We start from the raw sequence: 122,500 nt of genomic DNA on the forward strand, positions 1-122,500 counted from the left end.
CCTGCCCGATTGAGCTGCCAGCAGTTCATGAGAGTTGATGACAAGTTTCTGTTTAGGTCAGTGATTCAACTGCGCAGGCGCAAGATGAAGGGTACTGTTTGGGTGAAATACAGTAGGAGTCAACACCCATGTCTATCAAGAAAGAAAAGGAGGTGTTTCCCAGGACTGAGGAGGTCCTGAATATGGTCTGGAGACACTCATCAAACTGGACAGAGCAATTTCAATATAGTGTAGGACATGAATAAAAGACTATTTCGGAGGTGTCCAGTGCTCCATTGATGGAACCCCATTTACATACTTGGTGAAGGCCAGAGTTTAGAAGATGAAAAAATGGTGACAAGTTTTTGTAAATAAAAAAATGAACTATACAAGTTTGGTATTGCCGTGATCATACTGACCTGACAAATCTTATAGCAAGGCTATTTTTACCACACATTGAATGTCATAGGTCAGGAAAAACAAAATCCAAAATTGCAGAATTGCATTTTTAGGCAATTTCAAAGCACCTTTTTTTTCCAATAAATTGAATAGTAAAATGAATGGTGCCATTCAAAACTAAAACTAGTCCAACACAAAAATAAACCCTCATAAGGTAATATCAAAGGTAAAAATAAAATTTATGAAAAAAGGGGAAGAAAAAAATGACAGCTCAAAAATCCAAAATTGCTCAGCCAGGAAGGGGTTAAATCAACTCTGATACTATAAAAGTGATGACTTTGTGGCCATCAATGCATCCATTTAGGATGTATGTAAAGTGCTGCGGAATTAATGGCGCTATAAAAGTGAGTAAAATAAATAAATAAATAAAAATATTCATTTTGTTAATAATTGTGTCACGTTAGATAAAAGAGACAGCTCTTAGTCGCCTCCCCTAGCTGGGAGAAAACTGTTTATTAGAAAACTGACATTTTTCAAGTCATTCAAGGGTATGAAATTTTGGTTATAGGGTACTTTATATATACATATATGTATATTGTGGACATATCCATAGTCCTGGACAAGTAAGGTGTTAATCTTTGGGTCCTTCTTCACTTATTTCACATGTAGTTTTATATTCTATATATTCCACAGCTCCATATAGCAAAATTCCCACCACAATAAAACACATCAAAATGTAGAGCTTAATGTACACACATAAAACCGAGCTGTATCCAAAGGCAATGGCAAATCCAATGGATTCCCAGAGGGAGAAATTGGCAAAGGCTGCTTCTTTGTTTTTCTCAAACAAAACACCATATAATGCTGCAAAATAAAACCAATAATAAGAAACATGAGAACCACAAAACCATAAAAAGATGAGCACATGAGTGTGTGCCACCGTTTACCAGCAAATTGTCTTCCTTTACTCTTATGGAACTATGCTGTATTTCCACTAAATAAGAACATTAATTTAAAGCATGGTTCAGTCATATGAACATCATAACAAAAGACTGTTAATTGGTGTTTTACAGTAATTTATAGTATTTCTAGCATCAAAATACCTTTTTCTTCATTTTTCTTTTTTTGCTTTCATGTGTACACCCTGATGAAACAGCTAATCTTTGCTCTCGGCTCTTGACAAAATTGCCTCCATCTTCCCCTGACAGCTTACAATATAGCCCCTTCCCAGTTACCAAGAAGTCTTTCCAAACTATGACTGCATGTAGGGTGTTTCTACCATATTTGATACTGTATGAGTGTAACATAATATGTATAGCATAGATAATGTTTGTGTTCTGTCTCCGACATAATTAATGACTCTTGACTATCTATTTTGATCATTTATATGCAGTAATTTGCTCAGACTATCGATGATGCTCAGTTTGCTATAGATTTTGATGTTCACCGTTTTGGCTCCATCTAGTGGCCAAAGTAATAACTACAGTGTTATTTCTACTTGGTTTCGTTCTTGATTTCCCTCCAATTCCCAATGCATCCTGGGTAGGTTTGCAAAGGATTGTGGTTAGTTCAGCCCATTTCCCTCCAGTCCACCATTTTTACTTCTGCTTGCATACTGGAAGCACCTCATCCCTCTACTCCCCCTGCGTCAGGATCGTAGGTAGGTAACATGTTCCCGCTATAGATCCCTATCTCCCATATTAGCTAGCTTAGATAGTTCCCTTGCTCAGCTATTAGTGCAGACATGTATTTTATGCATATATGTATTTCTATGAACCCGGCACTGATTGTGTTCATGTATTTCTGTTTGTAGTTTCACATCTATATACCTACCGTTCAATAAACCACAGATTCAACTACAGTCTCCATTATTGGACCCCGGTATAGCAGTTTAACTGCTTGTTAAGCTATATGAATCCCTGTTCATTTAGTGAAGACAGGACAGTTTGTATGTTTAATATACACTGTGTGTGCATGTGTGGCATATAAAATAATGGAATGTAACATACAGTGTGTGGGGGGACATAGTGTGTTTGTGTGTATAGCATACAGTGTGTGGGTGTTACATGCTGGGTGTGTTTGTGCATGAAGGGGTTTGAAGTAAGACGTCTGCTTTAATGACACTACTCTTTAAGTAGTCTAAATATAAGATATGTTGTAATAATGTGCAAATGTTATTATGCTATGGTACCGCTTCATCCTTTGATATATTACTAATATTGCTGCAAATATAAGGTGTAGGGTAAGTGTAACACACAGGAACGGCCACTAGATGGTGGGTATTCTAGTTTATTCTATTTATATTCTGTAACAAAAGTTAGGTAGGAGTTAACCTCATAGGAGGAGCTGCTATAGGATAAGTGAGTGTTAGGTATAGGTATAGGCAGAAAGGCGAGCACGCCCGAAGTGTCCACAAGGGCTCTAGGCCCAGGATAACATAGCAGCAACGTAACGTTCCTAAAAAAGAGAAAGAACACGGGCACAGTCAGATGGGTGCTGGATAAGACAGGAGAACCCAGGGAGTTACGGTCTATTAGAGCAGGGAGTGGAGGAGAGAATTACATGGTCCCAAGAGTCGTGCAGGGCACAGAATAATCATAATGTCGCAGATCCTAACTAGGGCTGAAGCTTGCAACTCCGGGGCGAAACAGATGAGTGGGATCCCCTATGTCTTGAGGTCCTACAGAAGTAATACTGCAGTACCACCTAGGGCGCTACTACCCCGTGATGTGCGTGAGGGAAAAGAGCTGAGGAAAGGGAGAGTGCAGAAGGTATGCTGTATGGACTGTGATGTTACTGATGTGCCCGGGACCGGTGAAGAGAAAAGTAAAGTTAATTGTTTGGCTACGGAACCAGTCTATGACTCTATTCTTTCCTGCCTGTACAAATATCTCTCCGAGGATCTGTTTATACCAAGGAATGTGACAGTCACAAGGGGGCATTCTCTGCGTCTGGAGGAGAGAAGGTTTTTCCACCAACATAGAAGAGGATTCTTTACAGTTAGGGCAGTGAGAATCTGGAATTCCTTGCCTGAGGAGGTGGTGATGGCGAACTCAGTCGAGGGGTTCAAGAGGGGCCTGGATGTCTTCCTGGAGTGTAACAATATTGTTTCTTACAGTTATTAGGTTTTTTAGAAGGACATAGATCTGGGGATTTATTCTGACGGAATATAGGCTGAATTGGATGGACAAATGTATTTTTTTCGGCCTTGCTAACTATGTGACTATGTTGTTTATGGTGATATATTCATGTACTGATGCTGGTTCCGGTGATGTATTCAAGTACTGATGGTGGTTTTAGTAATGTAATGTACAGATGATGTTTCTGGTGATATATTCTTGTATTTATGGTGGTTTTGGTGATTTATCCATATACTAATGGTGGTCCTGGTAATGTAGCCACGTACAGATGGTGGTTATTTTTATGTAACCATGTGCAGATGGTAGTCCTGGTGATGTAGTCATTTATGGGTTTGGTGATTTATTCATGTACTGATGGTAGTTCTGGTAATGTAGTCATGAACAGATAGTGTTTCAGGTGATGTATTGATGGTGGTTTTGCTGATGTATTCATATACTAATGGTAGTTTTGGTGATGTATTCATGTACAGATGATGGTTCTGGTGATGTAGTCATGTACTTATGGTGATTTTGGTAATGTAGTCAAATAATAATGGTGGCTCTGGTGATGTAGTCATCTATTGATGGTGGTTCTGATTGTGTATTAATTTAGATGTAGCAACCTTTAATTTATTGTACTTGATACAAGATCATTAAAATTCAAGGTTGTGAACTAAAAATACAGTTATCAAAATTAAGCCATATACAGTCATGACCGAAAGTGTTGGTACTCTTGAAATTGTTAGAGAAAGTGAAGTATTTCTCCCAGATAATTATTGCAGCTACACATATTTTGCTTTACATGTTTATTTCCTTTGCATGTATTGGAAAAGTGCAAAAAAAACTGAAAAAAATGCAAACTGGACATATTTTCACCCAAAACCCCAAAAATAGGCCAGACAAAATTATTGGCACTTTTCCAAAATTGTAGGCAAACAACTTTGTTTCAAGAATTTGATGCTCTTTCAAACTCATCTGTAGCAAGTAACAGGTGTAGGCAATATGAAAATTACACCTGAAACCAAATCAAAATGGGAGAAGTTGACACAATCTTTGCAGTGTGTGTCTGTGTGTGCTACACTAAACATGGAGAACAGAAAGAGGAGAAGAAAACTGTTGAACAATATTAACAATCTCAAATTTAAAAGCCCATCTCTAGAGAGCTTGATGTTCCTTTGTCAATGTTGTGCAATATAATCAAGAGGTTTACATCCAATGGCACTTTAGCTAATCTCCCTGGATGTGGATGGCAGAAAAAAAATGATGAAAGGTTGCAACCAGTATAGTCCAGATGGCGGATAAGTAGTCCTAATCAAGTTCCAAATAAACTAAGCTGTCCTGCAGGGTGCTTCAGTGTCAGTACAAACTATCCGTTGACATTTAAATGAAAGGAGTCTTTATGGCAGGAGACCCAGGCGGACCCCACAGCTAACACAGAGACATAGAAAAGCTAGACTGAAGTTCACCAAAATGTACTTGAGTAAGCCAAAATCCTTCTGGAAAAGTGTCTTGTGGATAGATAAGACTAAAATAGAGCTCTTTGGTAAAGCACATCATTCTACTATTTACTGAAAACTGAATGAGGCCACAAACAAAGGAAAGGTACACAGTACCTACAGTCAAATATGGTGAAGGTTCAAAGATTTTTTTGGGGTTGTTTTGCTGACTCTGGCACTGGGTACCTTGACTGTGTGCAAGGCATCATGAAATCTGAAGATTACCAATGAATTTTGGGTCGCAGTGTAGTTGCCAGTGTAAGAAAGTTGGATTTGCATCCTAGGTCATGGTTCTTCCAGCAGGACAATGACCCCAAACATACTTAACGAGGCACCCAGAAATGGATGTAAACACAGCCCTGGAGAGTTCTGAGCTGTCCAGCAATGTGTCTGGATCTAAATCCCATTGAACACCTGTAGTGAAATCTTACAATTGCTGTTGGAAGAAGACACTCTTCAAATATGAAAAACCTGGAGCAGTTTGAAAAGAAGAGTTGTCCAAAATTCCAGTTGAAATGTGTAAGAAGCTTGTTGATGGTTATAGGAAGCAATTGATTGCAGTTATTTATTCTAAAGAGTGTTGCAACCAAACTTTAATTGAAGGGGGCCCATTTTGGGGGTTTTGTGTGAAATTATGTCTAATTTTTCTTTTTACTCAGTTTTTTTGTGATGTTCCAATGCACACAAATGAAATAAACATGTGTATAGCAAAACATGTATAATTGCAATAATTTTCTGGGAGAAATATTTAATTTTCTGGAACAATTTCAAGGGTGCCCACACTTTCGGCCATGGCTGTATGTGTATTTGCATATTTTTTCTTAACATGTTTAGTTTTAATGGATTAAAAGAGGTGCTATTTGAATTGTCATTTTTTTTATTTTGTTTACTTTTTACTGTATTTGCTAGTCCATTTAGAGCACTTGAACCTGCTGTCATCTGGTCCTTTGTACTATACACAGCCAATCTACAGTATTGCAGCATACAATAAATATCATGGTTTCTTATACATATTCACTTTAAATGGTATTTTTCACCAAGTTTTTACCACTCAATCTGAGAGCAGCATGATTTAGAGACCATGACCTTGATTCAAGCTTAGAGAGGCAGAATCAGAGACCCAGATTCCGCCCAATATCCCTTACTAGGTGGCTTGGTGTAGTTTTCATGAAATTACTGTTTTATACATAGGAAATTATCTAAAGGACTAGTTATCATGCTGCCATGTAATTCTCCAAATTTGTGAGCTTTGAATAACCCAGCCATACAACTCATGGGCAACTTTCTGCTTACGTACAGGGAACACCAAAAGCTGTCAATTAGTGGTGTGGGTGGGGTTTTACAGAGTTCAGCATTCAGAGAATTGGCAGATAAAGCAGTGATTTTATCAAAACTACAGCAAGCAGCCCTGTAAGTGACTGACACATCCCTTGATCAGGGACTCGGCCCTGACATTATACTGCTCTCAGATGGGGTAGGAAAATTCTGGTGACAGATTCACTTTAAGGGTGTGTGCACACGCTGCAGATTCTGCTGCGGTTTCGCAGCAGTTTTTGCTGCTGCGGTGTACAGTACATTATTCCCTATGGGAATAAAAAAACGCAGTGCAGACGGTGCGGATTTTTCCGCTCGGTTTTGCTGCAGTTTTGAAACCGCAGAAAGAATTGACATGTCAATTCTTTCTGCGGATTCCGCTGCGGTTTGCCATCTCCTCCATTGTGGAGATGAAAAACCGCAGGGCAAAACCGCAGAGCAATCTGCAGGTAAAACCGCAGGTCTTTTGACCTGCAGATTTACCTGCGGATTTTACAAAATCCGCGCGGCCAAATCCGCACTGCAATCCGCAGCGTGTGCACGTACCCTAAGGGAAACAGATCACTGGTAAAATTAGCATAAAATATGAAAGAACAATGGTTATAAACTGTTTTTGGTAGTTGCTTTTGGCAAGCCATTTTATACTCACAAGTTAGTAGTGTCTGCCACACTGCATCTGCAATCCCCCATAGTCCAGACATCACAAAAAACACTGCAAAGTTGCCAGTGGCTGGTTTCCATATCAAGAAGCCAATGATACACCCAATATTAATAGCTGCCCCTATTAAAAAAATGGACACGTCTGTTGAATACACTAAAATGATCTAAAATCTGACATGTACAGTATTAGAAAATTGCAGTAATTTCAAATGCAACCTAAACTCTAATGTGACAGGGATTTAATGTGATGTGGTTGACACGTTCTTATATACTTAAAGCCTTTCTCATGCAACATCTTTTAGAAGCTGCATTTGCTATTGGTAAAGAGAAATAATCACTAGAGCTAATGAATTTCATTATTTTTTTTCAAACGTAGCATTTTTTCAGTAGCTCTATGGGATTTCTTGGATTCTCAGGTTAATAAACTTAGCAACAATAGGATTTCAATTAATCACTCATTATGTACAGGTTGTCATTTGTTATATGTTGTGACAATGTTATATTATGCTTCTCCGTCAACTGGAAACTGATTGAGACCAATTAGTCCCAAATAACATCCTAAAATTGATTTGGTCTTCCTCTCTATCGAGAAGGAGCAGAAAGTTTCTCGTAAGCAGAAATAGATCCTCAGCTTATAGTCCCATTTTTCTTCTAGTGAGCACTTCCTAATAATACTAATATATGTATCATTTTATAAGCTGTTTTCAGAGCAAGAGGATTAGAGAGTGCTCAACAAATTAATTTCTGCTTCAAGGAAGCACTGGTCAACTTTCTGGTTCCGATGGTTTCAGATTTACAAAGCACGCAGAATTCCAATTGCCTTCCCTATCGTGAAAGTGGCAGTCTTAACTGTTACTTTTTGGGAAGCTGTAATTAGGGTTCAAGGTGCTCCATGGTCCAAGGGAACCCTGATTTAGAAAGACTTATATAAACTATAATGGCATTCAAAATTAGAAGAGACAACTGTATTAATTGGCGAATGCAGTTTTCAACATGTAGCCAATCTGTTGTACTTAATTGGTTGTTAATTTGAAAACAATTATAGGAATACGATATAGTTAGCATCATAATTAACTGCTGTTACCTAGTAAAAACAAAGGTATTCTCCCGGTATATTGCGTCAGTTTTCCGAATATAGCTGCACATAATGAATTTGTAACACCAAAACAGATGATCACAAAGCCAACATATTTTAACCCCAAGATGCAGGTCACATAAGACTAGAGAATAATAAAAGGAGAAAAACAATATTTAATATCATTATAAACATTATTAATATTTAATAGCATTATAAACTTTATCAAAGAGTGTTCAACAGATTTTCAGCAATGCTTAAAGGGGGGTATTCTCATCGCCAAGATCATATCCCAATATGTATTAGTTGTGCTAATAATAATATTAGCAAATACCTCCAAATAGAATGTAGTATAGTTTTTCTGATTCGCTCTGTCTCTTTCCTCGTGTGAGGACATTACAGGACCTTAGGTATCTATGGTTACAACCACTGATATAGTGATAGTTAGCTAGTTGCTAGTGGTAGTGATGAGCGAACATGTTCGGATAATGTGCTTGAGACCCCATGGCTCCAAGTCTCATGGCTGTGCGAGAGTCGCAACACATTTGTGGATTGCCTGTTTGTTAGGCAATCCCTGCATGTGTTGCAGATGTCGAACAGCAAGACATGCAGCCGCAGAGTCTCGAACATATTTTTGGAGCACGCTCAAGATACCCAGTTAACACCCGGGCATGCTCGGATAACACCTTATCCGAAAACATTCACTAATCACTAGTGGTCGTAACCATGGATACCTAAGGTTCTGCAATGCCTGCAGATGAGGAAAGAGACAGTGAATCAGAAAAACTGTAATACAGTTCTAATTAGAGGTATTTTCTAATATTATTCCTCCTACTACATAATGGAATAGGATTTTGGAGATGGAATGCCCCTTTAAGGGCCTTTAATTAATTATATGCAGAATTTTTTTAAAGTCCAATTTTTTTGTATTGTGGTATTCGCTGCCTTTTTTTGCCTGAACAAGATGTCGTGCGCATATACCCGAAAACTGATACATGTCTCCCAGGTGGTACCAATGGTCAAGAGAACACAATTGGGGGATAATACAGATCCCAGCAGTGCCACCAATTTGTCTCAAACAGCATGAGAATCAAGCACATCCCACCACAGCCACGAATTTGTCAGGAGAGCACAATTTGCCGCCTCCAATCATCAGAACAATTAAGCAATTGACTGACAAGTGATAGAAGAGGCCACGGCTGTTTTCACTATATGACCAGTTATTGGGGAACTCCCAGTGAGCATATAGTATATACACATCCAATTCCAACGCATTGAATATATATATCCTAGCTGCCACCACCAATCGTTTATACAGGCCGATTGGACACCCATTAAAACTTGTGTATGGCTTCAGGGGTGTGGTTTATAGAGCAAGAGGAATTAAGCTATTACATTTTATATATTTAATCTGAACAGTATTCAGTGTTTATAAAAAAAAATACAAAGTTGTTACAATACAATTACATAAAATAACAAGGATAAATAAAAGAAATGTATTAAACCTGTGCCAAGGAAATGGCACTGACTTGTATGTAGGGGAGCTCTTCATTTATGGAAATGGACAGAACTATAGCGAACTGTATTTCGCATAAATAACAATGATTATAGTTTGGTATATGCTTTTATTAACACAAGTCATGCCCATATACCTCCCCTTTGGTGACTTATAGCAGGGCTGGTCATAGTATGTGGCTAAAAGTCCTAAAAGTCCCAGGTGGGAGATATTAATGCCATATTCACCATAAGAATTCTAGCTAACCATAGACAGGAAACATGGCATATATATTGTCATCCATCTTCCCATTATTATTTGGAGGAGCTAGTGTTACCGCCCAGCCCTGTAAGAGAATTCATTATGTTCGCCACTTCATCACGACACTGAAAATATGTCTGTCATATCTATACGATCTATGCCATTCATAAAAACCTTAATATTCATAACTTGGAACTGTAGTCTGTTCGCAGTTCTGTGGCGTAGGGTGGCTAGTGCTGTAAGCCTGTCACCTTCCACATTCTTCTGCAAGATGTTCCTGGAATTTGTGTCAGCTTTTTATCGGATAGTCAACTTTAATTTCCTGTTTGCAGAAGGGGAGTCCCTGCTATAGGGGTCATGTGGAAGTCATAGAGTGCTAGCCCTGCTTCAATGTTCACTTATTAGAACTATGAGATGGCTTTATAGATTTTACAATTACATCTATGACACCTACCCAATTTTATAGATGGCATGGGAACCGATTTACAAATCGTCTCCCAAGCCCATCTTCCCAGCATCTTTCAGGCAGGACAGCCCATCAGCTTTGCCACGTTCGCTACCCTTCTTGTGTTGAATGTAAAAATCGTAATGCTGTAGAGCCAAGTTCCACCACAGTCTCTGTGGATGTATGTGTCTGTATGTATATGTTTTGTGCATGCATGTATCTGTATGGATATGTATATGAACTGTGTATGTATGTATCTGTATGTATGTGCTCCATGTATGCATATGTCTATATGTACGTGCTCTGTATATACATGTATCTGTATGTGCTTTGTAGGAGCGTTTTTCTAGGTTCACATAACTCAAGTTAACAACCAAAGTGATACATATCTCCCCTCCAGTATTTTACCAGTGACTTTATCACAGTATGTATGTGCTTCTTGTATACATATATCTATATATGTGCTCTATGTATGCATGTACAGTGGCTTGCAAAGTATTCACACCCTTGGCATTTTTGATGTTTTACTACCACACAACCTGGAATTTCCCTGTTTTTTAAGGGTTTGCAACAGTTCATGTAAAGAACATGCCTGCAACTGTGAACATGTAGCTTTATTTTTATCATGAAGCAAACAACAAATAGGACAAAAACAACAGAAAATTTCAGGGTGCATAACTATTCATCCTCCTAAAGTCAGTACTTTCTAGAGTCTCCTTTTGCAGAAATTACATTTTGGATAAGTCTCTATGTGCTTTCCACATCTTGCCACAGGGACTTTTGCGCATTCCTAAAGGCAAAACTACTGTAACTTCTTCAAGTTAGATGATTTCCCCTGGTGAACAGCAATTTTCAACTCTGACTACAGATTCTCAAATGGATTAAGGTCTGGGCTTTGTCTAGGCCACTCCGAAACATTTACACATTTTCCCTTAAACCACTCGAGTGTTGGTTTAGCAGTATCCTTTGGGTCTTTGTCTTGTGGGAAGGTGAACCTCCGTCCCAGTCTCAATCACCCCCAGACAAAAGCAGGTTTTACTCAAGAATATCCTTGTATTTTGTACCACCTATCCATCTTCCCCTCAACTTGGACTATTTTTTCTGTCTCTGCTGCTGAAAAACATCCCACAGCATTATGCTGCCACCACAATGTTCCACTGTGGGAATGGTGTTCTTTGGGTGATGAGCTATGTTGGTTTGGCACCAGATATAATGTTTACCTTGGTGGCCAAAAAGTTAAATTTGGGTCTTATCTGACCACGTCACCTTCCTCCATACAATTGGGGAATTTTCCATATGTCTTTTGGCAAACTCAATACGGCTTACTAGAAAAAAACCCTATTCAAAATATAACTTTTAATAAGTGTAATAATAAAACAAGAAGTCTTGATAACCCCTGTATAGAGATGCCTCAGTACAAAAAATATGGCAAAGGGCTACAAAGAGTACTAGAGATTTAATCACAATTTTGCCCAAAAATAAATAACACCATGAATAACCTAGTATCTACCATGAATGTTAATTGGTTAGTGACTGTTTGAATACCATAAATAAAGAAATTAGGCTCCAAAAATTATGGTACTAAATTTAAAAATATGTTTTATTGAACAACAATAATTAAAACACACATGTAGATAGAGAGATGTGTATCTAAAAAGAAAGAGGGACAAAAACAAGGCCATGGAGTATCCAAAACAAATGTCTGAATAGGATGTACCACCTAGTACATGATGTAAACATATTACACTGTGCAAAACAACGCATTAACAATAAGGCAAAAGCATCCTAGTATAGCCAAATAATTTGTCACATAATACTGTGCAAAACAATGCATTAACAACTAAATGAAAGCTCCTTAATATAGCCAGATAAGTAGCCACATTGATAACAGCAGCAAGAGATGTATATGAGAGGTACACAAACTGGAACTGCTCACTTGTAAAAAAGCCGCTCTGACAGCATGCAAGTTTAGTAAGAGCAGGAAATCCAAGCGTGTGATAAATCCCCTTCATACATCACCATAATGTAGAAGCTAGGCACAGTGTATAAATCATTAGTGGAACAAATGGGTAATCATACCTATCATCGGCATGTGGAGTCCCCTGGGCGTCCCTCTGCCCTGATGCGCGATTTGCTGCCGCTTCTTCGGGAGGCGCGTTAGAGCAGGGAGCATACCGGTTTAAATAATGAACATCACCATCTTGATTGGATGAGGAATCTGTGCCACAGCGCATGGGGTCTAACTAACTAACACTGGAGTCTATTACAGCACGTGCGCCATTTCTCCCCAGCTAAAATAACATAACCACAGAAAAGGCTAGTATGGTCTTCACTGGAGACTGTTGTCGCGCATGCGTCAGCTCGTCTGACCCACTTGTGAAACAAGGGGGAAGTGTCGAAGGTGGTCACGTGTCCCTGGCTGCCGTGTCATCAATAAGATGACGTTAGCAACCAGGAAAAACACTGAAGAACGCCATCCACTTCTCCAGCCAGGTCGCGGGCTGCGCATGTGCACTTCTCCTAGTGATAATAATTAATGAAACATAATGACATTTCTAATAGAGCTAGGTGTGTAATATTAGTATAAATTAAGCAGTGAAATAAAATGAAGTGATAAAAAACTAACAATGTATATAAAAATATTCTAAATGTGAAAAACACATAAGAAAATTTAAATATACATCAAAGTGTTATCCAAAATGGATATATATATATACATTTATCAATATAAACTAATTACATGATGTATTTTAAGACCCTAAATAGAGGATCTTACAAGTAAGATCAATATAAAGTGCTAATATAAAGTGCATAGTGACTAATAATAACATATCTATGACAATACATTTCTGTGAATATATCATGAGAATATATACACAAAAAATTCTTTGTTGGTGACACAAATATGCCCATCTAAGACTCATCGACCAGTGGATACAGGCCATCTGGCCTTCTGCTTCTGACTAACGTGTTTGCGGTTGCAGACAATTGTCAAGTGCTATTTTCCAGGTGAATTTTTGAATGTACACGCCACACCCAATGGGCGTGTCTTATGTAAATTCTTGCATATGCAAATGGGTCGCCCTCCTAGGGCTGTGGGGTACTCGGTACCGGGCCGGTCTCTCAGATGGGAATGTCACAGCAGCGGTGACCCGGTCCGTGGCCCTGGGCGCCCAATGTAAAAAGGGGGGAATTTAATGGTGAAATATAGTTGAAATGAATAGTTTGTGATGCCACCTGTGGTGTTTGGCAAGGGAGGTGTTAAGCCGACGCTGCATGCAGATCCTCTGGGACTGATGGTATGGCGCAGCAAAGATGTTATAGCTCCCCACAGGTGGAGCTGTAGTCCCAGGGCAGTGTAGATGTAGAGGTCAAGGGAAGGCGTAGGTGAGGCAATGTCGAGCACTAAGATGTAGCAGTGCCGGGTGTGTTGGCGCAGGAATAAGTGGAGGACACCAGAGGATGCAGCTCCAAAGCTTTACTCACAGTCTGTTGTGCAAACAGGTGCCTGCCTCCGTGCCGTGTCCTCCGGGTCAGGGACTCAGTCAACCTCCAGGCCAGATGGAATACTCCTTTCCCACACTCCGCCAACATGTGCCTTTCTGACCGTCTCCTCTTATAGCGCCTTTAGATGAAGTACTCCTAGTACTGAGTTACACTGGAGTTCCTCCTGTCCGATGTTCCTATGAACTCTACTTGTACGGCAGACAGCTGTAGCTTGCTTCGGGGCTCCTTGCTACTAAGTCCCGGCTCACTATCCAGTTGCTGTTGTGCCCCAAAGTCTGCTGTGGGAATAAAGTGATCACTACTTCTATTCCTCCGGTGTCTGCTGCAGGACCATTAGTATCCATACAACCTCGGGGACCGGGCCGCGGCCTTGCGCTTAGAACTTCTAGGAAGGGTTCTCTTCTAACCCACGTCCTCTGTTCTCTTTTACTCCTCACGTTCCGTACTAATCCTTTCTTTCTATGGAGAATCAGGCTTTCAATCTATGTTACTCTCTCTCTTCCTTTCCCGTGCCAGCAGACCCAGGTCACTGGGATCTGCTGCAGCACTTCCATCCATCTATCCCTCTCTCCGGGGATCTTCTCTCCAGCTCTCCAACCAACTGACATCTAATCCTAAACTCTTCCCGCTCCTTGTAATGTCAACCAACTCCACCCACCTCCCAGCACGTTTCATGTTCCAAGCAGGGAGCCACCAATGGGTGCTTTGCTACACTCCAAGCAGGGAGCCGCCAAAGGTGCTTTGCTACACTACTTTGTGGTGTGGGGTGCAGGTGTTGGAGCGTGGTTGGGAGTCCCCACCTTACCCGGATGGTGGGATACTACACCTCAGGAGGAGGTGCGGTACCTCTGTGGCGACTGAGCCTCAGGGGCACCACACAAACGCAAGCGTATGAATGTGCTTGCGTAAGCATGCGTTCCCATAGAATGTAATGCGCCGTTTAGATGCATTCCTTCCGCAAGCGTCCACATGCGTTTGGAGGCGGCAATTTGCCGCCTCCAAAATTGCAACATGTTGCGTTAGCCGTGCCCGCCGCACAACCCGAAACAACGCATGTGTAAGCAAATGTGATCGAACGCATACAAACGCATGTACCTGCATCCACAACGTTAAAGATAGGAAAACACGATGCATGCGGATGTATCCATCAGAAACGTTGCGGAAACAACCGCGAATGTGAACCCACCCTTAGACTAACTCAAAACGAACCTTACAATTTTTGTATGTAAGTAAAGGCTTTTTTGTGCCCACCCTTCCTTAAAGGCTACCTCTATGGAGTGTACGGCTTTTAGTGGTTATTTGGACAGATACACAGTCTCTGCTTGGCAACTCTGCAGCTCCTTCGGGGCAATCTTTAGTCTCTGTGCTACTACTCAGATTAATATCCTCATTGCCTGATCTGAGAGTTTTGGTGGGCAGCTCTGTCTTAGCAGGTTTGCTGTTTTACAATGTTCTTTTTATTTGATGATAATAGATTTGATGGAACTCTGGAGATATTTTTTTTTCTGTAACCCAACCCTGAATTGGACTTCTCAACAACTTTGTCCTTGACTTGTTTGGAGATCTCCTTGGCCTTCATGGTGCTGTTTGGTTAGTAGTACATCTTGCTTAATGGTGTTGCAACCTCCATTGCCTTTTAGAAAAGGTGGGTATATACTGACAGACCATATGGCACTTAGATTGCACACAGGTGAAATTCCTTTGACTAAGCATGTGACTTATGAAGGTATTTGCTTCAAAAGAGGTGAATACATATACACATGCTAAGTTTTAGTTATTTGATTGCATAAATTGAATTTATGCCTATATTTTTCTCACTTCACTTCACCAACTTAGACTATTTAGTGCTGATGTATCACACACAAATCGGATTACAAAAATATTTAAACACAAGGTATAATGTAATAAAATAGGTAAAAAGCAAATGGGTTGAATACTTTTGCAAGCCACAGTATGTACTTTGTATATGCAAGTATGTACTCTGCGTACGCATGTGTCTGTATGTTGGTGCTTCATGTATGCATTGTGACAAAGTCACTGGCAAAGTGCTGGAGGGGAGATACAGTTCACTGAGGCTATAAGCTTCAGTGATTTGAAACCCAGAGGTTTGCTCCAGCACACTATGTGTTGAAAGGGGTTAATCGGCCATTTTCATGGCTGGATTTTTGTGGACAACCATAGAGCCGGTGGGAAGGTGTCCACCTTATCTCCACACAAGGGTGTGGTTTGGGGTTTAAATGGTCAGCCTCCTGAGGCCTGTGGGACTCCTCTAATGTAGAACAGTAGCTATGGTAGTAGGCAATCCCAGTCTCGGACATCCTTCTTCATGACCTTCTTGAACAAAGATTTCAAGGTCTTGTTGAACTTCTCCACTAGACCATCTGTCATCCACCTGCGACATCTATGGTGATTCATCATAGTTGAATTGGCTCCTGTCTGAGTCTTGTTATCCTCGACTTATGCTATAAGACCCAGAACAAGCTAAAGTCCCAACCTATAATAACCATTTGAAGCAGGTCCTTAACCACCCTGACCTGATACGACTCAGCCCCACAATTTGTTTTTATATTCACTCTGGCAACGGGGGTAGTCATTGATGTCAGGACCATGACATCTCCAGCAAAGCAAGTCATTACCAGTGGCCTTTGGCAAAACCTCAGCAAACCCTTGGGATCTCAGACTCTCCCCAGTTGTAGCTCAACTACCCCTCTTTTGAGATTTAGGCTCCTTCTGGGTACCACATTATGGGGATGCAACACTGCCAGGATTCCTTAGTGACCTCTCATCCACATGGTACCTTTCCATAGGGCCAACCAGGTTGTCTGCTTTCTGGGGGTTTTCCTGGGCAACCCAGGTCTGCGCCAGCCTAGGAGAGGAGTGAACAAATCTGTCCATGATAACCTGCATGACCATCTAGGGTGGAGTGGAAGACTCCGGCTGCAACCACTTCTGTACAAGATGCAGCAAGTCAAACATTTTGGAGCGAGGGAGTATGTCACTACAATACAATATAAATGTGGTATTGCTTTAATTACAGTGACCCAAATCATAAATCTGTTTAATCACTTTTACCGCACTGTGAATGACGTAAAAAGTAATTAAAATCAATACTTGAACTGATGACAGTTTGTTTATTTTGCCTCCCAGAGATTGCAGTAATGCTCAGCTCATATTTATCTACACTGTGAGCCGTGCCATGTGACCAAACAGTAGTTTCCAACAACATATGGGGTACCGTTGTACTTATGAAAAATTGCACAACAAATTCTGTGGTCCAGTTACTCCTGCTTCTCTTGTGAAAGTGAAAAATTTGAGGCTAAAGCAACATTTTTGTGGAAAAAAAAATTCATTTTCATGCCCCAATGTTATAACATTCTGGATCCACCTGCTGGCCCTAGATGCTCACTGAACCCCTAGGTTCTTTTAGGGGTGTAGTTTCTAAATTGGAGTCACATGTTGGGGGTCTCTGCTGTCTTGGCATGTCAGGGGCTCTTAAATTGCAACATTATGTATGCAATCTATTCAAAAGCCAAATTGGTGCTCTATAATTCAAATAGCTCTACTTCCCTTCCCGGCCGTGCTCAAACAGTAATTTCCAACCACATATAGGCACATTCAGGAGAAATTAGACAACAAATTGTGCAGTCCATTTTTCCCTCCACCATTGGTAAAATGAAAAATATAGGGCTAAAGCAACATTTTGTGGAAAAAATGTAATTTTTCATTTTACACCCCTAAATTTCTGTTCTAAATTTCTTTGAAGCACCTGTGGGACCTAGATGTTCCCAATACCCATAGATGAATTTCTTGCCGCATGTAATTTCCAAAATGGGGCCACGTATGTGGGGTTTCTGCTGTTTTGACATGTCAGGGGATCTTGAAATGCAACATGGTGTCCACAAGCTACCGTATTCCAGCCAAAATTGCGCTCTAGAAATCAAATGGTGCTTTTTCCCTTCTAAGCCATGCCAGGCATCCAAACAGTAGTTTCTAACCACTTGTGTGGTATATTCATAGTAGTAATGGCACTACAAATTGTGCAGCACATCTTCTCCGGTTACGCTTGTGAAAATAAAAAAAATTGGGACTACAGTAATATTTTTATGGAATAAAATATTTTTTTCAATTTCACATTCCAGTGTTTTAATGCACTTGTATGTTATATATGCTCATCATACTCCTTGTTAAATTTATTGAGGGGTGTAGTTTTCAAAATTGAGTGACTTATAGGTGTTTTGTACTGTTTTGTCACATCTGGGGCTCAGCAAATGCAACATGATGTCCGTAATCTATTCCTAAATTGTGTTCCAAACTTCAAATAGTGCCCCTTCAATTTGGAGCTGTGTGCTGAAACAGTAGTTTCTAAACACATATGGGGGTGTTGTCGTGGTCAGGAAAAATTGCATAACAAATTGTATGGTCCAATTTCTCCTGTTACACTTGTGAAAATGAAAAATTTGTGGCTAAAGCAACATTTTGTGAAAAATAATTCATTTTTTACTTTTTGTCTAAATTTATTTTAATTCTTGTGAGTTAAACTGAAGTGGCCCAAGTTAAATAGATTTTGTAAGTTTAGAAAGAAAAGGGGTCCACTGGCGCCAATATTCAAATGAATAGTGGTTTTAAAGGGAATCTCTCACCTCATTTTTGCCCTATGAGATGCGGCCACCGCCATCAGGGGCTTATCTACAGTATTCTGTAAAGCTGTAGATAAGCCCCGATGTAACCTGAAAGATAAGAAAAACGAGTTAGATTATACTCACCCGGGGATCGGGTCCGATGGGTGTCGCGGTCTGGTCCGGCGCCTCCCATCTTCTAGCGATGACGTCCTCCTCCTTACTTCTGCCGCGGCTCCTGCGCAGGCTTACTTACTCTGCCCTGTAGAGGGCAGAGTAAAGTACTGCAGTGCGCAAGTGCCAGACCTCTCTGACCTTTCCCAGCGCCTGTGCATTGCAGTACTCTGCTCTGCCCTCAACAGGGCAGATAAAGTACGCCTGCGCAGGAGCCGCGGCAGAAGTAAGGAGGAGGACGTCATCGCTAGTGAGGTGACAGATTTGCTTTAAGCAGCCTGCTTGGAGGACAATAACCACCTATTGTCAAATTGTTAGATTTTGTAAGTTTGATTGAAAAATTGAAAAATTAAGCTAAAGTTTTATCTTTTCTACATTTCTAACAAAAAAAGTTTAAAAAATTATGCTGATGTAAAGCAAACATTCGGCAAATGTTATTTATTAATTATTTTTAGTGGTGTGACCATCTGTTTTAAAGGGAATCTGTCACCTACTCTTTGGCGGGCGATGAAAACGAGGTTCGTCCGGTCCGATGGGCGGTGTTCCCGATGTGTGCCGCCTCCCCATCCTTGCCCGCCGTCCGCAGGTTATTGCTGAATTGGAGTAGGTGTATGCCATTTTTTGCGCATGCGCTATGCATTCATAGCTATTGCGCACACAGTATGCTTTGCCCAACCGCGGGCAAAGCCGAAAAGCCGGACTGCGCATGCGCCGGTTAACTAAGCCCTGGAACACAGCAAAATACTTCCGGGGCTTAGTTAACCGGCGCATGCGCAGTCCGGCTTTTCGGCTTTGCCCGCAGTTGGGCAAAGCATACTGCGCGTGCGCTAGCTATGAATGCTTAGCGCACTCGCAAAAAATGGCGTACACCTACTCCAATTCAGCAATAACCTGCGGACGGCGGGCAAGTATGGGGAGGCGGCACATATTCAAATTTCTAAAATTTGCCATTTTTTCAAAATTTTCATCATATTTCCTGCTTTTTCATGAATAAACGCAAATCATATCAACCTAAATTTACCACTAATATGAAGTACAATGTGTCATGAAAAAACACTAAGATATTATGAAGCATTTCAAATTTATTTTAACATAAAGAAACAATGGTCGAAATTGGAAAATTTTGCCTCATCAGAAGGTGAAAACAAGCTTCAGCGGTAAGGGGTTAAAGACAAAAAAGAGCATTTTCTATTTTGCAAAAAATTCTTGAACCACATGCCCCATTTTGAAGAATTTGACGCAAAAAAAGACAGAGAATACCACAAGCCTAAAATAGAAAAGTGACTTTACTAAATCTCAAATGATAATGCTAACCGTTTATTAATTGTAGATATATTTGAGAAAACAAAGATGCATACCTTTGTAAAATCACTGGCAATGAAGCCTTGTTCAAAGCCGCTAAACATAGTGAGTGGAATAAGAAGACATTGTCGTTTATCTTTGAGATGCTTAAATGCTAAGAGAAGTGTGGAGCCACAGTTAATGTCTTTTTGTTCTCTGTCTCCTTGTATTTGATCCAAAAATATGATTATCAATAATACAGCTAAAACTCCACACCCTTAAAGGGAAACAAAAATATGTAAATTATATTTTATCTCTTGTATATTGCAAGGACATACAACATAGACAACACAAATACACAACCCAAGATTTAAACGCTGAGATTCATGTTCTGATAAGTTTGAATATGCATAATTTTGCTATCACCAAACAAACCTAACATCTATGTCAAGAGCAAATAACAATGAAACATATATTTTACATTTCTCCATCCAGTGTTACATGGATTTGATAGTGTTTTTGAAGAATGTACAGACATTATATATAGTAGAATCATAGAATGTTAGAGTTCAAAGGTACCTCCTGGGTCATCTAGTCCAACCCCCTGCTTAATGCAGGATTCACTAAATCATCCTAGACAGATGTCTGTCCAGCCTCTATTTGAAGACTTCCATTGAAGGAGAACTCTCCACCTTTCGTGGCAGCCTGTTCCACTCATTGATCACCCTAACTGTCAAAAGTTTTTTACTTATATATGTTCTGGCTCCTCCCGTTCAGTTTCATCCCATTGCTTCTATTCTTTCCTTGTGCAAATGAAAAAAAAGATGATCCTTCTACAATGTGACAGCCCTTGAGATATTTGTAGACAGTTATTACGTCTCCTCTCAGTCTTCTTTTTTGCAAGCTAAACATTCCCAAATCCTCTAACCGTTCCTCATAGGACATTGCTTGCAGACCGGTCACCATTCTGGTCGTTCTTCTCTGAACTTGCTCCAGTTTGTTAATGTGTTTTTTAAAATGTGTTGCCCAAAACTGGACACACTATTCCAAAGAGGAATATAGGGGGATAATCGCTTCAAGTCTAGACTATATGCTTCTGTTAATTGTGTTTTCCTTTTTTGCTGTTGCATCACACTGTTGACTCATGTTCAGATTATGATCTATTAGTATACCCAAGTCTTTTTCACATGTGATTTGCTTAGCCCTATTCCTTCCATTCTGTAAATGCGTTTTTCATTTCTCTTGCCCAGATGTAGGACGTTGCATTATCCCTGTTTAAATCCATACTGTTAGTTGCTGCCCACAGTTCCAGTTTATTTAGTTCTTTTTGAATCCTCACTCTCTTCTCTAGTATTAGCTATCCCTGCTAACTTTGTGTCATCAGGAAATTTAATCAGTTTACCCTCAATTCCTTCATCAAAATTACTGATAAAGATGTTGAACAACACAGGGCCCAGGACAGAGCCCTGTGGCACGGTAAGACTCGCACCCAGGCTGGTTGGCGTGATCGGGGATTGTGGCCCCACCAGTCTTACCCTGTAGGGGAGTGGGTAAACAGCTACCTTGGTGTTCACTGAAGCTTCTACTGGTGAGGTCAGGCTTGTGCGGCAGGCATCTACCAGGTACCACTCCAGGGCGGCTTCTGGAAGTAGCAGCTGATCCCCTAGAAAATGGTACCTGGGGCAGCCCGAGGAAATGTCCAACAGATGCAGGCAGGCAGAGTAAGATGACAGGTACCACAGATGCAGACGGGATCGGCTGACAAAGAGATGAGCACTGGACCAGTTGATGTAGAGATGAGCACTGGCAAGTGCAACTGGAGCGGCTGACATTGAGATTAGCACTGGCAGGTGCAATTGGACTGGTTGACGTTGAGGTGAACATTAGCAGGTGCAACTGGACTGGCTGTTATTGAAGTGAGTATACTGGCAGATGAAACAAGACCGGCTGATGTTGAGATGAACTCCAGCAGGTGCAGCAGGACTGGTTCAGACTAGAGGGGCAGGAGAAGTTTTGGGAAGGGCTGGGACACAGGCAGGCACGAGTGGGGTAGAGGGAAGGTTAGGGATCTGTACAGACTAGGAATAGTTTCAGGAAGGACTGGGACACAGACAAATACAACTCGAATAAGGAAATAGATAGGACCCACTTCAGAATGGACAGAGCGTAATCCTGATTGGCTCATGTTGTCACTCCCAAAATCTTCATTGGCTTGTTGTAAACCTTAGGGCTTCATATTTTCCAATTTTCAGGAGATTAATGAAACAGTAAATGATCCCAAATGATGTTTTATAAGCAGCTTGAGCCATAACTTGAGACAATATGGAAGACTATCTCTTAGGCCGGGATCACACATGCGAGAAACTCGGACGAGTCTCGTATGTTAATACCCGGAACTGCCACCGGCGTTCAGGAGCGGAGCGTGCAGCTCCATGTATTGTTATGCGGCCACACGCTCTGCTCCTGAGTGCTGGCGGCAGTGCCAGGTATTAACATGCGAGACTCGTCCGAGTTTCTCACATGTGTGATCCTGGCCTTACACTGCACCTTCAATGCTGATAGTAAAATTACAGTAAAACTATATGGAATTCAGGCTCGGGTTAAGCAAGTGTAGGAAGAATCAACTGATTTTATAGAAAACTCAAAGGATTTTGTTTTGTATTGTCATCCGTTTTCCAAGCATATGCCATCTGTGTATCTGCATTTTCCATCCCTGTGCCATCTGTGTGACATCTGAGTAGCAGCCGTATTTATGCATCAATGTTTTAAAAAGCACAAATCGGATGCTATATATATGGTTTATGAATGCATCATATGGGAACTAATTATTTTTTTCACACCTATAGACTTCAATGGACAAGTCAAGTCTCATCTGAGATGTGGAAGAGACTGGTGCATGCTGCAGTTTTTCATTACACTTCTCATTGACATCAATGGTAAAAGAAAACTGATGAAGACTCATGCATCGTCTGACCCTTAAAAATACTTACTATACATAGGATACATTATTACCATTTTTTTTTATCCAAAAACATACTTGTGAAGAATAAAGGTGAAATACAAAGACATTTAACCTTTCATAACTGTGTAAAACTGTAATAGTTTGTTAATGTATCACTACTTACCGGTATAGGATCCAAGAAGAATGTAGATAACATTGTTAGATGGCCGGCCAGATGTATTGTTTCCAGTTTGAGTGCTAACAGCTGGGCAGTCACCTGCTCCACATATAGTTTGATTTGGCGCATCTAGACCTGAAAACAAGATTTTAAATATTAAGGTTCTTGGCATACTTCAACCTCTCTGAATATACCATATTGCAATATACAGCATGGATGTCAAAGCAGTGATTCTCTGGTTTGGACCAACCTGCATTTTCCAAAATGACCCAATGTGTCTATGCATTACATGGACATCCATTCATTTGATTATTCTAATGAAGCTCTGTCAGTGGTTACATGAAAGCTCTAAAAATGGCAACCACCACATGGTAGGCACTAGTTGCTCTATTAATAAGATCCCAAGGATTGCCCTGGTCTTTACCCTTTAATCCCTGTACAAGGATTTGGACTTACACAGGGAACCCTGGGTTGGAACCATGGCGTCAGTTGCTGGCCGATGGTGCAGACTGGCAGAAGTGGTCAGGTCGCCAGGTCAGAACTAGGAAGGCAGTCAAGGTGCAAAATGAGAAGATGAAAGAATAATCAGGAAATGGGCCTAGGTAAATAACAGGAAAACACTAGAACAATAGGAGCTTTGATCAAGTTGTTTAAACCAGGCAAGTACAGTGGGGAAAATAAGTATTTGATACACTGCCAATTTTTCAAGTTTTCTCAACTACAAAGAATAGAGAGGTCTGTAAATTTTATCGTAGGTACATGTCAACTGTGACACAAAATCTAAAAAAGAAATCCAGAAAATCACATTGTATGATTTTTACATAATTAATTTGCATTTTATTGCTTGAAATAAGTATTTGATACAATAGAAAATCATAATGTAATATTTGGTACAGAAACCTTTGTTTGCAATTACAGAGGTCAGACGTTTCCTGTAGTTCTTGACCAAGTTTGCACACACTGCAGCAAGGATTTTGGCCCACTCCTCCATACAGCTCTTCTCCAGATCTTTTAGGTTTCGAGGCTGTCGCTGGGCAACATTGAGTTTCAGGTATCTCCACAGATTTTCTATTAGGTTCAGGTCTGGAGACTAGCTAGCCCACTCCAGGACTTTGATATGCTGTTTGCGGAGCCACTCCTTAGTTGCCCTGACTGTGTGTTTTAGGTCATCTTCATGCTGGAAGACCCAGCCATGACCCATCTTTAATGCTCTTACTGAGGGAAGGAGGTTGTTATGCAAAATCTCGCTATACATGACCCCATCCATCTTCCCTACAATACGGTGCAATCATCCTCTCCCCTTTGCAGAAAAGCACCCCAAAGTATAATGTTTTCACCACCATGCTTCGCTGTTGGGACGTTGTTCTTGGGGTTGCACTCATCCTTCTTCCTCCAAACATGGCAAGAGTAGTTGATGCCAAAAAGTTCTATTTTGGTCTCATTTGACCACATGACCTTTTCCCGTGCCTCCAATAGATCATCCATCTGGTCATTGGCAAACTTCAAAGGGGCCTGGACATGTGCTGGCATGAGCAGGGAGACCTTGTGTACCCTGAAAGATTTCAATCCATGACGGCGTAGTGTGTTCCTAACAGCAGTGTTTGAGATTTTTGGAATATGTAAAAAAAATGAACATTTAACTTTTTTCACAAAAAATTTACTTCAAATCCAATTTTTTTTATTTTGACAAGGGTAACAAACAGGAAAAAATTGACCCAAACATTTGTTGTGTAATTCCTGCTGAGCATGCCGATGCCCCATATGAGCGATTAAACTACTGTTTGGGCGCACGGCAGGGTTCAGCAAGCTAAGGAGTGTCATTTGACTTTTTGAATGTAAAATTTCCTGGAATCATTAGTGGATGTCATGTCCTGTTTGGAGAACACCTGACGTGCCTAAACAGTGGAAACCTCCCACAAGTGACCCCATTTTGGAAACTAGACCAATCAAGGAATGTATTTAGATGTGTTGTGAGAACCTTGAACCCCCAGGTGCATCACAGACGTTTATACCGTTGAGCTGTGAAAATAAAATCACATTTTCCACACAAAAATGTTATCTTAGTATCAAATTTTGCAATTTCATTAGGGTAACAGGAGAAATTACACCATACAGTTTGTAGTGAAATTTCTCCTGAGTATGCCATTACCCCATATGAGGCAGAACACTACTGTTTTGGAGCACGGCAGTGCTTTGAAGGGGAGGAGTGTTATTTGACTTTTTGAATATAAAATTTCCTAGAATCATTAGTGGACGTCATGTCCAGTTTGGAGAGCCCCTGACGTACCTAAACAGTGGAACCCCCAACAAGTGACTCCATTTTGGAAACTAGACCCCTCAAGGAATGTATTTAGATGTGTGGTGAGCACCTTGAACCCAAAGGTGGTTCACAGATGTTTATAACGTTGAGCCCTGTAAATAATAAAATCACATTTTCCACACAAAAATGTTATTTTAGCCTCAAATTTTGCATTTTCATAAGTGTAACAGGTGAAATTGCACAATACAATTTGTTGTGCAATTTCTCCTGAGTATGCCGATACCCTATATGTGGAGGAATAGTACTTTTGAGGCACAGTGCAAAGCTCAGAATTGAAGAGGCTCCATATTGGACTTCAGATTTTGCTAGAATGGTTTCAGGGTGCCATGTCATATTGGCATAGCCCCTAAGGTGCCAGAACAACAGAAACCCCCTATATGTGAACTCATTTTACAAACTACACTCCCCAATGAATTAATTTAGGGGTGCAGTGATCATATTGACACCACTTGTGCCTCACAGAATTTTATACCATTGAGCAGTCAAGAAAGAATAAATTACATCATTTCTTCCACAAAAATGTTGTTTTTGCCCCAAGTTTTTAATTTTTCTAAGGGCTAGTAGGATTTTTTTTATAACAAACCAAGGTCCATTTTTTCATGAGTGTGCCAATACCCTACATGTAATCGGGAAATATTTTTCAGGCACAGTTCAAAGCTCAGAAAGCAAGGAGTGCCAGATTTCACTGCTATGGTTTGCAGGTGACATGATCCACTGGGAGAGTCCATGAGGTGCCAGAACAGCAGAAACCCCAGAAATGACCCCATTTTACAAACTACACCTCTCAATGAATTCATCTAGGGGTGCAGCTGTAAGAAGAAGGACCGGACCAGGGATACTTGTATTGCGCCGGGCCAGGAACTGTCAGGACTGTCTCCTCTGTTGCCCTGGGTAGAGCTTAGAGAACCGGAACAACCTTTGCACTTAGCAGCAGGGGGCGTGGCTAAGTCTCTGAGGCCACAGCGTGCGCTGGAACAGGGAGATTTGAAGGGAAGGGACAGCCCGCAGGAGACAGGGGTGAGCGCTCCTTCCCTCGAGCATCGGCACAATGTAGGCCCATGCCGGAGCATCCCCGCTGCTGCCAGCATAACTTGTGAGAAAAGACGTGCAGTGTGCCTGCTGATCGTGACTAAGCAAGAAGCTGAGTGCTCCCGGCCCTTGAGTACCACAGGGGTGCGGCTTGAGAGAGACCGAGAGTGGAACTGCTATCAGCACTCTGCTTCCCCAGTATACCTTTGCCGGACCACGTTGGGCTCAGACTGTGCTGTGGCTTCCATCCTTCCAGCCACACTGGTACATGGACTAGGGGCTCAGCGGAAGGTACCAGAGACCAACTGCTGCCGCCAGAAGGCAGACCACCGTTATTTCCAGCACCTACTTAGACAAGCGTTGTGTCAGCCATTGTTGGCACCATCACTGCTTCACAACACCCATGGCCTGAGGATCAGCAGATAGGGTAAGTTAACCCCACAAGAACTGTCTCTACTGTCTTCACTGTTCTTTAACCTTACCCACAATCTCACCATTGAACTATTTTATTCCCTGTTTAACCCTTTACCTCCCTGCATGGAGTATCCCACTGTTGATTAAAACCCAGTTAACCCTTGCTCTGTCTCCTGCCTGCCACTGCATCCCACAACCTGCTCACACAGTGATTATATTGACACAATGGGTGTGTCACAGAATTTTATACCATTGGGCAGTGAAGAAAAAATAACTACATTTTTACGACCAAAATTTTGCTTTAGCCCCAGATTTTACATTTTCACACAAGAAGTGGGTAAAAACGGCACAATAATTTGTACCACAATTTCTACTGAATGTGGCAATACCCCATATATGGCTGTACAGTACTACTAAGCCATGCGGAGAGACTCGGGAGGAATGGAGCGCTATTTGCTTCGTGAAGCACAGATTTTCCTAGATCAGTTTGCGGACTCCATATACAGAGACCCTAATTGCTAGAAGCGCATAATCCGCCCTCAAATGACCTCATTTTGGAAATTATACCCCTTTGGGAATTTATCTTCAAGTGTGTGTGTACTATCAATTTTGACTCCATGAGTATTATCCAGAAACAAGCAGCAATGAATGTTACCGAGTGAACATTACAAACTGCCATTGTAGTAACCAGTATGCTGTAGTGACCAGTATGTTATAGCCATCAGTATGTCATGCCAAGCCTGTGCTTCTGGAGACATGCACCCGTAAGTTAGGCGGGCTCTCATCGCTTCAGAAATGCCAAACATGTGGATGTTATACATGGTTTAGGTACACAGTGGGGCTCGTAAGGGAAAGGCATTTATATTAGTAGGCAGAAAATTTGCTGAATTTCTTTTGGAGGGTGAGGAACCATTTAGCTTTTCCATGTATTTCATAGATTTACACAGAAACCCCAGTGTAAGTGCTCAGCGTAGAGCTCAGGAAAAATGTGTGCCGAGCCTTACTATGATCTTTGGGAGTCAGAGTGAAAAAATCAACAGCAGGTGAATAATTGGTTTTGTCTATTTACAATGTTCCTCATGCAGTATATTTTTCAGTTCGGTGCGATTACAGCGATACCAGATTTATAACAGGTTTTTATGCTTGGCTATGTTTATGTTTGGAGCTGTACGGCAGCTTATTTCTTGCAGGACAAGATAACATTTCCAGCGGTACCATGTTTATTTATATCCTTTTTATCATGTTTTACTCCACTTTTTGTTCAGCAGTATGATGATAAAGCATTGTTTTCTGCCTTGATTTTTATTTTTTTATGGTGTTCACTAAAGGGGTTAACTAGAGGGACAGTTTTATAGGTCAGGTCGTTCTGGACGTGGCAATACCAAATATGTGTACTTTTTTATGCAAATATTTATTTATGGGTACACTAACTTTTGATTTTTTATTATTATATTTTGATTTTTTTTTATATTTTGACAATTATTTAGAAAAAAGTTTTTACTTTTTTTTACTTTTTTACATTGTCCCACTATGGGAATATTTTTTTTTTTCTGGCTGATCGCTTATATAGTATGGGGATGAAGCAGTATCCCCATGCTATGTAAAATGTCAGCTCTGCACTACAAAGAAAGTTGCTGATCATGCACTGTGATGATATCGGGTCACCATGGCTACGATCGGGACCCTGCTTCACGCCACAGAGTCTCCAATCAAAGGGCAGAGAGGTTGTCATCCTTCTACCTGCTACCGGGATGCTGCAATCGCATTCGATCACAGCATTTAGGGGGTTAAAGTGCCGACACTTAATGCCGGGTGTCTACTATAGAAAGCAGGCAAACTTGTTTTGAAAGCATAGAAAATATAGAATTATTTCTGAGTCTTTGGAATAAAGTACATGCATTTGGATGTGAGACAATGTCAGTTGAAAAAAATCAGACTAGCTCCTTGGATCAACATCCCCTTGCAGAAATTAGTGCCCATAACCTGTAATATCATATTTTTCAAGACAGGCATCAAAGGCTTAGTTTGACAAGACCGATCCTTCATAAACCCATGTTTATGTTGGGTCATGAATTTATTCTTATTGAGATAATCCAATATATCATCTCTTAGAAAACCTGCAAGGATTATGCCCACCCAGCTAAATCAGATCTCATACTTTGTACTGAAGAGGGGCGATACCCCGAAACACCATGTCTACAAATTGAGATTCTCATTTGGCCTTTATTCTAAGTCATATTTCAAGGATGATTGCTACTTCTAATAATGGCACAAGAGTTCAAGTCCTCTTCCTCTGAAGAGACAATTTGCTTATTTAAGTTACACCTATGTGGAATTCCTAACAAACAGGCAATCCCCACATGTATTCAGCCTGTCTAGCAGCCGCAAATCATGCAGCTGCGTCGACAAACACTAAATCTCCGAGCACGCCAAAATACTCAGAGATCACCCAAGCATGCTCTGGAAAACCCAAGCAACGAGTATACTCGCTCACCACTAATAAAGACCACTTCTCCATCTGGCTTCTAGACTTTCACTCTGCTGCCATTCTCATCATCATGGGTGACTTCAACATCTCCACTGATACCCCCGAGTCAGCAGCCTTCAAACTCCTGTCACTCACTTCATCCTTTGGTTATATTCATTAGGCCTCCACAGCCACCCAAACAGATGGACATTAGAGTTGAGCGACTTTTGGTTTTTTAGGGTCGAGTTTCGTTTCGTGAAACCCGACTTTTCCAAAAGTCGGGTCGAGCAAGATCGGCCGATTATAGGGAAAAGTCGGGGTCATCCCGAAACACGAAACCCAATGTAAGTCAATGGGGAATAAAAGTCGGCAGTGAGAGGAGGACAGGAAACACACCTACAGTGCCCATTTGAATGCCAAAAGCATCAATTCTTCTTACTTAAGCTTGTCAACCTTAATTAACTTCATAATACAAGTTACGCACTGAAAAATGGGGGTTATTTGGCTAAAGTTGTGGGGGGGGGGTAGGGCTGGCTCCAGGTTTTCATGTGCCCTGGGCGAAAGAGCGCCCCTTTAACACATACCACAACTCGTCATGCTCCGATACGGCAGAGAAATAGCGGTATAGTACAATGAAAAATACTTCACTTTTTACATCTCATGACGAGGCCCATCTATTTCTCCATACAGAATCATTGGTCCCATATAATGTTTGAAACAGTATATGATGAGCTCCACATAATGCTACAGTATATGTTGGTCCCCATGGATGAAGCTCCACTGTCTTATGGGCCCAAATAATGCTCCAAACATAATGGGCCCCATTTCTAATGCTCTAGTGTATAATGGGCCCTGTAAATGCTGCTCCAGTGTCTGATGTCCACCTTTGGAATGTTCCAGTGTATGGTGGGCCCCATCTATCATTCTCCAGATTATAGTGCTCCCCAAAAATTGCTGTCCCAACATTGAAAACAATCAAATAAGTCTCCTCGCTAGGGATTCCCTGTACTAGTCTGGACTCCTCGTCGTCCCCATCTTCCATCTCACTGCACAGTATTTCAACCTTGCAAGTGCTGTGATCCTGAGCAAGCAGGGGGGGCCCACTCATTGGCGACGGCACTGGCACAGGGCCCCTGATAGTACGGTGGTGTGTCTGATGGTGGGTGGGCCGAACCTGCACTTTCATCTGCAGCTTCCTCTTTGTCACCGTGTAAGATGGAACTGTATATGGGAAGGGTAACCTGAGTTTCATCAGGGTCAGATTCAGGCCGGGTAGCGTGCGAGGGGAATGTAGTGGTCTGGGTCAATGTACCAGCAGATTCATCGAGCAGTGGCTGGGCATCAGTGCACTTGTGTCGCCCCCAGGAGTACGGTCACCACAGTGGCATTACCTTCCTCCTAGGGAGTGTGATGTCATGCTTGGGAGCAACGAAGGATCTCTCTAGCAGGTTAACTGATTGGGCGGCGTTATTCCCACGAGTCATGACCCTCCAAACAGCGTTCATGAAGGCAAAGTGTTTGTTTTACGTGGGCAGTATGGTTGCAAAGCTGAACCTTAAAGGAATGTCCAAAAGGGCACCACCAGGAGTGGAGCCTACGGTTAAATTCGACTCCACCTGGGAAACCTCAACCATGCCAGCTACAGAAAAGATGCACACATTGCAAGCTTAATTCCGTTAACGAACGAGACTCCGTCATGCCCCGCGGTCCGAGTCCGGCTTACTAGAGGGACACGTGAGGCTCTGGCACATGAGATTGGCCAATAACTGGTGTGTCATGCCCTTACATGTCCGTGGCTGCATGTGCGCTACACTGAAAAGGCCAGCGTTTGTCGCTTACAGGTGCAGATAACCCGCTGAACAACGTTAGTGATGGAGATCACTGATTACAATTATTACCCGCGAACGATGATTTCCCAGTAAGTGCAGGTCAACCACAGTTCCGGAATTAGGCCTAACCGTCATTCCTGAAAAAATGAAAAACTTACGTGTGCAAACCACAGGTGCTGTAGCTTGCTTAACAGCTCGCCAGCCGTTCTCACGCCCAGTATGGATTACACGTGATTGCACAAAGGTGAGAAAGGGTACCGTATCCCCGGATAACATATATGGATAGCGTACACATTCAAAATATATGTCAATACATCAGGAGGCAGGCTCAGACGGTGTTAGGCCCAGTATGGATTGCACGTGATTGCACAAAGGTGAGAAAGGGTACCGTATCCCCGGATAACATGTATGGATAGCGTACACATTCAAAATATATGTCTATACATCAGGAGACAGGCTCAGACGGTATCAGGCACAGTATGGATTTGACGGCCCAGACTACACAGCGGAGGAGCAGGGAGAGGTAAAGATTGCAAATGCTGGGGCCCTGCCCAAGCAAGGGGGGCCCACTCGTGGGCGTCGGTACTGGCACTGGGCCCCTCATAGTACGGCATGTGTCTGACGGCGGGTGTGCACCACCACCGTCAGAGACACTTGATTGCACTATGAGGGACCCTGTGCCAGTGCCCGCGCCCAAGAGTCGGCCTACCCACCTGTCCAGGGCAACGGCACTCGCACGGTGTTGTGCACTAGGTGGTGACCCCGGCCATGGGGGGGGAGGCAGCAGCACAGTTAGGGAGTTTTAGAAAGTGGCATATGTTGATGTTGGACATTCAGCTGATACAAAAGGCGAAATAGGTCAAGTCCCAGGAAGAGGTGAACCAAAGCAAGCCATTTTTCTGTCACCCTATGTGTAATCAGGGGAAGGTGGGACAAAATCCTTGGAAACCCATGCATGGTTCATTTTAATGAAGGTTAGATCATCCACATTTTGGGTTGACAGACGGGTCCTTTTTTCTGTCAGGATTGATCCAGCTGCACTGAAGACTCTTTCCGATAGCACACTTGCAGCTGGGCAAGCGAGCTCCTGTAAGGCATATTGGGCCAATTCAGGCCAGGTGTCCAGTTTAGCGGCCCAATAGTCAAAGGGGAATGACCTGTGTGGGAGAACATCGATATGGGAGGAAAAGTAGTTTGTAACCATAGTTGACAACTGCTGTCTCCTGTCACTTTCCATCGATGCAGTATTACCAGTTGTGTGAGCGGTACTTGAAAAATCAGTCCACAACATTGTCATGAAACCCCTGTCTCCAACGCCACTTCTGCTGTGTGCACCATGAACACCTCTGCCAAGCTGCCCCCGGCCCATACGGCTCGTGTCAGAACCATCACCGCTGCTGTGTGCTGGGAATGCCTCAAGCAACCGATTTACCAGAGTTGCTTGTTTATTAGCCAATATTAGGTCAAGGTTCTCCTGTGGCATGATGTTTTGTAATTTGCCTTTATAGCGTGGATCCAGGATGCTGGCCAACCAGTAGTCGTCATCGTTCATCATTTTGGCAATGCGGGGGTCCCTTTTTAGGATCTGCAAGGCATAATCTGAGATGTGGGCCAATGTTCCCGGTGTCAATGATGCACTGCGAGTGCTGGTTGGAGGAGCACTTTCTGGCAAATCCACATCCCTCCAGTCACGCACAAACCCTGTACCAGACCTTGCCACGCCAACATTTTCACTTGCCCCATGAGATGCATCCTCCTCCCCTAAGTAATCATCCCCATCATCATCCTCCTCCTCCTCTTCTTCCTCCACCTCGTCCAGGAGAGATCCCTGAGCAGACAATGGCTGAATGTCATCAAGGATTCCCTCCTCCTCTTCCTCCTCATCAACATTGGCTGCAGACGCCTGCTCCTTAAGGTGCGTCAAAGTTTGCATGAGCAGACGCATAAGTGGGATGCTCATGCTTAGGATGGCGTCGTCTGCGCTTTCCAGCCGTGTGCATTCCTCAAAACACTGAAGGACTTTACAGAGGTCTTTCAGCTTCGACCACTGCACACCTGTCAACTCCATGTCTGCTCTCAAAGTGCCTGGCCATGTATCCTCCCACAAATGCATTATGGCCTGCCTCTGCTCGCACAGCCGCTCCACCATGTGCAGGGTGGAGTTCCACCTTGTTGCAATGTCGATAATGAGGCGGTGGTTGGGAAGGTGGAGCAATCGCTGCAGCTTCTGCATACGAACGGAGTGTACAGGCGACCGGCGGATGTGCGCGCACAGTCTTCGCACCTTCTGGAGCAGGGCTGTTAACTCTGGAAAATTTTTGAGGAAGCACTGCACCACCAGGTTCAAGGTGTGAGCCAAGCAAGGTATGTGGCTGAGTTTTGAAAGGGCTATGCTCTGCCACAAAATTACGGCCTTTATCACTAACTACCTTGCCTGCCTCAAGATGTACACTGCCCAGCCATGACTCAGTTTGTCGCTTCAAGTACTCGGCCAGCACCTCGGCGGTGTGTCTGTCGCCCAAACACATCATCTGCAACACAGCCTGCTGACGCTTTCCACTAGCTGCTCGATAGGGGGACACCTCGTGTGCAACAGTGGCAGCTGCAGATGGAGTGCTCGTACGACTGCGCTCTGTGGACGAGCTGTTGCTTCTGGAGGAGGAGGAGGAGGAGGAGGGTCGAACGCCTACAGCCAACTGTTTCCTATACTGTGGGCTAGGCAGCACTGTCCCTCCACCGCTGTCCCCTGTGGACCCTGCATCCACCACATTAACCCAGTGCGCAGTGATGGACACGTAACGGCCCTGGCCATGCCGACTGGACCATGCATCAGTTGTGAGGTGCACCTTTCCACTCACTGACTGCTTGAGTGCATGGACAATGCGGTCTTTTACATGATGGTGGAGGGCTGGGATGGCTTTGCGAGAGAAGAAGTGGCGACTGGGTAGGTCATAGCGTGGTACTGCATAGGCCATGAGTTCGCGGAAAGCTGCGCTTTCCACCAACCGATAGGGCATCATCTCAAACGAGATTAGTTTGGCAATGTGGGCGTTCAAACCCAGTGTACGCGGATGAGAGACTGAGTACTTTCTTGACCTACTCATAGTGTCTGGGAGGGTGAGTTGGACTTGAGAGCTGCATATGGTGGAAGTAGCGGTGGACAGGGCGGACTGAGAGAGGGTTGATGATGGTGATGGAGTTGGTGTTCTTTCTGATGGCCTAGATTCAGTATTTCGATGATATAACAGTGGGATTCCCTGACTGCTGTGGCCTTGCAAAGACACCTCAACATTTGCTGCTGTGCTAACCGGTGGGCTTACAGTGGGGGAAACAATGTAGCGTTGCTGACTACCTTCTTTGTGATCAGTTGCACATGTGGCACTTGAGGTTTGGTGTTGTGTCCACGCTTGCAAGTGCATGGTGGTTAAATGTCTAAGCATGCAACTGGTATTCAAATTTTTCAGATTTTTCCCTCGGCTAAAGGTCTTTGCGCACTTCTTACAGATATCCTTGGCCTGATCATGAGGATTTTGTTCAAAAAAGTGCCACACTGCACTCTTCCTACTTTGGCAGACATTTTGCGGCCTAGCACGCTGTGATCTTTTGACCCTCTGGACAAGCTGTCCAGCAACTCTTTTGATTTTTGGAACCTGTCTTTGGAGTGCTCCGGGCCTGCCAGATAACAGCTGTTGCGATGTCGATGTCTGCTGTGGATGCTCCTCATCTGAGCTATTGGAAGCAGCACCCTCTTCCCCCAATGGATGCCAATCTGGGTCAACAACTGGGTCATCCATCACCTCCTCTTCAATATCATGTGCACCTTCCTCTGTGTCACCGTGTATGGTGGTATAGTGTGCGGGAAGGGGCACCTGAGTCTCATCAGGGTCAGAATCTGGCTCTGTACACTGCGAGGACAATGTAGTGCTCTGAGTGAATGTACCAGCAGAATCATCTATCAGCGGCTGTGCATCAGTGCACTCCATGTCAGATTCATCTTGGCCTGGGTAATTCACCATTTCACTTGATAATCCAGGCATGGTATGTGAAAACAGCTCAATGGAGTAATCAGTAGTATGGCCTGCGTCATCCTTCAATCTTGGTTGGGGTGAAGGACACAAGGAAAGGTGTGGTTCATGAACATGAGCCTCCAATGACGACTCAGTGCTTTTACTTTTTACAACTTCAGACGAGGAGGCGATAGAGCTGGAGGCTGAGTCAGCAATGTAAGACAAAACTTTTTCCTGATGCTCTGGCTTTAAAAGCGGTTTGCCAACTCCTAGAAAACTAAGCCTTCGAAGCCTTATGGAGCCAGACAATGACGCAGGCTCAACACCTCCTGCATTCAGTCCTATTTTGCTCTTGCCACTACCATCAGATCCACCACCAACACCATCATTACCAGCTGCCAACCCCCGCCCAATTCCACGGCCTCTTCCACCAGCCTTCCTCATTTTTTGTAGAAATGTAGACAAAATCCAACAAACTATATAGTAATGTAAAACAAGGTACAAGGTGTCTATAGGACAGGGGAGATTTTGAATTTCTGCACACACTTGTGGACACTGGACACTTATGGATTGTGTGAGGCCCACTGAATATCACAGCGCTATGTCACAGGCTCGATGGCACAGGTGTGAAAAAAGTGACTACAGGATAAGGGAGATTTTGAATTTCTGCACACACTAGTGGACACTGGACACTTTTGGATTGTGTGAGGCCCACTGAATATCAGAGCGCTATGTCACAGGCTCGATGGCACAGGTGTGATAAAAGTGACTACAGGATAAGGGAGATTTTGAATTTCTGCACACACTAGTGGATACTGGACACTTTTGGATTGTGTGAGGCCCACTGAATATCAGAGCGCTATGTCACAGGCTCGATGGCACAGGTGTGAAAAAAGTGACTACAGGATAAGGGAGATTTTGAATTTCTGCACACACTAGTGGACACTGGACACTTTTGGATTGTGTGAGGCCCACTGAATATCAGAGCGATATGTCACAGGCTCGATGGCACAGGTGTGAAAAAAGTGACTACAGGATCACAGAGATTTTGAATTTCTGCACACACTAGTGGACACTGGACACTTTTGGATTGTGTGAGGCCCACTGAATATCAGAGCGCTATGTCACAGGCTCGATGGCACAGGTGTGAAAAAAGTGGCTACAGGATAAGGGAGATTTTGAATTTCTGCACACACTAGTGGACACTGGACACTTTTGGATTGTGTGAGGCCCACTGAATATCAGAGCGCTATGTCACAGGCTCGATGGCACAGGTGTGAAAAAAGTGACTACAGGATAAGGGAGATATTGATTTTCTGCACACACTAGTGGACACTGGACACTTTTGGATTGTGTGAGGCCCACTGAATATCAGAGCGCTATGTCACAGGCTCGATGGCACAGGTGTGAAAAAAGTGACTACAGGATCACAGAGATTTTGAATTTCTGCACACACTAGTGGACACTGGACACTTTTGGATTGTGTGAGGCCCACTGAATATCAGAGCGCTATGTCACAGGCTCGATGGCACAGGTGTGAAAAAAGTGACTACAGGATCACAGAGATTTTGAATTTCTGCACACACTAGTGGACACTGGACACTTTTGGATTGTGTGAGGCCCACTGAATATCAGAGCGCTATGTCACAGGCTCAATGGCACAGGTGTGAAAAAAGTGACTACAGGATAAGGGAGATTTTGAATTTCTGCACACACTAGTGGACACTGGACACTTTTGGATTGTGTGAGGCCCACTGAATATCAGAGCGCTATGTCACAGGCTCAATGGCACAGGTGTGAAACAAGTGACTACAGGATAAGGGAGATTTTGAATTTCTGCACACACTAGTGGACACTGGACACTTTTGGATTGTGTGAGGCCCACTGAATATCAGAGCGCTATGTCACAGGCTCGATGGCACAGGTGTGAAAAAAGTGACTACAGGATAAGGGAGATTTTGAATTTCTGCACACACTAGTGGATACTGGACACTTTTGGATTGTGTGAGGCCCACTGAATATCAGAGCGCTATGTCACAGGTTCGATGGCACAGGTGTGAAAAAAGTGACTACAGGATCACAGAGATTTTGAATTTCTGCACACACTTGTGGACACTGGACACTTATGGATTGTGTGAGGCCCACTGAATATCACAGCGCTATGTCACAGGCTCGATGGCACAGGTGTGAAAAAAGTGACTACAGGATAAGGGAGATTTTGAATTTCTGCACACACTAGTGGACACTGGACACTTTTGGATTGTGTGAGGCCCACTGAATATCAGAGCGCTATGTCACAGGCTCGATGGCACAGGTGTGATAAAAGTGACTACAGGATAAGGGAGATTTTGAATTTCTGCACACACTAGTGGATACTGGACACTTTTGGATTGTGTGAGGCCCACTGAATATCAGAGCGCTATGTCACAGGCTCGATGGCACAGGTGTGAAAAAAGTGACTACAGGATAAGGGAGATTTTGAATTTCTGCACACACTAGTGGACACTGGACACTTTTGGATTGTGTGAGGCCCACTGAATATCAGAGCGATATGTCACAGGCTCGATGGCACAGGTGTGAAAAAAGTGACTACAGGATCACAGAGATTTTGAATTTCTGCACACACTAGTGGACACTGGACACTTTTGGATTGTGTGAGGCCCACTGAATATCAGAGCGCTATGTCACAGGCTCGATGGCACAGGTGTGAAAAAAGTGGCTACAGGATAAGGGAGATTTTGAATTTCTGCACACACTAGTGGACACTGGACACTTTTGGATTGTGTGAGGCCCACTGAATATCAGAGCGCTATGTCACAGGCTCGATGGCACAGGTGTGAAAAAAGTGACTACAGGATAAGGGAGATATTGATTTTCTGCACACACTAGTGGACACTGGACACTTTTGGATTGTGTGAGGCCCACTGAATATCAGAGCGCTATGTCACAGGCTCGATGGCACAGGTGTGAAAAAAGTGACTACAGGATCACAGAGATTTTGAATTTCTGCACACACTAGTGGACACTGGACACTTTTGGATTGTGTGAGGCCAACTGAATATCAGAGCGCTATGTCACAGGCTCGATGGCACAGGTGTGAAAAAAGTGACTACAGGATCACAGAGATTTTGAATTTCTGCACACACTAGTGGACACTGGACACTTTTGGATTGTGTGAGGCCCACTGAATATCAGAGCGCTATGTCACAGGCTCAATGGCACAGGTGTGAAAAAAGTGACTACAGGATAAGGGAGATTTTGAATTTCTGCACACACTAGTGGACACTGGACACTTTTGGATTGTGTGAGGCCCACTGAATATCAGAGCGTTATGTCACAGGCTCAATGGCACAGGTGTGAAACAAGTGACTACAGGATAAGGGAGATTTTGAATTTCTGCACACACTAGTGGACACTGGACACTTTTGGATTGTGTGAGGCCCACTGAATATCAGAGCGCTATGTCACAGGCTCGATGGCACAGGTGTGAAAAAAGTGACTACAGGATAAGGGAGATTTTGAATTTCTGCACACACTAGTGGATACTGGACACTTTTGGATTGTGTGAGGCCCACTGAATATCAGAGCGCTATGTCACAGGTTCGATGGCACAGGTGTGAAAAAAGTGACTACAGGATCACAGAGATTTTGAATTTCTGCACACACTTGTGGACACTGGACACTTATGGATTGTGTGAGGCCCACTGAATGTCAGAGCGCTATGTCACAGGCTCGATGGCACAGGTGTGAAAAAAGTGACTACAGGATAAGGGAGATTTTGAATTTCTGCACACACTAGTGGACACTAGACATTTTTGGATTGTGTGAGGCCCACTGAATATCAGAGCGCTATGTCACAGGCTCGATGGCACAGGTGTGAAAAAAGTGACTACAGGATAAGGGAGATTTTGAATTTCTGCACACACTAGTGGACACTGGACACTTTTGGATTGTGTGAGGCCCACTGAATATCAGAGCGCTATGTCACAGGCTCGATGGCACAGGTGTGAAAAAAGTGACTACAGGATAAGGGAGATTTTGAATTTCTGCACACACTAGTGGACACTGGACACTTTTGGATTGTGTGAGGCCCACTGAATATCAGAGCGCTATGTCACAGGCTCGATGGCACAGGTGTGAAAAAAGTGACTACAGGATAAGGGAGATTTTGAATTTCTGCACACACTAGTGGACACTGGACACTTTTGGATTGTGTGAGGCCCACTGAATATCAGAGCGCTATGTCACAGGCTCGATGGCACAGGTGTGAAAAAAGTGACTACATAATCACAGAGATTTTGAATTTCTGCACACACTTGTGGACACTGGACACTTATGGATTGTGTGAGGCCCACTGAATATCACAGAACTATGTCTCAGGCTCGATGGCACAGGTGTGAAAAAAGTGACTACAGGATCACAGAGATTTTGAATTTCTGCACACACTTGTGGACACTGGACACTTATGGATTGTGTGAGGCCCACTGAATATCACAGCGCTAAGTCACAGGCTCGATGGCACAGGTGTGAAAAAAGTGACTACAGGATAAGGGAGATTTTGAATTTCTGCACACACTAGTGGACACTGGACACTTTTGGATTGTGTGAGGCCCACTGAATATCAGAGCGCTATGTCACAGGCAGAAATTTGGTAGTGTATAACAAACTACAAGGTGTATGTAGAATTGGGCAGAATAGGAATCTCCCTAGAGTGTAGGTCTGTAAGAACGGAACAAGTCCTCCACTTATCCTTCCACAGTGACACACAGATAGCTTCACTGTGGCCGTGATAACAGCCGTTACACGGTACTGAGAGGAGCGTGCACGTACACGGCTGTCCAGTGTACGTAAAATTGTCAAGCTCCGTGTTTTTTAAGTATACGGACTGACACACGCTGTCTCTCTATAGTTTTGAATGTGATCAAACAGCAAATATATTTAACTGTTTGAAAGCTAGACAAAACTAGTAGGTGCAGGTCTGTAAGAACGGAACATGTCCTCGACTTATTCTCACAGAGTGACACACAGATAGCTTCACTGTGGCCGTGATAACAGCCGTTACACGGTACTGAGAGGAGCGTGCACGTACACGGCTGTCCGGTGTACGTAAAATTGTCAAGCTCCGTGTTTTTTAAGTATATGGACTGACACACGCTGTCTCTCTATAGTTTTGAATGTGATCAAACAGCAAATATATTTAACTGTTTGAAAGCTAGACAAAACTAGTAGGTGCAGGTCTGTAAGAACGGAACATGTCCTCGACTTATTCTCACAGAGTGACACACAGATAGCTTCACTGTGACTGTGATAACAGCTGTTACACGGTACTGTGTGAGGAGCGTACACCGCTGTATGGTGTGAAAAAATGCACGCTCAGTACCTCAGCAGGACAAAAAAAAAAATTGGGATTGCTTTTAAAAAAGCAGTTTGCAGAGCAGTGCGTAAACAGCAATGCAGCTGTCAGGAAGCCTTAGAAGGCAGCCTAACAACCAAAACCGCTGATCCACCACAATATAGCCTCCCCTTGCACTGCACACACAGTGACTGGTGTGTTGTACAGGCAAAATCGCTAGCAGCAGAAGCAGTTTTTTTTTCTTCTTCCCTGCCTAACGCTCTCCCTACAGAATCAGCAGCAGCAACCTCTCCCTATGCTAAGATCGGCAGAAGTAAGATGGCGGTCGGCGTGCACACCCTTTTATAACCCCTGTGACGCCCACCAAAGCAAGCCAATCACTTGCATGCCCTTCTGAAAGATGGTGGTGACCCCTGCCTATATCATCACGTTGCCCACAGTGTCCGTGGATCCTGATTGGCTGAAAAAGAGCGCAAAACAAACTTTTGAAATGCGACTTTGGGGCGTAAGTCGCCGACCTCGTGGCCGACCTCATCCTAGGGTCGGGTTTCGTTTCATGAAACCCGACTTTGCCAAAAGTCGGCGACTTTTGAAATTTGTCGACCCGTTTCGCTCAACTCTAATGGACATACATCAGACCTTATCTTCACCTGCTTTTGCTCACTATCTAACCTCACAACCTCATCCTATTTGACCACCATCTACTCACTTTCTCATCCCTGTCCTCCTCACCTGCCCCTCATGTCTAATAACTAGCACACCCAGGCAGAAACCTTGTACATCTAGACACTCACACACTCTCTGACTCTATTCTATTACAGTCTTCCGTATCTTCACTGCATAACAAAGACAATGTGTTAGGAGTGGCGGAAGGCACTAAGCAAAAAATATAAATAAAGTGCCTTCGCCACTCGGGGTCCACTGTGCGGTAGCTGGAGAAACCGCAGCTAGATGAGGACAGAGCACAATGGCGGTAGTGTGCACGGGGTTTAACGTCACCCAGGTGCACAGGGAAAGCTCTGTTAAATCACAGAGCTATGACACCAAACACAATAACTCTGAGCCTGTTAGTGTCACAGGTGCACAGAGTGACTAACACGGTATTGCAGTCACAGGAGTAGCCCCCGAATGGTGGGACTACGTCCGTCTAGACTTACCATAGCTAGTAGTGTAACAAGTGTTGCAACCGCAAACGCAACAAGGAAGCTGCTACTGCAGCGCGGCGTGGCTAATGCCGCAAGGTGACACCGCTGGAAAACGCAGGCGCGATGTCAGAGGCTAGCAAGTGTGCCTGGAGCAATGGCACGCTGGCGCTGGTACTGGCTCTAACTCAATCGCTCACACATTCGTAGTATCAAAGGAATGGGGTTTCAAATGAGTCATTCACCAGATCATGCATCCATCAACATACACACTGCAGCAAATATGACTATACTAGCGCATATGGAACAGCCATGCGCGCTTTTTATAGCAAACGGGACCTTCCAAAGACCTCCAGATCTCTGAGCTGAGCCAATGGAATCTGGAGCAGGACCTGAGCACCTGACTCCTGAGCTCCAATTGGCGATTGTCCCATGAGCATGCTCAGAAGAAGGGACGAAGGACTTAGCCTCCGGAGAGAGTTGCTGTAAAGCAATCTCCTCTGCAGTCTCTTTTGCATTAGACAAAGAGCAGGAGACTGCAGCATGTGAGGGTCTAGATTCCTGCCTAGTAATGGCCGAAATCTGACTCCTAACACAATGCCACTGTCTTCTACAGCACCACTCTCATCAGCTATTGACGCCCTTACCCATGTTGCACATGGCAGAGTGCTAAGAATCAGTAGACAATGTTGGCACAACAAACTGACTAAAAAGCCTAGGCAAGTGTCCAGGGCTGCTGAACAATACTGGAAGAGAAGGCACTTACTGGAAGATCTCACCACATTCAAACAAGCAACTTTCTCATTCAAGTCAGCCCTCACCTCTGCTACAGTTATTCAACACTTTTAACTCTCTCCTCCATCCACCACTGCCCCCTCCAACCTCCCTCATCTCTCCAGAAGACTTTGCAGCACATTAAAAAAACAATTGACCAAATTAAGCAAATCTTTACTACTCCTGTGTATAACAGACCACTGCAGCCCCCCATTATCTTCCTCCGCACCATCATTGAAGAAGAGCTTACTCATCTTCTCTCCAAATCCCACCTCAATACCTCTGCATTTGAACCCATCCCACCTTCTCCCCAATCTCACCGCCACACTTATCCTGGCCTAAACCTATCTCTTCAATCTATCATTAACTTCTGGTACCTTCCCTTCTGTCTTCAAACATGCCCCAATCATACCTATCCAGAAGAAACCATCCCTTGACCTGACCTCTATATCCAGCTATTATCCCATACTGCTGCTCCCGCTCTCCTCCAAACTCACAAACAGCATGTCCATGCTGAAATTTGCTCTCACTTTTCATCTAACTCACTCTTCAACAACCTACAATCCGGCTTCCTTCCCAACCACTCCACTAAAACTGTCCTAACCAAAAACACTAATGACTTTACTGCCAAAAGTTAATGGACAATTCTCTATACTCCCCTTTTAGACCTATTCTCTGCCTTCGACACAGTCGACCACTCTCTCCTACTACTCTCTTCCATTGTTGTCAAAGACCTTGCCCCTCCAGGATCTCCTCAAACCTCACTAACCTCACATTTAGCATTTCTCATTCCCATATGACCTCCTCATCCCACCCTCTCTCTGTTGGTGTCCCCTAAAGGATCTATCTTGGGACCCTTACTCTTTTCCATCGATACCTTTGGCCTGGGGCAATTGATGAAGTACCACTGCTTCCAGTACCACCTATATGCAGATTTACGTTTCTGACCCAAACATCACTACTCTGCTGTCCAGAATCCCACAATGTGTTTCAGCTATAGCCTCCTCCTTCTCATCATGCTTTCTAAAGCTCAATGTGGACAAGTCATAACTCATCATCTTTTTGCCATCTCATTTAACTCCCTTACCCAATCTATTACAAAAAATGCCATCACGCGCTCCCTCAACTCTGCCCTGTCCTTCAAACCTCAAATCCAAGCTCAAAAATATCTCAAAACTCAGTCCTTTCCTCAACCCTGAATCTACCTAAAATGAGAGTGCATGCTCTCATCATCTCTCGTCTTGACTACTTCAATATCCTTCTCTGTAGTCTCCCTCCTTACAGTCTCGCACCTCTCCAGTGCACCCTCTGCAAATCCCTTCATTGGCTCCCAATTCCGCAATTTATCCTGTTCAGTTTAAAAATTTTGACCTACCAAGCCGTCCATAATCCGTCTCCTCAATATATCTCCTAACTAATCTCCCGATACGTACTGTCACTACTCTGTTGCCGGATGTCCCGGGACCATGGGCTCCTTCACTGTCCCTAACGCTAGGGGCGCACTAGCTCCCCTATTACCTGGATTACTTCTGATGGTGAATATGTCGGGGCCACGTACCTTGCCTTAGCTGCTGAATCTGCCCTCAGTCTATACCCCTCCCCAACCCCGGGAAGAGTGGAGTAATAGTGAACCTTAGTACACCAACCAGACTAAGAAGGTAATACAAAGAGGGGATCTCAGATTCTAAAAATCCACAGTGTCCAGTATCAAACTTGCAAGACTTCCAAATTTTATAATGTTGAATAAAGATTGTGAAATGGAAATACAATATATATACTGTATAACAGAGGAATGCACCGGGGAGTGAAGGATGGGGTTAAACCAAAGTAAGAGAAGAAAGGGAATTATCACACACTCAAAACCTATCATCAGTCACAGACAAATCCACAAACCGCCTTCTCCACTAACCATAACCAACAACCTCCAGTCATGTAGAATAAACTATCTCTAGCAAGGGTCTAGTTTATATATGAGCTGGGAGGGGCTAACATTGCACAGCTGAGAGCCTAAATTCTCCAGGAGCTCTCAACAGAGCATATAACACCTTCACTGCCAAAAGAAATGTACACCATTTAATAAGGTGAAGTGCTACTAATCAGCGCAGGAGTAGGAGAAATCACATGCTGAGGTCGTCTGGCTCCTCTCGGTTGCGGTAAACCCGTGACATCAGCCCTCCAAAGAAATGCTTCTCCACACCATAACTGGACCCACTGCCAAATCAGTCATGGTGGAGGATATTGTAGGCAGCAGAATGTTCTCCATGGCATCTCCAGACTTTGTCACGTCTGTCACATGTGCCCAGTGTGAACCTGATATCATCCATGAAGAGTACAGCACCAATGTTGATTCTGACAATCTTGGTGTTCTCTGGCAAATGTCAATCACTCCGTATGGTGTTGGGCAGTAAAGACAACACCCACTTGTGGATGTTGGGCCCTCATACCACCCTCATGGAGTCTGTTTCTGACAGTTTGAGCAGACACATGGATGTTAGCGGCCTGCTGGAGGTCATTTTGCAGGGCTCTGGCACTGCTCCTCCTGTTCCTCCTTACTGGGTGTCATGGGTGTGTCAGATACAACAGACTGCTGCCCTGCATCTGGCTGCAGAAAGTCTCAGCGTTTGGCATTACAGACGCCTCCTTAATCCTTATGACTCTTGGTCCCAGCATCAACCTCCCTCCGACTCTAGTTGACACACCTGGACCTGGGTGTTTATAAATGAGATCATGAAACTTGACAGGGTTTCCTCCGATGTGGTGTCAGATCGGGGAATCCAGTTTGTTTCCAAGTTCTGGAGGGCGTTCTGAGAACATGGGATGCAGCTGTACTTTTCCTCTGCCCTCCATCCCCAGTCGAATGGACAGATCGAGAGCGTTAATCAGAATTTGGAGACTTACCTCGGGTATTTTGTTTCCTAAAATCTGGAGGATTGGGCATCCTACTTACTGCTGGCATAATTTGCTATAAATAATCGTCAAGAGTCTACCGGCAGGTCACATTTTTTGGTGACTATGGTTACCATCCACAGTATGATACTTTTAGCGGGGAAGGGGCTTCAGGAGTTCCTGAAGAGAAACGCTTTTCTTCATCGCTCTCCTCAGTGTGGCTGGAGGTTCTGAGTAATTTGCCGATTATAGGAGACCGGTACAAACGTATGATTGACAGAAAGCGAATGCCAGGACTGGACCTGAATGTGAATGATTTTGTGTGGTTGTCAACCAGGAATATCTATTTGAAGGTTCCTTCCTGGAAGTTGTGATCTAGATTTATTTTATAAAATAACCGCAGTCATTAACACAACAGTGTTACATCTTGAGCTACCTCAGGCCCTTAGGATCCACAATATCTTTCACAAGTCTCTGCTCTAGAAATATGTGGAACATCCTGAATCCTCACCCCTACCGCCTCCCCAAATAATGGTTGATGGTAATTTGGAGTTTCAGATTTCAATGATTGTAGATTCTTGTCTCCAACATTGTTCCCTACAGCACTTGAGGCACTGGAAGGGTTATGGTCCATAGGAAAGGATGTTGGTTTCAGCAACAGAGGTGAATTCCCTCAGGTTGGTTCATTCATTCCACACCTCTTATCCTGAGAAACTTGGTCCTGGGTGTCCGGAGGCCACTCGTACAAGGGGGGGTACTGTCACAGGTGTGTCAGATGCAACAGACTGTCACTCTGCATCTGGCTGCAGAATGTCTCTGTGTTTGCATTACAGACGCCTCCTTAATCCTTATGACTCTTGGACCCAGCGGCAACCTCCCTCCGGCTCTAGTTGGTAGACCTGGTTGTTTGTAAATCCCCAGTATGCTGCAGAGAGTCACTGGTGATATTCACATTTTTCCCTTGTGAAAGCTTGGAGCTATAGCAGTCGGCTAACTTTCTCTCTGGAGCTGTTTGAGGACATTTGGTGTTACCTCTCTGAGTCTGCTAAGCTAAGCTTGTCTGTCTACTTTTTTGTCTTTAGTTTACAGTGGGGAATTACCAGTGCTCATCCCACCCCCTCCCTATCCAGGGCTTATCTCTAGGGAGATACAGGGCTTAGGTTTCCTGCTCAGTGATTGGTGAAGAACCAATTTAGGGATGGCAGGGCAGGTAGGGTGTTATTAGATCTGTCTCCAATCACCTTTTCCCTAGTGCCTGGACTTTCGTCTCCTTATCCCTTCATGTTGCACTTAGTCTTTCCCACACTGTGCGTGACATTGGGTTGTTGCCCTCCTACAGCCCCCTCCATGTCTCCTGGTGTACTGGCCTGTCTCATGTTATCTGCTCCATGATTTGGACACTGTGCTGACAGACACAGCTACCCTTCCTGTCACAGCTCGCATGGATGTGCCATCGTGGATAAGCTGCACTACCTGAGCAGTTTCTGTGGGTTGTACCTCTAGGGGTGAGAGCAAAGACAAAATGCAAAAGTGACCAAAACAACAGCCAAAAAATATGAGAACAGAGAAATGGTCTGTGGTCACCCCCTCCAGAACCACTCCTTTATAGGGGTTGTCATTCTAATTGCCTGTAATTTCTACCTGTCAGTGTTGTTTCATAACTGGCCAGGTTGATTTCACAGAAGTGTGATTGACTTGGAGTTATACTGTGTTATTTAAGCATTTCCTTTATTTTTTTGAGTGGTATATAGATACGTATATATATTTATATATATACCTAACTGTTATGAATGGGTCACCGAGGAGAAAAAAAAGCAAAACAAGCTAAGCCCCAGAAAACCAGAGAGGTTGGTAACTATGCAGATTGCAGAATCCTGATCTTACCACACAACTAGCAGTAGCCGTGGAGCGTGCCTACGATGCTCCTAGACGCCCCGTCATGGCCGGAGAACTACATGAGCCTAAAGAAAGAAAAGGGAAAACTAACTGCCCCAGAGCAGACCCCAAAGGAATAGATAGCCTCCACACATGTATTGACGGTGAAACAAGATGAAGGTACAAACACAGGCAGGAAAATAGGCTGAGCAAATGATGGGGCCCAAACTAACTAGACAGGAAAGGAATGGAAAGATACTGTCTGCAACCTGCAAAAAACCCTACAAAAATAATGTCCAACACTTCTGATAGCAAAATTAACCCTGAAGTCACTAGACTTCTCCCACTATATCAGCACTCTGAAATATTCTGAGACAGAGCAAAAAGAGACCGAACTAGTAAGGGACAAAAAGCCAATTGGCAACATACTGATAAATAAGAGTAGAAATTCAGCTCAGCCCCCAGCTGGGGCTGGCTGACCACACCAAAAAACTGAATAGACCAACAAAATCAAGTGTGAACATTAGCAGAAAAACTTAGCTTTAGATGACTGGAACAGAGCTGAAAACCAAGAGCTGACAAGCCAGAAGGAATCACCAGCAACTGAGTAGGGCGTCGGCTGTCTTAAATCCAATCTGAGAATCCAGAGATCCAATCATCATCCCCATCCTCAGGTGGCAGATCTCCACCGATCAAACCAGCCGCACCACCTCCCGACACCACCAGAGGGAGTTCAGAAGGGGAACCAGAGAATGAGCTCACAACACCTAACGCTGGATGCGTCCTTTGGTCTGAAGAAGGTATAGGCACATGGACATATCCAGAACTATTAGACCAGGAGGAGGACGAGGCTGGAGGAGGAGTGTGGCACCAGAGATTTAGGGGCTGACTGCATACCGTGATCTCCAGCGCCATGAGGACATACTGCGATCTCTGGTGAGGCTAGAGGAAGAGCGTGGTGCCGGAGTCAGCGCCTGCACATAGCACGATCTCCGGTGCCATGTTATTGAAGACAAATTTGCACACAGTGCCTTCAACAAAATGGCACTGGAGAGCGCGATATCTACACGCGCTGACTCCGGTGCCATTTTATTTAAATATTTAACGCAGACAACATGCTGCAGGGGAGCGGGGAAAGGTGAGTAGGAGTGAGGGTTTTTGTATGTATGTATGAAACAACAGCAGTATAGACAAGATGAGGAGCATATAACACGATGGGGACCAGGATGGGGTAGCAGATACCAGGACGGTAGACCAGGATGGGGGAGCATATAACAGAATGGGGGACCAGGATGGTGGAGCATATAATAGGATAAAGCACCAAGATGGGGGAGCATATAATAGGATGGAGGACCAAAATGGGGGAGCATATATATGGGTTTACTCTGCAGCTAACAGCGTTATTATGCTGCCCGGCGCCTGCAAGCAGCCAAATGCAGTGGGGAGAAATTAACTTTATTCTCCCCGGGCAGCATAATAATGGTATTAACCTGCAGATTAACCCCATATCTGCAGGTTAATAGTGTTATTTCTAATGACAGGTTCCCAAATGGCACCAGAGTAAGAGCGTGCGCCTACCGCCATATCCGGCGTCATTTTTTTAAGACACTGTGTCTGCAAATTCACATATACAGTGTTTTCAATAAAATGGTGCCGGAGATCGTGGTATGCACACACTCTAACTCCGGTGCCATTTTATTGAAGTACTGTTACAGCATTACTGTATAGCAGTGTGTATGCACCACAAATCGCCATTATCTCTATGGCCGGTGCGTGTGCACTGCTATGTTGACGTTGAGGTGCATTACATCAATAAATTGGTGCCTGAGTCAGCATGTGCACTTACCGTGATCTCCGATGTCATTTTATTGAAAACACTGTATATTTATTTATTTATTTTACTCATTTATAAAGCGCCATTAATTCTACAGCGCTTTCCAGACATTATTATGCAAATTCGCAGATACACTGTCTTAAAAAAAATTGAGCCGGAAATATACCAATAAAAATGCTCGCCACCAGGGCGTAGAACAGGCTCAATATCTACAATATAAATGCAAATTGTTTTCAGTTTCAAATATACCATGAATATACTATATGAAGCCTATGTCTGCAATAGCTTAGCCAAAAGTAAACAGAAAATATAAAAATAAAATACATCTCCTTAGAGTAAGTTGAACTAATATGACAAAATTATGATCATAATAGTAATAAATGTTAACAGTGAAATCCTTATATACAGTATACTTTTTTCACTCTTCTCTGTCTTCACTTTCAGAGTATCATCTAATGGGAAATATATAAATTTTTATGCGATCCATTGGGGTGGGCTAAAGTTCCCTTGTTGTCATTCACTTCTCCACATCTCTGTATCAGAGTGTATTCGGTTTATGTTGTCTGGTGCACTTATTCTCACATTAAAATCATTTTTATCTCACAATATTTATCACTATTTTTTATATGCATCATAATATATTTTATTCTCACCCCCTCTCACTTTGTCCTTTTCACTATATTTCACTATATTGTCTTTGCTGTTGGCACTTAATTTGCTCTATTTTGAGGTGAATTTATATGATTACCGTAACATACTTTTATTGTGAATTTTTGATGCATTTCATACGTCTCATATAAGATTATTATGTGTATACATCAATATGGATTGAACTAATGCAACTTTATTGCCTAAGTTACTGCCACTTTTTTATATGACACTCCATGTGCCCCTTTTTGACGCTATTACCTGTGCCCTCCCCTATGGAACACATAAGTGCATGATTTTACTGTGATGTGCGTTCCCAGCTTGAAGAACACAAACACACCGACTTTGCATGCTGTCAGTCATGTATTCTCTTAGTATTATCACATGTGTGCTCTAGCAAGAAATGAACAAATACGCCGGCCCTGCACATTATCATGTGTCCTCTTAATATTTATATTGTCGTATGTGTACAGCGCCGCCATCTGGGCATTACGACCATTACTGGTATATGGGGTCTGGTGAGCTGAAGCAAAGAGGGGGGCAGGGACTGTTTGAGACATGCCGTGTAGCCTGCGCTGAGGCAGCACAGCCGAGCCACTGTATAAACTGCATAGCAGACTGCATGGCACTCTTGGGCCCGGGCTTATTAATTTACTTTGCTTTATTAAGCCCTGGGGCCCCAGTCACTCACAGCTACAGCTATTTACATTTTATGGTCGCAACAGTGGGCGACGGCCGTGTCTGACATCAGTCTGTTCCTAAACTACCGGCAGTGAGATCCCCCTGAAATGAACAGAGCAGCTGGTCAGACATGCCTGCAGCTGCTCAATTCATTTTACTGAGAGTTCCGAAATTTGCTGGAGCTCCCATTAAAATGAATAAAGTGGCCGCACGCACATCTGACCAGGCGCTCTGATCATTTCAGGGTGCATTTGTGTATTTTTTTTGTAGTAGTTTCTCCATACTCCTATTTCAATAGCCATGATATTTTTGCCATTGATGTAGCTGTATGGGCCTTGTTTAATGCCAGACAAGTTGTAGTTTTTGGTGCCACCATTTTGGAGTACACATAAATTACAGATTAGTCTATTAGTCTAACTCTTTCTGAGATTGTTGGGAGGTTGTTGGGAAAAACAGCAATACCGCCACTGATTTTTCAAGTTATAAATTGCAACGTTACTTTATTCTCTAGGTCAGTAGGATTATAGTGATAACAAATATTTTTTTTACTTTATGCTACTTATGCCCCTCTTCAAAAATCAGTATTTGTCTTTTCATTGATTTGGGTGGGGCAAAAAATGGCAATTCTGGCAGTGATTTTGCTGATGCTGTTTTTAATTTTACATGTCAGTATCTATATAAAAAAAATTACATAAAACCATGGAGTTTTCTCACTGGTTTTCGTACATTTAATAATTGCCGCCACTTCTTGTTCTGTACAAATCAGTTTGCTGCACTTATCTGATATTATTACAGATAGGATTAAAATGAGAGATATCAGCATTGTGTATAAATACTCAATTACCGAAAAACACGGAGTCAAAAAATCTATCTAAGAATATCGTCATTTTATTCAAAAGATTACAAGACAGGTAATCAAAAAAATGTAACTATAAGTAAACAAAGTCAATAGAAAAGCTTAGGTGATGCAACACTAGCTTTTCCAAAAATTCAGTATAGGGGGTAAGGGATATAAGCCAAGGAAAAAAAAAAATATATATATATATATTGTAGGGATTCGACTCGCTCAGGTGCAGCAGGAGACAATCATGAGACAGGTTCTTCCAAAGTTCATGAGGTTTATTTGTGTCATTAACCATAAAGCAGCATATCACCAAAAATAGCCTCTGGCTTAGGCAAAAAGAACACAAACGTCCGTGGCTTCCGACTCAGACCGGGAGTCTCAGCACATATGGGAGGCTTAGTCCTCCTCACCTACAACTGCCTGGTTCAGGAGCAGGCTACATTATAAGGGTGTATCCACACCCACGAACCCAGCAGCTGACTGGTCATGTGACCTCACCACATGTCCTTGCAAAACATTAGTAATATAGCAATATCTATCATGCCTTACATTACGGAGACAAGCCATCTCTGAGGCACATATCTCACATCGATTATACAACCCTTAGCCACGCCACAATATATATATATATATTTAAGAAAGATAATCATAGTAAAGTGCCGGTGCCTAAATATTGCATTATACCTTTGCTAAATGCATCATGTCTCTCAATTGGAGCTACTACTGCAGTTTGGAGTATCTCAGTGGAGAAAAAAACCACACTGTTCCAAGGTAATTTCCCATATAAATTTTAAACAAGCTCAAAGATGCATAAAAACAAAGGATAAAGTGGTCATTCTAGGCTCTTACCCATTTTTCCCACCTAGATAGGTTAGTCACCAGTCCAGATGCGTGTTTAGCTTGGGCTTCCTCAAGGGTCTGGTGAGGAAGTGGTGTAGAAGAGATCTTCCAAGAGAGGGCGGTGGGACTGTGGAAGGATCGAGGGGTGGAGGGGGAGCTGAAATAGAGGCGGAGATGGGGCGGAATCAAGGGGGCCTGAAAAGTTTGCCAGTATGGGGCCCTGAAATTTCTAGAGGCAGCCCTGTATGTATACTCATGGTTGAAGCCCATTAACACTATGGAAACGCAAAATATGACTGCCCTGCATGCTCTCAGTCAAGTGTCCTCTTAATATTGTCACATGTGCATGCACTCCAGCTTGGAATGCATAAACTCGGCAGAAATTCCTTGAACTACTGCTTCCTCTTACTTCATGCAGTCTCAGGCTGGAACGCTTATCATGTGTTCCTGCTTGGGACACATCATATATCATCCCTCTGCACCTACTTACTGGGACCCCACTCCACCGCAGGCATTCCCCACCGGTAAGCTACCATAAAAGTGGACTATAAGACACACCACTTAAAAAAAAATCCTATTTTCCTCCCCAAAATTTGAGGTGTGTCTTATAGTTCGAAAAATACGGTAATTTCTACAGGTGGATTAAAAACATGCAAGGATAAATTGTGGATGTCCATATGAAATGGAGCAACAGGCTCGGAGCATGGAATGTAATGAACATTGATAATGCAGCTTCTGGGTGCGGATAATATAAAATGTAATCTAAAGCCTTTATCAATTATTTTAAGTTAAAATAACAAAGTTGCACATATCAATAGGAATTTCATAAAGAAGACTGAAGAAATATGTTAATTCCACCCCCATGTGAGTCAATTTAATATATTACTGCTGTAATGACATGTACATTTTACCTGCATTTGGTGTTAGATGAAATACCAAAGAAGAAATAAGATTTCCCCAAACACGGCAAGTTTGGCAAATTAAAAAGAATATCCCGAAATACTGGTTTACAACATCTTTGGATAATTTTCCACAGGTTTCTGCATATTTGCTTCCAGTTATTGTTATATAAGTACTTTTGCCTGCCCACAGGGGTCCACCTCCTAGGCCAACAAGTATAGCGGAAATAATAAGTGTAGGCCTAAAAGAGAACATATACACTTTCAAATTAGTTGTTTAGCGTCATATTATCATCTTTCTTATCACCCTTCTGAAATGTTCATGACAAAATTATCACTGTATGAAGAATCAACTAGTAAGACGTTCTACTAGGAAATAAGAAGAACCTACAGTGCTGTGCAAATTAATTGGGACAAAGCATTTTTTTAAGTAAAATCGTAAGTTGGTTACCAATCAGTTAGTCAAACCAGTTTAACTGCTTTGAACAGGTGTGAGTGCCTGTTCAAAGCAGTTAAATCTGGTTTGAATCACTGACTGGTAACCAACTTACGATTTTACTTAAAAAAATGCTTTGTCCCAATTAATTTGCACAGCACTGTATACTGGACCTATGTGAACACATGTTTATGCCATATGTCGTAATACTCAGGCCAGGTGTTTCACTGTGTACTTAGCTGCGATGTGTAGGACAACATAGCATAGGGTGTCTTGTCTCTCAGGCAGTGCAAGTTCAAAAGGCAGCAAGTGTGGCTAATTACCTGAGTGGTCAGCGGCTGTGGAGTGGTGAGTGGGGGATGTTTTGACTAAATAGGTCACTCTTTGAGCTGTCCTGGTATAGAGTTGGGTTTGACCTACTAAAGTGAATTGTTAAGGCTGATTCCAGTCAAGGGCATGTGTATCAGATGCAAAGAAGGCTAAATAGATTGCTGCTATCTATTGCCCTGTATTAAAGGGAATCTGTCACCCTATTTTTCTAGTATCAGCTGCCGGCACCACCATCAGGGGCTTATCTACAGCATTCTGTAATGCTGTAGATAAGCCCCCAATGTAACCTGAAAGATAAGATAAATGAGTTATATTATACTCACCTGGAGGGGGGGTGGTACGGTCTTGGTCCGATGGGTGTTGCGGTCTGGCACCAGCCATCTTCTAACGGTGATGTCCTCTTCTTTGCTGCCTGTCGTGGCTCCTGCGCAGGTGCACTGCTCTGCCCTCAACAGGCAGAGCACTGCGCCTGCACAGGAGCCACGACAGGCAGCAAAGAAGAGGACATCACCATTAGAAGATGGGAGGCGCCGGGCCGCGACACCCATCGGACCAAAACGGACCGCCCCCCGGTGAGTATAATCTAACTCATTTTTCTTATCTTTCAGGTAACATCGGGGGCTTATCTACAGCATTATAGAATGCTGTAGATAAGCCCCTGATGGCGATGCCGGCAGCTGATATTCGAAAAATGGGGTGACAGATTCCCTTTAAGAAGGTGTTGTCAGTACCAAAATGTCAATGGTGGGATAACCTCGACTTAGCTTCTGCTACCTGTGGTTAAAAGTGTATGATTTTGTGCCAGAGAGGACTCACTACAAATCCTGTACTTAAAGTTTACAAAGTTGTCTGTTGTCAGCAAACTTGGTGTTGTGCTTCTTTGTGACAACTAGAAGTACATCTGCACCTTGGAAGGACTTAGCAGTCATACCAGAATATCATTAAAATATACTTCTATTTTGTGTAAAGGATAAAAGTTAGGACACATATCAGCTTGGCCTAGATATTCTGTTTTTAAATACACGCAGATTCTCTCACATTTTCATTATTCTTTGATTTGACTAATATACAGGTGCATCTCACAAAATTAGAATATCATTAAATAGCATTAAAAAGTTAATTTATTTCAGCTCTTCATTACAAAAAGTGAAACTCATATATTATATAGCGTCATTACAAACAGAGTGATCTATTCCAAGTTTTTATTTCTGTTAATGTTGATGATTATGGCTTACAGTCAATGAAAACCCAAAAGTCATTATCTCAGTAATATAGAATACTTTATAACACCAGCTTGAAAAATTATTTTAAAATCCAAAATATTGGCCTACTGAAATGTATGTTCAGTAAATGCACTCAATACTTGGTCGGGGCTCCCTTGGCAACAATTACTGCATTAATGCGGTGCGTCACTCTGTTAATGCCTAATGATATATGAGTTTCACTTTTTTGGATTGAAGAACTGAAATAAATTAACTTTTTGATGATATTCTAATTTTGTGAGATGTACCTTCTGGCTTTCCATTTTTCCTCCCCAAATTTAGAATAGTTTATAGCTGGGTAGTGTTGCCTAGTCTGTCACTCTAACTCCCTTTGTATTGTTTTTAGCCTACTGTACTACTCAAAAAAAAAAGTAAAGAAATTTTACAAAGAAAAATTACCAGCTGGGGTAGAAGTTGCAAAGACTGTAGGAAATGAAGCAAAACATTGATGCTACAATCGTCCATTTGCATCCAATTTTCTTTATCAGTAGAGGAGGTAGCAATAGGGAAGAAAGACTAAGGGACACATACATTACACTTAGTGATGCAACACCAAGTCCTTCTATATTATTGAGACTGCTCTGTAACAGAAGAGAAATTCATTACATATAGCAAGAAAATACAAATTATATGTTAGTTTACTGAAAAATTCTAGATTTTTATACATTTGCAGTAAAAGTGTAGGGGACACTGAACTCTATAGATTTCAGTAGGTTATTACAACATATCAGACAAAATGCATATAAAATATGAATAAAAATGACTGTAGAATGCAATGAAATTGGCTTTCATTTCTAAGAAAACTAAATGTAATTTTATGTACGTTCTTAATTACAACTTTAAAGGAAATGTGTCATCAGAAAATAGCCTATTGCTTGAATCAGATTTGTGTACAATATATATATATATAGAAAATATAAGAGAAATGGGATCCAGCAAAAACATGAAAGTTCACCAGAATTATAAAATCTTCTTCTTTATTTATCCATTAATTCATATAAAAAATAGATGAGGAACTCCAAACAATTGGTAACATTCCAGCAAGGGACTACATGTTTCAGCACTATGTGCCTTCTTCACGGTCCTATTTGAACTGAGCTCCAACACTGACAATATATCCTCCTTTGTGGAACATATTCAAATGACCCTTAATTAAAAGCAGTGAAACAAACCAATTAAAAACACCTGAGTAGATGGTTGAAACTCAGTTCAAAAATATTGCTAGAAAAATACTTATATTGAACATGTTTTATACATAGACCAATGAAATAAACATTTGGTAATAAATCAACAGTGATATGGAATAACTGCCACACAAAAAAATAATAATGAAAAAAATTATTGGACATATATGAAAAAAAAAATATAATGGAGTAAGTATAAGGTAGAGATATAATCTTAAAAGATTATATCTCTACCTTATACTTACTCCATTATATTTTTCCTTTTGAGAGTTATATTTGTGATTGTCTCTGATATTTAGATCGCGCCTACTACATGATGTATATATTTTTTTTTTCATATATAAAGTAAAGTAGGGATCGATTTGCAATCTCCATGCTTTTATCATGGTCAACTTTACGTGGTCTGTTCAAGAGTTGGAACTGCCAAAAATCTGTTCATCTTTGCACCGAAAGGAAAAACCAAAAATGTCGTTTATCAAAAGGCTCTTGAATGAGTTGAAAATAAAATACTATCAATACTTGGGTAATCGTTTAGTTAATTTGTGTTGCAAATCTGTAGTGTTGAATATATGATGTGAAATGTTTTTATGTGCAATATAATCATTATAATTTGTTATAACTAACCACAGTTGGTTACTATGCCCAGGCAACGCCGGGCTCTTCAGCTAGTATATATATATATATTGAATTTCCATTTCACAATCTTTATTCAACCTTAAAAAACTTGGAAGTCTTGCAAGTTTGATACTGGACACTGGATTTTTAGAATCTAAAATCCTGTAATTTTGGAAAATCCACAATGAACAGACTCTCACCCTATCTTTTCCATTGAAGCATCTAATTAACCTGTACAAAATTAATTGTGAAGGGAAGGGGAGCTCCCATATGTGACATCTCCTACAGTGATTGGTAGATCATGTGTTATGAGCTCTTTTATCAGTCAGACAAGAAGCATAAGTCTAAAGGTGCTTTCACATTACATCTAGGATGACATTGGCTGGACCCATCGGGGCATTTGTCCAAACACCCAGCAAAACGGGATCCGAATGTATGCACCTACGGAGACATAGACTGTAATGGAGATGGCAGAGCGAACATGCTCTGTAACGTGCATCATTTTCGGGAGTATACGCCTACTGGAAGGGGACACTCAGATGTAGTAGACGTACACTCCCGAAAATTATGCACGTCATAGTGCACATTAACTTTGCCGCCACCACTATAATTTATGCCCCGTTGTCGCATACATCCACATCCCATTTTTCTGGGGGTTTGGACGTATGCTCCAATGGGACCAGCTAACGTGACCCTAGACGCAATGTGAAAGCACCCTTAACCCCTTACCTACAATTGACGTAATATTCCGTCCATGTGACCATGGACCTAATTACCATGGACGGAATATTACGTCATCGCGATCAGCGGCGCCCACGTGGTGAGCGCCGCTGATCGCGGCCGAGTGTCAGCTAATTATCATAGCTGACACCCGGCACAATGTGTCAGGGGCGGTCACGGACCGCCCCCGACACGTTAACCCCTTGCACACCGCGATCAAACGCGATCGCGGTGTACCGGGGGTTAAAGGGAAGCATCGGCAGGGAGGGGGCTCCCTCCGTGCTTCCCTGAGCCCCCCCACGGCAGCGCAATGTGCAGCACTGCTGCGGGGGGCTCTTTCCCTGCAGGCCCCCGGATCCAAGATGGCGACGGGGGCCTGCAGGGAGCTGACTTCCTCACTGCCTGCAAAGCGCAGGCATGAGGAAGTCTGCAGCAGTGCCTGTGACAGATCGCTGATCTGTCACAGTGATCTGTGATGTGACAGATCAGCGATCTGTTACAGGACAGTGATGTCCCACCTGGGACAAGGTAATAAAGTAAAAAAAAAAAAAAAAAAAGTGTTAAAAATAATTAAAAAAAAATCGCTAAATAAATCAGTAAAAAAAAAAAAATTTTTCCCCAATAAATCCATTTTTTCAAAATAAAAAAAAACAAAAACAATAAAAGTACACATATTTGGTATCGCCGCGTCCGTAATGACCTGCCCTATAAAACTGTCCCATTAGTTAACCCCTTTAGCGAACCCCTTAAAAAATAAAAATAAAAAACGAAGCAAAAAATAATGATTTATTATCATACCACCGAACAAAAAGTGCAATAACGCGCGATCAAAAAGACGCATATAAATATGCATGGTACCGCTGAAAACATCATCTTGTCCCGCAAAAAACGATCCACCATACAGCATCATCCGCAAAAAAATAAAAAAGTTATAGCTCGCAGTATAAAGCGATACAAAAATAATTATTTTTTATATAAAATAGTTTTCATTGCAAAAAACCGACAAAACATAAAAAAACGACCTAAATGAGGTATCGCTGTAACCGTACTGACCCGAAGAATAAAAACGCGTTATCAATTTTACCGCACGCGGAACGGTGTAAACGCACCCCCCAAAAGAAATTCATGAAACGCTGGTTTTTGTTCATTCTGCGTCCCAAAAATCGGAATAAAAAGCGATCAAAAAATGTCACGTGCCCGAAAATGGTACCAATAAAAACGTCAACTCGTCCCGCAAAAAATAAGACCTCACATGACTCGGTGGGTCAAAATACGAAAAAATTATAGCTCACAATATGTGGTGATGCAAAAACTATTTTTACAATAAAAAGCGTCTTTTAGCGTGCGACAGCCGCCAAACATAAAAACCGCCATAAATCGTAAATCAAACCCCCCGTTATCACCCCCTTAGTTAGGGAAAAATAATAAAACTAAAAGAAAATGTATTTATTTCCATTTTCCCGCTAGGGTTAGGGTTAGGGTAGGGTTAGGGCTAGGGTTAGGGTTAGGGCTAGGGTTAGGGCTAGGGTTAGGGCTAGGGTTAGGGCTAGGGTTAGGGCTAGGGCTCAGATTAGGGTTAGGGGTGTGTTGAGGTTCGGGTTGGAGTTATAATTGGGGGTTTCCACTGTTTGGGCACATCAGGTGCTCTCCAAAGGCAACATGGTGTCTGATCTCAATTCCAGCCAATTCTGCGTTGAAAAAGTCAAATGGTGCTCCTTCCCTTCCAAGCTCTGCCATGTGCCCAAACAGTGTTTTACCCCCACATGTAGGGTATCAGCCTACTCAGGACAAATTACAAAACAACTTTTGGGGTCCAATTTCTCCTGTTACCCTTAGGAAAATAAAAAATTGGGGGCAAAAATATAATTTTGCGGAAAAAAATGTTTTTTTTATTTTCACGCCCAGGCGTTATAAACTTCTGTGAAGCACTTGGGGGTTCAAAGTGCTCTCCACACATCTAGATAAGCTCCGTGGGGGGTCTAGTTTCCAAAATGGGGTCACTTGTGGGGAGTTTCAATAGTTTAGGTACATCAGGGGCTCTCCAAACGCATATGACACCCGCATACCAATCCATCAAAGTCTGCATTCCAAAACGTCACTACTTCCCTTCCGAGCCCCGACGTGTGCCCATACAGTAGTTTTCTCCCACATATGAGGTATCAGCGTACTCAGGACAAATTGGACAACAACTTTTGGGGTCCAATTTCTCCTGTTACCCTTGGGAAAATAAAAAAAATGGGGACTAAAAGATGATGTTTGTTGAAAAAATACGATATTTTTATTTTCACGCCCGGTCGTTATAAACTTCTGTGAAGCACTGGGGGGTTCAAAGTGCTCACCACACATCTAGATAAGTTCATTAGGGGGTCTAGTTTCCAAAATGGGGTCACTTGTGGGGGGTTTCCACTGTTTAGGTACATCAGGGGCTCTCCAAACGCAACATGACACCCGCAGACCATTCCATCAAAGTCTGCATTCCAAAACGTCACTACTTCCCTTCCGAGCCCCGACGTGTGCCCATACAGTAGTTTTCTCCCACATATGAGGTATCAGCGTACTCAGGACAAATTGGACAACAACTTTTGGGGTCCAATTTTTCCTGTTACCCTTGGGAAAATAAAAAAATGGGGACTAAAAGATGATGTTTGTTGAAAAAATACGATATTTTTATTTTCACGCCCGGTCGTTATAAACTTCTGTGAAGCACTGGGGGGTTCAAAGTGCTCACCACACATCTAGATAAGTTCATTAGGGGGTCTAGTTTCCAAAATGGGGTCATTTGTGGGGGGTTTCCACTGTTTAGGTACATCAGGGGCTCTCCAAACGCAACATGACACCCGCAGACCATTCCATCAAAGTCTGCATTCCAAAACGTCACTACTTCCCTTCCGAGCCCCGACGTGTGCCCATACAGTAGTTTTCTCCCACATATGAGGTATCAGCGTACTCAGGACAAATTGGACAACAACTTTTGGGGTCCAATTTCTCCTGTTACCCTTGGGAAAATAAAAAAATGGGGACTAAAAGATCATGTTTGTGGAAAAAATACGATTTTTTTATTTTCACGCCCGGACGTTATAAACTTCTGTGAAGCACTGGGGGGTTCAAAGTGCTCACCACACATCTAGATAAGTTCATTAGGGGGTCTAGTTTCCAAAATGGGGTCACTTGTGGGGGGTTTCCACTGTTTAGGTACATCAGGGGCTCTCCAAACGCAACATGACACCCGCAGACCATTCCATCAAAGTCTGCATTCCAAAACGTCACTACTTCCCTTCCGAGCCCCGACGTGTGCCCATACAGTAGTTTTCTCCCACATATGAGGTATCAGCGTACTCAGGACAAATTGGACAACAACTTTTGGGGTCCAATTTCTCCTGTTACCCTTGGGAAAATAAAAAAATGGGGACTAAAAGATCATGTTTGTGGAAAAAATACGATTTTTTTATTTTCACGCCCGGACGTTATAAACTTCAGTGAAGCACTGGGGGGTTCAAAGTGCTCACCACACATCTAGATAAGTTCCTTGGGGGGTCTAGTTTCCAAAATGGTGTCATTTGTGGGGGGTTTCTACTGTTTTGGTACATCAGGGGCTTTCCTAACGCGACATGGTGTCCGATCTCAATTCCAGCCAAAAACGTCAAATGGCGCTGCTTCCCTTCCGAGCTCTGCCATACACCCAAATAGTGGTTTACCCCCACATGTGGGGTATCAGCGTACTCAGGATAAATTGCACAATATCTTTTATGGTCCTGTTACTTTTGGAAAAATAAGAATTGAGGGTGAAAAGATCATTTTTGTGGAAAAAATATGATTTTTTAATTGTACTGCTGTACGTTATAAACTTCTGTGAATCCCTTGGGGGTTCAAAGTTCTCACCACACATCTAGATAAGTTCCTTGGGGGTCTAGATTCCAAAATGGTGTCATTTGTGGGGGGTTTCCACTGTTTTGGTACATCAGGGGTTTTCCAATCGCGACATGGTGTCCGATCTCAATTCTAGCCAAAAACGTCAAATGGCGCTGCTTCCCTTCCGAGCTCTGCTATGCGCCCAAATAGTCATTTACACCCACATATGGGGTATCAGCGTACTCAGGACAAATTGCACAATAACTTTTAGGGTCCTGTTACCCTTGGAAAAATAAAAATTGGGGGTGAAAAGATCATTTTTGTGGAAAAAATATGATTTTTTAATTGTACCGCTTTACGTTATAAACTTCTGTGAAGCCCTTGTGGGTTCAAAGTTCTCACCACATATCTAGATAAGTTCCTTGGGGGGTCTAGTTTCCAAAATGGGGTCACTTGGGGGGGTTTCCACTGTTTAGGTACATCAGGGGCTCGCCAAACGTGACATGGCGTCCGATCTGAATTCCAGCCAATTTTGCATTGAAAAAGTCAAACGGCGCTCCTTCCATTCTGAGCTCTGCCATGCGCCGAAACAGTGGTTCCCCCCCACATATCAGGTATCAGCGTACTCAGGACAAATTGCACAATAAGTCTTGCAGTCCAATTTCTCCTGTTACCCTTGGTAAAATAAAGAAAATTGAACCTGAAGTATTTTTTTTGTGAAAAAAAGTTAAATGTTCATTTTTTTTTTAATATTCAAAAAATTCCTGTGACGCACCTAAAGGGTTAATAAACTTCTTGAATGTGGTTTTAAGCACCTTAAGGGGTGCAGTTTTTAGAATGATGTCACTTTTGGGCATTTTCTATCATATAGACCCCTCAAAGTGGCTTCAAATGTGAAATGGTCCCTAAAAATAAAATGGTGTTGCAAAAATGAGAAATCGCTGGTCAATTTTTAACCCTTATAACTTCCTGACAAAAAAAAATTTTGGTTCCAAAACTGTGCTGATGTAAAGTAAACATGTGGGAAATGTTATGTATTAAGTTTTTTGTGTGCCGTATCGCTGTGATTTAAGGGCATAAAAATTCAAAGTTGGAAAATTGCGAAATTTTCAAAATTTTCGCCAAATTTCCGTTTTTTTCACAAATAAACGCAAGTTATTTGAATGCAATTTTACCACTAACATGAAGTACAATATGTCACGAGAAAACAATGTCAGAATCACCGGGATCCATGAAAGCGTTCCAGAGTTATGACCTCATAAAGGTACAGTGGTCAGAATTGTAAAAATTGGCCCGGTAGTTAACGTGCAAACCACCCTTGGTAGTGAAGGGGTTAAATAAGCCCCATTTGCATTTGTGAAAATTGCAATATTTCTAGTTAATTTTTTTAATAAAAATTCTATGGAAAGCATGTTGTTTAGCACATACATTGGCACGGTAGCAGAAACTACTATTGTATATGGGTTTCCCTCGACAAATGTTAAGAAACTTTCACTATGAACAGTATTTTACTACTGGTATGCGGTCAGTGAGTTATCTAGTGAATTGGTTTCACTGTTTCCTGTAAACCTTACCTAGTAATTAGAGCATGCACAATAGTTTGTCATCCATTATTTAACTCTGAAGGAAACAGATGAACATTAGAAGGGAAGAACCGAACACACCTTAGTGACACAGATTATTTCATTTTTCATGTAACACTTTTTTAATGACTAAATGTTCCAGTTAAATGCACTGCTTGTAGCATCCTACACACGTGATCATGAAGTATCCATTTATACTGATTCATCTGCAAATAAGATTTTATGGTAGGCATTTTGCCAGCGTCACAAAGGATGCTAAGGTATTATGATTACTGAGCACTAGTTGCATCATTCTGTATCAAAAAGAAGGTTGTTAGGAAATCATTATTACTAAATAGCACCATAATGTTTTCCACGCCTTTATGAATTAAATGAGCAAAGCTCCATTATTTGTAGAATAAAAGCATGAGCAAACTTCTTATAACCATTTAAGTCGGCACATCATCTAACTAGGCTTTAATACAAGTTATTGCTATCTTATGTTCCATTTTTTGCCACTTTCTTTGCAATGTGAATTGACTGACTTCTTTGACCCTGGCATGTCTGAATTTGTTCAAATGTTGCAATGCTATTTATTTTTTGCACATTGCAAATATTGTGGATAATAAGTTGATGATATATTTGTCACCTTTAATTTGTTGCGCTGGCATCAGCACAAATTTAGTTGGTAGTGTCTTATTTCAGAAGAGTTGGCATGGGATTGGTTGCTTGGCTGGCTGTTACAGTAAAATCCTGGCACTGTACAGCTACAGCAACTTCCAATTTTTGTGATGTGTAGTTATTGCTGCAAACCACTTGGACAATGGTGGTGAACCTATGGCACATGTGCCAGAGAGGGCACACAGAGCCCTTCCATTGTGCATGTATGCCATCTCCTCAGCAGTAGCGCCATTATCACTCTCCTCTGCATGAGCGCCATCTCCTCAGCCTGCTTGCCGTTGCATCAGGCCGTGGGCATGCTGAGAAGGGTGAGAGTGGAGGCGCTAGTGCTGAGGAGGTGGCATGTGTACCCACAGGTAGGACTGTGATATATGAAGAGACTGCAGCAGCTGGGAAATGGGCAGAGGTGAGTAGTTATTCTTTTTTTTTTTAATGTGGGGTCATTATACTGTATGGAGCCAAATGTGGGGCCATTATCCTGTAGGGAGCATCATGTGGGCCATTCTATTGTATAAAGCACTATGTGGGGGTTATTATCCTGTATGGAGCATCATGTGAAGTCATTATACTGTATAGAGCATATGTGGGGCCATTATACTGTATGTAGTATAATGTGGGGCCATTATACTGTAGGGAACACTATGTGGGGCCATTATACTATATGGAGCATCATGTGGGGCCATTATACTGTATGGAACACTATGTGAGGCCATTATACTATAGGGAGCATCATATGGGGTCATTAAACTGTATGGAGCATTATGTGGGACCATTATACTGTATGGAACACTAGTTGGGGCCATTGCATTATATGGAGCAGTATGCAGGACCATTATACTGTATGGAAAACTATGTGGGGCCATTATTCTGTATGGAGCACTATGTGAGGCTGTTATACTATCTGGAGCGTCATGAGGGGCCATTATACTGTATGGGGAATCATATGGGGCCATTAGACTGTATGGAGCACTATGTGGTGCCATTATATTGTATGGAGTATCACGTGAGGCTATTATACTATACTAGATGGAAGTCCGATGCTATCGCCTCGGGAGGGCGGTAATGTCACGATGGGGGCAGGCTTTGCAGCATTGAGAATTTCTCTCCCCCATGTACTCATCCACCTATCCACTCTCTCATTCCCCAGGTGCTGACTTCTCCCATCTGTGCTCTCTTCTTTGACCTGTCTACCCTATGTGCTATCCCCCTTGTCTGCTGTCTCTCTCCTTCCTGTGCTGTGCTCTCCCCTCATGTGCTGTCCTGTTTGAGCTGTCTCCCCCTGTCCTCTGTCTCTCTCATCCCTGTGTCTGATCGTGTACAGAACATACCACAGCTCCTGGGCAGGGGAGGAAGCAAAAGACAATACTGATATTACAGGAGGAGACTGCAGAGGATACATTTTGTGAGGTAAAATATTGTTTAAAAACAGTCAGTGAAATATTTTATCTCACAAAATGAATCTTCTGTTATCCCCTGCTGTAATGTCAGTATTGTTTTTTGCTTCCTCCCTTGCCCAGGAGATGTGGTATGCTCCGTACACGGTCAGACACAGGCAATTTTTAAAATGAACTTTCGTTCATGGGAAAACCCCTTTAATGTGACCGGCTTCCTCTGCCTGTAAACACGTCGCACATCTGTTGCCGGGATCAGCCGAATGATTCACTGCGCCTGTGCAGAATTCGGGCATGCGCAGTGCGACGGTTTTCCACTGGTGGTACCGTGCAAGAGGCTGCATGAGTGAGTAAGAGTGTGTGAGTGAGTGAGAGTGAGTGAGAATGTTTGAGTGAGTGAGAGTATGTGAGTGAGAGTGTGTGAGTGTGTATGAGTGAGTGAGTGTGTATGAGTGAGTGAGAGTGTGTGAGAGTGTGAGAGAGTGTGAGAGAGTATGTGTGTATGGCATATAGAGTGTGTGAGTGTGTGTGGTGCATATGGCATATAGAGTGTGTGTGAGTGTGTGTGTCTGTGAGTGTGTGTGGTGCATACGGCATATTGAGTGTCTGTGTGTGGTGCATACGGCGTATAGAGTGTGTGAGTGTGTGTGGTGTGTACGGCGTATAGAGTGTGTGACTGTGATTGTGAGTGTTTGTGGTGCATACGGCGTATAGAGTGGGTGTGTGTGTGAGAATGTGTGTGTGGTGCATACAGCGTATAGAGTGTGTGTGTGTGTGAGTGTGTGGTGCGTACGGCGTAGAGTGTGTGAGTGTGTGTGGTGCATACGGCATATAGAGTGTGTGTGAGTGTGTGTGTGTGGTGCATACGGCGTGTAGAGTGTGTGAGTGTGTGTGTGTGGTGCGTGCGGCGTATAGAGTGTGTGTGTGTGTGTGGTGCATACGGCGTATAGAGTGTGTGTGTGTGAGTGTGTGTGGTGCGTACTGCGTATAGAGTGTGTGCGTGTGTGTGGTACGTACGGCGTATAGAGTGTGTATGAGTGTGTGGTGCATACGGCGTATAGAGTGTGTGTGCGTGTGGTGCGTACGGCGTATAGAGTGTGATTGTGTGTGGTGCGTATGGTGTATAGAGTGTGTGAGTGTGTGTGTGTGTGGTGCGACGGTGTTCTGCTGTTGGCACTGCGCAATAGGTTGGTGCCACCAGCAGTTTCCATATTGAGACACCCATCACTAGGGTGTCTCAATATAGTGGTAGGTGAACTTCCTCTGCTTGGAATTCTGGGATATGGTGACGTCTAGACAGAACAGGAAATCAAAACATTACAAGGCAATTATATAAATAGATGGAGCATCATATGGGGCCATTATACTGTATGTAGCATCATATGGGGCCATTAGACTGTATGGAGCACTATGTGGGGCCATTATGTTGTATGGAGCATCATGTGGGACCATAATACTGTATGGATCATCATGTGATGCCATTATATTGTATGGAGCACTATGTGAGGCCATTATACTATATGGAGTATCATGTGGGGCCATTATACTGCATGGAGCACTATGTGAGGCCATTATACTGTATGGAGAACTATGTGGGAACATTGTACTGTATGGAGCACTATGTGAGGCCATTATACTATCTGGAGCATCATGTGAGCCATTATACTTTATAGAGCATCATGTAGGGCCATTATACTATATTTAGCATGATATGGGACAATTACACTGTATGGTGTACACTTTGTGAGGCCATTATAATGTATGGAGCTTCATGTAGGACCATTATACTGTATGGAGCACAATGTGGGGCCATTATACTGTATGGAACACTTTGTGGGGCCATTATACTGTATGGAGCACTATATGGGGGCCATTGTGCCATTATACTGTATAGAACAGTATGTGGAGCCATTATACTGTATGGAGCACTATGTGGAGTGATTATACTGTATGGAGTACTGTGTGGTGCCATTACACTGTATGGAGCACTAGGTGGGGCCTATTATACTGTAAGGAAGGCAATGCAGGGCCCTGTTATACTGTATGGAGCACTATGTGGGGCCCATTACACTACATGGAGGACTATGTTGGTCCTATTTCACTGTATGGAGGACTATGTGAGGCCAATTATACTGTATGGAGCACTATGTGAGGCCCATTACACTGTATGGAGGACTGTATTGGGCCATTATACTATATGGAGCACTATGTGGGGCCCATTACACTGTATGGAGGGCAAGGTGGGGCACATTACACTGTATGGAGGACTATGTGGGGCACATTACACTGTATAAAGAATGATGTGGGACCATTATACTGTATGGAGGAGTTTTTGTGGCCATTATACTGTATGGAGGGCTGTGTGGGGATTACAGTTAGGAATCATAATGTGATGAGGTTACCATTCTTTGTTGTGGGGATTGAGGAAGGTGGGTACATTAGGGACATCTTACTATGTGTGTGTGGAGGATACTGTGGAGGAATTTACTGCGGGAGTATCATACATCTGTTTTATTCAAGCTTTTTTCTATCATTTTTTACATATTTAAATAAGGCCATTGAGCCATATGCTTTTTACTGCTCTTACATAAAATATTATATTATTTCAATATAGTTCCAAAAGTTAATCGTTATATTTGATAAGGAGAAACGTCCTCAATTATAGACATTTTTTTAATAAATTTCAAGCTTGGCCCATGACTTTGTCCAAGCATTTTGGCCCTTTGAGTATTTAGATTGACATCCTTGGCTTAATGGGTTAGGCTACTTTCACACTTGCGTTTTTTTGCTGTGCGTTTTTTTGTGCACACAAACGCATGAAAAAAATGCATCATGCGTTTGTGTGCGTTTTTGCAGGTTTTGGTGCGCTTTTTTTTTAAAAATGCATGCTTTTTGTGCGCATTACAATGCGCATGTATGCGCACCCATAGACTTTAATGGGTGTTTTGCTGTAAAAAAAACGCATTGCGTGCGCATGCGTTTTTTGGGGGCAAGTCGGACGCACAAAAAATGCAACAGGATGCATTTTGTGCGCCCGAGCGCACACTGCAAAAAAACGCATGCGCATACAAACACGTACAAAAGCATTTGTATGCGCACCTATGCGCACCCATGTAAAAGATATGGTAAAAAATGCATGCGTTTTTTTGCGCTAAAAAAAGCGCAAAAAACCGCAAGTGTGAAACCAGCCTTATAATTGCAAGAAGATTGTAAAATCAAACAACTTTACAATTTTACTTTTGATTAAAAATCATCTCCATTCTAAAGAACAGACCTCCACTGCAATCGGTGAATAGTATCTTAGGCTTGGAGTGCAGTGCTTACAAGCTCTTTAGTATAGACTCTATAGCTAATGTATGAGGTGTTTTTCTAAACTAAAACCTCAGTATTCAGGTTAAATTGCACTAATGTGAGAATATATGCATGCAATGTACTGTGAATGTATTATTATTATTATAGCGCCATTTATTCCATGGCGCTTTGCATGTGAGGAGGGGAATACATAATAAAAAAAAAGTACAGCAATCTTAAACAATTCAAGTCAGGACTGGTACAGGAGGAGAGAGGATGGTGCCCGCGAGTGCTCACAATCTGCAAGGGATGGGTGAGGGTACAGTAGGCGAGGGTACATCGTGCAGAGGTTTGGTCGATCGGTGGTTACTGCAAGTGGTAGGCTTGTCGGAAGAGGTAGGTCTTCAGGTTCTTTTTGAATGTTTCCATGGTAGGCGAGAGTCTGATGTGTTGGGGTAGAGAGTTCCAGCGTAGGGGTGATGCGCTGGAGAAATCTTGTATGCGATTGTGAGAAGAGTAGATAAGAGGGGAGTAAAGAAGGAGATCTTGTGATGATTGGAGGTTGCATGCAGGTAAGTACGAGGAGACGAGGTCACAGATGTATGGAGGACACAGATTGCGGATGGCTTTGTATGTCATGGTTAGGGTTTTGAACTGGAGTCTTTGGGTAATGGGGAGCCAGTGCAGGGATTGACAGAGGGGAGAGGCCGGGGAATAGCGGGGGGGGCAGGTGGATTAGTCGAGAAGCAGAGTTTAGAATAGATTGGAGGGGTGCGAGAGTGTTAGAGGGGAGGCCACAGACCAAGAGGTTGCAGTAGTCAAGGCAGGAGATGATGAGGGCATGAACTAGGGTTTTTGCAGATTCTTGGTTTAGGAATGTACGAATCCAGGAAATATTTTTGAGTTGAAGTCGGCAGGAAGTGGAAAGGGCTTGGATATGTGGTTTGAAGGAGAGATCAGTGTCAAGGATTACCGTGAGGCAGCGAGCTTGTGGGACTGAGGAGAGTGGGCAGCCAATGTATTAAAATACTCACGTACCGTTGCTGTCTCCGATGTCCAGCATTGAGAGTCCTCAGTGGTTGATACCTTTTAATGGCTATCTACTATCTATCTACTGGCTAACACGGTACAAAGATATACATCTTTCCTGTATCCGATGTCCAGCATCTTTTTCTCCCTGCTTCTCAGTGATATCACCGTTCTTCAGACTCTCTAGGTCACTCTATTCTTTATGCGTGAGCCAGAAGTCTCTTTTAAAATGTCACTTCCAGGCCACGCAGAGCTCAGGATTAACCTGGAGAGCTGGTGAAGGGGTGAGAAGGGCAGGAGAATGTCGCTGGATCCCACAGAGAGCAGTGATAGATGAGTATATTAACACACTCACACTACATTTCATGCACATACACACATTTAATGGTAAAAAAAAATTGGGAATGTTTATTTAAGGTGTTTTGTGCACCCTTATGCTGCCAAGTGGCTGTTTTTTCCATGAGACCTCTCTCACCATTGTCAGCAGATGCTTGCCCAGAGTGAACTATGTCTGCAGAGAATACTCGTTCATGCGCTTACTGCGTGAAGAATCAGAATAGCGCACACATTTCTCTGAAAAGCAGCCTTAGCGGAGAGTACTGACAGCTGTATGCGCCACTCCAGGTCCTCACACAGTGAATGCACGAAAAAGCAGTGCTGTGAGTGAGAGCTGTAAATCAAGAGAGAGGGAAGCTGCCTAATGCAGATAATAGAGAGAGATGGTGCATACAGCCAGTTGGCCACACCAAGGGTGCACCAAGCACCAGAATTGGCATCTGAAAAAACATGTATTTCTTGGAAAAAGGAGGAGTCAATTTTAAAAGTAAAGGTGTGTTTTTTTAAGGGCTTACATCCGCTACAAGACACTATGCTAAGTTTAATGTGTAAGTTTGGGATAAAAACTACTTTTAATGGATACATTAACAAATATCAGATAATATGCCATTCTATTAGTTTATTTATAGTATGTTAACATAAAGGAGCATGTTTTGTATGAAGACAGGCTGCCAATATACAGATAAAAAGGAGAGGAAGAGCACTGTCATCCAATATATCTTTATAAGTGTCCCAATGAATGAATGAATGAATGAATGAATGAATGAATGATCTGAATGTCCTACATGACTATAACAGAATATCTATAACAGAATATGAAAGCTCATTTTAAGGTGGCAATGCCCCATCACCTACTAAGCTTCTATGCAGCTGCACAGATCACAAGTGGATATAGTGTACAGATCATAGTAATGATGGATAGAAATCAGGGTGAGATATACCAACCCTGATTGCTTCTGCCAAAGACTAAGTACTGTATTGTCTGACTTGAAAGGAAATGTTAAAGATTGCTGAAATCTTGTGATATCATAAGAAGGTTAACATTTGCTAAGATCAGAGATTACCCTAATCCAAGCTATTGAACAAGTGATCAATAAATATATGATCAGTACATGGTTAATATAGTAAACTTTTATGAAAATGTTATTTGCTTCATATAAGGTGGTACCTTACCTGAAGTGTCTGAAGTCCCATATAAGCAGTGTATAGGAGTAAGATTCCAAATGACAGAATAAGAATATTTTTGAGATGTGAACACTGCATTCTTTAACCTTTACTTTTGCAGGTTCTGATGCCTTGTCAGTCTTGTTAATGCTGTAAGTAACCATGAAGAGTTATTATAATGTTGTAGATAAATTCATAAAGTATATAATTACTTAGGTGACATGTATCTATAAATGCACTAATCTATTTCCTTGGTCCTTTGTGGGAGTTAAACAATGATTTTCTTTGATGTTTGAAATGTTCTTAAAGAGGTTAGCAAATGTATTTTTACTTTAACAGCTGTGTTGATTATATGATTTTGTGGCACTTACTATTATTGTTCTGTCCTCACTGAATGAAGCAGACTTATTGCAGCTATACAGACAGCTAAACTGCTATACCGGGTCCAATAAGGAGACTGTAGGTTGAGTCTGTGCTTTTATTTTACGTGATGGTATATTGGCACGGTGAAACTAGAAACAATCATAATACATACATAATCAGTACAGGGTACAGCAGGAATACATATTATACATAGTACACTATGAATGAACATTTGCACACTAGTAGCTGACCAGGGAGCAGGACTGACTACACCAGGCTAATATAGGACAAGAATTAGCTATAAAGAACATAAACACCTACCGGCATTGCAATCACAAGGGGACAGGAATAGGTGAGCCCTTTCTCAGATACAGGCTGAAGGAAAATGGAGGAAAGTGGAGGGAAAGCTACCATAATGCATTGTAAAAGGAGGGAGGAGATTCAGACATAGGAAAAAACAAATAGGTCGTCAACATGACTTTGGCCGCTAGAAGGAGCCAAAATACTGCAAACAAATAGAGATCGATATGAACTACAAAATTATGCAATCAGATAACAATTAGATGTCAGAAACAGAACAATTATATAGAGGTTCCCCACCTTTGGGGTCAATTTTTATTTTCTTACTTAAATTTATGCACTTGGGGCTAAAATATTTTCTGCAATTGGGTCTCGTAAAAAATGTTGCACTTTTGCCTCCCATAGCCTCAGTGTTGCATTGTATATTGCTGACTGCAGAATCAGTTAACAGGGCAGACCATATCACTATCATTATTGCAAAAGATGTGTGGGGACATCATGGATGTTGATGAAGGAACAAGTGACAAGACAAGTCCATTAGTCTCCTCCAGTTAAAAAAGAAACACCTCACATATAACAGCTGCTTTCCTATTGGAGGCTGATTTCTTATTAGACAAAGCTGATGGACGTGTCTCTTCACATGCTCCTCCACCAGCAGCCATTGTACCATTATATGGACTGGAGAGCTGAGCAGTCTGTGAGATAAGCTGTCCTAACTAGGGCAGAAAGAATACCATTTACACCTTTTAATTGGTGATGAGCGAACGTGCTCGGATAAGGTGTTATCCGAACATGTTCACGTGCTGAGTGTCTTCGGCGTGCTTGAAAAATAGGTTCAAGTCACCATGGCTACATGTCTCACGGCTGTTTGACAGCCGCAACACATGCATAGATTGCCTAACAAACAGGTTAGCACATGAGCATGCTCGGATAACCCCTCCGACTCTCCCCCAACAGATTTATTGAAAGGAAAGTTGTTTCTAAGTATACACAGAAAGATATTAAATTATGCATTCTAAGAAGCCATGATAATGCAGAACCCCTCATACACACTTTTGTAAAACAAAATTTGGATTAAAAATCAAAACATAAATGCAATTAGTTCAGTGATGTACAACTGTTTAAAACCATGAATTCAATAGCACCAGAGTTATATTAACCCAGATATATTCTCTTTGTGGGTTTACCCTTAATTCAATCTTTCTTTGACACTGGAGATGAGCAAATTTACTTGGGGTCCGGTTCTGAATATGATCGGAATCGAATATTGTTTTTTCAATATTCGTCGAACACAGCCGAACGTCTTTAGAGTCAATGGGAGTAGAAATTATTGAATATGTTCGGAACTGATCATCTAATATATAAAGCTCAATGTGTGTGTGTGCATGTTTGTATGTATGTATGCGTGTATGTCCGGAACTGGCATCTGCACCGTTGCAGCTACAGCCACAAATTTTGCACAGTCACACATCTGGACCCCGATAGCGTCATAGGCTATGTTGTGAGACGAAATTTTAACCCCACGAGTTCCAATTCACCAAACAATTTTGCCCCTAGGTACATAATGGGGAAAAAGTGTATGTATGTACAGTATGCATGTGTGGATGTCCGGGATTGGCATCTGCACTGTCGCAGCTACAGCCACAAAATTTTGCACAGTCACACGTCTGGACCCCGAGAGCGTCATAGGCTATGTTGTGAGGCGAAATTATAACCCCGCGCATTCCAATTCGCCAAACAATTTTGCCTACTATTCTTATAATTTCTATGGTGTTATCGTCCTTCTGTAAAGCTGGAAATAACACAATTTATTACCGTGCCAACACAGACCACCCTCTGACACAGACTGCAGGGGGAGCCCAGTATCACACAGGATAGGATTAGATACATGGCTCAGCAGTCAGTATCACACAGGATAGGATTAGATACACAGCTCAGCAGTCAGTATCACACAGGAGAGGATTAGACACATGGCTCAGCAGTCAGTATCACACAGGATAGGATTAGATACACAGCTCAGCAGTCAGTATCACACAGGATAGGAATAGATGCACGGCTCAGCAGACAGTATCACACAGGATAGGATTAGATACACTGCTCAGCACACAGTATCACACAGAATAGGATTAGATACACGGCTGAGCAGTCAGTAACACACATGATAGGATTAGGTACATGGCTCAGCAGTCAGTATCACACAGAATAGGGTTAGATACACTGCTCAGCAGTCAGTATCACACAGGATAGGATTAGATACTCGGCTGAGCAGTCAGTAACACACGATAGGATTAGATACACAGCTCAGCAGAAAGTATCACACAGGAGAGGATTAGGTACACAGCTCAGCAGACATTATCACACAGGATAGAGTTAGATACACAGCTCATAAACAGGATGTGCCAAAGGAGAGGACATATTCATTCCAAGAATTCGACTCATTCCATCTGATTTGTTTTTTTATTTTAAACACCTCCAGTTTCCAGTTCAACTGCTATTTGCAATGTCCATTAACAATGTTCAGGGACAGTCCTTGAAAGTAGTAGGGATCGATTTGCAATCTCCATGCTTTTCTCATGGTCAACTTTACGTGGTCTGTTCAAGAGTTGGAACTGCCAAAAATCTGTTCATCTTTGCACCGAAAGGAAAAACCAAAAATGTTGTTTATCAAAAGGTTCTTGAATGAGTTGAAAATAAAATACTATCAATACTTGGGTAATCGTTTAGTTAATTTGTGTTGAAAATCTGTAGTGTTGAATATATGATGTGAAATGTTTTTATGCGCAATATAATCATTATAATTTGTTATAACTAACCACAGTTGGTTACTATGCCCAGGCAACGCCGGGCTCTTCAGCTAGTTAAACATACATTCGGCACGAATAGTGTTCGAATATCGCATGGATATGTCAAAATCAGATTCTGGAACAAAAACCAAACAAATTCGCTCATCTCTAACTGGAACTTCTTTTTGCTTAAATTTTTTTGCCATAAGTTTTTCTTTACAAGGGCAAAACCTACTATAGTACCTGTCAAAACTTTGGACACACCTTCTCATGCTGTAGCTTTCCTTAGTTTTTCCTACTGAAATGTGGTCATTGTAAATTCAGATTTAAGGTAACAAAACAATGATGGAATATATGGATAAAAAGTACAGAAATGTGTGAAATTACATGAAATATGTGCTATACCTTAGATGCTTCACATTACCCCTCTTTTACTCTAATGACAGCTTTACACACCCTTATCATTCTCTCATGTAACTTTATCAGTGTTAGGTGTCGGGTTCCTGTCGCTGCACAGCGGGAATCCCGAGCCTTACTTCTGGCGGTCTCCCATTCCTCTCCAGCCGCAGAGAAGGTTGCTCAGCAGACTCATCAGTCCCGGCGCTCTGCCCAGACCAGCTCCTTGGGTTTGCTTGCTGCTGCCACCTCTAGCACAGCTATAGCAATGCATGCTTCTCAGCAGCGAGATTCTCCAGGGACTAAGTCTCCAGGTCGGGCCACTGAGCATGCCCGTGGAATGATCTCCCATTGGAAATCAAGGGTCACGTGCTCAGGTCCTGCTCGTGTTCGGATTGGCGCATCCGAGAAGCCAGGAAGGTCCCGGACGCTCGCGGCTATAAAAGGTACGCATGGCCGCACGGCCATGCGCTAGGATAGCCTGTATTTTCAGACTATAAGGAGTGAGTGGTGTATGCAAGTATGAATGTCTCTGGTGACTGACTCATTATGAAACCCCTACCCTTGGTACACATGTGTTGTGCAGCCTAGCCTGCTAGAGCCCAGGCTTAGGCGTAGGTAGGTCAGAGTTTGAGTCAGGCATTAGCCATCATCAGTGACTCGGCACGCCTCAGTGCCCCATGCTCCACACTCCATAGTCAGCGTCTATAGCGGCGCTCGTGGCAGCGACGCTGCGTGCTCTGTGGGCCTAGAATGACTCTAACACCGTGTCCTTGGGGTAGAGTTCTGTGGCCACTTGCTGTGCGCTCTTTGGCCGGGCTCTATGAGTTAAACAAGCTCCGGCATCCACGTTCAGCGGCTGTGCGGCTCTGTGAATTAACAGAGTCCGCTCCTGTTCACATTGGGTGACGTAACCCACGTGTGACTGTTTTTACGCCGCTCTATTCTTCCACCATTACCTAGCAGCAGTGTACCACCTTTTATAATTTGGTGCGCTCCGCCAGTCCTAACATTTTCCTAGCACCAGGGTCTGGCTAGTAATGACGGACGACTAGCGACTGCTGCAGTACATCCAGCAGTTGCAAGGCAGGTTGGCGGCTCTCGAGCGTCCAGCCTCAGCTGCGGATGTTACTGCGGTCGCTGTTCAGGCAGCCACAGCGGCTGTCTCCCGTGTGACCACTGTCATCCCTGCCCAGACTTTGTCCCGCCTCCCACTGCCCGAGAAGTTCTCGGGTGATAGTGCCTCTTGTAGGGGTTTCGTGAGCCAGTGCTCGATACAGCTGGAGCTGCTGGCAGCATGATTCCCCTCCGAGCGGGCCAAAGTGGGATTTATTATTTCCCTCTTGTCGGGCAGGGCTTTGGAGTGGGCCACACTGCTGTGGGAGCATGGTGATCATGTGGTGCAGAGTGCCTCTCAGTTCTTGGACACTCTGAAGCATGTCTTCCTGGGACCGCGAGTCACCCATGACACCGCGCTCCGGCTGCTGGCATTGTCACAAGGTTCATCCATGGTCAGCCACTTTGCCATCCAGTTCCGGACACTGGCCTCGGAGTTAGAGTGGCCAGATAAGGTCCTCATTCCGGCATTCTGGAGAGGTTTGGCTGGCCATGTGAAGGACGCTCTAGCCACCAGGGAGATTCCTGCTACACTGGAGGAGCTTATCACCGTCTCCACCCGTATAGACCTTCGCTTTACCGAGCGAAGGTTGGAGCGGCCCCAGTGTAGGCAGAGGTTTAGGTTGGCACCCAGTTTTGCTAAACCTCTGGAATCTCCCGATCGGGCGTCTGAGCGTCAGGGGGCTTCCGGCGAGGGATCCAGACCCCGGCTCGCTCGAGCCCCTGTGATCTGTCATGGTTGCTGGCAGTCCGGTCACTTTGCCAACCAGTGCCCACAGCGGCTGGGAAGACACTCGCCCCTAGTGGTCGTAGGAGGTGGCTCACTAGAATCCGCTGCGTTTTCCTCCAAGTTGTCCCTTAAGGGGACACTTGGGTTTGGTTCTTCCACTCTGGCAGTGGAGGTTTGCGTGGATTCCGGAGCGGAGGGCAATTTTATGTCATCTGCCTTCGCTCAACGGCACGCGATACCACTGCTTATGATGTCCAAGCCAGTCACCATCAGAGTAGTGAATGGCGCGACTCTGCCCTCATAGATTACAGGTCGGAAGCACCCATGCTTCTTCTCCATGACCTTCACACCGGCGGATAGGAATTATTCCATCGGGGACAGGGAGTTGCTAGCAATGAAGTTGGCCTTTTCAGAGTGGAGACACCTCGTTGAGCGGGCTCGCCACCCTTTCCAGGTGTTCAACGGCCACAAGAATTTGGTCTATTTACAAACAGCCCAGCGGCTGAATTCTCGCCAGGCCAGATGGTCCTTGTTCTTCTCTCGATTCCACTTCACCCTGCATTTTCTCTCCGGTGAGAAGAACATCCGGGCCGATGCTCTGTCCCGCTCCGTGGTGTCATCGGAGGAGGAGCCTCGGCTGATAGTCCCGTCTGAGAGCCTGAGGACCGTGGCTCCGGTCGCCCTCGAGTCTGTACCTCCGGGCAAGACTTTTGTCCCTGCCCATCTGCGACCGGAGGTCCTCTCTTGGGCTCATTCGTCTAGGCTGGGTGGACATTTTGGGACCAAACCGACCTCTGGGCTTCTGGCAAGGACATACTGGTGGCCGCATATGGCCCGTGACGTCAGGGACTATATAAGGGCATGCGTCTCTTGCACCCAGAATCGGCCCTCTCGGCAGCGGCCCGCTGGGTTACTCTATCCTCTGCCAGTTGCTGACAGGCCCTGGGAGATGGTCGGTATGGACCTTGTGGTGGGTCTGCCCAAGTCCAGTGGCAGCACCATCATTTGGGTGGTCACCGATCATTTCTACAAGATGGTGCATCTGGTACCACTCTCTCAGCTACCTTCGGCACGGGCCTGGCAGCGTTGTTTATTAAACATGTTTTCCGCCTGCAAGGCATGCCGGATAAGATTGTCAGCGACTGGGGTCCTCAGTTTGCGTCTCGGTTCTGGAGAGAGCGCTGTTCTCTGCTCAGCATAGAGCTAAATCTCTCCTCGGCCTATCATCCCGAGACGAACGGGTTGGTTGAGAGAGCCAACCTGACCCTGGTGACATATCTGCGACATTTTGTCTCGGCCAGGCAGGATGATTGGGCACCCTTGCTGCCGTGGGCGGAGTTCGCCTTGAACAAAGCTGTGGCCGACTCCACCGGTCAGTCCCCATACCGCTTAAATTACGGCCAGCATCCACGTGCCCATGCCCGTGTCGTCCACCGACTCTAGGGTGGCAGACTGGGCGGTGGAGGCATGTGACATTTGGGATCGCATGCAGGATGCTATCCAAGCCTCCAAGGAGAGAATGAGGTCCTCCGCTGACACTCGCCGGCGCCCGGCTCTGACCTTCGCCCCTGGCGACTTAGTGTGGCTCTCCGCTCGAAACATCAGGCTGCGGGTGGAAACCGCTAAGTTTGCACCATGCTATATTGGCCCTTTCAAGGTCCTCGAGCATATCAACCCTGTGGTCTACCGCCTGGCTCTTCCACCACACTTGGCTATCTCGGACACGTTTCATGTGTCTCTCCTTAAGCCGGTGCACATGTCCCGGTTTTCTGAGCCCTCTACCGGGACATCAGACCTGTCGTCAGACGAGTTTGAGGTCAATGCCATCGTGGGATGCAAGATGATGTGGGGCAAAAAATTTTACTTGGTGGATTGGAAGGGTCATGGTCCAGAGGCGCGGACCTGGGAGTCGGTGGAAAACATCCACACTCCTCTTGTCATTGCGGAATTTGAGCGGAGTGAGGCTCAGAGAGGAGAGGGCCCTAGGAGGGGGGGTAATGTTAGGCGTCGGGTTCCTGTCGCTGCACAGCGGGAATCCCGAGCCTTACTTCCGGCGGTCTCTCATTCCTCTCCAGCCGCAGAGGAGGTTGCTCACCAACCTCGTCGGTCCCGGCACTCTGCCCAGACCAGCTCCTTGGGTTTGCTTGCTGCTGCCACCTCTGGCACAGCTATGGCAATGCATGCTGCACAGCAGCGAGATTCTCCAGGGAGTAAGTCCCCAGGTCGGGCCACTGAGCATGCCCGTGGAGTGATCTCCCATTGGAGATCAAGGGTCACGTGCTCAGGTCCTGCTCGTGTTCAGATTGGCCCATCCGAGAAGCCAGGAAGGTCCCGGACGCTCGCGGCTTTAAAAGGCTCGCATGGCCGCTCCGCCATGCGCTAGGATAGCCTGTATTTTCAGACTATAAGGAGTGAGTGGTGTATGCACGTATGAATGTCTCTGGTGACTGACTCATTATGAAACCCCTACCCTTGGTACGCATGTGTTGTGCAGCCTAGCCTGCTAGCACCCAGGCTTAGGCGTAGGTAGGTCAGAGTTTGAGTCAGGCATTAGCCATCATCAGTGACTCGGCACGCCTCAGTGCCCCATGCTCCACACTCCATAGTCAGCGTCTATAGCGGCGCTCGTGGCAGCGACGCCGCGTGCTCAGTGGGCCTAGAAGGACTCTAACCCCATGTCCTTGGGGTAGAGTTCTGTGGCCGCTTGCTGTGCGCTCTTTGGCCGGGCTCTATGAGTTAAACGTTCAGCGGCTGTGCGACTCTGTGAATTAACAGAGTCCGCTCCTGTTCACATTGTGTGATGTAACCCACGTGTGACTGTTTTTACGCCGCTCTATTCTTCCGCCATTACCTAGCAGCAGTGTACCACCTCTGCACGGTATAATTTGGTGCATTCCGCCAGTCCTAACATTCAGGTAGACACCTGAAATGGCTTCTGAATAGGGATGCCCTGTCAAGAGTTCATTTATGGTATCATCGGCCTTCAGAAAGTGTTTGCAACCATCGGATGTATTTTCCAGAGGTAGTATTAGTACACAGTTCCATACAGTGCTAAGCCGTATTCCACAACTGTTCTAAGCCTCAATATTACAGGAGCCACCAAGCTAAGTAAAGAAAAACAATATTACATCATTATTTTAAGAAATGAAGGTCATTGAAATTTGGAAAATTGCTAGAATCTTGAAAATATTTTCAAGTGCTATCATGAAAACTATCAATCTCTATGAAGAAACTGGTTTTCACAATTCTCTGTTGCAGAGGATAAGCTCATCAAAGATACCAGCATTGCCTCAGAACCTGCAAATTCACAGCTCCTCAAATAGTCCTCAAAGATTCTGCAAAGATATCAAGTATCGATATGTCTCAACATCCACTATCCAGAGGAGACCATATGATGCAGGACTTTACAGTGAAATTGATGCAAAGAATACACTATTGAGGCCCACAAACAAGAAGAGGAGATTTGCTTTAGCCCAGCAACACAAGGACTGTACATTAAATCAGTGTAAACCGATACTGTGGTCAGATTTGAGATTTTTGATACTTACAATATCATTATCAATGGTGGATAAGGTAGGGAAATAATTTCTAGATGTGTCGTGCTCTAATGTGAAGCATGAATGGGGAGCTTTAATGTTGTCTGAGTGCATTGCTTGTGTCACTAATGGTGATTTATTCAAAGTTCAAGGTACACTTAACCAGCATGGCTACCAAAGCATTCTGCAACAACATACCTTATCTAGTTTGCACTTAGTGGGACCATCATTTGTGTTGCAACCGGACAATGATTCAAAATACACCTCCAGGCTATGTAAGAGCTTTGTTACCAAGGAAGGTCACATAATAAAGTGAAGAAGGGATAGATTGCTGCATAAGATGACATGGCTTCCACAAGTGCCCAACCACAATCCAGTTGTGATGGTTTAGGACAAATTGGACCTCAGAGTGAAGACAAAGGAGTTAACAAGTACTCAGCACCACTGTGAATGCATTCAAAACTGTTAGGCTGTGTGCACACGCTGCGGATTCCGCTGCGTTTCCGCAGCGGTTTTGGCCGCTGCGGACACGCAGCAGTTTTAGCTGCGGTGTACAGTACCATTCATTTGAATGGGAAAAAAAAAAACGCTGTGCCGACGCTGCGGAAAAAACCGCGCGGATTTGCTGCGGTTTTGAATCCGCAGAAAGAATTGCATGTCAATTCTTTCTGCGGAAACCGCTGCGGGTTCCTATCTCCACCATTGTGGAGATAGTGAATCCGCAGGACCAAACCGCAGGCAAAACCGCAGATAATCCGCAGGTCTTTGGACCTGCGGATTATCTGCGGTTTTTGCAAAATCCGTGCGGATTAATCCGCAGCGGATTCCGCAGCGTGTGCACGTACCCTTAGGAAGTCGGTCCTGATGAAGCTGATTGTGAGAATCCCAAGAATGTTTAATGCTGTCATGAGACTGAAATGGGGAGTACTTTGAAGAATCCAAGGCTGAACACTTATTATGGCTTGTTTCACATATATTTCTTTACTCCTTGTTTCCAAATGTGTTCCTTCATAGTTTTTCTGCCCTCAGTCTCTATCTACAACATGCATATTTCAATTTGGACAAGGAAAAGTTCTGCATGTATGTCAAGAGCTGTATATTTTATAAATGGCAATTATTGTTATAATTCTAGTAATAATAAGCACTCATTAGAATAGTGTAAAATAAAAAAAAGTATAAAGAATAAAAAAAATACATTATTACCATTTATTTAATTGAGCACGTATACAGTGTGGATGCCCTCTAATTTGTCCTATAGCACTGTATTCCTTGCAGATTATGCAAAATAAATAACTCCTATATTTAGTGATATAACATATTTGTGAGTCGTAGGTGTCATCAAAATAGCATTTTGATGATAGATGCTATTTAAAAATTGTGCTTGAAAGGAGAAATGTAACATATAAATTGTAAAACTTTATATTCTCAAAGGAACAAATTAGTCACTTGAAAGTGATGTAATAGTTAACACCAGAGAAATTAAAAAAGAGTTAAAAGCTATGTGAGGATTTGATGAGTAATCACATTTAGCAACCATTATGCCTTATTAACTGTTTCATTAAATATTTTAGACGTGTCATTTAAGCATCCAGACGTTTTATAGCTCTGAATAATCCGGTTTTTATGACAGAAAGACAAATAATTATTTTTTTCTTTCACTTTTAAGGAATGACCAACACATGCAACTGATCAGACAATTAAAAAAGAAACACGGTATATATTTGTTACACATTGACATCAAGCATAATGCATGTGCAATATGATATTAGCATTAGTTCTAATCACATATAGGTCAGCTGAAAATGTTTACACAGTGACATTACATAAATTCAGGAGGGTTTTGGTGCATTCACCTTTCACAAAATATCAGGAGCTGAAAAGTTTTATTCAGCGCTGGTAGTAATAATCCACTGCCACAATTTCAGCAATAGTTGTGTAGCCTATATGGCACTTCTGATTTTTCATGGATGCCTGATTAGGTTTCCAATCCATATACAAATTTGGGCAAAAGAAATTGACACTCATATACAGGTACGGACAGGGGCTGAAATTCAGCCCTGGCATTTGTAATCACACAGGCCCATGCTGACCCCGTCCCCAAGCACCAGATAGGATAAATTACCCTGGATGGAGGAAAGCAAGATTTCCTACAAGACCAATATTTCTAATGATACCCGTGGCCTGCTGGGGTAAGTGACGGAGTCAGCGACTTTGTGCTCTGTCATAACTCTTAACAGTATGGGTGTCTTGAGAACACTGATTCTCCTAACAACTCAGCAGACAAGGCGGCCCACGACAAGACCGGCCCTTCTGGCATTTGCCAGAATTGCCAGATGGCCAGTCTGGCCCTGCTCATATATGACAAGTAATTGCAAGCCTTTATGTAATCCAGAATTAAACACATGTGCTACGTTTGGGACCCTCATTTGTACACTGTGATAGAACATGAGTATACTGAGCAACATAGTAGATGAAGTAAATATATATATAAGTCTAAACATGTAACCTTATGCAATAAAATATTACTAGTGTGACATGATACTAAACATGTAACGTGACTCAATAAGATATTAGCAAAGTGACATGATACTGAATACGTAACATGGTTTAATAAGATACTACTAACGTGACCTGATGCTGAACACGTTACATGGCTCAATAAGATACTAGTAATGTAAAATGATACTAAATATGTAACATGACTCAGTAAGATACTAGTAGCGTAACATGATGCTAAACATGTAACATGACTGAACAGGATACTAGTAACAACATGATGCTGTACATGTAACATGACTCAATAAGACACTAGTAACGTGACATGATACTAAACATGTAACGTGACTCGACAGGATACTAGTAATATAATATGTTGTTGTACATGTAACATGACTCAATAAGATATTAGTGATGTAACATGATGCTAAACATGTCACATGACTCAATAAGATACTAGTAGCGTGACATGATACTAAATATAATTTCATTAAAGTCCAAAAAGCGTAATTACTGTTAGACATTTCAAGAACAATGCATCAACAAATATCTGTTGTGGCCAATCCGCCACCAGATGAGAAGAGACTCTAACACAAAAATAGGATAAAATTTATACAAGTTTATTGAATCAATTAAAAGATTATTAAGAAGGGATACTAAAAATAGACAGGGCTAAAGCCTCAAAAAAAAGGAGGAAGAAACACAGCTTAAGCCAGGCTCAGCACAGTGAATAAATTCATTAAGGGACAATTGCTCTATCAAAGCATAAGTAACAATTATATAAGATCCATCAATGTTTTCACTCATTATTGTCTCAGTGTAAGGATCCCGTTACATTTAGCGATGCACCAGCGATCCCGGCAACGATATGACCCGGTCAGGATCGCTGGTGCATCGCTAAATGGTCGCTAGTGAGCTGCCACACAGGCAGATCTCACCAGCGACGCAGCAGCGATCCAGCGATGCTTGGCGGTCGTTCTTACCTGTCACACGGCAGCGATGATGACGACTTCCGCCTGCGTCCATGTGTTGCTAGTCGGCGCCAGCGGGACACCAACGAGGAGAAAATGGCCCTGGACGTTCGCGCGCGATCAGCAATATCCAGCGGGGGGCGGTCGGAGGTAACTGTCACACGTAGCGAGTTCGCTGTTGCGTCACAAAATCCGTGACGCTTTAGTGATATCGCTAGTGATCTCGCTATGTGTAAAGCCCCCTTAAGTCACATGAAGCTTATCAATGACATGCTATGAATCCCATGGGGAGATCGAAAAGGATATATAGAAGCAGAAGGTAGGCTCACTGCAGGAAAACAAATATGCAAAAATGTGCAGATGTATTGAGTCCTAAGCAGTGGCAATTCTGTTAATAACAGCAAAATCTATAGAATCACAGGCTAAGGCATCTTAATATCCCAGTAATTGAGACAAGGAAGGTCCCCCTAAGAAGGTTTATTACCTGGGTGAGGTAGATGGATAAGCCTGTATTATTAGTGCTGGCCAAGGTGGATATAGCTGAGCTGTGTGATCCTCCTGCCCGACGGGCGCCGTTTCGCTGCTCGCTTCTTCGGGGGGGTGTTTAGTGAGGGGTATACGAATGTTTAAATAAGCAGTCTGTGTTCGTGACAGGTTGTCTCCGTTTGTCTATCAGCGCATGCGTCCGTGATGCTGCCCCTTATGACAAATAAGACTTCCGGAATGAGCTCCATGGAATGCAGTGGAACACACTGCGGTCACATGTTGTAGAACTTCCGGAAGTCAAAGGGGAGATCAAACCGGCGCATGCGCAACCAGCGGGAGAACAGAACTGGCAGGAGTAAGACCCTACATACAAGATGTTATGATGAAGGTGACCGTGCAGGGAAGGAAAGCAACGGGAAGGGCCAAGGGGGGTAGGGAAAGGTATGGATGGAAATTGAAATATATGTGAGGTAAACAATAAAGCACCAAATGCAAGAAATTGATAAAAACAATATAATTATAATTAGTAATTAAGGGGTATAAAATATTGGTGATAACAAATACTAATAATAATGGAATGATATATTTAGTTGATAAGATAAGGTGAAAGTATCTGGGGATGAATAAAATGATTAATAATATATAGTGTAAAATGCTAAAATATTATAAATGAATAATGAATATTTGCCGAGGTATATATCAGGGGTAATAAAATGGCAATTTGATAAGGTGCTGATATCCAAAAAATCACAATATCTTAAAAATATAAATTATAATACTATTGTGTCTAATTTGTTGTCAATAAAATATAATTGTTAAATAATAAGATATAAAAAGAGAACTGATACACAACGAATAATTTCTTAAGATGAAATATAAATATGCGCATAAATATAATATATATCTATGAGATAAGCGCTTAGCCCAGTGAAACTAATTAAGAAGGAAAAAGTGTCAGGGTGTGCCAAGAATTTTTATTACTTAAAGGGTGCCAAGAGTTAATAATGGTATAATGAATAGTTTATAAAAGGAAAAGTGAAATTAATTTACACTGATATTGATATGTCATAAATCTGTGATGGTTGCAAACCAGCCAATGTGAGATGAGGGAGGGGGGCCAGGGGAAAGCGGGAAAAAAGGGGGGAGGGGGAGAAACCAGGAAATGAGAGAAATTAGTCCATTCTCCAAGAGCAGTAATGCCTCTCCTCTCCTGATATATTTTCTTATTCTCTGTGGCCACAGGGAGATGTTTGGATCCAAGAAAAGAAAACTTCCTGCTGTCACATCAAGGTCACCAATAAAAAGCAGTTCATCCTGTTGAGGAGCGAACCATCATGGAAGTGCTGTAAAAAAAAACCACATCCTAGGTAAGTACAGTTGTGGCCAAAAGTATTGACACCCCTGCAATTCGTTCAGATAATACTCAGTTTCTTCCTGAAAATGATTGCAAACACAAATTCTTTGGTATTATTATCTTCATTTAATTTGTCTTAAATGAAAAAAACACAAAAGAGAATGAAGCAAAAAGCAAAACGTTGATCATTTCACACAAAACTCCAAAAGTGGGCCAGACAAAAGTATCGGCACCCTCAGCCTAATACTTGGTTGTAAAACCTTTAGCCAAAATAACTGCGACCAACCGCTTCCGGTAACCATCAATGAGTTTCTTACAATGCTCTGCTGGAATTTTAGACCATTCTTCTTTGGAAAACTGCTCCAGGTCCCTGATATTTGAAGGGTGTCTTCTCCAAACTAACATTTTTAGATCTCTCCACAGGTGTTCTATGGGATTCAGGTCTGGACTCATTGCTGGCCACCTTAGAAGTCTCCAGTGCTTTCTCTCAAACCATTTTCTAGTGCTTTTTGAAGTGTGTTTTGGGTCATTGTCTTGCTGGAAGACCCATGACCTCTGAGGGAGACCCAGCTTTCTCACACTGGGCCCTACATTATGCTGCAAAATTTGTTGGTAGTCTTCAGACTTCATAATGCCATGCACATGGTCAAGCAGTCCAGTGCCAGAGGCAGCAAAGCAACCCCAAAACATCAGGGAACCTCCGTCATGTTTGACTGTAGGGACCGTGTTCTTTTCTTTGAGTGCCTCTTTTTTTTCTCCTGTAAACTTTATGTTGATGCCTTTGCTCAAAAAGCTCTACTTGTCTCATCTGAACAGAGAACATTCTTCCAAAACGTTTTAGGCTTTTTCAGGTAAGTTTTGGCAAACTCCAGCCTGGCTTTTTTATGTCTCGGGGTAAGAAGTGGGGTCTTCCTGGGTCTCCTACCATACAGTCCCTTTTCATTCAGACGCCGACGGATAGTACGGGTTGACACTGTTGTACCCTCGGACTGCAGGGCAGCTTGAACTTGTTTGGATGTTAGTCGAGGTTCTTTATCCAACATCCGCACAATCTTGAGTTGAAATCTCTTGTCAATTTTTCTTTTCCATCCACATCTAGGGAGGTTAGCCACAGTGCCATGGGCTTTAAACTTCTTTATGACACTGCGCACGGTAGACACAGGAACATTCAGGTCTTTGGAGATGGACTTGTAGCCTTGAGATTGCTCATGCTTCCTCACAATTTGGTTTCTCAAGTCCTCAGACAGTTCTTTGGTCTTCTTTCTTTTCTCCATGCTCAATGTGGTACACACAAGGACACAGGACAGAGGTTGAGTCAACTTTAATCCATGTCAACTGGCTGCAAGTGTGATTTAGTTATTGCCAACACCTGTTAGGTGCCACAGGTAAGTTACAGGTGCTGTTAATTACACAAATTAGAGAAGCATCACATGATTTTTCGAACAGTGCCAATACTTTTGTCCACCCTCTTTTTTATGTTTGGTGTGGAATTATATCCAATTTGGCTTTAGGACAATTCTTTTTGTGTTTTTTTATTTAAGACAAATTAAATGAAGATAATAATACCAAAGAATTTGTGTTTGCAATCATTTTCAGGAAGAAACTGAGTATTATCTGACAGAATTGCAGGGGTGTCAATACTTTTGGCCACAACTGTAGCTTACCTAGGATGTGTTCGTTTTTTCCAGCACTTCTCCCCCTCCTCCCCTTTTTTTCCTGCTTTCCCCTGGCCCCCCTCCCTCCCTAATCTCACATTGGCTGGTTTGCAACCATCACTGATTTATGACATATCAATATCAGTGTTAGTTAATTTCCCTTTTCCTTTTATAAACTATTCATATAAACTATTTATTATACGATCATTAACTTTTGGCACCTTTTAAGTAATTAAAATTCTTCGCACACCCTGATACTTTCTCCTTCTTAATTAGTTTCACTGGGCTTATCCCATAGATATATATTATATTTATGCGCATATACAGTATTTATTTCATCTTGAAAAATTATTCATTGTGTATCACTTCTCTTTTTATATCTTATTAATATTATTTATCAATTATATTTTATTGACTGCAAATTATACACACAATTATAATTGATATTTTTAAGATACTGTGATTTTTTGGATATCAGCACCTTATCAAATTGCCATTTTATTACCCCTGATATAAACCTCGGCACCTATTCATTATTCATTTATAATATTTTAGCATTTTACATTATATATTATTAATCACTTTATTCATCCCTGGATACTTTCACCTTATCTTATCAACTAAATATATCATTCCATTATTATTTGGGTAGCACGGTGGCTCAGTGGTTAGCCTTGCAGCGCTGGAGTCCTGGGTTCGAATCCCACCAAGGACAACATCTACAAGGAGTTTGTATGTTCTCCCCATGTTTGCGTTGGTTTCCTCCAGGTACTCCGGTTTCCTCCCACATTCCAAAGACATACTGATAGAGAATTTACATTGTGATCCCCATCGGAGACAGCGATGATAATGTGTGCAAACTGTAAAGTGCTGCGGAATATGTTAGCGCTATATAAAGATTATTAGTATTTATTATCACCAATATTATATACCCCTTAATTACTAATTATAATTATATTGTTTTTATCATTTTCCTTCCCTGCACCCCAATAATATTGCACGCCCCACTTTTCAGTTTTTGAATTTCCACAAAAATTTAAAATAACCAATAAATTTCATTCAACTTCACAATTGTGTCCCACTTGTTGCTGATTATTCACCAAAAATTTACATTTGGTATCTTTATGTTTGAAGCATGATATGTGGGAAAAGGTTGAAAAGTTCCAGGGAGCCGAAAACTTTTACGAGGCACTGTATATATGCGCAGATATATTCAGATGTAAGATAGTACTGGTACTTAATGAGACTGAAGTAGAAGGGTCCTTGCTGAGCTGAGTCCCAAATAATCAGAAACTCCTTCTTGAAGCTCTTAAGCCCCCGTCACACATAGCTTTGTGACGCAACAGCGATCTCACCAGCGAGATCGCTGTGTGTGACACTGACCAGCGACCGCCCCCCCTGCCGGTTATCGCTGATCGTCCTGGAATGGCCGGGACATTTTTTTGATCGCTGGTCTCCCGCTGGCCAGCACACATTGCTGCGTGTGACAGGTGGGAGACCAGCGATCAGCGCGCTGGTAACTAAGGTAAATGCAGGGTTTCTAAGCAGCGCGCGGTGCTTAGAAACCCGATGAGTACCTTAGTTACCAGCGAGCTGATGCAGGGAGCTGGTAACCAAGGTACACATCGGGTTTCTAAGTGACGCGCGCCGCTTAGAAACCTGATGTGTACCTTAGTTACCAGCTCCCTGCATCAGCGCACTGGTAACTAGCGTACACAGTGATGCTGCACGCTCGGCGTCGCTGGTGCTGATCGCTGGTGAAGCTGCCTGTTTGACAGCTCCCCAGCGATCATGTAGCGACGCACCAGCGATCCTGACAAGTTGATAGTGTTTTTGGAATCACTGGTGAGTCGCTATGTGTGACGGAGCCCTTAGAGAATGTCAGTCTCCCCAATGCAGAGCGTCCTTAAGAACTTAGAGATAAGGCCTCAAGTGCTCTTGCCCAAGATGCTGTGTATTTGGTTGTTGTCACTGAGTCAGTTCAAGTCAAGCTGACCAACGAGATCATATCTTACATCACAAATGTCCAACAATACAGTAAACTGTGATTAACCCTTACAAACAGAACATGATGCTAAACATGTAGCATGACTCAACAGGATACTAGTAATATAACATGATGCTAAACATGTAACATGACTCAATAAGATACTAGTAATGTGACATGATACTGAACATGTAACATGCCTCAACAGCATATTAGTAAGGTGACATGATACTAAACATGCAACATGCCTAAACAGGATACTACTAATGCAAAATTATACTAATCATGTAACGTGACTCAATAAGATATTAGTAACGTAACATCATACTAAACGTATCATGACTCAGTAAGATACTAGTGACATAACATGATTCTAAACATGTAATATGACTCAACAGGATACTAATAATGGAGAATAATACTAAACATGTAACATGATTCAATAAGATATTAGTAACGTGACATGATGCTAAACATGTTACATGACTCAGCAGGATATCAGTAATACCCATATCCATTTTAGGAGTACAAAAAGCCAGAAGACATGACAATATAAGAACTGCAAAAAATAATATAATCGTTAGGCCTGTTTCACACATCCGTTTTTCACAATCAGTCAAGATCCGCCGTTTTGTGAAAAAAACAGATCTGCCAATTTTCCTTGCGGATCCGTTTTTTTCTCTATTGACTTTCATTATCGGCGGATTTTGACTGATGACTGTCCGTTGGATCCGTATTTCTGCGGATCTGCCAAAATTTTGGCGTCTGCAGAGATCACCGAACGGACCATGCAACATTTTTTTGCAGTCCGGATCCGATATTCTCTGTTTTAACCCGCAATTCTATCTGGCTGCTGGATGAAAATCTCTCTCTCTCCCCTTACCCGCGATCTCCAGCCTGCCGCTCGATCTCATCGCGCGATCTCCAACCTGCCTCTCATCGCGCGATCTCCAGCCTGCCTCTCATCGCGCGATCTCCAGCCTGCCTCTCATCGAGCGATCTTCAGCCTGCCTCTCATCGTGCGATCTTCAGCCTGCCTCTCATCGCGCGATCTCCAACCCCATCCCGCGAGATGACCGGTATTAATTTTTTTTTTTTTTCCTACCGCGGTTCCTTTAAATTTTTAACATCGGCGGATCCGTACATCCGCCGATCCGCTGTCCCCCGTTTCTGTCAGTCCGCCTGCGGATCCGTTTTCCGCTATTTTGGCGGATTTAGACTTACAGAAAAGACTGAAGTGTGAAACAGGCCTTACTAACCCAAAAAATAAGAAAGAATATAAATGGAGCTGCCAGCTAAGTTAGGTATAATATCAACAAGGGTCAAAAAATAAATGCATAAATGTACGTATGCATGTATATGTATTCTATTCGCTCCTTTAGCAATCTGGCCAGCATGTTTTGGTACAACAGCTTCTTTACTCATCTATTGTGTAATGTTTGCTTTCAGCATTGTTCTTCATACATGTTTTCCTATCTCATATTATATGATGGCTGGAAAGGCTCCTCCATAATAGACAATATATATATATGTGAGGCTTGTACACATGTATGCATATCTTTTCTTACAGATTTTAGCTTTCTATTATAATGTAGGCAAACCCTTCAATCAGGGCACCTGGTAGGCTGCTTCACAATTCCATGCCAAACTAAACTGTAAAGCTCTGCGGTATATGTTGGTGCTATATAAATAAAGATTATTATTATTATTATTACTGGTTGGTAAATTTGTACCAATTGGCCATCATTTATTAACCTGTTTACACAGGCAGACAAAAGTAAATAATGTGCACTAAGCAAACTGTAATAGATCGCTCAGTACACATAGGCTCCCATAGTTCTCGCAGAGTGAGTCCTTTTTACATAGCATGATGCACCGCCGAGAACGATGATCTTTTCCGTTTATCTCGTTCATCAGATCATCAGCCTGTTTACGCTGAAAGATTGTCATTAAATGAATGCTTTTAAGAACACTCATTCAGCATTATTTATCAGTATAAATGCAGATGAAGCCAACACAATACTGTGAAACAATAATCCTGCTTAAGACGATGGAAAACCCAATAATGCCAAAGCTGGCCATGTATTTTACATGTCAGGGAGAAGTGTAAGCTAAGTATTTTTGTTATGTTATTACTGCTTTCTGTTCTACCAGTTACATACGTAAAAGGGTTTTTCACACCAGCAGTCACATGTCCCTACAACCCGAAAGGGATCTACACATACCTGTTTTGTTCATCCTATTCTCTCTTACAGACATGTGACAGCTGTAGTCAATCACCATCCATAGTGGACATATGGTAATTGGTTGCCAGCATAGATTGAAAGAAGGAGATCTGAGACTATCAGGTATCTAGGGCTCAGTTACAAAAGAAGTTTCTGCCTTTAGTAAGGTAACTATGCTTTATTTTTATTAGAGCCCACTGAATGCTTTAAAAAATCAGGGATGGTAAACCCATGTAATTAAAAAAGAAAACATTTTACAAGAGGTTGAAAGACTAAAGAATGATCAAGTCCATGAAGCAAGGGAAGCAGTAGTAACATAGCTTTAACTTTTTCACATTAATATGCAGTTACCCTCAAGCAATATGGAACCAATGAAGTTCCTTACACCTTTCTAACAGTGTTGTTCTCTCTATCGGTCCTCTTGAACCCTAGGTCACTAGATAAACCTTCGACCTGAACCCCATATAGAACTGGTACTGGGCAAATAGTATTCAATGCATTTTTGTGACTATTCCAAACTAGTTTAATATCTGTCAAACTGTCAGTTGACAGCACAATATTACTCCAACACATAACAGTTAAGTAAAATAATCTGGTTACATTTAAAAAAAAACAAACTGAAAAATGAATATCACTTCTGTAGCAAATATCTAAAAGCATACCATAGACCAAAAAGAAAGGAAATAAGCACTCACTTTTACTCCTGAATGGACTCTTGGTTAGGATATTGCATGTGAATTAATGATTGGCAGTTTTCAAAAATTATGTACAGCTCTGTCAGACACAAGCTCAGTTCTGCATCATGAAGTCGGCTTTTATAGTCAAAGCATTGTGACACACACCTTTAAATTATAGCAATATATGCTCTAGGTTACACCTTTCCCTGTCTCAGTCAATACTTTCTTGCATAGCTGCTTCTCACTACTTCAACTCATTAGCATATCTTCAATCGTGTATAAATATTTATGTATAGTATTTCTTCTCATGTGAATAGATCTCAGTGAATCTTTTCAAGTTATAAAAAAATACAAATGCAAAAAAATTACAAAAAAACACCCCACAAATCTGTAAAAGAGACACATTTGAACTAATATCCACATACAGGTCTCCTTTGTCTGGTGGTTCTTCACACAACCGCATTATTCAGCATGGAGTCTTCATTCATGTCTTCATCTTCCTGGCAGTCACCGGCCTCTTACATTCCTTTCTTTGGTCTTGATTAAATCTGTAATCTTCCTTTACCCTTTATTGCTTTCTCCTTTCATCCACTAGAGTACTTTTGGATGGAGATGATGTATGCCATCTGCTGTAACCAAAGATTATTATTGCTACCCTGGTAGTTGTGCCCATGACATATACAGCTTGGACTAGCCCACTGTGGGACAGGGAAATCCCCATGTGGGCTGACAGTGGGCTTCTGAACCGAGGAATAATGATTATGGTTGCACCACCTGCCACTACCTCCGCTAGTTTCAGATGGCCATCCAGTTGAAAATTACTATGGAGCAGAGAACAAGGAATTCCTGAGGAAGGAATCTGTACCGATACGTACGTCGGGGATCCGGTCTCCTGCCTCCACGTCTCAAACATGACGGGTAATCATTGATTTATTACTTTATAACTATTTATTGTGCTACCAAGCTTTTGAATAAAATCTATTATATCTTTTGAAAATTTGCATAGACTCAGGTCCTCCATGTTATACAATGTGTGTGAATGTGCCGTACAATCGATCTCTCTTTGTGGAGAATGCCAAGCTAGTGTAAGGAGACTTATAGGTCATGCAATGCTCCTATGAGACTTTAAATATGCAAATATGCAAATAACCTCAATAGAGAGGAAGAGAACCAGCCGCCTATTGGAGGTAGAAACTCTAAGAGTCAACATCCACCCTTTAGCAAGCCTTGGCACATAACTTAACTCCTTCACCCCCGAGCCTGTTGTCACCAAGCCAAATATTACAGTTCTGACCAGTGTCACATTATGAAGTAATAACTCTGGAATGCTTCAACGGATCCCACTAATTCTCATACTGTTTTATCATGACATATTGTACTTCATGATAGTGGTAAAATATATTTGATATGGGAAAAAATGAAAATTTGATAAAAATGTTGAAAATTTAGCAATTTTCAAACTTTAATTTTTATGCCCTTAAAAAGTGAAGTTTATAACATGGTCGTGAAAATAAAAAAAATCACATTTTTCACTCAAAAATGTTCCCAATTTTCAAATTTTAGAAGAGTGACAGGAGAAAATTTACCAGAAAATCTGCTGTACAATTTCTCCTGAATACACAGATACCCAATACAGTATGTGGGGGAAAACTACTAGGAAGGAGTGATGTTTTGGAACGCATGCTCTGATGGAATGATCTGCGGGTGTCATGTCAGGTTTGGAGAATCCCTGATGTGTTCATTGGAAAGCAATTACAAGTAACCCAATTTTGAAAACTAGACCCCTCCACAAATGTATCTTGATATGTGGTGAGCACCTTGAACTCACAGGTGCTTTACAGAATTTTGCAACGTTGAACTTTGAAAATAAAAAAATATATATTTTTCCCACAAAATGTTGCTTAAGACGTGAATATTATCATTTTCACAAGGATAGGAGAATGGACCCCAAAATTTGTTGTGCAATTTCCACTGAGTACGCTGATACCCCTTATGCACAAACTACTTTTGAGGTGTAGTGCAAAGCTCAGAAGGGAAGAAGCGCCACATTGAAATTCAGATTTTTCTGGACTAGTTTGAGGGTGCCCCTGAGGTTCTAGTACAGCAGAACCCTCCATAAGAGACCTCATTTTACAAACTACACCTCTCAACTAATTCATCTCTGGGTGCAGTGACCATATTGACACCACAGGAGGGTCACAGAATTCTTTACCATTGGGCAAAGAAGAAACATTTTGTTTTAGCAGCACATTTTATATTTTCACACTGGAAAGTGGGTAAAAGTGGCCTCAAAGTGTATCCCACAATTTCTACTGAATGTAGAAATACCCTATATGTGGCTTTACAGTACTGTTAGCTATATGGTGAGACTCGGGAGGCAAGGAGCGATATTTGCCTCCTGGAGCGCAAATTTTCCTAGAATTGTTTGCAGACTACATATTCAAAGCAATAAGAAAAATAAAGTCCAGGTCACCAATCAAGACGTCATGAGTATCGGAGCACGGAACCGCCGTGTCAAGGCATTGAACATTGCACAATAGAAGAGAATCCAGCTCAACGATAAAGAGAAAAAAATCCAATTCTTTATTCACTTAGGAATTTCAGGAATAGAGGATAAAAGTATCAGCATAGATAGCAACAAACAGATGCGTTAACAACGCGTTTCAGGTGTTGCAGCAGTCTAAGACTATGTGCACATGTTGCGGAATTCCCGAAGAGATTTCCGCGGGAATTCCTGAATTCCATTCCGCGGGAAATATGCGAGCAAATAGCATTTTAAATTCCGCCTATTTCCAGCAGAAAAACTAACGATTTGCAAGCATAATTAGCTTGCAGAATGCTAGCGTTTTTCCAAGCGATCTGTAGCATCGCTTGGCAAACTGATTGACAGGTTGGTCACACTCGTCAAACATGGTGTTAGGCTGGTTTCACATTTGCGTTTTTTTTCGCGGTAATTTAGCGCTAAATAGCGCATGCGTTTTTTTTTCCTATACTTTGCATGGGATGCGCTTATGTGCGCATACACATGCGTTTGTACGCGTTTTACCGCGCATGCGTTTTTTTGCGGTATGCGCTCGGGGGCACAAAATGCAACTTGTTGCATTTTTTGTGCGTCCGATTTGCCTCAAAAAAACGCATGCACGCGCAATGCGTTTTTTTACAGCAAGACACCCAATATAAGTCTATGGGTGCGCATATGTGCGCATTGGCATGCTTATGTATGCGTTTTTTTGCACATGCGTTTTTTTTTGTTAACCATGGAATTTAGGGGTTTGGGTTAGAGTTAGGGTTAGTTAAGGGGGTTTAGGGTTAGGGTCAGGGTTAGGGTTAGGGTTAGGGTCAGGGTTAGGGTTAGGGTTAAGGTTAGTTAGGGTTTGGGTTAGGGTTAAGTATGGTTTGGTTAAGGGTTAGGGTCAGGGTTAGGGTTAAGTATGGTTTGGTTAAGGGTTAGGGTCAGGGTTAGGGTTAGGGTTAGGGTCAGGGTTAGGGTTAGGGTTAAGTATGGTTTGGTTAAGGGTTAGGGTCAGGGTTAGGGTTAGGGTTAGGGTTAGGGTCAGGGTTAGGGTCAGGGTTAGGGTTAAGTATGGTTTGGTTAAGGGTTAGGGTCAGGGTTAGGGTTAGGGTTAAGGTTAGTTAGGGTTTGGGTTAGGGTTAAGTATGGTTTGGTTAAGGGTTAGGGTCAGGGTTAGGGTTAAGTATGGTTTGGTTAAGGGTTAGGGTTAGGGTTAGGGTTAGGGTCAGGGTTAGGGTTAGGGTTAGGGTCAGGGTTAGGGTTAGGGTTAAGGTTAGTTAGGGTTTGGGTTAGGGTTAAGTATGGTTTGGTTAAGGGTTAGGGTTAGGGTCAGGGTTAGGGTTAGGGTTAGGGTCAGGGTTAGGGTTAGTAAAGTCATGGTTTGGGTTAGTGTGAGGGGCCACCTAATGTTGGAAAAAAACGCAAACGCGGTAAAAACGCACTAAAAACGCATACAAACGCATAAAAACGCTGCGTTTTTTTCATGCATGCTCATAAAAATGCTTGAAAAAAACGCAGCAGTTGTATGCTTTTGTATGCGTTTTTCAATGCGTTTTTTTGCGGGAAAAACGCGCTGCAAAAAAAAGCAAGTGTGAAACAGGCCTTAGACAAGTGTGACCAACTTTTTACTATTGAGGCTGCCTATGCAGCATCAGTAGAAAAAAGATCTAATGTTAAAAATGATAAAAAAAATAAAAAATGGTGTCTTTCTCACCTTCCGATGTCCTAGACCGCGACGTCATCAAAAGTCATTGCCGCAATTCATCACTGGGAATGGGACCTGCCTGGAGCATCGCGGAGGCCTCTTGATGCTGCGAGGGACATCGGAAGGTGAGAATATGACAATTTTTTAATTTTAATTTTATTTTTTACAGGGATATGGTACCCAGAGCCTGGAGGAGAATCTCCTCTCCTCCACCCCCTGGGTACCATCCGCAAATGTTCTGCTTACTTTTCGCATGGTGGGCATAGCCACATGCGGAAAGTAAGCAGACCAATGCATTCCTATGTGTGCAGAATCGCAGCGATTCTGCAAAATTAATGAGCATGCTGTGTATTTTTCCGCAATGCGATTCTGCCGCGGAAAAATCAACAGCATTAGCACAGCATTATGGAATCCCATAGGATGCTTTTTTTGCATTTTCGGCGCAAGATCGCACGTTTTAAAACGCCGCGAAAACGCAAAAAATCGCTGCGTGTGAACACAGCCTTAGTCATGATAACAGACATTCTCTAACACAACATTTATATGCTGAAATCAGAAAAACACATCAGTAAGACACTTAATATAATTAATTACCACCAACAAGTGACAGGTGAAAACAGACACGGTTAATATCAAATAATGAATTAAGCATGACAAAAGGCAGAGAAAACAACTTTTAAACATGCGTATCAGATGCAAAAACCTTTTATATTCTCTTTATATCTTCATATTTTTTCTTGATTAGTATAGCAGCCATTATAAAATACCAAAAGAGCAAAAAAATAACATTTTTATAAGTGGCAAAATAGAAAATCACTATTGTGGGGAGTAAAAGCGCAGTACTGATGATATTCTGTAAGAGCGCAATCAGAAACATTCTTCTTTATAACTTGGGAGATCCCGTGAGACACAGTATTAATCCATTTAATATTAGTGAAGAAAACCAAATATGCTAAAGACAGATTTATCTGAAATAGAATAGATGACACATTAAAATTACATGGCACATACAGTGGGGCAAAAAAGTATTTAGTCAGTCAGCAATAGTGCAAGTTCCACCACTTAAAAAGATGAGAGGCGTCTGTAATTTACATCATAGGTAGACCTCAACTATGGGAGACAAACTGAGAAAAAAAAATCCAGAAAATCACATTGTCTGTTTTTTTTTTATTTTATTTGCATATTATGGTGGAAAATAAGTATTTGGTCAGAAACAAGCAATCAAGATTTCTGGCTCTCACAGACCTGTAACTTCTTCTTTAAGAGTCTCCTCTTTCCTCCACTCATTACCTGTAGTAATGGCACCTGTTTAAACTTGTTATCAGTATAAAAAGACACCTGTGCACACCCTCAAACAGTCTGACTCCAAACTCCACTATGGTGAAGACCAAAGAGCTGTCAAAGGACACCAGAAACAAAATTGTAGCCCTGCACCAGGCTGGGAAGACTGAATCTGCAATAGCCAACCAGCTTGGAGTGAAGAAATCAACTGTGGGAGCAATAATTAGAAAATGGAAGACATACAAGACCACTGATAATCTCCCTCGATCTGGTGCTCCACGCAAAATCCCACCCCGTGTGGTCAGAATGATCACAAGAACGGTGAACAAAAATCCCAGAACCACGCGGGGGGACCTAGTGAATGAACTGCAGAGAGCTGGGACCAATGTAACAAGGCCTACCATAAGTAACACACTACGCCACCATGGACTCAGATCCTGCAGTGCCAGACGTGTCCCACTGCTTAAGCCTGTACATGTCCGGGCCCGTCTGAAGTTTGCTAGAGAGCATTTGGATGATCCAGAGGAGTTTTGGGAGAATGTCCTATGGTCTGATGAAACCAAACTGGAACTGTTTGGTAGAAACACAACTTGTCGTGTTTGGAGGAAAAAGAATACTGAGTTGCATCCATCAAACACCATACCTACTGTAAAGCATGGTGGTGGAAACATCATGCTTTGGGGCTGTTTCTCTGCAAAGGGGCCAGGACGACTGATCCGGGTACATGAAGGAATGAATGGGGCCATGTATCGTGAGATTTTGAGTGCAAACCTCCTTCCATCAGCAAGGGCATTGAAGATGAAACGTGGCTGGGTCTTTCAACATGACAATGATCCAAAGCACACAGCCAGGGCAACGAAGGAGTGGCTTTGTAAGAAGCATTTAAAGGTCCTGGAGTGGCCTAGCCAGTCTCCAGATCTTAACCCTATAGAAAACCTTTGGAGGGAGTTGAAAGTCCGTGTTGCCAAGCGAAAAGCCAAAAACATCACTGCTCTAGAGGAGATCTGCATGGAGGAATGGGCCAACATACCAACAACAGTGTGTGGCAACCTTGTGAAGACTTACAGAAAACGTTTGACCTCTGTCATTGCCAACAAAGGATATATCACAAAGTATTGAGATGAAATTTTGTTTCTGACCAAATACTTATTTTCCACCATAATATGCAAATAAAATGAAAAAAAAACAGACAATGTGATTTTCTGGATTTTTTTTTCTCAGTTTGTCTCCCATAGTTGAGGTCTACCTATGATGTAAATTACAGACGCCTCTCATCTTTTTAAGTGGTGGAACTTGCACTATTGCTGACTGACTAAATACTTTTTTTCCCCACTGTATCTCCCATCGATTATACAACCCTTAGCCACGCCACAATATATATATATATTTAAGAAAGATAATCATAGTAAAGTGCCGGTGCCTAAATATTGCATTATACCTTTGCTAAATGCATCATGTCTCTCAATTGGAGCTACTACTGCAGTTTGGAGTATCTCGGTGGAGAAAAAACCCACACTGTTCCAAGGTAATTTCCCATATAAATTTTAAACAAGCTCAAAGATGCATAAAAACAAAGGATAAAGTGGTCATTCTAGGCTCTTACCCATTTTTCCCACCTAGATAGGTTAGTCACCAGTCCAAATGCGTGTTTCGCTTGGGCTTCCTCAAGGGTCTGGTGAGGAAGTGGTGTAGAAGAGATCTTCCAAGAGAGGGCGGTGGGACTGTGGAAGGATCGAGGGGTGGAGGGGGAGCTGAAATGGAGGCGGAGCTGGGGTGGAATCAAGGGGGCCTGAAAAGTTTGCCAGTATGGGGCCCTGAAATTTCTAGAGGCAGCCCTGTATGTATACTCATGCTTGAAGCCCATTAACACTATGGAAACGCAAAATATGACTGCCCTGCATGCTCTCAGTCAAGTGTCCTCTTAATATTGTCACATGTGCATGCACTCCAGCTTGGAATGCATAAACTCGGCAGAAATTCCTTGAACTACTGCTTCCTCTTACTTCATGCAGTCTCAGGCTGGAACGCTTATCATGTGTTCCTGCTTGGGACACATCATATATCATCCCTCTGCACCTACTTACTGGGACCCCACTCCACCGCAGGCATTCCCCACCGGTAAGCTACCATAAAAGTGGACTATAAGACACACCACCACTTTATTAAAAAAAAATCCTATTTTCCTCCCCAAAATTTGAGTTGTGTCTTATAGTTCGAAAAATACGGTAATTTCTACAGGTGGATTAAAAACATGCAAGGATAAATTGCGGATGTCCATATGAAATGGAGCAACAGGCTCGGAGCATGGAATGTAATGAACATTGATAATGCAGCTTCTGGGTGCGGATAATATAAAATGTAATCTAAAGCCTTTATCAATTATTTTAAGTTAAAATAACAAAGTTGCACATATCAATAGGAATTTCACAAAGAAGACTGAAGAAATATGTTAATTCCACCCCCATGTGAGTCAATTTAATATATTACTGCTGTAATGACATGTACATTTTACCTGCATTTGGTGTTAGATGAAATACCAAAGAAGAAATAAGATTTCCCCAAACACGGCAAGTTTGGCAAATTAAAAAGAATATCCCAAAATACTGGTTTACAACATCTTTGGATAATTTTCCACAGGTTTCTGCATATTTGCTTCCAGTTATTGTTATATAAGTACTTTTGCCTGCCCACAGGGGTCCACCTCCTAGGCCAACAAGTATAGCGGAAATAATAAGTGTAGGCCTAAAAGAGAACATATACACTTTCAAATTAGTTGTTTAGCGTCATATTATCATCTTTCTTATCACCCTTCTGAAATGTTCATGACAAAATTATCACTGTATGAAGAATCAACTAGTAAGATGTTCTACTAGGAAATAAGAAGAACCTACAGTGCTGTGCAAATTAATTGGGACAAAGCATTTTTTTAAGTAAAATCGTAAGTTGGTTACCAATCAGTTAGTCAAACCAGTTTAACTGCTTTGAACAGGTGTGAGTGCCTGTTCAAAGCAGTTAAATCTGGTTTGAATCACTGACTGGTAACCAACTTACGATTTTACTTAAAAAAATGCTTTGTCCCAATTAATTTGCACAGCACTGTATACTGGACCTATGTGAACACATGTTTATGCCATATGTCGTAATACTCAGGCCAGGTGTTTCACTGTGTACTTAGCTGTGATGTGTAGGACAACATAGCATAGGGTGTCTTGTCTCTCAGGCAGTGCAAGTTCAAAAGGCAGCAAGTGTGGCTAATTACCTGAGTGGTCAGCGGCTGTGGAGTGGTGAGTGGGGGATGTTTTGACTAAATAGGTCACTCTTTGAGCTGTCCTGGTATAGAGTTGGGTTTGACCTACTAAAGTGAATTGTTAAGGCTGATTCCAGTCAAGGGCATGTGTATCAGATGCAAAGAAGGCTAAATAGATTGCTGCTATCTATTGCCCTGTATTAAAGGGAATCTGTCACCCTATTTTTCTAGTATCAGCTGCCGGCACCACCATCAGGGGCTTATCTACAGCATTCTGTAATGCTGTAGATAAGCCCCCAATGTAACCTGAAAGATAAGATAAATGAGTTATACCGGGTGAGTCATAAAGGACGGATGTATTTGAAGTGGCTATAACTCACCACCAGGTGGAGGTAGAGATGTGCGGGAGGCGGGGTTATGTTTGTGAGGTGAAAGCATTGTTTTTATTTTAGTTTCAGTTTAAGCTATGGTGCCGTGGACGATAGAACATCGCGTTTTTGCGTACGACAGTTTTGTCAAGAATAATGAGTGTATCACAGCCGTTCAGCGTGAGTTTCGGCGTCATTTCAATATTCACAGAAATCAAGCTGTTCCCGCTCATAACACTATCCTACGTTGGGTTGAAGCACTCCGTACACGAGGTACACTAATGAACAAACGACCACCGGGGGCTCCACGAACGGCACGTACCGCTGCACAGCCCTAAGGTAACGGTGTGGTGCGCTATGGGCAAATATGGCGTGATCGGTCCGTACTTTTTCGAAGGCGATAATGGCAATACTGTTACCGTGAACTCACAACGTTATATCGCCATGATAAATAACTTCTTTGTTCCTGAGTTACGACGGCAACATATCCCCATCTCTAGTGTGTGGTTTCAACAAGATGGGGCAACGGCCCACACAGCCGGAGCAACAATGAACGTTCTTCGCCCTCTCTTCCCTGGTCGCATCATTTCCAGGTTTGGCGATATTAATTGGCCTCCTAGGTCCCCAGACCTGTCCATGTGCGATTATTACTTATGGGGTCACCTCAAATCACGTGTATACAAGCTTAAGCCTCGATCATTACAAGAACTGAAGGAAGCTATTCGAGTGGAAGTTGCCCAAATCGACAGAGTTGTGTTGGAACGTGTTGATGCCAACTTCCAAGAACGCCTTTGGAAATGCATCACTGATAATGGCCACCACATGGCAGATGTTGTTTTCCACACTTGAATTTGTCAAATGCTATTAGTATACGTAACCAAATCTGTGAATACATTTATATTTAATAAATATTTAACGATTTTATGATTAGTTTAAAAACGTCCGTCCTTTATGACTCACCCGGTATTATACTCACCTGGAGGGGGTTTAAACAGGTGCCATTACTACAGGTAATGAGTGGAGGAAAGAGGAGACTCTTAAAGAAGTTACAGGTCTGTGAGAGCCAGAAATCTTGATTGCTTGTTTCTGACCAAATACTTATTTTCCACCATAATATGCAAATAAAATGAAAAAAAAACAGACTATGTGATTTTCTGGATTTTTTTTTCTCAGTTTGTCTCCCATAGTTGAGGTCTACCTATGATGTAAATTACAGACGCCTCTCATCTTTTTAAGTGGTGGAACTTGCACTATTGCTGACTGACTAAATACTTTTTTGCCCCACTGTAACCTGAAAGCATGAATGCATACAGAAAAAGTTATCAAGCAAAAGCATGAATTGGATGCGGCAAAAGCGCGTTATTACTTAAAGGCAGAGCTTGGCAAGTGCAGCTGAGTGAAAGAGTGTGCCATGCTGAAAAAAGTTCCTACATGCAGATAATTAATCGCATCTCATAATTGAAAACTAACTAGGAGCAGGGGAAAAAACTTTTCATGGCTTTAATTTATTTCTTTCTAATTGTACACCTATTAAGGCAGAACAAGGAAACCTAGAGATCACAAGAGAAAATAATAATTATAAGAAGACAGTGTTTAATAGAACAACATTATGTCCCTTCTTTTATTCAGGCCAAAAGGCTCTCTGGTGTTTAGTTTAAAAATCCACCAGGCTTCTCTGTTTCTTAATGTGAGCTCAGTGTCACCGCCTCTGATGGGTGTCTGTATTTTCTCGATCGCATATACTAGAAGTGTTTTTAAATTTCCCTCATGACACTCAGTAAAATGCTTAGAGACCTGGGATATATTTCTGTTTTTGTTGATATTTTCCATATCATAAATGTGTTCCCTAATCCTTGTTTTAAGCATACGTTTCGTGCTTCCTACATACTTTAGTTGACAAAGGGTGCATTCCATGATGTAAACTACGTTTTTACTGTTGCAATTTATAAACGTCTTGATAGTAAAATTATTGCTTTCATTATAATTACTAAAACTAAAACTTTTTTTAGTGCGTCTGCACATTTTGCATGATTTAATTCCACACTTATGAAAGCCTTTAGTACTGAGCCAATTTGTGGATTGAGTAGGGGACGTATTTAGGAAACTGGGTGAAAGACTCTGTCCTTTGGATGGCCCTCTTCTGGACACCATCCTCAAACCCTTTCTTAGAATATTATTTATATCTGGATCCTCTTTTAATATACACAAATTATTTTGTATAATCCTTTTAATAGTGGCAAACTGATTGCTATATTGGAAAACCAACGTGACAGGATTATTGGTATTATTTTGTATTTTGTGTTTGGGTTTAAAGCGCGGTTTCTGAGATACAATTTTCTCAGCCCTATTTAAATGCCAATGGCTATAACCCCTCTGAGCTAAACTCTGTTTGATATTCGAAATTTCTTTTTCATAGTCTGATCTTGTACTACAATTGCGTTTTGCTCACGACATTTCTCCAATTGGTATATTTTTTATTGTATGTTTGGGATGATGGCTATTGGCATGAAGTATGGTATTTCCTGCTGTATCTTTTCTAAATGTACATGTCAAAGCGGGTTTCCCCATAATTCCCTGCAAACTCAAGTCAAGAAAATCAATACATGAATTTTGATGTTTGATCACAAACTTCAAATTTAAAGGGTTGCAATTTAAATAAAATTGCAACTCCTGTACCGCAGATACATCTGAATTCCATATAATTATGATGTCATCTATGTATCTGCCATACCAGCAGATACAGTCCTTAAATGGATTGTCTACTGTGTAAATATACAGTTCCGCCCACCAACTCATCACTAAAGTAGCAAGTGATGGGGAATACTTAGCTTCCATGGAAACGCCACCAATTTGCATATAATATTGCTGGTTAAAGCAAAAACAATTATTTGAAATTAGCAAATTGGTAACTTCCATTATAAATGTTTGTGAATCAAGGGAAAAGTCACTGTACTTACGCAAATGAAATTCTAGGGAATGCAATGCCACTTGGTGGGGAATTGATGTTTATAAGGAGACAACATCGGTTGTAATCCAAGAAAAACTGTCATTCCATATAAATTCCTCCATTGCACATAACACATCTGTCACGATCCATTTTTGGATCTGTGTCAGAGTCTGGACTCTCTTATATAAACCTTTTTCCTTTCTGGCCCTCGGGGGTTAATATGAGTTTTTTTCCCCCGGTGACCGCTGGTGTTAATGCAACTGTAGTTGGTCGGCTGCTGGGTTCCCTCCCCCGGTGGCCGCTGGTGTTACTACATGTTTAGTTAGTCAGCAGGTGGTGACTACTCCCACTTCCCTTTATAAGGCTAAGGGGGTGCCCTGACTTTCCTTAACTTGGGGGTACACTTGGTGGTAGTGAGGCCCAAGTCCCCGACCTGTCCCTATTTAGTCAAAAAGAAGAAAAAATCCTCCAAAAAATTCTGAAACAAACCAGACAGGCCTAAATGCATCTGGACTGATACAGGGTGCAGCAGACCCAAGTAAAATGGCAGCTGCACAGGTGCATAAATACCAAATGAACCAGCCAGCCTACAATCAGGGATTGGCCGTGTGGTACACCAGTGCAGAGAAAATAATCCGCATGTGTCAGTGTTCACACAGGGAATGCAGGGCTTCTGGTTCACAACCTCTTAGTAACACCATATAGGCGGGCTGCCCAGTGCCAACTAGAATGCATCCTGTGTGAACAGAGGCCACAAGTTTGCAGAACCATTTGGGCCCAACTGCACCCTGAAAGAAATATAAAAAGTGCACAAAAAACATATCAATATATGTAATGTATTAGTTGATATTAAGGCCTTAATACGGAAGCTGGCAAACTAACGTCAAAGTTCCTTACACTTGCCAGTTCTACTCTAACATGAAAACCTCAAAAAGAGGAAAAAATCCTCCAAAAAATTCTGAAACAAACCAGACAGGCCTAAATGCATCTGCACTGATACAGGATGCAGCGGACCCAAGTAAAATAGCAGCTGCACAGTTTCATAAATACCAAATGAAACAGCCAGCCTACAATCAGGGATTGGCCGTGTGGTACACCAGTGCAGAGAAAATAATCCGCATGTGTCAGTGTTCACACAGGGAATGCAGGGCTTCTGGTTCACAACCTCTTAGTAACACCATATAGGCGGGCTGCCCAGTGCCAACTAGAATGCATCCCGTGTGAACAGAGGCCACAAGTTTGCAGAACCATTTGCATCCTACACTTCAGGCCATGAGTCTGGACAAAGTGAGCATCCACCAGATTGACTCCCGCTCCACTGTCCACAAACATCGGTATGCCCTCAGGTACCCCACCAACCAACACTTCTGCTGACAAAGTACACTAGGAGGGCAAAATGGAGGAAATGTTCACTCCCTGGTCGCCTCCCTCCACACGACCAGGGGGACGCGGCTTCTTAGGTGGTACGGAAGTTTTGTCGTGACCCGAGCAGACCCTGATAAAATGAGCAGTCTGCCAACAGCTAAAACATGCCCCCAAACCATGACAAACCGCAGGCAGCACCATTGGGGAACCAACTCCTCCCACCTGCCTGGGCTTGTCCAACTGCACCAATGAGTCCTCCTCTCTAGCAAGGACTACAGGGGGCATATTTGCCAAAGCCGCAAAAAACTCATCCACCGACTGTAGAGATGGAGAATCGGCCAGCAGGGAGAAGGCCCAGGATTGGGGATCACCTTTAAGGAGGGATATAATGAATCCCACCGCTGTTGCTCACTCCCTAATGAACGAGGGCGAAGCCGGAAGTGTAGCTTGCAGGCCTCCTGAAAAACCAAAAAATTATCTCTCCCTCCAGAAAACCTGTCTGGGAGAGATAACTTGGGTTCTGGTTGGGCCTGCACCTGAGCTGAGGCCCTGAACTCCACCAACTGCTGCAGCTGCTGCTCCACTACACCTCGCAGCACCCCACGCTCCTCAGTGAGGGTCTGCAGCAATTGGAGACAGGTCTGCATTAGGACCATGGCTCACCAGAAAAAAATGGGCAGTTGGTAATAATGTCATGGGGCAGTTGCGGGGAAACAGGAGACCTGGAACCAGGGCCCCTGAACTGCTCCTCAGGCTAAAGGGGTGCCCTGACTCTCCTTAACTTAGGGGTACACTTAATGGTAGTGAGGCCCAAGTATCCAATCTGTGCCTATCTCCTGTTTAGCCCTGAGCTAAACCCCCAACCCCCTCCCCAGGAGGTGAGACAGGGAATAAAGTGAACTGCACCGCAAACCAAAGGAAAGATAAAACAGACACCACGAGGTTAAAGCAACCAAAAACCAAAACTTAGCTTTATCTGCTGCCAAAACTCCAAGCAGCAGAGTAAGTCACCCGATCAGCATCCAGCAGCAACACCACTGCTCCAGATAAGTTGAACCCCCTCAGCACCAGGTAGGTCCAGTCCTCACCAAGGTTGCTTAGCAAATGACAAGTATTACCAACAGTGATCTGCAGCACCAGGTGGCCTTATAAAGGGACCCTTAGGCTGAGTTCACACGTGGCGTTTTTTTCGCGTTTCCGCGGCAGTTTTAACCGCGCGATTTTGCCGCGAAAACGCGAAAAATAAGCATCCCATGCATTCCTATGGGATTCCGCAATGCTGTGCTAATGCTGCGGTTTTTACCGCGGCGGAATCGCTTCGCGGTAAAAAACGCAGCATGCTCATTAATTTGCGGAATCGCGGCGATCCCGCACCCATAGGAATGCATTGTTCCGCTTATTTCCCGCATGTGGCTGTGCACACCATGCGGAAAGTAAGCAGAACAATTGCGGATGGTACCCACGGTCCGGAGGAGAGGAGACTGTCCTCCGGGCTTTGGGTACCATATCCCTGTAAAAAATAGAATTTAAAATAAAAAATATTGTTATTCTCACCCTCCGACGTCCCGCGCAGCCTTCCCGCTTCTCTTCACGCTCCCGTTCCCAGTAGTCCTTTGCGAAAATGCCCGCGATGGCGTCCGATCTTGCGGGATCGCGAAGTCTCGCGGTAATTCACGCGACGTCATCGCGAATTACCGCGAGACGTCGCGTTCCCGCGAGAACTGACGTAATCGCGGGCATTTTCGCAAAGGACTACTGGGAACGCCTGCGCGGGACGTCGGAAGGTAAGAATAACACTATTTTTTATTTTTTTTTTACATTCTATCTTTTACTACTGATGCCGCATAGGCAGCCTCAGTAGTAAAAAGTTGGTCACACTCGTCAAACACTATGTTTGACGAGTGTGACCAACCTGTCAATCAGTTCTCCAAGCGATGCTACAGATCGCTTGGAAAACGCTAGCATTTTGCAAGCTAAATACGCTTGCAAAATGCTAGTTTTTCCGCGGGAAAATCGCGGGAGTTTAAAATGCGATTTTCCCGCGGACTGGAATTCCGGAATTCTCGCGGTAATTTCCGCGAGAGTTCCGGTACGTGTGCACTTATCCTAAGTCATGATAACAGACATTCTCTAACACAAAACTTATATACTGAAGGTACTGAGGACTAAGGATTAAAAAAATTCTTAGCACGGTATACTACGATTCATTTGTCCAGGAGTGGAACACCATACTATCAGATTGTTCTTTAAAATGAATCTCCTTAATAATAAGAAATGAAGAATTAGTATTACAAGAAATACAGAAAAAGATTGATACTATAAAAACGGAGGCACAACCAAAATTTACAAAAGAGCATTTTGATGAATTTTGTAAGAAAAGTAATGAAAAAATCACAAAAGTGGAAGAAACAATTATGGAGACTACGAAGCGCAAGTTGGAAGGTGACTTGTATGATTACTCTGTGGAGCAGGTTTATGAATGGGGCAGGTGGCAGAATGCCAGCAAATCCCCCAAATCAATATTAAGACACTCCAAACACAAGTTTGGTGCAAATCAAGTGCAAAGACAAGTCACGTTTAGTTCATCTGATCCAGAGACTTTTAATGGGGCAACATCAGACTCAGATATGGAAGCAACGAAAAAACTCAAAACTCTTATTTCAAGAAAACCAAACATTTTCCTTCACACAAAAGAAAAACCGCAGAAGGAAGGGAAAGAAACACCTATCAAGCCAAAAACAAGAAGAGATATCATCTCAGAAACCCTCATTAGGTGCCTTTGATGTTATCAATCTATCTTCAGCGGTTCTGACTAAAGATCAGTGTGAATTGCTGTCTTATGGCTTATCTTTTGTTCCTAGCTGTGACTTCAATCAATCTTTTCTCAACTGTTTGCGATATTAACAAATTTGTCAGGAATGTAAAGGCCCCTTTATATTTAGCGATGCACCAGCGATCCCGACCACAGGCAGATCTCACTAACGATGCAGCAACGCAGCAGCGGTCGTTACTTACCTGTCAGACGCAGCGATCATGATGTCCTCCGCCCGCGTCTACGCGTCGTTTTTTGGCGCCAGCAGGAAGCAGCCGACGAGAAATGGACCTGCAAGATCTCGCGCAATCACCAATATCCAGCGGGGGAGCCAGTCGGAGGTAAGTATCACATGTAGCGATATCGCTAGCAATATCGCTGCTGCGTCACAAAATCGGTGTCGCTTTAGCGATATTGCTAGCGATATCGCTATGTGTAAAGCCCCCTTTACTCTTAAATTACATTTCCAGGATACTCCTGAGGAAACTAATGTTCATAATGATGTTCCTGTAAATGTTTTAAAAAAATCCCGTTTTTATGAACAGTTGTCAGTTTTGTGTTTGCAAGAATTACAAGACACAAATATGGATGGTGATGTTCCCTCTTCCAAAATCAACATGCATGTTCCCAACCCGAATTATTACCCAGTACAAGCAAGAAGACCAGTTATGGACAAGTTACAAAATGCTGTGGAAGGTGAGCTGAGAATTTTATCAGACAGTTTACATGATAAGAGTTTATTCCACAGCAATTTGAAACCTACTCTTAAATTAGCATTGCAGCAATTAAAAAATAATGACTCTTTAGTCATAAAAAATTCAGATAAGGGTGGTTCAATTGTTGTGATGAATAAAACAGATTATGTGGGTTGGGTTGAGAACATGCTACCTTATCAAACAATCTATAGAATCCTGCAGACTAAAGCCCCTGTTACACATAGCGATATCGCTAGCAATATCGCTTAAAGTCACCGATTTTGTGACGTTATAGCGATACTTACCTCCGACCGGCTCCCCCGCTGCTCATCGCTGGTCGCACGAGAAGGTCCTGGATCATTTCTCGTCGTCAGCTTCCAGCGGCGCTTCCTGCTGTGACGACGAGCGACGCGTGGACGCGGGCGGGAGGACATCAGGATCGCTGCGTCTGACAGGTAAGTAGCGACCCCCGACCCCTGCGATGTCACTGGTGAGATCTGCCTGTGTGGCAGCTCACTAGCGACCACTTAGCAATGCACCAGCGATCCATATCTTTGTCGGGATCGCTGGTGCATCGCTATGTGTAACGGTACCCTAATCCTTTGAATAAAATCAAGGATTGTGTTTCCAGAGTTATTGATGAGGGTTTTATTCTGGGTTTCTTTAGTGTCAAAGAAAGAGATTATCTCAAAGTGTCTAATCCAGTCACTCCCATACTTTATGCATTACCCAAAACACATAAAAAACGCATCCACCGCCCATGAGACCCATAGTCTCTGGAATTGGATTTGTAGGGGAGAAAATGGGAGAATGGCTGGATTTTTTACTTCAACCCCTTGTTCAAAGAGTCCCAGGTTACATCAAAGATAGCACAGATGTCTTATGTGCAATGGAGCAATTTATATGGAAGGACAGTTTTTCCTGGATTACAACCGATGTTGTCTCCTTATATACTTCAATTCCCCATCAAGTGGCATACATGCCCAAGATCAGACTATGAAAAGAAATTTCGAATATCAAACAGAGTTTAGCTCAGAGGGGTTATAGCCATTGGCATTTAAATAGGGCTGAGAAAATTGTATCTCAGAAACCGCACTTTAAACCCAAACACAAAATACAAAATAATACCAATAATCCTGTCACGTTGGTTTTCCAATATAGCAATCAGTTTGCCACTATTAAAAGGATTATACAAAATAATTTGTGTATATTAAAAGAGGATCCAGATATAAATAATATTCTAAGAAAGGGTTTGAGGATGGTGTCCAGACGAGGGCCATCCAAAGGACAGAGTCTTTCACCCAGTTTCCTAAATACGTCCCCTACTCAATCCACAAATTGGCTCAGTACTAAAGGCTTTCATAAGTGTGGAATTAAATCATGCAAAATGTGCAGACGCACTAAAAAAAGTTTTAGTTTTAGTAATTATAATGAAAGCAATAATTTTACTATCAAGACGTTTATAAATTGCAACAGTAAAAACGTAGTTTACATCATGGAATGCACCCTTTGTCAACTAAAGTATGTAGGAAGCATGAAACGTATGCTTAAAACAAGGATTAGGGAACACATTTATGATATAGAAAATATCAACACAAACAAAAATATATCCCAGGTCTCTAAGCATTTTACTGAGTGCCATGAGGGAAATTTAAAAACACTTCTAGTATATGCGATCGAGAAAATACAGACACCCATCAGAGGCGGTGACACTGAGCTCACATTAAGAAACAGAGAAGCCTGGTGGATTTTTAAACTAAACACCAGAGAGCCTTTTGGCCTGAATAAAAGAAGGGACATAATGTTGTTCTATTAAACACTGTCTTCTTATAATTATTATTTTCTCTTGTGATCTCTAGGTTTCCTTGTTCTGCCTTAATAGGTGTACAATTAGAAAGAAATAAATTAAAGCCATGAAAAGTTTTTTCCCCTGCTCCTAGTTAGTTTTCAATTATGAGATGCGATTAATTATCTGCATGTAGGAACTTTTTTCAGAATGGCACACTCTTTCACTCAGCTGCACTTGCCAAGCTCTGCCTTTAAGTAATAACGCGCTTTTGCCGCATTCAATTCATGGTTTTGCTTGATAACTTTTTCTGTATGCATTCATGCTTTCAGGTTATGTGCCATGTAATTTTAATGTGTCATCTATTCTATTTCAGATAAATCTGTCTTTAGCATACATGGTTTTCGTCACTAATATTAAATGGATTAATACTGTGTCTCACGGGATCTCCCAAGTTATAAAGAACAATGTTTCTGATTGCGCTCTTACAGAATATCATCAGTACTGCGCTTTTACTCCCCACAATAGTGATTTTCTTTTTTTGCCAGTTATAAAAATGTTATTTTTTGCTCTTTTGGTATTTTATAATGGCTGCTATACTAATCAAGAAAAATATAAAATATGAAGACATAAAGAGAATATAAGAGGTTTTTGCGTCTGATACGCATGTTTAAAAGCTGTTTTCTCTGCCTTTTGTCATGCTTAATTCATTATTTGATTTTAACTGTGTCTGTTTTCATCTGTCACTTGTTGGTGGTAATTATTTATGTTAGGCCTGTTTCACAGATCAGTTTTTTCTGTCAGTTGAAATCCGCCAAAATGGCGGAAAACGCATCCGCCTGCGTACGGACATCAACCGTTTTTTTTATGGATCCGGCGAAGGAAGAAATTTAAAGGAACCGCTGCCTGGGGAGGAAAGAGAAAGAGAGAGAATTTTCAGCCACAGAACAGAGTTTAGGGTTAAATTTGTGGCCGAGGTAAGTCCTCCGGGCATGCGCAATGTAAAATGCAGATTCGGCCACCCGAAAAAACGTTGCATGGTCCGTCCAGGCATGTCGGCGGACGCCAAAATTTTGGTGGATCCGCAAAAAACCGGATCCAACGGATGGCCATCCATCAAGATCCGCCGGTAATGCAACTCAATGGGAAAAAAAACGGATCCGCCAACCAAATGGCTGATCCGTTTTTTTTGCAAATCGGTGGATCTTGACTGATGGTGACAAACGGATGTGTGAAGCAGGCCTAATTTGTCTTACTGGTGTGTTTTTCTGATTTCAGCATATAAGTGTTGTGTTAGAGAATGTCTGTTTTAAGGGTGCTGCGACACCTGAAATGCATTGATAACGCATCTGTTTGCTGCTATCTATGCTGATACTTTTATCCTCTATTGATAAAATTTGTAAGTGAATAAAGAGTTGGATTTTTTTTTCATTTTATTATTCAGCTGGATTCTCTTCTGTTGTACATATATAGAGCCCCTAAGTGCTAGAAGAGCAGAATCCCCCTTTTTTGGAGGGGGGCGAGGAGCCATTTCGCTTTTACAGATCCTTTGTACTACAAGTAACGTGAAAATTCCCTATATTTCCATTAAGAAATACCAGACCAGAGTGGGGACTTGCTTTTTTTGTGGATTGAGTAGTGATAAGCAAGAGTGCTCATCACTGCTCATCACTCAATCGAGCATTAGTGTGCTTGAAATGCTTGTTACTAAGCGAGTATTTTTGAATGCCCTCACACAAGCTGGATCCCCGCCCCGCATGTTTGACACTTCTTAGCCAATAACCATGCGGGGATTACCTGCCAGTTACTGTAATGCAATAACCGTATGGACACAGGCAGAGCAATGAGAGGTGCTGCGCTGCTGAGCTAGGGACAGAGTTGAACCTGCATATAGGCAAGGATTAGTCATTTCTTTCATCTACAACAATAGGCATTATTAGAGCTAATTACAATCACAATCAATCAATCAAACAATCAATGTTCACACTGCTCATAGCAGCAATTAGGGAGATATTGTGCTGAAAGGATAGTGTAGAACAGGATAGGGCTAAATGTAAGGTCCTTTCTGTTGCAACTCATACCAAAGCCCTTGAAGTTCTCAGTGCTAATAATATTCTTTTTGCTCCCAATCCTGCAAATTGTTCTGAGCAGGGAAATATTATATGTAATTTATACTGCGCCAGTTGTGCATTAAAAGCATACAGCCATACTTGGTTGGTTATCAATAGCATTGCTATATTGTTCCTGCACTGTAACAAATCCATCTGAGGTGGGCAAATTTTCCTGAGATAATAATCCTACAAAGTTTTTTCAGCAGGGACATATGATACGCCATTTATAATACACCAGTTGTGCATCATAAGCGTACTGCTAGACTTGTTTGGTTATCAATACCATCACTATTTTGCTCCTGCATTGCATGAAGTCCATCTGATAAACCGCAGCTAGGTGTTTGATTGCTTTCCATTGGAAACAGACTACTCCTCCCTCTTACCAAAACATATTAAATAAAATAGCTGATATTCATAGAATGGAAAAAATGACAGATTTAATGAATAAGAAGGTGGACAGATTTGATATCTGGGCTCCTTGAGATTATTTATGGGTTCAAAACAATAGCTAGGATATTTTTGGACTACAGTACACTTTATTCCCACCACTTAATGTGTGTGTCCTGTTTGTCGATTGTTACATAAGAAATTTGAAGTTAATAAGTATTTGGGGTTGGGTTTAATATGACATTAGGTGTAACTAAAATATAAAGTTTTTCATTTGGAACTTGAGTCTTTTATTGTTTTAGTTTCCAATTTGTTTTGATGCTACTAATGGGAAATGTTTTCCATCGGTTAAACTTTAATGTACCCTTTTCTCATTGATTATTTTCTTTGTCTATTTTGTTTGTTAAAATATAAATATTTTTTGCTTTTTTTGATTGTTAAAAATGTGTACCACTTAATAAAAATTACAGTTATAAAAAAGAAATCCATCTAAGGTGAGTAAATTTTTCTGGGATAGTATTCCTGCAAAGTTTTTTCATCAGGAAAATATACGACATTTATAGTACACCAGTTGTGCATCAAAAGCATATAGCTAGACTTGGTTCATTATCAATAGCATCACTATATTGCTCCTGCATTGTAACAAGCCGATATGAGGTGGGCAAATTTACTGCAATAGTAATCCTGCAAAGTGTTTTCATCAAGGAATTATATGCCATTTATAGTATACCAGTTGTGCTTCAAAGGCATACAGCTAGACTTGGTTGGTTAGCAATAGTATGGTTATATTCCACCTGCATTGTAACAAATCCATCTGAGGTGAGCTAATTTTCCTGCGATACTAATCCTGGAAAGTTTTTTCAGCAAGGAGATATTGTACACCATTTATAGTACACTAGTTGTGCATCAATGCATACAGCCAGACTTGGTTGGTGATTAATAGCATCACTATATTGCTCCTGTACTGTAACAAGTTCATCTGAGGTGGGCACATTTTCCTGCTCTGGTAATCTTGCAATTTTTTTTCAGCAGGGAAATATTATATGGCATTTATAGTACACCAGTTGTGCATCAAAAGCATATGGTCAGACTTGGTTAGCAAAAGCATATCTTTATTGATCCTGCTCTGTAATAAGTTCATCTGAGGTGGGCACATTTTCCTGCAGTGGTAATCCAGCAAAGTTTTTTCAGCAGGCAAATATTAAATGCCTTTTTTAGTACACCATTTGTGCGCCAAAAGCATACAGCCAGACTTTGTTGGTTATCAATAGCATTGCTATATCGCTCCTTCACTGTAACAAGTTCATCTGAGGTCGGCAAATTTTCCTGCATTAGTAATCCTGCAAACTTTTTCCAGCAGGCCAAAGAAGGGGAGACCCCAAAACAGTGGACTAAAAAGAATACCAGACAAGATAGAAGTTCAGATAAAATAGCCTTTATTTTATAGAAATGGCAAATGATAGTACTATACTATATTAATATTATAAAAAATATATCAGCAAAATTGAAAAAATGGCGAGCAAAGGAGAAAAGAAAACAAATATATAAATATATATAAATATATACAGTATATGTGTAAATAGTTATAATCACATGACTAAGGCCCTACAATAATGTTCCATCAAAAAAAGAGAAGAAGGAATTGCACCAGGATTCATATACCATAAAAATATAAGGTGAAGTCATAAAAAAGGTACACAGAAAAATAAAAAGTGAAAAAATTGAAAGTGAGATCAATTGCTAATGCACAGAAATAACCAGAAGATCAATCCATGAATGTGATAAAGTGAATACACACAGGTGCAAGCTTATAAAGTGCAATAGTTTTTTCAGCAGGAAAATATGATACGCCATTTATAATACACCAGTTGTGCATCATAAGTGTACTGCTACACAAAAACATATATGAGTGAAGCTACACAAAAACATATATGAGTGAAGCCAATGCAACTCATAAGATGCTTGCTATGCAAAAGGATGGAAATGCAGGACCAATGAAAAGGGGTCCTGTGCCTTTAAGATTCACTGATCCAAGCAAGGGCACACCCCGGCGCACATTTTTGGAATAGGATTCCTTCGTCAGGGGGGGGCAGTTAAATGAAAACGGGGGGGGGTTTAAATACAGCAGAAATGTGACGCTGATATGGGACACTGAGGCAATGACTGCGCATGCGCCTCCAGGAAGACCCGGAAGTCCCCTGTGCTCTCATCATGTGACCGGCAACACGGGGTCAAAGTACCCAATGTTGCCAAGAAACAGACGCGAGATGCGGAGAAACTGGGACACAGACGGCACATGCGCACAGCTCTGGTCAGAACATATGGGCAATACAGATGGTATGTAAACCGGGGCAGGGGTGTCACAATAATGCAACGCAACAAAATAATTTTTTAAAAAACATATAGTGGTAATGAGGATGACTAGTAAATAAAGGACAATCACTAATATCACCTTTATTGAGACAAATAAACAGAAAGGAACAGGAAACAAATTGGTAATAAGGATGACTGGTAGTTAAGGGAAATCACTAATATAACCTATACAGGGACAATTAAGGGATAAAAAGAAGGGGACATTATGGTCTCCCATTACGGCGTCACATTTCTGCTGTGTTTAAACCCCCCAGTTTCACTTAACTGCACCCCCTGACAAAGGAATCCTATTCCTAAATGGGCATCGGGATGTGCCCTCGCTAGGATCGGTGAACCTTAAAGGTACAGGCCCCCTTTTTATTTCCCCTGCATTTCCATCCTTTTGCATAGCAAGCATCTTATGAGTAGCATTGGCTTCACTCATATACACTACCGTTCAAAAGTTTAGGGTCACTTAGAAATTTACTCATTTTTGAAAGAAAAGCTCAGTTTTTTCCAATGAAGCTAGCAGTAAATGATTCAGAAATACACTCTATACATTGTTAATGTGGTAAATGACTATTCTAGCTGCAAACGTCTGGTTTGTAATGCAATATCTTCATAGGTGTATACTGAAGATTTCCTACAACAATGTGTACTACTCCCTTCAGAGGAGAGCACAAACAGGCTCTAACCAGAGTAGAAAGAGAAGTGGGAGGCCCCGCTGCACAACTGAGCAGCAAGACAAGTACATTAGAGTCTGTAGTTTGAGAAATCGACGCCTCACAGGTCCTCAATTGGCAGCTTCATTAAATATTACACGCAAAACGCCGGTGTCAACGTCTACAGTGAAGAGGCGTCTCCGGGATGCTGGCCTTCAGGGCATAGTGGCAAAGAAAAAGCCATATCTGAGACTGGCTAGTTAAAGGAAAATATTAATATGGGCAAAAGAACACAGACATTGGACAGAGGAAGATTGGAAAAAAGTGTTATGGACAGACAAATCCAAGTCTGAGGTGTTTGGATCACACAGAAGAAAATTTGTGAGACGCAGAACAACTGAAAAGATGCTGGAAGAGTGCATGACGCCATCTGTAAAGCATGATGGAGGTAATGTGATGGTCTGGGATTGCTTTGGTGCTGGTAAAGTGGGAGATTTGTACAAGGTAAAAGGGATTTTGAATAAGGAAGGCTATCACTCCACTTTGCAACACCATTCCATACCCTGTGGACAGCGCTTGATTGGCGCCAATTTCATCCTACAACAGGAAAATGACCCAAAGCACACACCTCCAAATTATGCAAGAATTATTTAGGGAAGAAGCAGGCAGCTGGTATTCTAGCTGCTCACATTTCCATTTATAGATTCTGGCCTCTCACCCTGCTCGTTTCAAGTGGAGCATGAAGAAATCGCAGGTAGCAATGTCCAAATATTTGAGCAACAGGGGAGAAAATAGTGTGCACCTCCATTAGATAGTCTGCATGTCAATCTGTGTAGCAGGGTGCCACACTGTGCCTGAAAATACAAAGTGAAACAAGGCAAAAAAGATCAGACACAAATGGGCATGCACACCTGTTTCAATACTCAGATCAAGATAGCAATAATAAAATATAAAGCTTTATTTGAACATTAGGACACACAAATCCACAAACAATAAAAACAGATATACATCATGGCGGTCAACCCGCACCCCTCAAAATTAAACAATGGCAACCTGTCAGTTTTCATAACTGTGTGTTAAATCAACAGTACACAACTGGCAGTTAATAATAAGCTATGACAGAATCACAAATCAATAAATTACAATAATTTGTGTGAATAATTCATGACTAATAATTCATAGTAACCGTGACCAAACATCAAACCTGACCTATTCATGTCCAGATTATGTCCCAGTTTAGAATTGCATGGTATGGAGGTCACAAAAAAAACATTCAGACTGTCTTTAGGTGGAAACACAGTGGCAATCCATGCCACATTAAAACAAACAAGTTCTCTCACAATCCATCCACTACTCAACCTATGTCGGATGAAGCAAGCTCGAGTGATTTTTTAATCCTCAACCGGGAATGAACTAGACACCGGACCAGGCGTGGTGGAAGGCGAAAGGGTTCTAAGAAAGCGGCCAAGAAAATACAGGGGCCGCACATCTCCCTTTCGACAGGGATAGAGGACGAGACGCAAATAGACTGCACGGTTGAGTCCAACTCTGCACAGGGAAGGTAAACTTACAGGTTATGTACCACAAACCAGATATTATTCAAATGCTTCCGAAGCCTGAGCATCAAGCGTTTCGGGAATTGTTGGATTTACTCGAGGAAAACCATCCCACCTCTACCAGGAGAATTTTTCCCTACAAAAACGAGTCCACAAGGGCACCTTCATTCACATTGGTACCTGCGGTGAAAAATTTTTTCTGGCTAGTGAAACGTGACTTACTGCTCATGTCTCCACAGCCCATGGTTCTATCCTTACCTTCTTACATCAGGGATACAGCCCATTTCATCTGGGTTTGCCGTGGTATCACACTGCTAACGAGCTTCCTCCTTGTTACCTGCGATGTCGAGTAGCTTTACTCGAACATCAGCCATCAAGATGAGACCAAGGCTGTTGCTTTTTTTCTAGAAGGATGTGATCATGTGGATCAGAGGTCTCAGGAGTGGCGATGGTTGGCTCGTTGTGTGCCGGCATATGCTAATATCTTTCTTGGATGGTGGGAGGCAACTACAGTCTATACATCTGATGTCTTCAATAATAATAGTAATAAATTTTATTTCTATAGCGCCAATATATTCCGCAGCACTTTACATTTCAGAGGGGATTTGTACAGACAATAGACATTACAGCATAACAATAATCACATAGATTATAACAAATACCAGGAGGAATGAGGACTCTGCTCGCAAGCTTACAGTCTATTAGGAAAGAGGTAGACATGAAAGGTGGGTGGTAACAATTGCCCTGATTGTTTGGACCAGCCATAATGTTAAGTGTGTAACAGTACAGACACAGAGGGCTAATGGATGCATAAAGCATGTGGGAACATGATGCGGGGAACCTGGTTATGGTAAAACTTTTGACTGTGCCACCCAGAGATAGATTAGGTTATTGTGTTGAGGCGGTAGGCCAGTCTGAATAAATGCGTTTTCAGGGCACACTTAAAATTGTGTGGATTGGGGACTAATCGTATTGACCTGGGAAGTGCATTCCAAAGAATTGGCGCAGCACGTGTAAAGTCTTGGAGACGGGAGTGGGAGGTTCTGATTATTGAGGATGCTAACCTCAGGTCATCAGCAAAATGGAGGGCGCGGGTACGGTGGTATACTGAAACAAGGGAGGAGATGTAGAGTGGTGCTGAGCAATGGAGGGCTTTGTGGGTGAGGGTAATAAGTTTATTGTTGTGAGTTCATTTTCCCCTTCACCATTGAGGTCTGATGAACTCCCTCTTCTGGTGAAGGAAGGTAGTGAGGATGATTACCAAGCACCTGGGTATGATGATGACTGGGTGACGGGAATTGCTGACTGGATATAAGGCAGCCGACGCCCTTCTGCCTTGCTGGTGATCTCTCTGAGGGATTCTAGGAGACCAGTCTGATTCCTGCTCCTCAAAAGCTAAGTTTTTTGCACTGCTTTTTGCATTTGTGTTTTGTTTTGTTTTGCCTTGTTTTTCTGAATTTCTGCCATTCCCTGCTGGGGTGAGTTGAATTCCTTTTTGCTCTGTCTTCAGAAAATACCTGAGTGCTGATATAGTCTTTTTGAAGCCTAGCGTCTTCAGGGCCTTTTTCCCTATCAGCCTGTTGGCCCTTGTTTTGATAGGGTTTTTGGTCGATTGCAGACAGCAGCTTTCCTATCCTGTCCTATTTAGTTAGCTTGGGCCAAATCATTTGCTCAGCCTATCTTTCTATCTGTGTGAGTGTTTTTTCATCTTGCTTCACCGTCATTACATGTTGGGGGCTGCCTATTGCTTTGGGGTCTGCTCTGGGGCAGTTTAGATTTCCCTTTCTGTCTTTAGGCTATGTAGTTCTCTGGCTGTGATCGAGGGGTCTAGGGCACCGTAGGAACCCCCCATGGCTACTGCTAGTTGTTGTTGATAGGTTCAGGGGTCTGCAATCCGATAGCTGCCAACTTCTCTGGTTTTCTGGACTTAGCTAGTATTTCTGTTTTTGCCTCCTACGGTGACTCATTCATAACAGTTTATACTGAATTCTGGAGTGGATGGGTAGCCAGTGTAATGACTGGCACAAGGTAGAGGCATTGGTGTAACGATTGATGAGGAATATGATCCTGGCTGCAGCATTCAAGACAGATTGGAGAGGGGAGAGTTTGGTAAGAGGGAGACCGATTAGAAGAGAGTTACAATAGTCGAGATGAGAATGAATAAGAGAAACAGTAAGAGTTTTTGCGGAGTTAAAAGTAAGAAAAGGTCGAATTCTAGAAATGTTTTTGAGGTGCAGATGACAAGCGCGAGCCAGTGATCGAATGTGGGGGGAAAAGGAAAGCTCGGAGTCAAGTGTGACCCCAAGACAGCGAGTATGTTGCTGGGGAGTAATGGTGGAACCACACACAGAAATGGCAATGTCGGGTATAGGTACATTAGTAGAGGGAGGAAACACAAGGAGTTCAGTCTTTGACAGGTTCAGTTTCAGATATAGTGAGGACATGATGTTAGACACAGCATTTATACAATCGCCGGTGTTTTCTAGAAAGGCTGACGTGATGCCAGGAGAAGAAGCGTATAATTGGGTGTCATCAGCATAGAGATGGTACTGGAAACCAAATCTACTGATTGTTTGACCAATAGGGGCAGTGTACAAGGAGAAGAGGAGGGGGCCTAGAACCGATCCTTGAGGAACCCCAACAGTAAGGGGAAGGTGAGAGGAGGAGGAACCGGCAAAGGATACAGTAAAGGAGCGGTCAGAGAGATAGGAGGAGAACCAGGAGAGAACGGTGTCCTTGAGGCCAATGGAATGGAGCATAGTGAGGAGGAGCTGATGATCTACAGTGTCGAATGCTGCAGAGAGATCCAAGATAATTAGCATGGAGTAATGACCATTTGATTTAGCTGTTAGTAGATCATTAGAGACTTTAGTGAGGGCAGTTTCAGTAGAGTGTAAAGAGCGGAAACCGGATTGGAGAGGGTCGAGAAGAGAGTTATCAAAGAGATAGCGGATAAGACAGGTATGGACCAGGCGTTCCAGGAGTTTAGAGATGAAGGGAAGATTAGAGACAGGTCTATAGTTGGCACAGTTTTGTTCGAGGGATGGTTTTTTAAGTAGTGGATGTATGATGGCATGCTTAAATGAGGAGGGAAGATACCAGAAGAGAGAGAGGTTAAATATTTTAGTTAGGTGAGGGGTGACAGCAGGGGAAAGGGGACTGGAGGAGATGTAATGGAAATAGGTCACTGGTGCAAGTGGTTGGGCGAGAAGATGCAAGGAGCCTGCTTACTTCTTCTGTGACTGGTTCAAAATCAGAGAGTGAGCTAGATGCAGTGGGGGAGGGAGGACAGTGCATGGTATGAGGTGATTGGGAGATAATTTCCTGTCGGATCTGGTCAATTATTTCTTTGAAGTAATTGGCCAGATCGTCAGCTCGGAGCTCCGTGGTTGGGACCTGTACTCTTAGGTTGAGTAGAGAATGAAAAGTGTCAAAGAGACATTTCGGGTTATTGGACAGTGAGGTGATGAGGGGGTTGAAATAGGTTTGTTTGGAGAGGTGAAGGGCAGTATTGTATGTTCTAAGCATAAACTTATAATGGATGAAATCTTCGTGTAGATTGGATTTTCTCCACAGACATTCGGCGCACCTGGAGCACCGCTGCAGGAAACGTGTTTGCAGGGTGTGCCAGGGTTGTCGCCATCTGTGTTGTGGTGTTCTATTTATAAGGGGTGCAAATTCATCCAGGGCACTTTGAAGTGTTTCATTGTAATGTGTCAATGCAGAATCAGGACATGAGAGGGAGGAGATAGGGGCCAATGAAGACTGCAAGTTCTTCATAAGTTTCTGGGTGTTAATGGCCTGTATGTTTCTGTAAGTATGGACAGTGGGGGTGACCTGAGCAGCCTGGCAGTTCTTGATAGAGAATGAAAGAAGATTGTGGTCAGAGAGCGGGAGAGGGGAGTTTGCAAAATCATCCACTGCACAAAGCCGAGAAAAGACCAAGTCGAGGGAGTTTCCGTCTTCATGCGTTGTAGAATTAGTAAGCTGCGAAAGGCCAAACGAGGAGGTTAGAGATAAATGGTGAGTAGCAGATGGGGAGAGGGAAAGAGCAATGGGGATGTTGAAATCTCCCATGATGAGGGTAGGGATGTCACAGGAGAGAAAATGTGGAAGCCAAGTGGCAAAATGATCCAGGAACTGTTGACAAGGGCCGGGTGTCAGGAACACACACTTTTTTTTCTTTTTTTTTTCTTCAGAGGAAAAAAAAACTGAAACCATCAGTTATAATGTGAGGAACACCGCACTGCACTTGCTCACTGAGCCAGAGCGCGTGTCCTGAGTACAAAGACTGTGTACAAAGATACCTGCGGAGCAGGCAGCAGTGGTGACAATGCATGCTCCAGGACCTGAATCACGTGACTGCTGGGGGCGTGGCCTAAGCTCCACGGAGCTAGGAGCTGCAGGGAAACTCCTAGAAAGGTAACTACAGGACAATGTTACCAAGGGGCATAGACAGAGACAGAAACCAGATCAAGCCGAGGTCAAAGCACGAGATAGCAATACAGTACCAAAGGATTAGACAGAATGGATAGTCAGGATGTAGCAATAGATCAGAAAACCAGAACGGGCATTAGACGGTACAATAGGGGTAAACTGTAATGGAGTAACAATAGCCAAGCCAGGAGGTCAGAACCAGAAAAGACAATGGTACCATAACGAGAGACTGAGTACCGAGTGAAGGAACAAGCCGGGTCATACACGGGAAGCAAACAAACAACGCAGAGTACACGCACACCAGGGGTCAGACACACCAGAACAGCAGTATAACTGACAGAGAATGCTAGTTTGGAGTGAGTATAAATACCCCTCCCAGATCCAAAGAGAGGCCAGCAAAAGTTAACCCTGTGAGAACAGGACATTAACCATGTCCTAACCATGACACCGGGAGGACGATACACCACCGCCACTCGCATGGAGAAGGGGGCGTAGAGTCTGACGGCATGGACCTCAAAAGAAGGGAAGACTAGTGAGGGTAGTTGAGGGATAACCTGAAAGGTACATTTT

At 42.5% G+C, this 122,500-nt stretch overlaps 1 protein-coding gene across 1 annotated transcript; it reads right to left on the reverse strand.

Annotated features, from left to right (window-relative positions):
* Positions 1 to 858: 858 nt before the first annotated feature.
* Positions 859 to 91,880, reverse strand: LOC141072933 (protein unc-93 homolog A-like). Its single transcript, XM_073560205.1, has 10 exons — positions 91,726 to 91,880; positions 71,004 to 71,144; positions 70,642 to 70,782; positions 55,210 to 55,391; positions 52,795 to 53,024; positions 22,947 to 23,075; positions 19,899 to 20,098; positions 8,052 to 8,187; positions 6,957 to 7,088; positions 859 to 1,242 (listed from the first exon to the last, which is right to left on the reverse strand). Exons 3-10 carry the CDS (start codon positions 70,729 to 70,731, stop codon positions 1,010 to 1,012), a joined length of 1,332 nt encoding a protein of 443 aa, XP_073416306.1. The 5' UTR covers positions 70,732 to 70,782; positions 71,004 to 71,144; positions 91,726 to 91,880; the 3' UTR covers positions 859 to 1,009.
* Between the last annotated feature and the right edge of the window lie 30,620 nt (positions 91,881 to 122,500).

Source organism: Dendrobates tinctorius, unplaced genomic scaffold, assembly GCF_039654945.1.
Source record: "Dendrobates tinctorius isolate UK_male_01 unplaced genomic scaffold, ASM3965494v1 ptg000293l, whole genome shotgun sequence".
In the NCBI taxonomy this organism is placed as follows: domain Eukaryota; kingdom Metazoa; phylum Chordata; class Amphibia; order Anura; family Dendrobatidae; genus Dendrobates; species Dendrobates tinctorius.

Coding starts and splice junctions, on each gene's coding strand:
- LOC141072933 (XM_073560205.1), bottom strand. CDS start 70,731: ATGCAGTGTTCACATCTCAAAAATATTCTTATTCTGTCATTTGGAATC. Junction 8,188..19,898: donor TTGCCAGTGATTTTACAAAG/GTATGCATCTTT, acceptor ATTATTCTCTAG/TCTTATGTGACCTGCATCTT. Junction 7,089..8,051: donor AATACCTTTGTTTTTACTAG/GTAACAGCAGTT, acceptor TTTTTTTAATAG/GGGCAGCTATTAATATTGGG.